We start from the raw sequence: 122,387 nt of genomic DNA, 5'->3' as shown, positions 1-122,387 counted from the left end.
ACTTTATAAGGCGCATGGCTGCCAGAAAGATGAACTGCAGCAGCAGCAGCGGCAGCAGCAGGAATGGCCGACGCTGGCGACTGCGGCCAAAAACCATCGCGCAGCTGGAATATCTCACGCGTGGAGCAGCACGGCCATTCGCCGAGAGCCTGTAATCGTAGCGCGTCGCGTTCTCTTTCGCCAACGCCGGACAATTTGCATGATGGAGCACGCGGTGCCTGACACGCGGGTGTTTATATATAGCAAAAGTACTGCCACCTCGCGCCACGGATGGGGCCAGTTCTTCGGCGCTATCGGCGACCAGACCCTATACGTATACACGCATAAATAAGAGTTCCAGCCGAAGCCGCGCAATGAAGGCGGGAGGGAGGAAAGCCATTTTTCCTCTGGCCCAAAATTCTTGTCGTATACACGTTCGAAATTGATGGCGACCACGTGCGCGTCCCCCTTTATCTTGCCTCATCCTCCTGAAAATGCTCGCAGGAATTAAGCAAACAAAGAAGCCAAAGGATGAGTGGTCGGGATCGGGGAGTGCTGAACTGGCATATATTGCACGGCGCTAACGAAGAGGGATCAGTGACGCGCATAAACCGACAGTCTCAGTCTCGCGGTGCTTCTATCTTCGGCAGTTTCTTTTTTTCCCCCCCGGAAATCATCGCAGAAGGCATCAATTATAAACCTGCTCGAAACACCTGTTTGGTATCGCAAGAAGTCGCTTTTCCCCCAAGCATTCGCAAGCTTTACGGTTTGTTCGCTAACTTCACTTAACTTGATATGCAGGGCCTTCAATGCTAATCTATCAGCATAGGCGTGCGCAGTGTTCCCCATCAAGGGGGGCAAAGGTTCATCGCACCCCCCCCCCCTTACTAAGTCATTGTATGGGGCAGATTTTGCGCCCCCCCCCCCCTCTTAGGTGACTGGAAGGGTCAACGTACGGGGCAGATTTTGCGCCCCCCTCTTAGGTGATTAGGGGGGGGGGCGCCCTCCCTGCCCCCCCCCCCCCCCCCCCCTGTGCGCACGCCTATGTCTACCAGTAATTTAAATAAAAACTCAGTGCTAGCTACTCAGAAGATGCTCGCACAGGTGGTTTATGCGCTTTGGTAGACACCACTTGCAAGACAAATCAGAGTGCCCTGACAAATAATTAACAAAAACTGTACGTCGCTGTCCCCTGCTACAAAGTATCCGCGGTGCGTTCTGAACTAACTTTGCGCTTGGTTGTTTAATGTTGATACTCTAGTGTGCCTGCGTACGGTATTATTGCCGTTTAGCAAGAAACGTTGGAGGAAGGCTCCGCGAGAGGGCTTGTACAATATTTCCCCCCTGTTCACTACAACAATACTTGCAAACCCATCAATATCAGCGTTATTACCAATCATATGGACGACAAATATGTCCGAGGCGGAAAACCCCTTGTCAAGTTTAAAGGCCCAAAGTGCTGCACATTCGAATCGGAACGGGCTCACCTGTTTCTTACTGATCTAGTATTTTCGTTTTCTTTATTATTTTATTGAGCGCTTCCCAAGGCAAACTTGTTTCGCGCATAACGTTATTTACCCCCGTCCGACCTGGCCCACTAGGTTCTATGTTGTTACAGCCGAATTTAGATGCAACCCGCTGGTGCGTTCTGCACAAACTGGCTTCAGAGTAACCGGCACGCACGCATATTGACACACACGTTTTCATTTTTTCAGTACTTGTATCCGCACTAGAAAGGTGCGCGGAACAATCTACAAGACGTCCATATGTGGGCGCTGCCGACAGTAGGAAACAAACTTGACACGTGGTGTCCGTCGACCAGCTTCCAGCAAATCTGGTCGCTCCACAAGTGAGCGAGTGTACGTGTGTGCGTATGCAGCGCGAGCAACGGACGACCCGGGAAAAAGTTTTTTTTCTGCACACAGCTTGACGCTTCAGGAATAGCAGCTTATCCCGCCTGGACCAGGTATACGCACGTCCAGCTCGTGCAGCAGGCGCCGCCGCTCCGAAGAAGCGCCTTGATTTCTCCTTCCTCGAGGGCGCGATGTCGTTTAGCACGGGCAGCGACATGTACCGACTCTTCGGGAGCACATGCGGCTGCTTTCATCGTCGAGAGCAGCGCAAACCTCGTTGGCGCCGTGCACCCCAAGCAGCGCTGCAGGAAGCGCGCTCTCTCCGTCCATGGACAGCGCCCTGCGTCGGTATATATACAACGGGGGGAGGCCGATTCCGGAGAAATTCGCAGGAGGAACTTGGGCAGGAGACGGCGGCTTCCAGCCGCCGCTTTTCAACGCGAGTGCCACTCAATATTCCGCGATGAGGACAGCCCGTCGCGCGTCCTCGACCGCTCGCGAGCGGCGTAGCCGGCCATTTCCGCGTTCGCGTAGCACGCGCGGGAATACGCTGAGAGTGACAACGCTGCTGCCACCGCCGCACCGGCGGCTATAAGGGCACGCTGCCACTGACGAGGGAGCCCGGATTCAGTCCGCGGTCGTCAAGCCATGCAGGCAATAGACGCATGAAGCTGAACGGCGCTTAGACCGGCGCCGTTGCGGGCACCGCTGTCCCAAACGAAGCTAGATCTCTGATCTCTTCTGTGTGCTGCATGGCTCCGGGCTTCCTAACCGTCTATATGTGTATGCTAATGAGTCGTTAAAAAGAACGAAAACTAACTAGGGCACCACTTAATGAGCAATTTCTCGACGAAGCAACGTTTTGCATGGTTGGAGAAGGCGTGTTTCGCGCGCCCTCCGGCTAAACATTTAACTGCAGTAATTGCATGTTCTTCAGCGGCCATTTCATCTGTTTGGTCGGCGATTTCAGCGCTATGTTCTCACGCGCCGTCTCGCTTAGCGGCGCGTGGGAACTGAGCTCTGCTTATACGTATACTCTACAGGATCATGTGTACATCTGGCGTGACGCCCAGGCTGAGTTTTACAACCGAAACATCTCCTGTACGCATCACCGCAGAGTTGCCAAGCATCGATACTCTCTCTGCAGCTTCATGACTCTGAGCAGGTGATAAATACCGACAAGGGCCACCGGCTTCAATCCACAGTTCATGATTTGATGTGCAGAGCTCGATTAGCGATCTTTACGATTTTCTGGTTGCTGGCAAGCGTCCTTAGCGTTGATTGTATTGTTTTCTGTGCCCCTTGTTTAATACATAGGCGTGCACCTTTATGCGGCCCATACAACTAGTGAAGCAAAATGTTTTTACTGTTGCCGCCGGTCGGCCGCCTGCAAAGCTGTCCGCTGAGTGGTCTACGACTATCTTATTCTTTTTGACCCATCTCCCATCGTTTTTGCACTATATAAGCCCCTACACGAGGGCCGAGGATAGCATGACCTGACCAGCGTTATCCTTCACTGGCACAAGTAACGTCGCGATGTAAACTAGTGTACTGACTCGCTAAGCAATTAGTCTAATCTGTAGCCCTGTCCTGTGCTGCTTGCATGCTCAATCGCTGACTCGCAATTGAGTCGAAATGACACCGTTTGCTGACCTGTAAGGATATCCTGTTAGTCAAAGCAAATCGGGTAGTACACTTGCTCTATGTTCAAATATTAAGCGTGTCTACGCAAGAAAAGTAGTGCAGCTTGATGTGACAAATATTCTAAAAATCAATCAATCAATCAATCAATCAATCAATCAATCAATCAATCATCAATCAATCAATCAATCAATCAATCAATCAATCAATCAATCAATACCTCGTGAAATGCTTGTCTCTAGACATTATAGTAATAACCATTGTTTCTTGAAACGATTCCTGGCCTTGGAGGTGGACGCATTAACTGTATGCTGCGGAATAAGGTGGTTTTCTTCTTCATTGTTAGCATACGAAATATGAAAAGTTTGACCACCAAAAAAAAAAAAATACCGGAAATTACAAGACGCAAACAAAAAGACAAAACACTATCAGGGCAACAAAATCACAGACAAAAAAGTTCGGCAGATCCCACGCCTTGTGGGAAACGGTATCATGCGAAGCAGTTTGCGTGTTGTTCACCCGCCACGGTGGTCCAGTGGTAATGGTGCTTGACTGCTGACCCGAAGGTCGCGGGATCGAATCCCGGCCGCGACGGCCCCATTTTCGATGGAGGCTAAAATACTTGAGGGTCGTGTACTTAAGCTTAAGTCACGTTAAAGAACCCCAGGTGGTCGAAATTTCCGGAGCCTTCCACTACGGCGTCCATTATAATGATATCGGGGTTTTGGGACGTTAAACCCGAGAAAATATTATTAGCAAGTAGATGTATGCTGCATTTTTGGCTTTGAGCCAAACGTTACGAGGTGGATCGACGTGTTTTTAAATGCGAAGCATTTCTGAGCGAGCCTATGGCACTTGAGCGTTTCTATCTATCTATCTATCTATCTATCTATCTATCTATCTATCTATCTATCTATCCGCCTACGTCTGAGTGCTCTCGTGATCGCCTCCTTAACTTGGTGTAGACCAAAATTGGCATGGGAGGGTAAGAGGATTTCCCGAATATGGCTGTCGGGTCATGACATGAATAACGTGAAAATCCTGTCGCGTACGTCGTCAAACCCTTTCCTGCAGACACGTGTGGCACATACCCGTTTACCCCGGGCCGCGGTGTACGGGTATGCGCCACAGGTGACTGACAGTTTATATCTATACCCAGGAACGGCCAGAACAGCCATTAGTAATTTAAATGCGAGAGCGTGAAAAGAAAAAAAAACGACATCGGCAGCGTTGACCCGACGAATGCAAAGAACAAAAATTAGGATCCCAGCAGGAATCAAACCCAAGCATTCTGCGTGGCAATCAGGTATTCTACCACAGAGCTACGCCAGGTCTATAAACTGGACTGGAAAAACAGTCTATGCAGGCGTAATGTCGGTGCAACGTCAATTGTGGTTGTGGTGCTGGCTATCTAATTTTACAGTTCTACCACAGAGCCACGCCAGGTCTATAAACTGGTTTGGAAAAACATTCTATGCAGGAATAATGTCGGTGCAACGTCAATTGGGGTTGTGGTGCTGGCTATCTAATTTTACAATAAAGCAATAAACACTACATACATAGTCCTACGATACAGGCGTCATATCAAATTAACATCTGTGGTTCCAGTGTTGGCTCCGCTTTTATAGCAGTCTAATAAACATCACATTTGTATTCCTATGATTCAGCAAGCTATATTGCAGCATTGCTCGACCCCGGAGGAATATATTAGCGAAAGTTACATATGATAGCCACGTGATTGCACCGCACCATGAAGTGCACTTAGTTTCCATAATACTGACGTATGCACTCTAACGTGAGGGCTGACGTTACGTCGCACTATAAGTTACCCTTTAGACGCCAGTGTTGTCGACGTGCCTGGTAAGCCCACCTTGCGCACATAGCTACTACACTTACAAAAACACGTCGATCCACGTCGTAACGCTTGGCTCAAAGTCATAAGATACAGCATATAAGCACGCGCTGACTGCTTCGCATAAAACCGATTCCCACAACGCATGGGATCTGCCGAATGTTTTGTAATTGTTGTAGTTGTATGCCCATCATGGTCTTACCAGGCACGTTGACAACACTGGCGTTTAAAGGGTAACTTATGGTCTGACGAAACGTCAGCACTCACGTTAGAGCACAAACGTCAGTATTACCGAAACGAAGTGCACTTTACGGTGCGATGATATGAATATCATACGTAGCTTTTCTTAGCCTATTCATCCAAGGTCGAGCGACGCTTGAATTTATCTTGCTGAATCATAGGAATACAAATGAAATGTTCGTTAGACTGCTGCAAAAGCGGAGCCAACACTGGAACCACAGACGTTAACCTGACATGACGCCTGTATCATGGGAGTACATATGTAGCGTTTATTGCTTTGTTATAAAATTAGATAGCCAGCACCACAACCACAATTGACGTTGCATCGACATTACGCCGGTATAGGGTGTTTTTCCAATGCAAATTAATGACCTGGCACCGCTCTGTGGTAGAATACCTGACTGCCACGCAGAATGCTTGGGTTCGATTACTACGGATCCTAATTTTTAATCTTTGCATTCGTCGGGGCAGCGCTGCCGATGTCGGTTTGTCTTAACGCTCTCGAATTTGATTAGCAATGGCTGTTCTCGCCGTTATTGGGTAGAAATGTCAATCAAAGCTGGCAACCACCTGTGGCACATACACGTACACCGCGACACGTGGTAAACGGGTATATGCCACAGGTGTCTGAACGAAAGGGTTTGACAAAGTACAGGACCGGATTTTCACGTTATTAATGTCATGACCAGACAGACATATTCGTCAAACCCTCTTACCATACCATGGCAATTTTGGTCTACACCAAGTTAAGGAGGCGATCACGAGAGCACCCAGACGTAGGCGGCTAAATAGATGGCACACTCTAGGTGCGTATATTATTTACGCTACACATCGCTTTCTGCAAAATAGAGAGCGAGAAAGCAGGGGACGAAAACATACACAGAGAGCTGATACTTGAGGCGGCTGCCCGATGTCAAATTGCCATAAGCAGTGATGCGATATCCAAAGTGCCTGGCGAATGGTGATCGACTCTGTTGCGCTAAACAATCTTTGAATTTCCTCTCTGATCCCCTGAACGCCTTCTGCAAATCTTCGAGGCCTCATTAGGAGACCAAGTGATGCGTGCCAACAGCGCTGCCGATGTAATCACGAAATAATTGATGCCAGCTTTAGGCAGCTTTAAGAGTGCTGCGCGACTTCAGTAGCGCCTGAACTTGGTAGGCACTCGGCATGCTGCTGCTGCTGTAGCTTAGGGAGTGGCAAAGCGGAAGAGGTGCGACGAGGAAGAGAAGCCCGGGCAATAGTGGCGGGTCGCGTTAGGCCGCTGGGCGTCGCCGCGGTGACGGCCGATCGGTGTAATCGCCACGCGAGCCTTTCGATGAGCCAGTCTTCTGCGCGCTCGATTAATGGCACCCGCTCGTAATTCCTTCATAGACGCCCTCCGCGTGCCCTCCTGTCAACGCGATTCGTGACACACATACGGCAGGCCGCTATTTCACGACAGGCATGCAGCCGCAGTTCGCACACCCTTTCAGTTGGTCTTATGCAGGCACCAGCAATTACGAGAATGCTGGCGCCTTGAATGACGCCATTCGGCGCAGAAGCAGATAATATGCCGATGACTGCGCTAAAGCATTCTATCTTGTTCTGGCGCGCGTTTGCAGCGACCGTTTTATTGGACAGGCACTTAAATGCAGCAAGCCGCCAGCCAGGCCTGTGTTGTGCCTGCCGTTTCCGCGCCCTTTAGCGATAAGTCTCTTTGTTGGCTCGAAAGGCTCCGTCCCGATGGATTCAATATTATCCCGCTTCAAAATCACCGGCAACACTAAAGCGGATTGCATGCTGCAAGAGGCCATCTCAGTAAGTGACAGCAATTATTCTGAAAGATGTTTGTCTTGGCGAAACCGCTCGTGACGCATAACTTCTCATCTTTTGTGTCATGCCATTTGCCAAGTCATGAAAACATTTGCAAAACCTCAACGGTCTTGTGTGTCATCGTCGTGGTCATTGTCGTCATCCTCAAAGTCATCATCATGGCTATCGACTACGGCGGCAACGACGACAATCTGTACGCTATACTTCATTTTCATTATACAGATATTGCAATTTATAGTGGGAAGATATTAGCGGAACAACTCACTTCGTACTGTTAAAACATGAATGGCAAGGGCCTCCGACATGCGTTGGCATCGTTGACAAAGTTACGGGTATTCTCTGTCCAGGCAAAGGATACGAATGCGGGATGCCTCAGTAATATCTCAAAGAAAACTCATAGGAACATCGCCCTCTTTCCCATTGCGCATAAGCAAGAACCTACCAATACTCAAGATAATAAAGTTTGACAGAATATATTGCCGCTTGTACTCTATGAAGACGACGAAGAGGACGATGGTTTTGATGGGCTCCTTCTGGCGGAAGAGCGGGAATTCGGAGACGAAGTCGTTTCGGTATTCTGGCGGCTAGAAGAGGCTGCTTTTGCTGATCGTATACTGCGCATACTTGTCTCCTGTCTGCGCTGTACCGTGACAACATATGCCATACTGGCACCGAATAAACATGGGAGGAAGTTCTGTAACTTCTCGTACTTCTGACTTCTGGCTAGACGTTCAAAGTCTTACCACCACAATTTGCTCCCACCTACCCAAATAAAATCTGTAACCATTCAAACCACCCCGAAACTATGTATCGTTGTGGAGGTATCGAGTAGGAAAAAAATGTGTGAGTATGAAAAATATATTCAGGCAGTCCCGTTCTACTATTATGGCGGGGCAATAAGAAAAAAACCTTCCCTTGTGACACAAAAACACGAAAGTATCGCAAAGTGCATACGCACATTCTGTTTCCTGTTTGCTCAGGTACGCCACTAAGCCAACGCGCACAAAAAATGTACTAGGTAAGGGTCTTGCGGTAACGCTAAAGACACAAGAGAACAATGATTTCGCATTTTTCTTCTGTACGCTGAAGAAAGAGACACAAGGTAAAGCTGGTAGGTTAACTAAACAGTGTCTGGTTGACTACAGAGCAGAGGGGGATGAGGGATTAAAGAAAAAAGAAAAAGAGAAGGCGAGAAGAGATAGTAAACACAAGGTGATCGAAAGCGTGTTATCAGGTGTGTTGACTTTGGAAAAGTCATTAGAGTCCGGGCAGCTTTCGGACAGGTATCTGTACACGATCAGACAAGTCAAACGCGGGGGCTTCAACTAATTATCTCGAGCAGTTGCCTCTCTGGTTCAGACGGTGAGGTCGTTGAGAACTGAATGAAAGCACGTTGAACAAGAAGCTTATGAATACATTCAGCCAGTAGGCGCTGTGACCTTGAAAAGTTCTTTATTTTCTTTATTTCTTTTATTTCGTGCCGAAATACAGACATTTTAAATAATCGGTCACTCTTATACGTAAATGCAGGCCACAAATGCTTGTACGCGTTGTCTGATTACAACGGCCACGTCGTTCGGCTATCAAACATATGACTTTCGGTAATGGCTGGCGTCCGACATCTTATGAAACAAGTTTTTGTGAGCATGCGCCGTAACGTACACATATATCTCAATTTCGAAACGACTCTGCCTCCCGTGACCAAAGCTGAGAACAGCGGTTTATGCACGCAAGAGTGATTGCCTTACGCATAAAATTCATGCGCTCTACGTTCTCGTGCAGCCTCGGAGCAGGACTTGAATGTCGTTAGGTAGGCTCCCCGCTCTTCTGCCCTTCGGGCTCGGCTTTCGAAAGATACACCTAACGGCTTCGCGGGAATACACGTGGCGAAAGGAAGAAGCAATCGGACCAGGTCGTCGAATCCGCTGACCACACCCGCTAAAACCGTGGCGAAATCCGCAGACGCTGACCCAGAAGAAACGTGTGGCTGGCCCTGTTCAGGCGTATACTTATAATTGGGGTGCACCTTTCAGTGAGCAGACACAAACTCCAGCACCGCCTCACATTGGTGAGCGTGCGAAATAGGCCAGCGCTGCGCAATTGTCCGCGCCTCCCGAGCCTTTCATCATTCGCCTTCGATCAGTCGCCCGCTTTGCAATATTTCTTCTGTTCATCGCGCAGAGCAGATTGGAAATTTTGCTATTTACCAATGACTGCTGTAATTTGGCTGGCGAGACTGCGTGTAACCAGTAATGACATTAGAATGATGTGAGTGGGAAGCGTGGAAAAAGAAAAAAAAATAGGATGGGCGTTTCTCTTACGCTCACGCTTCTTTCTATCTACATAAGGGCCCCTTCAAATGGATGGTACGAAACGCAATGTCGGAAATATAGGTTTTAATGGGCAGCATTACGTTTCGCAACATATTGTCATTCACTGGGCTGCTGAAATTTCAATGTGTCAGCCGTGTCAGATATTCATATTACCCGTGCAATTATACTAGTGCTTTATGTTCCAGAAAGTTTCTCAAAGGCCGAAACATACGTACTTGTTTTTGGTAGTGTGTTTAGGCAAAAACTGTAAGCAGTAACAAAAATTGTGTAATGAATGCTATTTTGAGTATTGGATTCTTGTTAATGCAGAAGCTTATATAGCAGCTATAGGTTCAACATCGTTTTCGCCATAGGATTTATAACTAAACTTACGTCGCCACTCGCACGAGATAGGTGTATTTAAAAAAAACAAAACGGAAAAATTCTGTCAAGGGCTGCTTCACAATCACGTGTCACCTTCTTCGCCATAGCTACATTCGATCGAGAAATAGGAGCTAGCTGCTTTTGGCTTTTTGTATTATTCTGTCCTCTTTTCCATGGATTCATGCCTTGAACACAGGATGAAATGTCGGTGGCTTCTCTTCTTTTATGTAAAAATTCCTGCTGAGTGTTTTCTTTATGATTAACCACACGCCAATTGTTAAGTGTCGCATTCGATATGATTAAATTTGTCATTGTATTTTTGCGGAATATCATTATCAGATGTTGAAGAATTTCTAACGAGGTGAAGTAATTCTGCAACAATAATGAAGAACTCTCTATGCGCCTCATAAAGAAGAATTCAAGTGCTCGATGGCAAAAACAAACCAAAAGTGAAACATCACACGAGACACACTCTAAGAGGAGGAGGAGGAGAGGGGTGTTGTTGAGTGCAGGCAGGGATCTACCCTTGCGAGATATGCCAGCAATCGCTCAGCCCAGGGGCCTCCATTCGTGAAATTTGGAAAGAATTGCATCTTTTACAAGCGCAGTGCAGACGGCGAACAAGACGAAGCGCAGAGCGCGGTGAAACAGCACACAGACTAGCAGCCTGTGAGCCCTCCTGCGCGCGCTGTGACGGTACTGACCCCCTCCGCTTCCTTCGCTTCCCCCTCTTTCCCGTTCGTTCCGACACAGCGCTCTGGAATAGTATGCCAAACATCACCAACCCCACGTTAAGTTCACACGGCTTAGAAACTTCAGGAGCCGCACCTCCCCTCTGAACGTTCAGTGTCCGCGCGGAAACACTATATCATTCACGCTGACGCGTGGAAAGCCTAGACACTGGAGTGCTTTAAACAAACATTTGCGCTTTGTAACAACTCCAACAGAGGGTGTTCAATACCACAATCACTCTTGCAAGTGGAACGCAATCGTGCCGCTGTGAACGGAGGAGGCTCTTAGAGGCCCTCCACGTTTTATCAAGCAAGCTGTGGCCTGCTATTTTAGCTCTTTATGGTCGCCACCTCACCAGCCCTGTTTGGCAGAAGGGTTTGGCAGGCCAGAGGCCGCACTGCTTCATCGCATTCACACAGGATCAGAATGTACACATGCATGGCTATATGCGTGTAAGACGGGACGCATATACTATTGCGCAAGGTTTATAGATTAATATCTGTGTTCACTGGCTGTGCTTTGTCGCGTTTCTCGACCGCTAAATATTGTCTTGCCCCCTGGTCACTCTCAAAACACGCTGTTATTGGTAACATATATTTCTATGCCATATACTTGCAAACGTATTTAGGAATACCTTCACTGTACCTACGGAACTCAGTGGCCGCCGCTTCAGCGGTAACCTAGTTTTATTCCGTAATCAGTAAAGTGTTTGTTTCTTTCGAAAACAATCACCTATCCTATAATCGCGTTTTTTTTTCTTTCATTATCTTCACGTGCACGAGTAATGGACGCACAACAGATCATTAACCACGTTTTATAGCGTCTCTTAATGCCGACACCTAAATATTCTTCCTTTTCGCGGATGGAGCGAACGTGACTGGGGTCGTGTGTCTGTCCTCATTCGAGAGATCACCCCACCCCAGCTAAGATGATTTAAAGAGTGTTTCAGCCCAGCACGCGCCTGGTTCCGGCTTGGTGTAGTTGTTATGCCGGCGCGCCTTTGCTCGGCTTCGAATTGCTCTTATCTCTCATGGTGCCCAAAGGGCCAGCAAATGCCTGCGGGGGACTGCGCACTCCATCAAAGCGAGAGGAAAGGGAAACCCCTATGTACGTACAGCTGGAGGGCTATTCCCACGCCCCATGACGCTTTTTCCACCGCAGAGCTCAGTGCACGACGTAGCGTCCATGCACTGCGTACTCGATGTTCACTGGTTGTAACGACGGCGTACGTGTAACGCAGGCCGCACTGATGCCCACATGAACTTTCAAGGGCATGCGCGTACTCTTGTTTGACCGTACGTCGCCGAATGTAGAGGGCCCATGTCATTGGGCTAGAAATGATCATATACGAAGTTTTTGGCGTACTTTATAGAAGCCCATGTCTTCAAGACTAATCCGGAGTTCTCCATCATACGACGCTTCTCATAGACACATTGTGGCTCTCTGATAATAGACGCCATAAGTTAACTTTAATTTTTCCTCCGGGAGGCTTTGTTGGGGCTGGGAGAGAAATGAAAGAAAGGAGAAAGGAACGAAGGTTACGAGAACAGAAAATAGTTGCTACCCAACACTAGAGACGAAAGCGGGAAGGATAGAAATATGAGAATGAAGAATAGATACAACGCGGACGCATTCACAGCACGTAATCGCAAGGAGCACACCACGTTCTATGCGTGGAACATCCTCAGTTTTCAGTAAAATCATATACGCTACTTTCACGCTTCACTCCGGCTTCACATCCCATCCATGGGGGCTGTGCCTGCGCGAGTCTAGATGGGATTGTCAGTTTCGCTAGGAGCGGCCTTTACGGAGTATACCGCTTGTCGGCAATGAGATGGCCGGATAACATAATGTGTGGCGATCGCGAGGAAACCACTGGACACGCTCTATGTGACTCTTCTCGATGCAGCATGCACCGGGAATCGCTTACGACTGCGCTAGCTCGCGTTGACCGATCATTATCACCTACTGCATTAAACATCAATGCAGAAGGCGACGAAAGCACTGACAGAAATCTTAAAAAGAACAAACCTGCACAAATGAGTTAACCCGCGATTTATAATTCCGGTATGTAGTACAGAATACAGCCTGATTGGTTCATATTGGTCTTTGTTACCTTTATTATGTACTCCCTCCACAGCAATAAGAGACAATAGGTATAAGCAAAAGAAGGACTTAATTTCAGGCATAAATATACTTGAAAGGAAGCACCATTTTCACTTACCTTTTCCATCTCAAGACTATGCTGTAGTGACATTAAACAACCTAGAACACGGTATTCACGAAAGCCTCGTACGCTCAACCTGTTTCGTAAGATCAATTATGTACGATTCTGATGCTGAGCATATTATCAGCGAAAGGTGGGCAGTCCAATAGAATCAGTACTTACGAACGGATTGCTCTGTTAATTGGGTCCCACTTTTACTATTCTCTACTTCGACATTACTCGAAAGGCAGTATACGCATGCTGCACCACCCGATGCTTAGAGCGGGCGAGGACTGCGCAATGTTGCGTTATGGCACTGCTTCATTAGAGGTCATTTTTCATGATGGCAGGGCGGGCACAAACGGAGTTATGCAAATCTTGAGTGTTGCGTGCCGTCCGCTTTGGAAAAAGAAACTGACCTAATTATTCCACTAAATAAATCATCAATGAGAAATGTGCCCGTCGAAGGAGTATTCGTTATTGCGATAAGAGACGTCACGCGCTCACCAAGCGCTCACTGAATGCCGAAAAGGAAGGCGGGACCAGTCCATTTTTTTTTTTGTATCTGTCGGAAATTGGAATGGTCGGTGCACTGAAGGCACGCAGAACCACGCCCTCAAATCGAGAACACAGCAGAGGAGCGCGAGGCCCGCTTCCTTCTGCCGCGCTCATCGAGACGATCCGAAAAAAAAAAAAGCATAAATTACCGCAACTTGGTCAGGTGGCTCATTACGGTGCATGCTGATCAGACAGAGGGAAAAAAATGACAAGAATCGACTCAGGTTGTCTGGGTATATGCGAGAGCATCATTGAATGTAGATTGTATGAGAAAATTGTTCACGTTATAGAAGCTGATGGCGAACACAAGCAGACATCAACATTGATTTCGTCATACTTAGCCAACATTAGTCAGCAGTAGTCAACATTAGCCAGAGCTGCTAGTCTGCGGGTAACTACGGTAGACACGGACACTACGCCTCGCCGTTCGTCGCCGTCGTCCGCCGTTATCACAATGTCACCGCTCCTTCGCAACTCGAAGAGGAGCCTTCAGATATGCCCTGTCATACAAAGCTGGCGGAGGGGTGACGCTAGCTTTGGGGAAACACTTCTCCTGACGGGGGGTTCATCTTCCATATACATATACATATATATATATATATATATATATATATTATATATATATATATATATATATATATATATATATATATATATATATATATATATATATATATATATATATAGGTGAGCGAGGACATTGCGTGCTTACTGTCAACATTTGGATGTTGCGTAGCAATGCCATAACGAAATTGCACTATTGCGTGTGCTCTCAATGCAAATGGAGGTGTTCACCTCAGTAGCAAGTAGCAGCGCAGTCTGCACAGGAGCAAACTTTGCGCACTATAACTGTGACTAACTAAGCGTCATTTCTCACCGTGAGCTGTTAAGCGATCATGTGTGCTACATATGTATAGATATGCGCGTGAGTTTTCTGCCAAAACCTGAACCGCCTCCTGCAATGTGCATGCATGAAACTGTTTCTTCCCTACGTTTCCTCACGACTTTTTTAGAGGATAGAATTGAACTTTCCAATAAGGAAAAGGAAGGTTTATCATATGGAAGGAAAGGAAAGGGGGCTAACTACAGAGAAAAACCTCGCAATCGTTCCATTTAGTACATCAGCAGTCCGGGGGAGATGCGGAGAGCAGCTAATAGTTTGTCGGCGATCTTGTATGCAAATGAGCTGCAGAGTAAGAGGGTTAATGGAACTGGCAAGAAAAAAAAGAACATTTGACCAAATGACTGAGTTGGCTGAATTGACTAAATGGCTGACTAATGAGTGACGAATGGAACCGCCGGAATAACACGTGGGAGCTAACTATAACGTTTTGAACACTTTCTAAGCCACACTGAAACGTCAAATCAACATACAACCGAAGAAGCCGTAATATTTCAGCCCTGTTCTCGGCGACGCTGTACACTGAGAAAATTACTCGGGGTTCGAAATGAGAACACTGGCACGGAGTTTAAAGCCAACGCACGCTACTAGTGGCGTGCGTCAGCCACCCTTTCAAATTATAAAACTTGTGCCAGGTCAGTTACCCCCCCCCCCCTACACACACATTTTGCTTTTTCAGAGTAGCCCCTGGTGGCCCCCTTGCACGAGTGCACGCGTCGCATCATGTAGGCGCAGTGAAAGTAATCCCCCGTTCGAGATGCGATATCGATGTCTGGCGGCTTTCGTTTACTTTGTTTCCTCTCTCCTGGTCATTAATTCTTATAGCGTGAAGAGGCAGCGCTAGTCAGGTCCACACACCATCTTTTCGCGCTCGGCTTTTGTTTCCTCCGCATCTAAATGGAGCACAGCGTCGCGGTGCCACAACCGCTCACGTTCGACTCACCCTTCCGCAGCCTCTCGCCAGAGGCGTGCTCCGGCGACGCGCAAACTGGACCGACCTCCAGAAACTGCGGCTGCGGGCTCTCATCTGCATAAACCCGGCTTGGCCGGTCTGTCCGATAGCGCCCGCGTGCACTCGACTTCAACATATAGAAGACAGAAAACGTGGCAGCACGGAAGCCCGCGTCGTCGTGTAGCGCGCTTGCACGGACCGGCTTTAATTGCCGCTCTGTGATGCCTGTTTTTTTTTTTCTTTTTTTTAATGCCACCGCGGCAGCGAAGGATGCACCGCCGTCGTCTCCTCGTAGACCATAGACGACCGCCTGAGTGCTATGTCTTTGTTATTGGCTTACTGGTGGTCTTTCCGCGCCACCCTGCTCGGGGAATTGGAGCGGCAAAGAGGGAAGGGAGAAAAAAAAAAGCTGAGAAAACTGACTGATATTCCGATACAGCATTTGCTACACCCTCCATCAAGGCCCTTCCCGATAGCCTAAGTAAACCATTAGAAGCGAAATTGCAATATCTTGATCGCCCTCCTTACCTCGAAAGTAGTCGAACTGAATGTAAATTGACAGTATGTAACTGCGCTTCGATTTTATTTTTATTCCAGTTTAGCCGTTTAAAAGCAGCATTAATTTCGGTACTATGCATGTTTGTTCGAGGTGCTGTGCTATCTGAAACTGTTGCGAATAAATCATGAGGGTGATCCTTCTGATTTTCATATTATTTTGTTTTTGATTGTTGACTAAGCGACGGCGCCACGCTCAGGATAAGTGTCAACAGCAACAACAACAGCGATCATTAAGACGATTGAGCAATGCCACATTCACCATACTCCATATTCTCTGAGATTTGTAATCCATCCGTGTGTCTACAGTGACATCAATATATTTCGAAATATGATATGTCATTTAAAATAGAATAGCGCAGTTAGAACCTAAATGGTGACAGCGGCGTGTTGTTTAGGATTTCCTTACACCTGCACGGATGATCTTAGGCCCATTTTAGGAGGAAAATTGCGCACATAAGCGGTAGCGCAATTTTTCAGTGGATTCAAGGCAGTTTTTTTTTAATCACGTTTATAACACTTTCATAAAATACGCTACGACTGTTCTAAACGCTCCTTATCAATGTAGTTCAACGAAACCTTTAATAAAGAGGATGCCGACGTTAATTTGTAGTCGCTCGCATTCAAAATGCAGACGCCGCTATTTAATTTACTCGATTGCACCCATTTAGCAAGTTACACTTTGAAATGTACCATGAAAAACGCGGCATAACGAATGTTTACATTTTATCTCTTTTCACAGTATTGGGGCATTACAGTTTAATTTATACTTGCATATAAACACCTGCTTGCCACTAATTATCAGCAAAAGAAAGTGAAAAGAAAAGCAAGGGATGTTCGGGTACACTGGTACATGTAGTCCTTTTTTTTCTGCTCTGATTCTATATACTAGTCTATACTGAAATATTCCAGTCTATATTCCAGTCTATACTGGAATTATAATGCCGCTTTAGGAAGACTTTTGCAAGAAAAACAAATCAGGCAGTCTCTTTGGTGGATAACGAACACCGGTGATAGCTGGCGTATCCTATGCAATTTGTATTGAAGATGTAAAACGGATTGTTCTGTCGTTGTTTCGTTGATACGCAAGGCAAACGCTGTGGACTTGTTTTCTGCTTACGGCTCTTAACACTGAAACGTGCCAGTAAAGCTGACGCAGTATTTTGCAAGCCCTAGACAGGAGGGCGGGTCTTTCAATAACTGGCGACGAGGGCACCTCTCTTACCGTCCAGCTGTTGGAGGCCTTGACATGCTAATATAAAGTATGCTTGCCTGACGCCGCTATGCAGTCTGAAAACTGTTTTGTATCCTAAAGTATTGCATGAAACCACCGTTGACTATATAGCAACGATGGAGAATCGGCAGTCGTTTTGAGATCGCAGCTGCCAGACAGAAAAGGCGCCTCCATGCATCAAGTTGTAAGTCTCACGAGCAAAATAACGAGAAAGAATCGTAGGCCGTAATGTTTTCACGCTTCCACGCTCAGCCCGCATGCGCGCGTGACCAGAAAATCCGAGCCGCCACGACGACGACATACGTGTACTGCAGTGGGAGGGACAGTACACGTTATAGCCGGGCGTTGGATGGCTCATTTGTTCTTGCGGTCAGACAGCCTTCTTCACTCCTGCCCGGCGAAGACGTTAAGCCGTGGTGATCTCTCCACGCCGTCTAGACGCCAGCTCACCGTCCGTGCGTCTCTCGTCCTGTCCCTCCTGTACGCTATGCAGCTTTCTCCGTACAGAGAGGCGCGGCGGGCTTCATCCACGAAAAACAGCAGCCGGCTGCATGCGTGTAGCCCCGCATAATCTGCGATGCTCCAGCGACGTCTCGCGCGCCCGCACAGACATAGTTTGCTTCTTACTGCTACTTTGCAGACTTCGCGTCGTTGCCTGGCCGCTTAATTTTTCGCCCGCAAAACGCGCGCGACCCGCGGCAAGCAGGAAGCCTCGCCACGCGCGCTGGACCGGCGAGAGAAACCGGGCGCAGACGGCCGTCCGCCCAGGTGAAGCCCCGTGCACGCTCACGTCGCCGGAGGAGTTTTATGGCGCACTCAGACACGTGGGTTTCTCAACCGGCTCCTTCTTCCGAAGGCGCCTCACGCAGACTCCGCGGCGGCGTGTGCGCACGCACGCGCCGTGGGGGGATCCGCTATTCGGGCGGCGCGGAAGCGCGCATGTAAATCGGAGACCCATAGCGATGGTGGCAAATAAAACGCGCCGACACATGTACCGCCGAGCTCTGGAATCAGATGCAAAGCGAAAGAAAGTATTTCAGTGGCCAATAAACAAGCGAGCCTCGTCTCTCCTTCCTCGACACCCACGATACCTCTTCCTCCTTCCACTGCCGTCCATTGCTCTCGTTACAAATAGTTTAGGCAGTTTCCTCAGCCCTCGCATGCAGAGCATGTGGAAAACGCTGGCGCGTGGAAGCCGGGTCAATGCTTCGATCATGTCGTGAGCTCGGCGTGCGGTCGTGATGCACGGACGGAGCGTTGCGCTAGCTCACCGCTCGAGGGGTCGACCAGGTACGTCGCGCAGTGCAGGGACGCGAAGGCAGAACTTCAAGCCTCTTACTCGCACTGCAGGTGCAGTTTGCGAGATCCCGAACGTCCCTCGACTTCCAAAACGGCTTGACTAAGCGGTTCGTCGTGAGTTATTAGTGACGCTCGAGGTGTTTCCATGGGATGTCTACGGGAGCGAGAACGACCGCCGCCGCAGTAATTTGTACCGTTAGGATGCTATGGCGCCTATACTGCGCGTGACGCCGGTTAAGTGCGTGCCTCAAGTATGAGTTCTACTCGTGAGTCGTTGCAAAATAACGTCATTATCCATGTAATTTAAAGCTTCATCACACTCACGCTTGCAAATAGGACCTATATAAATGCGGAGTTCGATTATCAATCAATGTCTGCTATGTTGAAAAAGAAAACAAGAGCATCAGGTATACATGAGGTACATGGGTGGTCAAAAGTTCCCAGGCCGCGCTGCCATAGTGCTATAAGGAATAGCGGCCTGGGCACTTTTGAACACCCCTGTACATGAGGACTCTTCTATCATTAAGGTAGCGCTAACAGGGCCAGCTCCACTGATTAAACGTGAATGAGCGGGTAAAGGATAACATGTAACAAGTAAGGGTAAGTTTTGTACGGTGATCGAAACAAGCTCGGGGGCATGACATTAAATTTAGACAAGGTGCTTCCTCCTGCCGACTTTCCTGCTTTCCTCAAATTAAAATATTCTCTCTCTCTCGACACACTCGACGTTTCATTTAATACAAAACTGCAGACACGTCTGCTCTCTAGAAGATCAGAAATCCCTGCTGCACGAGTATTTTTTACCACCAGAAAGAAAAAAAATACCAGTCACAGTGCGTGAAAGAGGCTTTTACATTTATTTTTCAGAAGGATGTGCTGCGATTTGTTCGAACATCTTGGCTTATTTTCCTCTTGTCATTAGTGCTAAATACCAATAAGAAGTTTTTTTCTTGCTTTAAGATGTATAAAATTTGAATGAGGAGCATGGACCACGAACATACGATCTCCTGTACAACAACCGTTAACCACACTGTTCATTGGCTCGCGAGTGAACGCGACCAGCGCGCATGTGTATGATGATATTATGAGGCCTTAACTACGATAGATACAGCATTTTATGAGTAGCAGCCGCTCGAAGTCTCATACTTATTTGATGAACGTTACACACCCGTAGTCCAGCGACACATCCCGTCTGTGTACGTTGGCGTCCTGATCTCATTTGACATAGAGTGAACTTGGGCGTGTTGGTTGAGCATGATGAACCACACAGCGCGAGTAAACAACGGGGACACAGGAAGGGAACACACACAGCGCTGACTTACAGGTTGTAAGTCAGCGCTGTGTGTGTTCCGTTCCTGTGTCCCCGTTGTTTACTCGCACTGTGTGGTTCATCCCTCATTTGACAGTTTGTGAACGAGGCCAATGTGGGCGTGATTGAGTAGTAAAAGGTTTAGTACTTCCCGTTGTGGAATGCCCCAGCTGGTGCTGTGTAGTGCGGTCGAGCTGTCTTAAGTACAGAAAAAGAATGACCTTATGACTGAAAACCACTGAAAGGTTTGACCGGCAAGTTCAAGCACCTTAAGAGCGTCTAAAATGGATTAAGATAAACGTTATCGTATGCACACTTCATATCTAGGAACGAAGCAACATGCCTACGAAATTTTTGATGCCGGGCATATACCGCGATCAACTACTTTATCTAATAATGAATGCTTTAGCCGGAAACCAGCCATGGGGCTTGATTAAATGTTGCGGCGTTCTGTAATACCACTTCAAGAGGTAGAAGATTCCCCTTTCTTTTGTCTTTTCCACACAGCTGCTCTGTTGTGGGGGAAAGACACTGCCATTGAAAGGAAAGATAATTTACTACGCTAGAATGCACACATTCCTTGGTATAATTATTGATAGAGGCCTTTCAAAAAGCCTTCACGTGACCTACTTAGAACAGAGAGTAGTACAATTTCCTAGCTGTATCATTTTCTTGGGCAGAAAACCGTAAAACGTCTGCACATATAATGCTGGCATTGGAGAGGGCAGTTACAGCTAGCCCTTGCTGATCAACACTCGTCGGGCAATTATTATTGTTATTTGTATTAAATGCTATTCAAGCTTATTGAAGTTTGTAGTACTCCGAAATCCGCATCAACAACAACAACCACTGGAACAGCTGCAACCATCCGGAACTATTCGATATAAACATGCATTGCTGTGGAAAAGACGTTTCACATACTTTAGTTTGTAATATGCTTGATAGCGGTAATATCGCTGCGTGCAAGTTACTAGTCACGTGACACATATTCAGATCTCGCGCACTTTCTAAGAAATATGCAAAAGAAAACCGCAGCACCCATTATCTCATAAAAAATTAATTTGGACGCTAATTAATACGCTCTAGAACTTTTCTATTGAAGACAGTGCATTTAAAGCAATTATTCAAATGTTGGCTAATTAAGTATCGTTGATGATTACATGACTTTATTAAAGGTACTCTGAGTTGCTTGCATATTAAGTTGATTGCATTCTCGTAACTCGCACGTGAATTACAGCTTGGCCTGATTTAACTAAAAGACCCTGTACATGGACAGCAGCATACCCTGTACAGGCCGACAACAGCATATAAATGGTGTTTCCAGTTAAATATTCGCTTGCTTATTGGTCTTCGCTGCAGGGCCAACAAGTATACACTGTATCACCCCTTCTTTTCCGGAAAACACTCTACGATCGATATATGGTACGGTGGTATATTATTCACCACCTTCTTCGCCTTCGCAGAACGTTCGCGAGAAAGCGGCGTGGGGAATTCGTCGAGCCTTTCAGCGTTTATGTTTTGCAACCTGGCACGCCTTCTAATGTCACGTCACAAACCTCAAGTACAGAGAGCGAGCGTGTGGAGCAAACGCCGGCGAAGCCGCGTGCACGCATCGAAAGGCGAGGGAATGGCGGTCGTGAAGTAACTATAATACATCCCAGCGAAAGCGGGCCCTGAAACCTGTGGGCTCAGTGTGCGTCGATACCTATGTTGGCGCATGCCACCACGACTTCGGCGTTCGCCAAACTCATCGACATCGGCACTCCTCCTCCACGATGCTACAGGTTGTACCAGCAGTAAACCTCCTACCGGGCAGCCTTTGACATAAAAGAAGGCCGCCAAAGCCGGCCGGCACGAAGGGCTTGGCCGTTTCGTGCAGTCGCGCCGCACGCACAAATAAAGCTTCGCTCCCATTGCGCCTCGGCGCTCCGCTATAAATCCTCCGAATTGTTTGCTCCCACGCGCCGCGTGTACTCGCCCGGGCCACCACGCTTGCCTCGGCAACGCTGAGCTGGCCGCGCAGTGAGAGTATAGGGAACGTCCTGCAGTGATACGAAGCCGTACGTGGTTCGCGCAAAACGCTGTCCCGGATACACGACACGCAACAACGCGAGACGCTCTCGTTAACACCTACCGCGCATGCAACGGGGCGCCGACCGTCGAACTGGCGTTTCGCAACGCATGCTAATCGCGCCCGGCTCGGCGCTCCTAATCCGACGCCTCGCGGGGAAGACGACGACCAGGGAAGCGGAACGCATCGCCGATAATGACGTGACAGGAAGCATGCGATGTGTTGCAGCGTGTAAATGCTGATGCGCGTGTTCTCAGCTTTTCCGGGAGTTAAAAAAACAAAAGCAAAAAAAACAAAACCCTCGGTAATTCGAATCTGGTAGGACGAGGTTTAGTGCCTCTGGTGAAAAGCTCTGGGGCCAAATTCCCAAAGGCTTTCTTTCGAAAGTGATCTTTCCTATTGGCCAACCGGCTTCGCTGATGATATGTCTACAGTATCAGAATTGATTGAAGTATTCTCTTACGCACAACTTTAGCATAACACATTTTTTAGAATACAGGCCGTGGTTCGTAGGTGCTCTTCGCCACAGGTCGGCCGCCTTCGCTAACAGTATGTCGAGCATAAGGATTGGTTGGAACGTTTTCATACGAAATGTTCTACATTCGTGGGATCAATTTCATATTTTTCTTACAAAGTGTACACGATAAGTGAGTCATAACTGATCTTATTATGTGTTGCTCACGTGTTTTGCTGTGTTTTGTTACGCAGTTATGTGCAGTGCTTATACGCTGGCTTACAGACTCTCTTGGGCTGTTTATCTTGTTGACGGAACAGTATCAGTACCTTCAGTGTTTGTATTTACAGGCGTGCGAAACAGCAAATGTTCTGGACTAGCCCCTGTGCTATTCAAAATTTTCAATTTTTGTTTGCTTTTAGTTGTGTATATCATGGGAAGAGGAGTAGTCGGAGCCAGTGAAGGTGGCTTCAGAGGAGTCTATAAACCATAACAATATCAAAGAACACGCTGTGAAAAACCAAGTTCATTTTCTCTTGACTAATTGGTTTTCTTAATAGCGATTATTCTGCGATTCCAGAAATTGTGCACTTGAGTGTATAGCATCGGAGGTCTAATCAGATAGCATAATATACTAAATAAATATTTCAGCCTATATAGTTCGAAAGCTGCTGTGAGAGGATGCTTTTCGCGCAGTTTACCTGCTTGACTGCCAGGATTAAGGCGTACACATCATACATACACATCAGCAGCTACGTCCCGGTCGACATGCGCATTGTAATTAGAGTAACCAACACATGTTACCACTGCCGCCTTGCACGTGCAATGTGTTCAGCTGGGCAGTGGCACTCCATGCCTTTATTTCATTCGAGCTCATTTAAAACTTGCTGGGAAACTTGCTGGGTGAAACTTGCTGGGCAGGCAAAAGCGTGTTCGCCTGCAGCAACGATAACTCGCTTCAATCTTCATTGAAGGCAAGAATATCACTGCGCGCAAGTGATTTAGTCAGGTTGTCCTATTTTATATGGGGCGCACGAAATCTTTTGAGCTAGAAAAAATTTAACAATAAATGGACAGTTTCCCTGAAACATTTTTTAAAAGTGTTTATCAACAGACTGGTAAACGTTTGCATTGCACGTTTCTTTATGTCTTTATATGTATGATTTCTCGCTTAGTACAAATTAGGCTGGACAAAAAAAGAAAAAAAAAAGCTAGCGAGTTGCTCAGTAGAATTGTCTGAGCTGCCCAATGAAAGAGTGAACACATAATGGTTGGTATGCGTGTTACGCCCATGGTCTCTTAATGGAGTCTCGGCACAAGACAGATGAAACATATTGCACGGATCGATTTTAGTATCCTTAATTCCACTTTTTAAAACACCTGAGTGCATGACTCTGTGATGTTGCCCGCGATAGGCCCTGCACGTGCCATCACTCGATATGGAGGACTATGAACGAGAAGGCTCTTCTGTTCGCAGGTGGCCGTGCTGCTGTGTGCGGCCGTCGTGCTGGTGTCGTGCCGGCGGCGCTACCGCATCCGCTACCTGGACGCCGACGACGTGGACGATGCACCGGTGGTGTTTCGGCGGGGCCGGAGTCGGGACCTGCTGCGGGACCTGGAGGCCGTGGCGAGCGGTTCGGACCGCCCCGTGTACGTGATACGCAGGCGCAAGCCCAAGGACCGCCGCTTGCTCGGACACAGCAGCCGCGAGAGGGTGCGCTTCGAGGAGCCACCGGAGGATTTCGACGCCGAAGTGAGGGCACGCTGCGGCTTTCCTTAGGAGTCTTGATCTGCACATAACAATATGTCTACCTTCATGTCTAACACGATGAAGACAACAGCATGAAACATTATTTCAAAAAGCTTGTACACACTGTGAGGCTCACAGAAACAGAATCGTTGATAAAGCCTAGTTAATATCGAGCACTACATGAAATCTACCTCAGTCCTTCTCCTCAAAGCAATGTCCGCTACGCTTACGACAGATCAGTGCGTAGTGGCCGACACTGCAATATCTTTAAGGGCCGTCCTAAACTATACTTTAAGGTGCACCCTAAACAGGTTCAATGCTGCATTGAATGTAGTCATAGACTCACAGCTCAGTAAGGTTACATGACTTTTTAGGCGAAAGCCTTAGATGCCTCATCAAACTTGAAAATTGACCGTCGGTGGCGTTGGCGTCCCGCGTCGGCGGCGTCAACACGAGTGGTGCAAAAAATCATCATCACTTGATGACATCGCCGTATGACGTCATCTCGACGTCACATAACAGGACGTCACATGACGACATCATCGCATAATATAGTCGCTTCGTCAAAGGTGGGCCGATCACGGACGCAGTGCGAAACCACGCTAGGTGCAGAAAGCTTTCAGAGGAGTGGGAGGATTACTACATCGCCACACAAGAAGATGGCTTTCGCCTTCGAGTAGTCTTAGGCGAATGCATAAGGGACCCTGTGAGTTCTTTTTCTTTTTCCTGTCGAGATCAGGAAGACGATGAGAAGTATGATTCGCGTCTTTCATCCTCGCACCCTTTTAACGCGGTTGTGGACCTTAGCGCGTGCGTCGTGCACTTCATCAGACCATGTTTTATTAGCGCTGTTTTCTTGTAGCATGTTTTACTAACACTATTGAATTCAACCCGCTGTCATCTTTAAGGCGTAAATTCCGCCATGAAAAAGTTTCTTCGTATTTTTATATGCTATCGCTAATAAACCTCTTAATTACACCGTCTTGTTTACTCAAAGAGTAAGCCTGTAGTCAAGAGCGCAACAGTTTTGTATAAAACTAACAGTGATGAGGAACGTGGGAAGAAGCGATGTCGCAGTAAATGAGTCCACAGGGGAAGAACCGCTGAAGTATCCCAATTTCTTTGTATAGGTGAAAAAGCGGATTATTTGGTTTCTGCGGCTCGCACACATATATGGCAGCGCTAATTCCGTATAGAGCGAGGACAAGGAAAGGAACGAAACCAACAAGAATGTAAAGTTCCGCTCACCTGTGGTCCATTTTGGATGCGCTTCATTTGTCAAATTAATGATTACGGCGTTTATATTGACATCACACTCGGTGGATGGGCTAACAAAATGGTGACTTAAAGAATGTTAGGCCCAGAAATCCCTGTTTTAATTGGAAACGTCGTCTGGGCGATGTGGTCGTACCAGAGAGCATTGCAGAGGCGCTCCTTTCAAACAACGCCTGTTCTTTTTTTCCGAAAAAGTGCGTAACACCCGTACACCAGTCGGGTGCCTTCGAGCTCACCGCTTCGCGCCGCTTAAACTGCGACCCTTCGTTCGCGCCAAGAAGAGAGTGGTGCTGGCGTGATTAATGGGGCGGCGCGCTCTGATCGCGCAGCCGCAGGCTCATCGCCGGAAGTGGAAGGAAAACGTCCCGTGGTTGTCTCACACCTTCCGTGCGCGCCCGCAGCGTGTAAAGAAACAAAAGAAAAGAACGCTATCGGGAAACGAGCTCGCTCGCCCGTGGCGCGGAAACGTGATTTGACAGAGCACCTAGCGATGCGATCTCCGTCGTTGGTGCCTCTAGCGTGCTAGCGCTTGATACAGCGCCGGTATAAGTGCCATGGGAATGGCGGCGACTCCGGGTCGACTACGGTACAGCGCGCCCGGCGAACGCGCGGTGAAATGAAGAGATCGGCGGCTCGTTGAGAACGTCGCGGGAGCCGCGGCTACACGCGTGGTTGCCCACGGAAGGCTTGCGCGATACGCGCCGCTGTACAGCCATCGAACCACCAGCCACACACGCAGCTCCTCTCGGGGGGCTCAACGAGCGACGCTTGGACGGACAGACGTCATGAATCCGACACGCTTAACTTTTCAAACCGGAAAAGAAATCTCCGTGTGGAAGCGTAGGGAGATCTGGACTCCCACGTTTTTTGTATCCTATAGTTTTTTTGTTTTTCCTTTCCTCTTGTTTGCTCATTTCCACCCACATAACTCGAGAGTTCTCAATCCCCCATTTCCGCAGAGCACGCAGCAGGTGCGAATGAAGTAAGGCGTTTATTGCCATAACGTGTGGGCAACTGTGTGTGGCTCGTCAAGGGCGGTTGCCTTGCACTAGATTTAAGGAGCGACGTTATCACGAAACGCGCGAGGGTTTCGAAGGAATGCCGAACAGGAGGAGCAGGAGGATAAAAGAAAGGCAGGCAGGTTAACCAGGGCTGAGCCTGTTTGGCTACCTTGCACTGGGTATATATATATATATATATATATATATATATATATATATGAAGGAAAGAAGTGTCAATTTCAAGGGCTCGTTTTCTTTGTTATACACAATATTAATGAGAACTAACAGACAATAATGCCAAGGAAAGTATAGGGGATGTTTTTAGTAATAAATAAGGTAATTGTGAAGAAAGAGAAGTGGACGAAAACTGGTCATACATACATACATATGGTCATATATATATATATATATATATATATATATATATATATATATATATATATAATATATATATATATTATCAGCACTAACAATGGGCCAGCTAACGGTTGTTCCCATGGCCTTTTATTTCGGTCTTTTATTCGAGGTTGACACATACGGTAGATTTCATTCATATTCCTTGGTATTACGTGCCAAAACCACGATATGATTACGAGGCAAGCCGTAGTAGCACCGGATCAATTTCGACCACGTCGAGTTCTCTAACGTGCACCTAAAGATAAGTATATACACGGGTGTTCTTGCATTTCGCCCCCATCAAACTGCAGCCGCCGTGGCCGCGGGAATCGCACCCGCGTCCTAGGACTTAACAGCTAAACAGCTTAACCGCTGAGCTACCACCTCGGGCAAAGCAACATTTCGATGCATGTACACACCGGATTTTTCGTCCGATCGCACGCTACAAAGCGCACGGCATCATTAATAATAATCATCAACAGCTAATATCCTCTAGCGGGCTGGGTCGGGCCTGGTAATGAACAAGCGCGCTCTGGATTAGTTTAGTAATGAACGCCCGGGCCCGGGCTTGGAACGACGGGCACGGGCCGGGCTCGGGCTGGGTTCGGTCATGTACGCCCGGGCCCGGGCCGGGCCCGCGCTTGGAACCACGGGCCCGGGCTGGGCTCGGGCTTCATAAAGCGGGCCCGGGCCGGGCCCGGGCCGTAAAATCCGGCCCGTGCAGTGCTCCAATGTCGAATATATTCAGCATTAACAGGAATGTTGCCATTTGTATCACAACGATGCAAGAAAATCCATGCCAATTTCTCATAGACTGAGCCGCTCCGATGACAATCGAACCTCGAAGGAAAACATCCTGACTGTTATGCGTGCAGAAAAAAAAAAGTCTGCTCTGAGAGACATATTTGACAACTTGAAGACGACAAGATTATGCGAAGGTTAAATATTCTTTATGAACATTGCTATGCGTCTGCATTCGCAATTAATGCATTTTTGCTAATTTTCTCATGTTTCCTTCATTTTACTATTCCTCCACTTCAACGCAAGAAGATACTTATTTTATAAAGTTGGACGCATTTGCCGAACTGACACTCTGGTGTCATAGGTCGGCAAAAAAAGCGGAGCTCACTCAGACTCACTCAAGAAATATAACTTGCGCTTAGGCTCACTCGGACTCAGAATCAACAAAATTTTCCTCAGCCGGACTTCAATGGATGCGAAATGCTGGAGGTCCGTGTACCTAGATTAAGTGTCCGTTAAAGAGCACCTGATGGTCATCATTTTCTGGAGCCCTCTACCACGGCGTCCTTCATAGTCATATCGTGGTTTTGGGACGTAAAACCACAACAATGATATTACTATAATTATATATTTTTCTTTTTCTTCTCAGTCGATGTGTTGATCCTCCCCACCCCCCTCCGAAAGCTTTCTGTACATAACGTCGTTTTCCACTGCTTCCAGGATCGGAGGCATTGTAAGCTTTCACAAAGTTATTTTCGCTTCGTATAGGGATGGCCAACAACGCTATTTGCGACGTCTCTGGCATCGACGAGACATCACAGCATCTCTTCTACGACTGTCCTCGCTACGCTGTGCAGAGACGATCACTCACAATTGCTCTCGCTCGCCTTGACCCCAGACCGATGTCACTAGCAACCGCTAGCAACTATCCTGGAATATCATCCCGAAAAGTCATCGAGAATTAAGCAACGAAGGCATTGTTAAAATTTCTAAGGACAACAGACTTGTACGAGCGGCTGTAGGCTGATACTGATGCCACATACCGTACGAGACTGCCGGCCTGTGACGTTGTGTGTGTGCTACCCCTCTCTTTCTGTCTTCTCTTTACTCTCCTTTCAGTCTCCTCCCATCTCTTTCCCCTGTGCAGGGTAGCATGCCGGTTATGCTAAACTGGTTAGCATCCCTGCCTTGCCTCTCTCTCCTGATTTCCTTCCTTCCTGCACCTCACCTGGTTTTGTACCGCCTCTAGGATCGGCCCACCTTTGAACAAGCGACGACGCCATGTGATGATGTCATCATGTGACGTCACATTATTTGACGTCACAGTGACGTCGCAACGATGTCACAAATTTATGGCGATATGTGAGGTCACGATGACGTCATCACGTGATGATTTTCTGCCTCACTCATGTTGACACCGCCGACGCCGACGGTCAATTTTCGCGTTTGATGAGGCACCTAAGGCTTTCGCCTTAATAAATATTGAGTTGGCATATGAACGCTAGTGCGTTGAAATGTGTGTGAGTTGACGTGAGTAAAAAAAGTAGGGCAGCTCCGTACTAGTGGCGCGAAGACTGCGGTAGCAGTGAAGCTGGTGACCCCCAACTCCCTATTTCTGTCTCTATCTCTCTCTTTCTTTCTCTTTCTTTCTCTTGGTCTTTCCATCTTTCTTTCTCCGTCTTCCATTTCTTTCTCTCTATCTCTGTATTTCTCGCTTCCTCTTTCTATCTCTTTCTCTCACTCTCTATATCTTCTCTCTTCGATTCTCTCTCTTTCTCCCCATCTTTTTCTTTCTGCCTTTTGTTCCCTCTGTTTCTCTTTTTATCTTTCTTTCTAGGGCATCTTTTACCCTCTCCTCCCTCCTCACCTTCACATCTGCCCTCCTCTCCCTCGCTTCCCTTTCCCACTCACTTGCTATACTGTACTATACAAGGCTATGCTGTGCTCTGCTAGCCTATCGCCTGCGGATGGTGTGTACGCGGATTCGAATCTCGCCTCGCGAAGAAAATTTTTTTCCCTTAGAATTTCTCTCTTTCTCTCTCTCTGTACTCGTCGTCTCGCCCATCAACGATATCGCATCCCGCGGCGGAGAAATCGGGACTTGTGTTTTGGGAGCGAGGCAGAAGGTGAAGACGACGACGATGAAGAAGAGGACGAAGTGAGCGCGTGTCGGTTCATGATGATATTTTTCTGGTGACACCGCACAAACTACGGTGAGCTACAACAGCCTCGCTGTAAAAACTTGATTGGTTGCGTACGTGAGCAGGCATAGGCTAATAGTAGCGCTGAAGATGATTAGACAGGACGATAGGTCGGCAAAGAAAACGGAGCTGCAGTCGAACTCACTCAAGAAATATAGTTGTCGCTTAGGACTTCACTCGGACTCAGAATCACCAAAATTTTCTCAACCAGACTCACTCGGACCCAAACTCACCGAAATGTTACTCAGCCGGACTCACTTAGACTCAGACTCACGGCTTGATCTGAGTAAGTCCGAGTGAGTGGACTCATGAGTGAGATTGCCGACCTATATCTGCTGTATCAGTGCAAAGTTATCTCTGACCGCTTCGCTCACAAAACTGGTGACACGCTACTAACACTGTGACAGAGCTCATGTCATAAAGAAAAAGTTTGCGCATGTTTCTCTCCCGTGCGTAGAACCCCAAAAGGATAGGCGCCATTTCGCACGTGCAGATTTTTGTTCGCCCATTGCAAATACTTTTGTTGTTGCTTCTTAGCTATCCACTCAATATACAAAAAAATTGGTACTAAATGTAAACTAAAGCTGAAAATCTGAATGCGGGAAGGGGGAATAAATTATCAGGTACCTTGAAAAGTTTCTCGCGGGCATATACGGGCCAAAGCTGGCGTTTCAACAATGACAATTTTTTTTTTTTTGCCGCTTTTGCTCACTTCTCGTCACATGGTACCCACTCCCAAAGACTCTTCGTTATTTAAATGTTGAAACCTCAGGTTTGAAGACAACACTTATTTAATTGCGTCCCGATGCTGCCGAGAAGCCTTTTCGCGCACATGCCAAGGTTGGCCGCATATCTCCGACTGTGCTAACGTTTCTATCGCGTGGCGCATTCTCCTCTCTGCAGGAAAGCAGGCGGCCGATGATGCCCCCGCTGCCTGGCCAAGATCCATTCCGGCCGACTTTTGTTGTCCAAGGCACGTACGCCCTGCACCCGAGGTCTCAGAAGTTGATGCCCTACGATGGCGAACACCCGATACCCATTCCTCGAGAAGTGTTCTCCCAGATATCGTAGTGCGCCGCCAGGCAGGCCTGGATGGCACCGTCTCCCTACTGAGGGCAACTGAGACGCCTCGCCATTGCATATACAACCAGCGATAAGACCTGCGGCGCAGAAGTGTAAATGAGCGACACGTGTTGGCATCTTCAGGACTGCATACCCGCGGGAACGGACAGGGGGCATTACAATCGCTCACCTGACACGCCAATGGTATTCGCTTTAGAAAACATCACGCGTAGCCTTTAGCGTGAGCGTCAAATAATACACATCACGTTTATCGCTGTTTTTCATGTTTTATTGTTTTGATTTTTCATCCACAGCAAATACGCGATAGTATCATCTCAGTAGTTTGTTTTCTTATTTTCCTTGAAACCAAATTATGCCATTAATCTATACATTAATTTGAAACGACCTTCTCGCTTCTAGTTTGTGCTTGACTAATTCATGTTCGGTAGAGCATTACCATTCGGTAAATAAATAAACAAACAAACAAACAAACACACACACAAACAAATAAATAAATAAATAAATAAATAAATAAATAAATAAATAAATAAATACCCGAAAGTGTTTTTGTCCTTGTTGCGCATTATTTCGCGCCTAGAAGGCACCATCTCGGGCTTTCTTTTATATATTTATGGCACGTACTTCGCTGGCTGCGGTTTGCCTTCGTCTATGTGTCGCATTTCGTGCGGACCTTTCAATAAACATTGATTTGTGTGCGAGTTGAATTTCTGACTGTTTTATCCAGCATGAACAACTTCAGTTTCTGCATGAGCAACGCTGTCATGGCAGTAAATACTTCTTAGGTTCTTTGGAATGCCACAGGGACATAACCTGGTTCGCCTCCTTTCTTTCTTATTTTTATACCTTAAAATATATTTTAAAGCAATAGCTTGTGGCAGCTGGGTTGCAGTGCTCTATCTCTTCATGGGGATGGCTGTAAATGACGACCAAATCATGCCGGAGCTCAGCTAGGTAGCATTTCAAGATCGGTTACGTATTTGTGGACCGCGGGATCTCCAGGATTTATGTTTCAGGGCATACTACCCGATTAAAACTCCATATAACTATCTCAATTTCAAGGTGCGCCCTAAAACAGGCACATTAATAGTTAATTACGAAAACATTTTAATTAATCGTTTCATCACCGCTATTTGTCGTGTAAGTGAAGTGCATCTTTCATTTTACATCCAGCTTAACAGACTAATTTTAGGTATATCTACAAACTTTATGCGGTGGCAAATTTGAATTCTGAATATCCATATATAGAGGAATCTGCAAAATTTTGCGGCAACATTTAACAGACATCAGGTACAGCTTATTTAGTAAAAGCTTTCAGCCTCTAGACGTTCTTGAATTATTGAAACTAAAGGAAGCTGTTGTGGCTGTGCATCAGGTGATGCTTTGCACTTTTTAACCAAGATAATGACGCTTGTGGGACACAAGGTCACCGTAGCGCCTGAATGATCTTTCTGCGTCATAAGAGTGCATCGGTATTGAGAGGTAATTAAGGACAATTAAAGAAAGCATTGGAGTTAAGTGTTGAATCAATGTCCAGAAAGTCACAACAACAAAATCTACACCTAGCTCTTCTTGTTTGGAAAGAAACGGTGCTAAGTCCGTGTCACTATTAACCCCTGTCAATAAGTCCCTGTCACTAGCAGCATTCAAAAGGGATGTTATCCTTCATGCCGAAAAAAACTAACTGGCTTGGCAATGCCCCGCGTTACCTAACGGCCCTCTATCCAGCGAAGCCGACTGGGAAGAGGCACTCCGGAGCCCATCGCTCCAGGCACAAATCCAGGCAATCCAGAGGGCCCAAGAAAGGGCGGAACATCACGGTGTCCCAGCCCCGACTTGGACGCGGCCAGCGGCTGCCGCGGGTCCCCGATAGGGGTTCCCGCGAAAGCTCCTCAGGACCAAATAAAGTTCATTGTCTGTCTGTCTGTCTGCGTGGCGGGACGCACGTTCGGGGTTTCATAACGGGTAGTTGGCCAGTGGCGGCTATAGTGTTACCAAATGTTCCCATGTGACGCCAAGCGCCGAAGTTTCCGAGGGACGAAAAAGCGGAAATATTGGGAGCGCACTTCAAAGCCAGCAGGGCCTGGTCATCGTAGTTCGCGAAGAAGGCTGGCTTGACGATGACTATAGGCTCTAGCTTACTGCGATTCCACGATCACGTGTTATTCCATTCGAATTTGAACTCGAATGTTCGCACACTCCTAGTTATTGCGCATTTCTGCGAAAAATGCTGCAATATTTCGCAGAATCGCCGAAAACTAGAGCCTCTAGGTACATCTCGCATGCGATTTTTTTTCCGTTTCACTTTACATCAGCACCACAAGAGAAGACAATTTAGAGCGTCGATCCTGGAAGTATGCAAGCAAAAATGCATGTTAAAGACTGACCGAGGATTGCAACCAGTTTACAGTGCAATAGCAGAACAAAAAGAAGGATGTCCCTCAAAGCAGATACATAATAACATAATGCAAGAAACAAAAAAAGAAAAGCATTTATGAAATGAAATATTGGTGCCACGCAATTTAAGCATGCTACGGAGTTTAGGGATTGTGGGGGCAAGTATTGCACCAAATCACAACCATAATTAGTACAGATAGAACATATCTTCCATATCTGTTTACTAAGTGTGTTATTTACGAAGCAGAAGTAGTTAATGTCCCTAGTTTCGCTAAGAAGGAATCATAATTATTTGAACAAGCGCAACAACGTTTCAATAAGAGGAACTTATTGAGATGTTCTAATATGAATCAGGGTCCTAAAAGATGTGTTCAGTATGTAAGCCACCTGGTACATTTGCTGTTATCCGGACAACACTCATAGGCAGCAGATGGAATTTATATATGCTGGAAACTGTACGTGTACCCCCACAATACGGCACCACAAGAAAGGTGAAATGTACAACGTAAGTGTTACATGTAGCGGCAAGATAAACTTCAAGCACAATAAATCGTCCAACGATGCGAGAGAGCTTAAAGTGATAATGTTCTGTCCGAGAAATCCAAGCCATGCTTTCTTGAAAAAAGAACACCCCAGATTTTTACTACAGGTATATCAATTGCATATAAACCAAAATTGAGGAGCATGATTGATGTGACAATCCTACTTTTTGGACGACAAATTTCGGAATTAATTTTTGAGAGGAGTACTCTTAAAGAATTATTTGCGGTTCATATACCGAAAAACTCCATTATGCTATTTGATTTGCATATAAGTTTAGGTAGAATGCGGCCCGTAAGCTAAGGAGATAGATAGATAGATAGATAGATAGATAGATAGATAGATAGATAGATAGATAGATAGATAGATAGATAGATAGATAGATAGATAGATAGATAGATAGATAGATAGATAGATAGATAGATAGATAGATAGATAGATAGATAGATAGATAGATAGATAGATAGATAGATAGATAGATAGATAGATAGATAGATAGATAGATAGATAGATAGATAGATAGAAACGGTCAAAGTGCCTTTGGTTCGCAAAGAACTCCTTCGCATTCAATAACATGAAATGTCTGCCAAGCACGTCAAGACACCCTTTGTCCCCATCCCGTGTGGCGCCCGGGGAATGCGGTTACGTGCCACACTTTGGGTGGATTAAACAATGTAAGGAAATACCGTTTGTTACAGTTGTCGATCTTAATGTAGGCATCATACAAGCAGACAAACGATGAGAAATGTGCTGCCACGACAGTTAGCCAACACCCACGCGGAACAGATCGTAAATAAATGTAGCAAATCAACGGTTCATATCAACATCAAATAACACTGCGGTCAGTCTGAGTAAATCGCTATTCTTCGCTCTCGATAAGGACAGAAGCTAGCACAAGCTGGATGGTGAAGGTGTTGCAAAGGCTCGATTAGCCTATCCTACTATTACGACAGTATTGCCGCCTGAGCCTCTCTTATACGCTAACACAGCGCATGCTTCTCCATACGCTCACAAACTCGGTGCCTCGGAGTAAGGCAATCAGCCACAACTCTTACGCATAAAGTTATAAAAAAAATTGCTGTTCGAACGGTATTTGAAAATAAATGAGAACAGCCAATGCAAAGGTATCGTTCACGATCGTATCATTTAATAACTGTCAAATACGGCTCTACATGCGATACATAGTAGCAGTCTTCTTGACGTATTCAGATGGGAAAGAAACAGGCTTGTCCCGCGGCACGCGCGTAGGTCACGACGCAGGCGTTGCCCTCCTTTGGCGGTCAGTGCTCTGCCAGTTCGCTTCGCAGGTGGGTCTCTTGCAAGGTGTAACAAGAAAAAAAAAAGATTGCCTCTGCACATAGATGAAATATGTAAACAGGTGTCTGTCACAGCGGCCACAAAGCTTCCTCCTCGATACCATCATGCATTTCATGCTAGTCGGAGGCCCTGCTTTCAGCCAAAGACGTATGACAAGCAGTTGAGGCAACGATAGAAATTTATGAGCTACAACCTGCTTCTTTTAATTCTCGATGCGTTGATTCGCATCAAGGCCAATAAAACACAAATATGTACTGCTTTTGTGTCTCTTTGTTCTATATGAGCGAAGAAAAAACGACTGCAATCGAAAGTTGTGCAGACACTTAACGTTGCACCAGCGTTTGTCAAGCGTAGCAATTTGAAAGGGCTCCACACATTAGTGCATTTTCGTGTCATGAATTTTTCTTTGTATTTTTTCTGACGTTTCTATATTCAAAGTGTATAAAAATGACCTAACGGTGGCCTGACGATGGTGCAACGAACTTGAAAGAACCAGCCTCAGCAGCTATCGGCAATGAGCACGAGGCCAGATACACAGACGCCGCAAATGGCCAGCAGTAAGTCGCACGTATAAACAAACTACCATCTATGAAACAAACAGGCATCATTAATGTTTACGTCATTCTCTGCGGTAGCCCGGAGTTACACCATCAATAAGACAAGATCTCTAGCGCTATATGAAGCGTTTCCAGAAGGTAAGTGTAAGCACCTCAGTGCCAACCGATTCGTGACACAACACCTAGTGCTACCGTATCACGTTGGCCAGCACAGTATGCGGTATTAAATAATAACTTCTGTTCATCGACAAAGGCCAGTTGCTACGCCCTACTTCTGTTGTGCCGATACCGTTACAGCAAACACGTGCTATTACCTTTGGTCTTTCATAGCGCGAGTATAACTAATCCCATAGGTATAAGCTTCCGAACACAGCCTTATTTCCGCGGAATGTAGCGGACCAGTAATACGCATGCAAATATTGACCCTGCGGAACGATTGCTTCACACCCGTCCAGCTGGCCTTTCAAGCAATCTACCCGTAGAGGCATACCATCACGTCTTATTGGGCACCCGAAGAATTGCTTCAGAGCTTGCTCTCGTGTAGGAATCGCGTGAGTCAATCGAAGAATGAGACACGGTACGTATAGTATCCTCGAAAATGAAAGAAAGCCGGTCTCAGCCTTTGACACCACGTTTCTTTGAAGGCCCTTGTGCGCGTAGGTCAATATGAGCACCGACTCAACTACACTGGTCAGCGTGCGTTGTCGTCGGTATACGACTCGCAAACTACGCCGTCATGGAGAACCGGAAAGGGGTCGTGCGAACGTGCAACCCAACTGGCCTTTCAGCTGAACTGTCTTCTCGCGTGTGCATGCGCAATCGCGTTGCCACACGAGTCCCTTCGCTCCCTCGCTTGATTTCTTTCTTTTTTTTCTTGTAGACTGAGGAATATACTTAAGCGAGGAGGGGCTAGGGAGCATGGGGTATGTGATCTCAGAACATTCGTCACGTTTCGTAACGTGTTGGTTCATCTTCCAGTTTGACTGCGTTCTTCGCCCACGTTCGCTCTCACGCCTTGTTGAAAGCCAGAGGTCGAATAAAGAACGCCTGACCCTATAATATATATAAGAAGTATCAACTATTTGCCCGACTCAAAAGTGGCGAAAGCTCTGCGAGATCAACATTTTTCACAGTTCCCTTCAACCAACAATCGTATCGCGCCGTTTCTCTTAACTATTGATTAGGGAAGAACACTGCAAGATTCAGAAAGCTTAATGGAAACACCTAAGGAGTGCTGCGGAATGAACGGCAAGAAACCTTAAAGTGTTAAGAAATTATACAAGAATGTGCACGAAAAGTACACTTTTGACCTATCGTTTCAAATAAAAGGGCAGACTGCTGTTGTTGTTGTTATGGTTTAATGGCGCAAAGGCTACAATGGCCATAGAGCGCCAAGGCAATGTAACATGTAAATGCATCGGTGTGATCAATGACTGTGGGAAAGTGTAACATGGCTGTAAAGGGCCTAAAATGCAGTGCACTAAATATGCGTAAATATATATATACGTAATAAAATTATGACAATGACATGGAAAATGTGCAATGAATGTCAGATAATGGTATGTTGGTATCGCGGGCAGTGATGATACTGTGCATAATAGATAAAATGTTGCATATAGCACAGATAGCACAACAGTAGCTGAAGGACTGCAAACATATCTGGCGGCTTATACCAAGTGGCCCTACCGTGGTAGGGTCTGACAAGCCACCGATATCACCAAGAATAAGGCTAGCCTTGCCCTCAGAGTTGAGGGCTGGGCTGCTACCTGGGTCGCCAGAATATACGCTGCAGAAAATGGACGTCGCTTAAAAAGTGTAAAAGTTTGTTAAAGGGAACCATGGGGCTGTCTGATAAAAACAGTGATGGATGAAGCGGGATATGTCTTTTAAAGATCTCCGGAAAGTGGCGTTTCCGCTCCATCTCCATTTGAGTACATTCGATAAGGACGTGTAAAACGGACAGGTTCTTCCCACATCTTTCGCATTTTGGTGCGTTTGAGCCGTTTAAGAGATGGGAATGTGTGCTATAGGTGTGTCCTATACGGAGTCGGCATAGTACAACTTCTTTGTATCTATCACGACCGGGGAAAACTATGTTTTTAATACGAGGTTGCACTGTATGGAGCTTGTTGTTTATTTCGAGGTCCCATTGTTTTCTGCCACCTCTCACGTAGATTGCGGTGGACAAGCGCTTTGAGATCTTTGTATGGCACAGTGTCCACGTCAACATGGCTTTTTTGCGCGGCTACTGCTGCGCAGGCATCCGCTCTCTCGTTCCCATCTATACCGACATGGCTAGGTACCCAACATACTGTAATCTCTGGGGTGTTCGGATATGCCGTAATTAATTGCCTTTCTAAATCACTGAGGACTGGATTTTTGTTTGGTTTGCCAGTGTCTAATGCACGAACAACGCTCAATGAATCAGTAAATACGACTGACTCCTTAATGTTATTATTAGTGATGTATTTTATGGCGGTTAATATGGCATATGCTTCTGCGGTAAAAATACTAGTGTGCGTGTTCAGTCTTTGTGAAGAGGCGAATTCAGGCCTGATGGCAGCGGCAGATACAGATTGTCTAGTCTTTGACGCTTCTGTGTAAAATTGCTGACAGCCACGATATTTGTACTGGAGTGATAGGAAATGCTGTTGTATAGCTGCACGAGGATGGCGCTGTTTATCTATGTGGCAAAAAGACATGTCACATTTTATGTGGGTTTTTTGCCACGGTGGGAGCCACTCTATGGAAGGTGCTTGAGCGACTTGTTGTAGCGGTATTTCGGCTTGAGCAGCTGTCGCGGTACAGGTAAGACTGAATGGCTTTGAAAGAGACGGTCGCTTTTCAAAAAACCTTAGAGCAGAAGTGTCCGCCACGAGTTTTGCACAGGGGTGTGTCGGAATGGAAGATAGCTTAAGGGTGTACATGAGGCTGCAGTATTCACGCTCGAGTTGCATGGGCCACTCGTTTGCCTCAACGTACAGACTACTTACGGACTTGTGCGGAACGCACCGGTAGCAAGACGAATGCCTAAGTGGTACACCGGATCCAGCATCTTAAGTGCCGTTTTTGAGGCTGATTGGTACACTACGCAGCCATAGTTTAGTCGGCTTTTAACAAGACTGTTAAAAGCGATAACAGACATTTAGTGTCAGTTCCCCATGATGGGTGCGACAGCATTTTGAGCAAGTTCACCGTTTTCAGGCATTTTAACTTCAGTGCCTTGATGTGAGGAATGAAAGACATACGAACATCAAAAATTAGCCCAAGAAACTTATGTTCATTCTTAACACATATGGGTGAGCCATTGATTTTGATACAAGGGGCCGGCTGAACAGATCTGGATTTATTAAACAAGACACAAACAGTTTGTCAACATTAACTGCGAAACCATTCTCATTTGCCCATTTCGAGACATGGTTCACGCCCAGCTGAATTTGCCGTTCGCAAATGGACAAGTTACACGACCGAAAGCTTACTTGGATATCATCTACGTAAACAGAGTAGGATATCGTCGGTGGGAGAGCAGTGCGTAGAGAGTTCATCTTTACTATAAAAGGGTGCAGCTGAGAACTCCCCCCTGCGGGACTCCGTTTTCTTGTATGTATGTTTGGAGAGTGCTGTACCGACCCGTACTCGAAATTTCCTGTCAGTCAGGTAGCTGTGTATGACGTTGTATAGGTTGCCACATATGCCGTAGCTATCCAAGTCCCTTAGTATTCCATAGCGCCAGGCTGTATCGTATGCCTTTTCAAGGTCAAAGAAAACAGAGAGGCAATACTGCTTGTGCACAAATGCTTCCCTAATATACGATTCTAGCAGTACTAAGTTATCTGTCGTACACCTGCTTGCGCGAAAGCCGGCTTGGTGCGGATCTAGGATTCCATTAAATTCCAGAAAATACATTAGACGGCGGTTTATGATTTTTTCGAACAACTTGCATAAACAGCTAGTTAGGGCAATAGGCCTGTAATTTCTTACATCCGATGCATCCTTGCCTTGCTTCAGGATGGGGATTATTATGGCCTCCTTCCACGAATAAGGCATGTGCCCTGTGGACAAGATTTTGTTATATAGGCCAAGTAAGCATTCCAGTGTTTCTCTGGGTAATCGCCTGATCATCTCGTATGTGATTTGATCTGCCCCCGGTGCTGAGTTTCCAGAGCTCTTAAGTGCAACATTAAGCTCGTGCATAGTAATGGGGCTGTTGTACCCTCCCTCAGTGGGTTTCTGTGGGCGGAAATGGCAAGACTCCACCGTTGTCTTATGGCTCAGAAATGCCCTTGAGTAGTGCTCCGAGCTCGATATGTGCTGGAAGTGCTCTCCTAGCCGGTCAGCCTGACTTTCAAGTGTGGTTCCAAGACTGCTTACTAATGGAAGAGGGCTAGCGGGTTGCGCCTTGAGTATCCTAGCCCTTTGATAGACTTTTCTCGAGTCTGCGTAGGAATTAATTGAGGAGAGGTATTTCATCCAACTCTCCCTCTTTGCTATACGTCGGATGCGCCTTCCATTTGCTTTACAATGCTTGAATTCTATTAAGTTTTCAGCTGTAGGATAGCGAGACAGCATGCCCCATGCTTTGTTCTGATCCTTTTTTGCCTTTTCGCATTCCTCATTCCACCATGGCTTAGCATTGGCCCTTCTGCCCAGTCCTTTGGGAATCGATTCATTTGCGGCAGATATGATGTATTTTGTTATGAACGCTGCCATACCCTCAACATCAAGGTGTTCTATAGTGCTATATAGCAGCGATGATAGCGCATAGAATAGTTCCCAGTTCGCTTTAGACAGCTTCCATCGTTTAGGAAATGTAGGGCCCTCCTGCTTACCAGTAGCTAGCAAGGCCACCGGGAAGTGATCACTATTATAGGGATTGTTGATCACCTTCCACTCTAGATACGACATGAGCGAAGGAGAGGAGATCGAGAGGTCGATTGATGAGTATGTCTTATGTGCCGCGCTATAAAATGTAGGTTGTCCCTTGTTAAGCAAACATGCACCCGACGATAGCAAGTACTGTTCTATTATGCGCCCCCTCGCATCACAGCGCGGATCGCCCCAAAGCTGATTATGAGCATTTAGATCTCCAACTAATATAAAAGGTTCTGGCAGTTGGTCTAGCAGGTCTTCGATCTCTGTTTTTGAGAGTCTATAGTCAGGTGAGATGTATATAGAACATATAGTTATAAGGAGTTAAGCAGTATGGCTCGAATAGCGACCGCCTCAAGAGGAGTATTGAGCGCCAAATGTTGGCTGGCTATCGAGCTTTCTGCTAATATAGCAACTCCACCGGCGGCGGAAAGACCGCTATCGCGATCCTTTCGGTATATAACGTATTGTTTTAAAAAGTTATTGTTTGTCGATTTTAAATGGGTTTCCTGGACGCAAAAGACCTTGGGTTTATATTCGGACAGCAATTCCTTAATGTCGTCAAGGTTGCGTAAGAGTCCGCGAGCATTCCAATGGAGTACCTGAACTGCCATTATGCTATCAGAGAGTAATGCTTCTGCATCGCAGAAGACCCGACCCAAGGTCAAGTAATCGTTTCCGTGTTCTGCTCACCTCTTGAGCTTGCCTCTCGGCAAGCGCTCAAGAGAGTTCTGGCGGCCTTTCGGCGGTAGTGCCGAAGGGCCTTGTGTTGTATCCATTGTCTCGTCAGAGACGCTGGATGAACGCGCGCTGCGCGTCTGGGCATTAGGTTTAGGCCTCTCCTCGGAAGGGGAGGTCTTTTGGACCGTTGAGCCACTGGCCTGCTGGTCCTTCTTAGGTGGCGGGGTGGAACTAGCCACACCCGCCGTGGGGGCAGGTGGCCTCATCGTCGCCCCAATGTCTGGGGTCCGGACGGCCACCGGAAGCTGCTGCCGCACTGCCCCCTTGAGTGCAGCATCAGCGTAAGTCCTGTGACTTACTATTGAAAAACGTCTCCGTGCTTCTTTGAAAGAAATGTTTTCCCTGACTTTGAGTGATATGATGTCTTTCTCGCGTTTCCATGCAGGGCAGGCCCGGGAGTAGGAAGGGTGCCCTCCATCACAGTTGATACAGTGGGGTGTGTTGCTGCATTCATCTGCAGGGTGATCATGAGAGCTGCATTTAGCACACGTGAGCCGCCCACGGCAGCTTTGAGATCCGTGGCCATACCTCTGGCACTTAAAGCAGCGCCGGGGATTGGGTATGTAAGGTCTGACATGCATTCGGATGTAGCCTGTTTCTATGTGCTCTGGTAATGTACTGCTGCCAAATGTCAGGATCAAGTGCTTGGTGGGTATTTCTTTATCGTCACGTCGGATTTTGATTCTTTGGACATTGATTACATTGTGGTCACTCCAGCCCTCGAGCAGTTCAGTTTCACTGAGTTCAATCAGGTCATCGTCGGACACTACGCCGCGGACAGTGTTCATGGATTTGTGCTTTGTGATTGTGACAGGGACGTCGCCGAATGTCTGAATGGTATTCAGTTTGTCATGCTGGGTTTTACTACACACTTCAAGAAGCAGGTCTCCGCTTGCCATTTTTGTTACCTTGAAACCAGGTCCAAGCTTATCTGTGAGGGATCTTGACACAAGAAAGGGTGAGAGATTTCTGGCTGTTCTTTCTGGCTGCTGACAATGCACGACATGAAATCGGGGAAAGGCATCATTTATTTGAGGTGGGAGCTTCAAGGTTACTTCGGTGCGCACTCTTTTGTGAGCGCGATCATGTAAAGAGGGAAAGAGTTTTGCCATCAAATAGTCTTCCTATTCGGCAGCGGTGCTAGCCGCCCACCAGCGAGCCCAACAAGGGGACGTTGCAGGTTTCAAAGACCTGCAGACGTCAGCTATACACTGCAGCTATAACCCAATATATATGCCCAAGACTGGACATAGTACACAAGGTTAACCCTTGCCGCCTAGAAAAACGGAAGTGAATTGAAAAGAGGAGAAGACAGGAAAGATTTAAAGTGAGAGAGAAAGACGAAGCTGAGAGGAGAGAGAGACAGGAAAAGGCGACTGCCGATTTCCCCTGGGTGGGTCAGCCCAGGGGTGCCGTCTGCGTGAAGCCGGGGCCAAAGGGGTGTGTTGCCTCTGCCGGGGGGCCTTAAAGGTCCAATCACCCGGCGTCGGCTCAACCCCCAGGATCCCCTTTTCCCCGGACACGGCAACGCCACGCACGGCTAGGCGTGGGAGAGGGTCGAAACCCCCCCGTTAGCTCGGGTCCGTGGTGTCGCTACACACCAAACGCCTGCTTCCACAGACGCCCCTGCGGGGAAAAGGGCAGACTGCAAACAGGCATCACTTATTGAATATACAAACTGGGTGTAAGACACCTACAGCAAAGAATATTTTTTTAAAGCCAAAAGTCTGAAAGTGAGAGAAATTGGTGGTAATTACACATAAAATTTGCAAGTACATAGCCCGTAAAAACGACTTTTCCACGTCTACTTTTGTTCGATGTGATTTCGGTTCCAAACCCTGTTCTGTTAACCAAGATTTCCTTCTTCGATACGTGAAAAGCTAACATTTCCTTATTGTTAAGGGATTGTCAGACAAGCATTTTCTTCCTCACTAAAGCACCGATGTTTCTGCAATACTATGATTTTGTCACAATCTATATAGGCTATAATGAGTACAATAATCCTTTTATTTTTGCGCGCGTGTTACTTGAATGATGTAGGCTCCGCGATGGATGACTGAGCATCCATCGAGGAAGTCAGCTGAGAGAGCTCTTTCCGCAAAGAAATTCCCTGTGTTTCTCAGTCCGCAGCTTCTCTAAGAACCCCAAAACGCAGGGCCCCCGGCGTCTACAATGCTGCAGCCAGAAAAGCGCCCACATAAGACAGATCTGTTTACACGAACGCTGCGCACCCTCATAAATGACATACGAGCTATCCTTTCAAACCTGAAAAACGTAACTGATCTAACTGCACTAAAAGCACTGAATTAAAGCCAGTATTAGTATCCCTCGAGTAGAGACACGAGCGAGCACCAATCTTTCAGAAACAAGACAAGGCAGCCTCAGTCATACAGTGGAACGCAATTAAGAGGTCTAACGTCGTACCTATCAGACATCCGTACGAACCTGCACTGAATGCACCACTGACGACTTGCAAGTGTCATCAAGTGCTGTGAACAGCAGTGACTGTGTGCGTATGCTATATTCCTGTCTTTGTTTCTTTTGGTCTTACATTTCTATTCCCCGCCCAAGTGGAGGGTCGCAAACAGGATATTTGTTCTGATTAACCTCCCTACTTTTCTTTCAACTCTCTCTCTCCTCTCCCAATAATCGTTGCATCAAGTTGTGTGTGGTGCTTACAGCGCCGCTGTATCCGCATGCACGCGGGAGTGTACCGACTTAACAAAAGAAGAGTAGAATACGCAGGACATGGGAATAACAGAGTATTCTGCTTCCCTCGCACTTTGTACGAGCAACGATAGCGTCCTCATTTGCATGTGCTTTGAATTCTCGGTGAGTGTATAGCAGCTAATCGAAGGTGAAAAATCGCATCGAAAGCCCGACGTGCACTCTGTGGGAAAGAAACAGCTACTTGTTCACACAAACGAGGAACAGACCGACACAGCTTCCACCGCCAGCAACTAAAGCGAGGCTGCAAGAGGCGTCGGCTGTATAGTTTCCTTCTTCCTGCAGCAAGTCGTATTCAATTTACATAGAGCCGAACTATTCGCGTCTATACTAAGAGTCGTGAGCCGCGACATGAGACGAAGCCTTCGCGCGTCCGCTGTTAGAAAGTGCCGTGCTGCATGCACTACCTATAGGCTCGGCGAAAATTGGGTCGTAAGCGTGATAAGCATGACAAAGGAACTGGCCTCTTCGGATCTCTCTCTTGCTCTGCGACGGGTCAGCAGCTGCGCGCGTTGTGACGAGTGTATTTATCGCTTAAACAAATGTTTCATTGGGCAGTGACTCGAGGAAATGAATCTCCGCCGCCTACACTGGTTCGCTGGATGGGAGCACTGACACTTCCCGCATAGTTTTATCTCTTTTCTCTTTTCCAGCGTGGCGGAGTACGCACGCTTGCTACTATAGCTACTGCCGCCACCATTGTGCGGCCGTAATTGGGCTCCTCTGATGCGAGCGGCAGTGTTCGGAGAAAACAATGCGCTCGAGCGCAGTAAAACTAATGGCCGCCCGGCGGTTCCTCCTGGGAAGTGTAAGAAAGAGAAAACGAGGCGTGCTAGCGCACTCGTGTATATCTGCGTTCTATGGCTGAAAGACGGCACCAGGGTGCCTGTCATAACGCCGACTATATAGAGAATGAAAGTGCGTGGTCTGTATCGCGGAGAAGCGTTTTAGAAACAGGTGCGAAGCGCACCACGCATGCTTCACGAGAGAACAATGGAAGTAAGCCGCCAGTTCTGCGTAAGTGCACATTACACTTCGTCGGCGCGTTTCATTGGGTTTGGTGTGCCGGCGGTCTCTGGCTGTCTGCAGGTTGTAAGGAAAATGCCTCCACTGACATCCTCATGCCTCGTTCCCACGTATTTAAGCAACTAACGTTCGTTAGTAGCGCGGGCAAAGTTACACAGCAGTGTATTTGCAGAAAGTCGTTTACGGCTTGCCTAAACGCGTGGTTCGGTACAGAGCATAACTCCTCGTTTATGAAGAAGAGATTAAAACAAACAGACACGGCGCTGCTGGTAATGACATCAGCTCCAGGTGTATGTACGCCTTCGAGCACAGAGACCGACGGCTCGATGACTGGCCGAGATGGTATCTTAGACGCATGTATGCGTGCAGCCTCGATACGTGCTTGTTTCATGTGTGCCGGCCTGCGCAGTCCGTGTGCAAGACGAAAACGCACGGTTTCCGCTGGAAGTCGAACTGCGTTATTTGTTGCGGAACCCGTTCATTGTAGAAAGTACGGTCATGTGCGATTAAACTATTGTTTATTCCAGCGCCTTTTGTCCATGTGTGCCTCGCATACTGGAAACGAGGGCAAATGAAACGTTTGTGAAGAGCAGCGTTGATACCCGACTCGGCAGGAAAATGCAGCACGGAACGAAAGTGCTTGAAGAAGAGAGATCCTTTATATAGCTCGGTCCTTATACAATAAAGGCAACACACGGCGGTCGATCGACATGGGGCCGAAGAAGAAAGAAATAACAGAACAAGAAACGATAAAAGAAATGCTCAGCAAGTGGCGTTGCAGGAAGGCAAAAAAGCAACAGTTGACCGACGACGAGAAGAGAGACACGCCGTTCGTGCCGACAGCGATCGCAGGCTCCGGCAACGGTCAGCTTCGAGATCAAGTGACGCCATCCTTCCTGCTCCCCGCTCGAAAGACGCGCTGTCGCAGCACCCTATAGAGAATTTCCTCTTGAAGCCTTCGCCAGCCCCCTGGACCTGTAGGCAAGGGTTAGTGCCGACACTAACGGACAGCCCATAAAATGAATAAAAAAAAAGAAACTGCGAACAGTACTCGATAACGACCCGGGATAGGTTGGGCTGTGCCACTTTACAACATGTGCGACGGCAGAGCCATACGCTATACTTAAAGCACGACGCCTCATATTGACACTAACCCTCTACTGGCACTAACACAACCGGGATCCCTTAGGCGGGTAATTCTGAGCAATTCGTAAGCTTCATTTGACGCATAAAGGGGAAAAAATTGTGTAGTTTTCGATATTATTACAAAGCACGCCGCAGTGGGAGACATCGCATGGATTTTGACCCCCTCGGATTGCTTAATGTGCGTCTACATTTAAACACACGGGCGTCTTTGCATTTCACGTCCCCTGAAATGCGGCCGCCGTGGCCGGGAATCGAACCCACGCCCTCGAGCTTAGCAGCGCGACACCTTTGCCGCTAAGCTAATATGGTGAGTGGATCAAAGAAAACATCTTAAATAAAGCAAACAGTGCCTAAGTACATGAACTACAAGAGGCGTGCGCTACAGGAAACTGTCTTCATCATGACACCATATTCCAGTGGACTCCCAATGCTTGCGACATGATAGGAAGCGTCACGGGTGATGCCACTCATGGCACGCGCCTTTATTACCCCCAGCCACGAGTGTCTTCTTAGAAAGCACTGTCGCTAAATGTGTAGGGAATGAAGGGTTGCAATAGTGCGGAAAGTTGCAGAACGTGCGATGGATCCCGAAATGCAATTCGTCATAGGTATCAAAACGCACCACTTAATTGAAACACTTCGTAGAGTTAAGATTGGCACTGTATATTCTAAATGCGCCCTGTAATTTATACGTTATAGAAAAAACATAATAAAAAAATAACTGAGAGCCCTGTATGGCGGTTCTAAAAAGACTTAAGAAGATTAAAGAACACCTTCAATCGCGCTGAAAAGTCTGACTGAGATACTTACCATAAGGAGCCTTTTGCGAAGATTATTGCTCTGGATAGAATACCAGAGCGATAAATGATCGTTATTTATTTATTAAAACGTAAACCTTATGCACACTTTTATTTTTATAGAGAAAGGAAACTTTCACCTCCTCAAGTAAGAGCATGGTTTTACGGCTACTAAGATGAGCCACATCACCAACACAGGACGCCAGAAGGACGCTACCCAGTGAAGTAGGTCGTGGCGATTATTATCAAGAGTAATTTAGTGCAATACTCCTCTATTATTCTTCGTATATAAACTTCCGTCTTCCAACAGTAAAAAGGAAGCTACATAAATGAAATGCGGATTCATGTGAATGTGAATGAAATGTAATTTATGAGTGAATTCAGGGGCAGCGAGAAATACTTACCGGATGACGCTTCTCAGTGAATTGAAGGTGACGAATTATCTGCCAGGGAATAAATTAAATTAAATCCAAAGCCATTCAATAAGCAATTTCTACGTGCAAAACTACCGTCGTTAAAATAGCCTGTCCCTGGATGTCGGGTTCGCGATGTGTTATTTCATCAATTTTATTAGAAAATTTTAAGGGACTAATTGCTACATTTCCGACAAATTTATTCTTCACATAGCATCTTTCTTCGTAGCCCCTTAATTTCCCTTTTACTCACCACTCAGAGTTTCCCGGCACTAATTTTATTTATTGCCTCAAAAAGGAGATTTTGCTCAGTGAAGCTGCGTGCTAGGGGGACTACTGGCACAGTACGAAAAGCAACAGATCTCATAAAACAACAATGACTTGATCAAAATAGAGAGCTAAATAAACCGAAGAAAAACAAGGAACCGATGACCTCGCCAATAAATATGGATGGATGGCGATGTAACGATATGCGTAAAAAAGAAATGACCGTGTCTTGCATCAAGGCCGACGGCGCAGAACAGAAACGCAAATCTAGGCGCAGCAAAACAGAACAATGACGGCATAGCAGAGGCACAGACGGTGCCATAAGCCCACAAGCGTGACATCAGCACCCATCAGTGCGAGAGCGACAGAAAGAAAAAAACAAAAGAATAAAATCATTCACGAGCACAGCACGAAGTTCGCGTTCGCCCTAGAAAACCGACGTGGAGTTAAAATGTAGCTCAAGTGGTCGCAGAACCTGCACGCAAAATTTCCAGGCCACACACGCTTGCTGTACGGAGCCCTCGCCGCGCGGAGGAAACGGTGGACGGAGTTTTCCTTTCGCATCACAATAAGGTCAAGTAAACAAATCACGGTAAATGAAGCCCCGTGGCAGCCCACGCGGATTGGGAGAGAGAGAGAGATAGAGGCATGTTCACGCTTCCGATGTTCTGCGTGCAGTCTTTCATCAGACTCTCAAAGTCATAATGTATACGCGAGGATATACTACAGCGTGAAAGAAAAAAACTGAGCTTGCGTATTATGCTCGAATCTCGGCATGTCCTTGAACGTCCAACAGTACCGATGGGAGAAATTGACAAATTATGGCTCGTGTTACTTTCTATTGCTCTGCGTGGCGTCGAACTGCCTGCATACGAAGGAGAAGTTACTTGTCTGCTTCTTTCACTGAGTGATTACTATTTGCAATAGTACAAAAAACGCTGAGTGAGTCAATGTGCTGGAGTTCGTATCTGCAGCGCAAAAAGACACGGCACGACGATTTACTATATGGAGCTCTCCTGTTCTGTAATGTTATATCTTCATTGCTACAGAGAGATTGAGGTATATAGCACCTCGGCTACTCCATATATGTTCTGCAAGAAAAAAGGACGAATGGTTAGCCATACATCTAGCTCTTGTCCCATGGCTTTTTCCGTCGTCGCGTCGTGTCCTTTCACGCTGTTATTGTAACAAGAGATAAAGATAAAGATGACTATCATAGCTTATCCGTCTGCCACGACTTCAGTGCTATCAGTGTCATGATCATTTATACAACACACACACACACACACACACACACACACACACACACACACACACACACACACACACACACACACACACACACACACACTCATGGCGTGTGGAGTGTGTGTGTGTGTGTGTGTGTGTGTGTGTGTGTGTGTGTGTGTGTGTGTGTGTGTGTGTGTGTGTGTGTGTGTGTGTGCGTGTGTTTGGATGGCGTGTACAATGTAACCACCATTTTACGTCGTCTGCAATTATTTTGTGATATTATGAAGCGCGAATGGGCGAATCAGACTGAATGCTACATTCATAAAGCAAATGGAGCACACAAGTGCGCAGTCGTGCTGCCGCGACGAACTAACACTTCTCTGTTTGCGCATTCAGTGAAACAAAACCGCCGCTACTGCTTGTGAATGGCCCACTCAGACGGTTTTAGCTGCTGCCCTAGTTCTCATATGTAGACTCGACTGAGGCATTAGGAAGTATACATTGCCGCTCGTGAGAACACAGCTCCGAGAGTGTGGCCGCCTCTGTGGAACACTGGAAACAAAGGGCGGCAAATACTTCAAATGACAATCGACTTCCAGATTAAACAAGAGGAAACGGGCTGATAGCGGGCGAGCGCACCTTGTGCTCTCTATAGGCGCCCTCCTATTGGCGAGAGCCTTGACAATGAACGGGCCCAGCTACTTCCAGGGTCGCACGAGCGCGCGCCGCCTCCAAGATAGAAACCGGTACGACAATCCACGCCCGTCGAGTGCATGGCGGCGGAGCCGATCTGACAAAAGGAGTGTCGGATCGAGCTTCCTTTCTGCGGCCGCGTTCACTTTTCAAGGTGAACAACCTGAGCGCGCGAGGAGCTTCCTCGCGAGGCAAACGGTCCCTCCCGGACTGTCCCCAGCACGATCGAGGGTCAAAGCATTTGCTGTTTGCAGATCCCCTCGACGACGCAACAACATGTGTCCCTCCTATCGGCGGCCGTGGGAGAAAGCGAGCTGGCCGCGCGCGAGTCGCCATTACGCCGAGCCCACTTTCCCCGGGCGGTCGCTTCATCTGCCTTGCAATTCTGCTCTATTTATGTTTCGCTTTTTGTTTTCTTCGCTAAATATAGAATGTGATGTGCGCCGGCAGCGGCGCCGCATTATTCAGCTCTTCTCCCAGCGCCGTGGCGAAGGAGGAGATCCTGGTACGAAACAAAGAACGCTCTAGCGGTGCATCTTTTTCGCCCGTGTCGTATGCGCCATTCCCAAATCTAGGCCATGATTCGCGTTGGACGCCGGTCCGAGGGGGTGCTGTTTCTGGCCGCACGCTTTTCCATTTATTTAGTCCCTGGGGAAGGGCAGCTTATGGGCCGCGTACTCTTGCAGCCGACTGCGGTGTCTGCTGACCGGTTCACGGTCCCCGGTGCGAGAAGGCGCCATGTGTGGCGATGCTGCTCGCTCATAGTTTCTTGTTTCGGCTGCAATAAGCGCATCCTCACAGTCCCTTGCAGCAGTAGCCCATTGTTGCTTTTGCTGCCGAGGAGGATGGGGGAAATGCCTGACGATGAGAGAAAGGGCCAGCCACTGGCACCATGCTTATAAAAAGCAGCTGCCCCAAGGTTGGCTGCGAACAGTGCCTCTTGTGGAGTGAACCTGACCAGAGTGGAACCACGCCGCATAGCCATGACCCTCGTTCTGGTGAGTGAAGGACGCGGTGCTGGATGCGACCCGTTACAATCCGTTGAATGATACGCTTGGCGCCGCACCTCCGTTGAGCGTGCCATTCACGATGTTTCGATGGTTTCCATAGTGCAATATGTATTGTAAACTTTGTTACAATAGCTTGGCGAATAGAATTCTGTGAATTCAATGTAAAGCATATCGATAACAGCAAACACGTTAGAGGTTATTATTTCATTGTGCCGGTGGCGCGTTGCTGATATCTCAGAGGACGATACGAATGCATTGACCATTGAATGAGTGCATTGACGGGAAGAGGGCAAGTTGAAAAGTTGCCCACTCCAGCTGCACAAGTGCTTTCCAATGGTGAGCCCAGTGTGCGCTCAACAGCACCAGTGGTTGCCAAACAGCAAAGCAGCAAACTATTTTTCATTTCGGACATCTTTTTGTCAAATCAGTGAAGCGGACAGTGCTTGGTAGTGCGCAAAACCGAAAGCAGGCTACCCGCTATCTAGCTTGGATTCTTCGTCATCGTTGTGGAAAGTTGCTAACAGACTCAGTAAGACTAGGGCTCCTCGTGCATTTCAGTTAACCGTAGATTACCCGACATCCACGTCAGTTTCATTTCACTGCCTTGTTTACATACATTGTCTGTGCGTAGCCGTGGCAAGATAGTTGCAGAAACGAGTATAGACAGTAGAAGAAAACTTCTTTAGTTTGATTTTCAGGATACTTGTATAATAGCCGCAACCAGGCTAGTTGACAAGTTACTTTTTCGTTTGTTTGGTATTTGTTTGCTTGAAACAAAGGCTGAAACGAAGCACTTGAATTCTTTGTGCAGATCAAAACGAAAAGAGCACAAAAGTTCAAACTTTGCTGCACGGCAGTTATATAGGGGTAGCCAAGATTGAGACTGATGTCGTGAAACGGACATACAAGGAATAATGTCAAGATCCGCAAACTATATTTGTAGTTTAGTTTAGAAGAACAGATACTTGGGCGAGTTTGTATGGTCCCATGATGGTACTTAGAAGCGCGAAAAGCCAACCAAGTGAGCGAGATATTTCTGTCGTGTTCATTTTTCGCGTGGATGGGCAAATTCCAATAATGTTTATAAGTTTCATTCTGCAGTTTTGCAAGAAAGTACTTATGCATGTTTTAAAGCACGATGATACGGTGCGATACGAGTTTCACGACTTGTTGAAGTAGGCACAGTAGAAAAGAAACAGCCGAAGCAGGTAGAAAAATTTCGCGCGCCATCAGTGATAACTCAGTCGGCCTTCTCTTCTTGCTCCTTGAAAAATAGTGCCCCGCCACGGTGGTCTAGTGGTTATGGCGCTCGACTGCTGACCCGAAGGTCGCGGGATCGAATCCCGGCCGCGGCGGCTGCATTTTCGATGGAGGCGAAAATGTTTGAGGCCCGTGTACTTAGATTTAGGTGCACGTTAAAGAACCCCAGGTGGTCGAAATTTCCGGAGCCCTCCACTACGGCGTCTCTCATAATCATATCATGGTTTTGGGACGTTAAACCCCAGATATTATTATTATTATTGAAAAATAGTGTGGACCACAAGGATTTAGTTAGAATAAAGTATCCTTTTTTGCTATACATAACATGCCGCACAAACAGTCAAGTCGAAATGTGTATGTATCCAGAATAAAAGTCAAGGCGATGTTTTCCCTCTCTCTTTTTTTTTATTTGCAGCTGCTAGCCGCAGTATGCTGCGCAATTCCAGGAGCATTTAGCGGTGGATTCGGGGGACTTGGAGGCGGCGGATTTGGCGGCGGCGGCTACGGTGGAGGATTAGGATCAAGCTTCGGACCTGGCTTCGGCGCTGGCTTAGGGACGAGCTACATATCAGGAGGAACCTATGGTGGCGGCGGCGGCGGAGGTGGCCAAGCTTATGCACTCGGACCGGCGTACATGGTCAAGCCAGGGCACGGCGGTGGTGGATTCGGCGGCGGTGGCTTCGGAGGTGGCATCTCATCTGGCTACGGCGGAGGAGGCTACAGTCCCGGATTCGTATCCGGACTCGGTGTTGGCGGTGGTTACGGTGGAGGCCTCGGAGGTGGCGGTTTTGGAAGTCATGCTGCTAGTTCTAAAATTGTGGTCCTCAAAGGCAGCGGAGGGGGAGGGTACGGCGGTGGTCTTGGTGTTGGTGGGGGATTGGGGGGTTTAGGAGGAGGACACGGCTTCGGCGGCGGAATGACAGGCGGATGGTGGTAACCACAATCAGAAAAGGGGATTGCATAGACGATAGAATGCATGGAGGTGTCCAATGTTACCAAACTCAGGCTGAAAGATCAGGTTCGATAGGCAACCAATCGACACCATGGTTGTTTTCGGGCCGTACGAAAAATGAGCAAATCCGATGTGCGGTCTGATGCCATGAAATGATTATTAGAAAAACACGCAACATGCGTGCATCGTCGAATCACTTGGTTCGATGAAAAGTGCTAAATGCATTTCACTGTGTATATTTGTACATATATCTTCTTTATTCACTATGCTACCCACTCTAAGCTCGTGCATATAAGCATAATACAATACAATTCTGAGCGCTCTACATGCGTATATTGTGGCTATTCTCCCGTGTTAGTTATAATGCCAAAAAGTGTACGGTGTAGTGTAATCAAAAACATTGACGTCATCTTTTTCTCTCTCTAGAACTATTTCCTTGATGATGTAATCTGCGAAAGTGCTAATAGGGTCGCAAGCTGCACGCTATTGATACAGTTACCCTCGATATCCGATCTTGAAGGTCCTTCAGCAGTGCCTTAAGCCTTAAGCCTTAAGCAGTGTGTGCAGCGAACGATGCGCAGCTCGAAAACTACACGTCCCGACAGTTTGGCTTTGGCTTGCATCACAGTGCTTACCCTACCGCTGTGTCTACATAAATTTTGTTGTTGCAGTAGTTAATGCACGAACGTACAGCTTGCGTTTCAGTACTGGAAAAATTTAGAGCACGAAGCTATACAGCAATTACCCGGCGAAAGAAAGGTGCCTGTAATTTTGTTGTCGCCTCGCTGAGCCGTATGACCGAGAAACAATGACGGCATGTTTGGTCTGCATTCTGAAAAGCTATCCGATTGTATCCCAGCGAAGGTTAAGCAACAGCGATGGGGGGTGCATGTTGCTGCCGGGGCAGACTGTCAGATAGATCAGGAAGACAGCTCACAAGAGATATCGCGATTGCGCCAATAGCCGAAGGGGGTCACGTGTTCTGCCTGACGTTGCTGTCCACCCTTTCAGCGCGTCAGCCAGCCTGAAACCGCGAGTCGTCTTGCGAAGAAACTAGGCTAGTGGTCGAACAGCAACCGCTACAAGAATGTTCGCGGCTCACTCGAGCATCAAGACATGTAGTGCCGTGCGTCTCAATGATCGTCTTCGCGCAGGTACGGAACGTATAGTTTGCGTCGGTTTTCATGAGTAAGAACTGGGATAAGAGGTCTGCTTTGCAATTTCCCGCACTTTTTGTGATAATAATGCCCAGAAAACGTGTAAAAAAGAAATATCTTCTTTTTTTCATACGGGCTAGCGTACTCTTTCCACTTGATAAGATATCGCTTCATCTCTTTCTCTCTCTGTCTCTCTTCAGTGCGCCTCAGTACTTGGACAATATTGGGGCTTGTATACTGAATACTACAACTTTCGTTATAGAAAGAACTAATGACATTTTTTCATAGTGTTTTCATAGGTAATGTTTGCTCAGTTGTGTACACAGTACCGACCGACCTACATAGCAGGTAGGCTGTACAAGGCACAACTCATCTCGAAAGACAAACAACAACCATGCAAAAATGGTACATCAGGACTCCTGCTCCATCCATGTAGCAATCAATGCCCGTATTATAACAGACTTCTTTTCTCTCGGATGCCAAGCATGTCGCAGGTGTTACTCGTTATTCTGCGACGCCTGCTTAGTGTGAATTTCTGCGAACACTGGTATGGCTTTTATGGCTTTTGATTTTTCCATATTGTCTTCAAATTTGCATCAAAAATAAGCTTCCTATAAAAAGGCGGCTCAGGCGACGAGAGAGGTAGATGACAAATAAGCAATAGTCGATACTCATTTTGCTGGCATTGTGTGCACACAGGAGTATTGATACTTTGAACATACCTTCTCATATCTGTCGTTTACGCAGGAAGAAGAGAAAAAATATTAGAGAAGGAAAGGCAGGGAGGTTAACCAGTTTAGCAAAACCAGTTTGCTACCCACTAATAAACGTGATAAATTTCTTATGCTGATTAGGATTAATATTGACTACTGCCATTGACAACTACCCACAGATGCTGAGCAGTATAGACACCTCATTTGTTTAACTAGGATGACTTTATTAAACACGGTTTATCATAGTGACAAATACCTAATATCAAGACAATTGAAAATATACCTACTGTGCAACAATTAACAAGGAAGGATGTATTTACAAGCCCATTTTTAATGCAAAAAGAAGTTATATTTGACACCGTCAAATTCACAAGTGCACCAATGGCCACTAGCTGCATGGAGCTTCATTCGACAGAAACTTTATCCCGGCAAGCTCAGAACATCTGCTCTGCACTACCGTATTCCTGCTCCCCCATTCCTCGCACACGTGACCACTCTGTTGCGATGATCGTGAGGACCACTCCACTGTAGTTCATTATATCGATGGGCTATAGCACTCTAATAGTTTGATTTCCTTAGTTGCATCTCGGTTGTAGTTAGCGTTATGTCAGGGATCCGGCAATTCTGAAGTCTGCAGTTAGCGAACTAAGATTGGTGACAAGAAATCGAACACGCGCCCAATTGTGGCGTGCTGCCACACTCCGAAGTTATGACAGAGTTCAGGCTTTGATGCTCTTCGGTGGGCACGGCACTGTTGAGGTCTTATATATTCAGTGCTCGGCTATGTCGCAAGAAAACATCCACATACGGGTTGAAAATACCTGTTGAAGAAACGCGTGCTTCTAGTTGCTATAGTAACGCTAGGAAGATTCAGAATACTATCGAGGCTGGAATAAAGTGCGTCGAAAGCTGTGGGCACTCAAAAGAGAAAAAACAAAGAAAACGAAACGAAAAGAGAGTACGTTTGCACCTGGCGACATGCAATTTAAGTTCATTGTTTATTTAGGAAGCGATGTGCTCTTGCTCGCGCAGTGTCTACATCTTTACAAATTGATGACACTCACATCAGCGCACGCTAGCGAAGCAAAATCTACGCCCCTTCATTTTCTACGGAGTCTGCGATATTTGAGTACAGAAACAAATGCCCCAATGTACATACTCAAGTGAGTCGTATGCAATTCTCAAAGCAGAACTATCATTTTCAACGGCATGCGAGGTTGTTGCCAGTCTGTAAAAAAAAGAATGCAAAGATTAGGTGCACTCAGCATTTGCTGAATGAATGTATCTTACTGTGTGCTTCGCGTGGAGCCTTTGGCGCCGGAATAGTCATTATCAAGCGTTGGCGATCATAAGTTTGTGCGTGTGGTTGGGTGTGATGTTTTGTCATAGAAGTATAGGGACGCACGTGCGCAAAAGTAAGAGACTCCTGCCCGCAATCTTTCAAGCTCAAATGGCGCGCCAACTTAAAGAGCGCCTGCTGTTTTATGTGTTGCTATTTAGGAACAAGGGTACATTATAATCTATAATAATAGGAACGGCACGGTTCCCGTGCTATGATACACAGTGCAGTTTGAGATATCGAAAAGGGGGAAGGGCGTGCCGAGGAAGTCTTTGAACTTTTGTCCACTGGTGCAGCCCACTACTTTTCTTTTTCTTTTTTTGGCTAGAGTGCATGTATGCCAATGTACTAGAAGTGGACCCACATTCTTCTCATAATTATTAACCTTGCACGAACATAAAATGTGTTTGCAACGTTTACGGTTATGAAAATGTCAAACTGTGGCGTCTTCTTTCCTGTACGCTGCGCAAGCGAACGTTTCTCCCTGTAAATAAAAGCATGACATTTACATTGCTATAGGCACAGCATGCATAGTGTCCCTTTGACGAAACGTTGTTTCGTTTTCCAAACCAGTGTATAAGTTGTGTGTCTGAATAAACAAGTCCATTCAGTAACAGTCTTGCCACTGGATTTCTTCGAGCCTTTGTGGAACTGTGCGTCACGCCGCTTAAATTCGTGTAGAGCGGTTGTGGACCGCATCAACAGAGTGGGATTTGTTTCTTTTTCTTAACTGATAACATAAACGGCAAAAATAGGGCACAGCCCCGGTGCGAAGAAACATAAAGAGGATAAACCACAAGCAAACTTGGAAGTCGTCGAGAGGCAGAAGGACAGAGAATGAAAGAAAACGCAAGGAGGTTAACCAGATGCACATCCAGCTAGGAAACTTGCATTGACGTAGGGGTGTAGGGAATAAATAGGGAGGGTAAAGCAGAGGAGTGGAAGAACACTAGTAGCCGAAATAAAGTAAAATGTAAGGTCTATCAAGTACCAGAGCTTTAAAAGCACAAAAGTTCTCAGAACATTCCACGATCAATATTAAAAGCGATGGCAGCCTTCACAATAATGTATATAAGAGCGTTCTGTACGTACTGTCGACACGCTTGGCGTAAGCGCGCATTCAAGCATCATTTTCGTTTCATCAGAAGCATACGTGTGGCTTTTCAATTGAAAGTTTTATGCACATGTTGACAATGAAGTCGGGCCTGAATTTAAAAAGCATCGTTGTGTACTTTTAATGCGATTGCTACTCTTAAGATGCTTTGCGCAATTTCCGGGATGTTTCTCTGCTACCGCTCACCGTGTTCCAGCCAACTTGAATCACTGGGTAGTCCGCGGTCGAATGGTACAGACCACGGACTGATGCGGTGAGGAAACAGTGTTCGAAAGCAACCGCTGGACCAACATAGGTCGTTGCGTTGTTTCGTCAAAAACTGGCTCATACCAACGAGGAGAACTGCCCACTGTGTAGCTGATAAATATTGCCCGTTAACGTAGGAGTAAGCAGAATAAAAGTAACCTCTAAGCAAAGCAACTTGATCCAAGTGTATCATAACGAATTCTCGCAGGACTTATTCAGAAAAAAAGCGGATAAAATTTTATTGTATAAAATTCGGCAGATCCCACGCATTGTGGGAATCGATTTCATGCGAAGCAGTCGGCGAGTAGCAGCCTATACCAGATTTTTTGCTTTGAGTCAAGCGTTACGAGGTAGACCGACGTCTTTGGGTAAATTTAGTAGTTGTGCGCAAGTCGTTGGCTTGGCAGGCAGGTCGACGACATTGGCGTATAAATGGTAGCTCATGCTCCGATGCAAGCTTGGAACTCCGGTTGAAGGGATGTCTCTTTTATCGCGACGAACTACACGCTATGGTTTGATGATGTGCATATCATAGGTATTGGTCGTCGACGAATTCGAGCAACGCTTCACTATAGCTTGCCGAGTCAGTGTTTGTAACAGTGTTATAAATGAAGATAACCAACACTGCAACCACGATTGGCGCTGCCCTGACGTGACGCTTGCGTAGGTTCTTCTTCCTACTGGCGTGGCACTGTGGTAGAATACCTGACTGCCATGCCGAATGCCTGGGTTCGATTCCTGCTCGAGCTACGATTTTTAGTATTTGTTTCGATCGCGATTTTTGTCTCATCGACAATGCCGTCGCTGCCAGCACCATATTTTCTGCAACACGGGCTCTTTAACGCTATCGCGTAAAGATTTCCAAAGCCTATTCTCACTGTCTCTAGGTTGATATAGACTGTGAATCATCTGTGGCGCATACCCGTATATTACGGGCCGCGTTAGGCAGGTATGTGCAATATGTGCCTGGTGGAAAAAGTTTCATGAACTACGCTGTAGGTCCGGATCCTATGAGTTACCCCCTAGTAATGTTCAGTTGTCAGTAAATGAACTACGCGACAGGCAAGTCACGTTATTCATGTCGTGGTCTGCGCATCGCGTTGGTAATACACTCACGTCCTCATATGCCATGTTTGGTATACATATATATATATATATATATATATATATATATATATATATATATATATATATATATATATATATATATATATATATATATATATATATATATATATATATATATATAAGGGGAGACAGAAAGGTAAGAAAGAAAAGAATGAGAGAAAGGTAGGCAAAGCACACCCACACGCACGTCGTTCAACGAGACCGGTTTATCGTAGAAGTTCAGCAGCGTCTTTGTTGCTTTGGGATGTCAACATCTAACGCTCCCGCATTCCAAGATTCAGTGCTTGGGGAGCGGCTGGTCATCGAGGCGTGCTAACATTGCTGAAAGGCGCTGTGTGTGGGAGCTTCAGCGAGGACAATGATGGAGGATGTGTGCAATGGTTTCCTCGCTGCCGCAATGATAACAGGCAGCGCTGTCTGCTATTGCGATGCGGTAAACAAAAGCATTTGTAAATGAAACTCCAAGCCACAGGTGGCAGTGAACGGCTGTCTCCGCATCTATTATATGATAGCTGTCATCGTAATGTTTTCAACAATGCCAAAACTACACACATATCAGCTATCATTCACGTACTCTGTCTATTTACTGCAATGTACGTAAATGTTCACGCAACATAAATGTTCATACAGCATAAATGTTCAGACAACCGAAATAACCACACAACTAAAAGAGTTGCCAAGATATTCACACAGCACATAATAGGCTCTTGCAAGTTTCCTCTTAATTGCCGCAGTGCAATTGAAACCGTCATGTTCGGAGAAATGAATGCTGTACAAACACGAATATAGCAGAAAAATGCATATTAATAACAATGCGAGGAATACCTCTTCAAGGAACAATCAGAAAACGGTAAAAAAGCTCTTCTGCGCGGCCTCCGTGAACAAGTATCGAACTCGCGATATCGCGCTGAGCTGCACGACGCCATTACTATTGATTCACCGCGGCCAATGCGAGGTGTAATAAAATAATAATAATGTAAGCGGGAAAGCCTGAACGAATAGAAACACACATTCGTATCTGCGCGAGCCCAAAGAGCTTTTTAGGCACCGCAAAGTGAGAAATATAGCACAATTGATATGCCATTAATACTAGAATAAGTGGCATGTGTCTTTGCGTGTGTGGTTTCTTCATTTATCCACGGCTATATAAACACAGGCTGTAATTGATAACAAAATAATAAAGTCATACTTAAACATTATTATTAATCACAATAACATTTCAATTCAACCCGATCAATAACCTCGTAGAGCACGCATGTCAACATGTCGACGCATGCTGGGAATACGGGCACCATGCGTGAAAACAACGAGACATCTTTGAAAAGGATGAAAGCAAACCGTGTGCAAAGTGAAATGCTTACCCATAGCCATAGCATGTCATACTACCGGTCGCTAAACCTGTGCATGACAGAATTTACAAAAATTGTATGGTGTGACTTAAACCAGTATAACATTTTTAAGGCAACACGAACGAAATGGTGGGCAGCAACAAGATGCGCTATAAGTCAACTGAATAATATTGTTCGAACGTAGAACGACGTCCAAACATGCGCAGTTTCAGCGAAGTGTGGGTGCGCGCACAGGCCACCGTAGTGTCAAGTCTGCAAAAGCTCATCGAGTGCTGTGTGCCTTCGAGAGAAAGCACGGCGGTCGCACGGCGGTCGCACGGCGTGGGAAGTGCGGTATTGAATGCGACACAGTGCAATGAAGTTTCACCGCCCCCCTGGCTTGCGAGTTGCGCGCAACGCCACTTAGAATGCATTGCGCAGTGTGCCGTCGGCATGGAGCCTGTGGCTCGCTGTTTTACTGTGTTGCTCGCTGAATACACGAAGCCGCAAACGTGCATATGGCTACGTGCCTTTCGGCGCGTAGCACGTGTAGCATATGCGGAACTATCGTTATCTGTCGTTTTTTAATGCGCGCTGAGATACCGCTGCACCAAATGCATCCGAGTCAAAACGCTCCGGTCATTGTTCGCGGCGGAAACAAAGGCGAGTCCTCCGGGTTTCCGTTGCTCGAGTTCCATATCGCGCCTGAGCTCGACTCTTGGTTCACATTACTTAATGACCCCGATTGCTGCATCGCTTGCAATTACATGACGCGGGGAATGCTTCCCCACGGCTTCTGGCTCACGAAGCGACACACTTACTTGGCCGATTACGAGAGAGGCCAGATAAGCTGATAAATTAATTTGACATTTCATTGGAGACAGCAAAAAATGATTAAAGCAAGGAAGACTGCCAAAGCTCTCCAGCACCTTCTGTTTAAGTAAAAACAGGTGTTTGCTGTCCCATTAGTTCACCTTTATTCTGTGTGCATCGCTACTGGTGACAGAGAAGCTTCTGGAGAAACATTACTGTCACTTCTTAATGTTATGGCGCCAGTCTGCGTGCGGTTTTTTTTCTTAACATTGACAACATCTTCGAAAGCGACGATGCTTTTACGCCAGTAAGGCAGTATTCAGCTATTCTTGTGGCGGTGGCTGTTGGACTTGCCGATGAGGTTTTGTGCCCGGAAGTTCGGCGGGTGCTCACTCTGGAGGAACATGCATCTAGCGCCTAAAGTCAGGGCTATCATTTGCACTTAACTGATACACCTTTTTAGAAAAGAAATACGTCTATCCCTGAACGTGACAACAGGCGAGCGTCTGTCATTGCGAATCATTGCTGTTACCATCAATAAAACAGTACATCTCGCAGAAGTAACAAGCCAGCCGAAATACCTGAGTTCGATGTCTTCCGGTGTTTCTTGAAGGGCCAGTTGGTACATTCCAAGCCTTCCTTTCAGCGCTGTTCTCTGCGCTGTTTCCGCCGATCTCGTGGTGTAGTCTCCAAAGACGCGGCTACACCGATTTACTGAGAGCGAGTCGTGTTCGCGTGAGACAGATACTCCCCGTCATCGAAGCACCTCGCAGGCTCTTTACGAGGGTCTGTATTGCGCTACAGGCCATTCACGTTGCGACCATCAGCTGTCGACCCCTTTGACCATGCTTCGAGTGAAACAACCGAATGCGCAGACCGTCAACCTAGCACTTATCAGGGACGACGGTGCTTTCTTGCTGTGTGCCGCCGTCAAAACAGCTGACACACTGTGAAGCCGAAGCTGCGGCCGCTTATTTCGCCATGGCCCCGCGCGCGGCTCTTTCGCTCGAAGAACTGTTGAGAGCGCTGCGATACGGTGGCACATGAGCGCAGTCATGTGGTTTTACTTATATTTCGCGGGCTCTCCATAAACACCGGAAAAAATCACCACGCAGCATGTATACGTTGCCACGAAAAATTATATTGGTCGTTTTGGAATAGCCTCTGCAACTTAACGAAACGCACTCGGCACTAAAGTGAATAAAGAAATTTTGCATAATTGACCTTGGTTTATTAACTAATTAAACGCAATATCAAAAATACCCTAACGAGCGTCACCTGACTGATCTATCTATCTATCTATCTATCTATCTATCTATCTATCTATCTATCTATCTATCTATCTATCTATCTATCTATCTATCTATCTATCTATCTATCTATCTATCTATCTATCTATCTAATCTTGACCCAGGTGATGCACGTTTGCGGAAACAAACACGTGTAATAACTTAGCGCTTTATCGGCGTCTTTTTGATATCCCTGTGCATATTGTATGCTAAAAAGTTTAACAGGACATCAATATGTCCAAATATACGTTATTTGAAATTGTCGACAGCCTCACGGCAAAATGCTCGGACTCAGGAACTAAATGCACATTCCTAATTAGCCATCGCTCACAGAAGCGTTCATTCCTGTATTCCGCCAAGTATGCAATGGAAACATTAGGAAAGAACAGATCTAGATTAGTGTGGTAATAAGTTGCTGATGACCTAACATGCGTGCTGATATTTATCGCGGTGTCACATTTACATGCCATTTCAGCAAAGGGCGTCACCGCACTTCCCAGCGTTTGCGTGAGAGAGTCCCTTAAATGTAAGAAACAAACTCGCGCTTTCATTGGGGTAGTAGCGAAACGATGCGTTTCATTTGACGTTAGCAGGTCACTGACCAAGTCAGACACGAGGCGAGGGACCACTTAAGCAGTCCAGTAGCAGCGAGAGACATTATTGATGATTGAGATGGCGAGGTTGCTTTTATTTCTTATTTTCTTTTAGGTACGACCACCCAGCTCCCGACCGTTTACGCAATGAGCGCCAGCTACCCGTGTTCCGGCACGCACCACCCTCATGACAGCGCTTCCATACGCCGGTGACAGATCTTGACGCAAGATGACGGATGTCATTCCTGCTTGGACAATCTGGGCGCGGGCGCTGGGCACCGCCGCAGGGTCTAGTCTCAAAGCGCTGCCAGGCACCACCGCCCGCCCAACCCCGCGAGAACTATCGTCAGCACCGTCGTTCCGAACCAGGAGTGACTAGCGTGTTGGCTACCCACACGTGTCAATGCGCTCGCGTTGATTGATCTAAGCTGCGATGTCAAACTGTAGAGAGCGGCCGGACACTCCGGGAGGCCAAACGCGACAAACGACAGTGTCTCGGTTGTGTGACAGGCTGTGCCGGCTATCGTGCGATCAGTGCATGATCATCTCGAATACTCGCACTGCTGCAGCAGCCATTACAACGCTGTCCGAAGCACTGCGGCAACCCGGAAGTATGCAGCATTGCGTGACCCTTCTTGTTCTTGCTCGATGCTTTGTCGCTTCGAATTTTGTTTGTTTGTTGCAATGGGCGCCTCTGCAGCGGGCTACGTCGCGTGTAATAACAGCGTCCAAGTTCACGAAAGCTCTTGCCACTCCGGCTCGACGCGCGGCAAGGGAAGTCGCGCCCGAGGCAGGCGAGGCGGTTCTCGCTCCACGGCGCGCTCTTCTTGCTTTTGCTTTGAAGCGTGCAAGAGCGATTGCTTGAAGAATCTCTTTCCTGGACTGCGCCAAGTAGAACACACACGTGCCTTTTTGCATTTCTCCCCTCCCGGCTGCAGTATAGCTTGCATTTCAGTTCTGCTCTTGTTTTTTGATCGTTGTGGCCGGCGGCTACTGGTGCATTTGCCATGCATCCTCCACTCACTTTCTTTAATGGCTGGGGCGTAAATTGGCAATCTCATTGTGTAGTCGCGTCCTTCTCCCTTCGGTCCGCATCTGTGCAAGAGTAGCCGTTTTGCAATCCAGCTGGCACGATGACCTCCTCTTCCGGCGCCGTGTCTCCCTATATAAGAGAAGAGCGTGGAGCGGAGAAGTCAGAGCTCGCAGTCCCTGCAGAGGAAAGATCTCCAGGATGAGGCTTATGGTAAGCTTACCTAGGATGATCTGCAGCGTGCGCTTAGCGCAGGCAGCGCGAAGGTTGCCTGGCGTTCCTCGGCGCGAAAAATACGGGCTGCCCGTACCAACGAATATCGCTATACGGTCGCGCAGTAAGATTGGTTGCCAGTTATTCTTGCTGAAAACCCTGGCTCTTCTGCGTGCACTGCTCCTTCAGAGCGGATTGTTAAAGATTGTCATATGGAGCGTTGTCATTCTTAATCTATAAAAGAGCTTTTACATGAGTAATATTACAATAATCTACATCTAATAATTTCAGTGGTGACATATGAGAGAATGAAATACAGAGGCGAATTGCGAGCAAGAGGGTGGTTCACTCTGGACCTCAGTGAACCTTCTTCGAGCTCTCGTCTATGCTTTCCAGATATGAATGCTTTATGCAGAAGTATATTTGCGATTGGAAACTTTTTAGCACACGCATAGTGTAATAATGTAAATGTGGTAAAGAAAGACCTATTAGGATCAGAGGCCGTATTCACAAAAACATTCCGGAGCCAGAATTATTCAGAAAAACGAACTTCAGCCAGTCATGATTCTAGCAATAAAATTAGCGAAGGCGGCCAGCCGACGGCAAAGAGCACTTGCGAACGAGTCAATTCGGCCCCAGAATACCGATACCACGTGAAGTAAAAAAAGACGTGAATAGCTAACACATCGCACCATCGCGATATCAAACTGCATATTCTGTTGCAGTAAAGTATAGGCTTGTCACAAAACTACATGCGAGCCTTCGATTTTGTGATAGCATACAGTCGAGTAACCGAAATGAGAAAGTCAGCTAAAATTTCTCTGTGTTATACATTGATATGCAGAAAAAGAAATATTAAGGTAGCATAACAAAGTAAGGAAATAAAAAGGCGCAACTTACTGGTAAACAGGTTCACCGTCCTTTTCGAGGTCGAAAAATAATGCGCTCCTTTGTCCATCGGTGCAGCTAAGTGCCGTGTTCTGTGGCTGCCTCGTGGCAACCGCGACCGCCGGTTCCCTCGGCGGATATGGCGGGGGTGGATTTGGCGGTGGTGGCTTCGGCGGTGGCGGCTACGGTGGTGGTGGCTACGGTGGCGGCGGCTACGGCGGTGGCGGCTACGGCGGCGGAGGCTTCGGAGGCGGTGGCTTCGGAGGCGGCGGAGGCATCGGCAAGATCATCATCATCAAGACTTCTGGAGGCGGCGGAGGCTACGGCGGCGGTGGATTCGGAGGTGGAGGATTTGGCGGCGGTGGCTACGGCGGCGGAGGCTTCGGCGGAGGCGGAAAGTATGGTGGTGGTGGATTCGGAGGTGGAGGATTTGGTGGCGGCGGTTACGGCGGAGGCGGCTATGGTGGTGGAGGATGGTGGTGATCCTCTTACCTACGCATCAGTTTGGTACGTATGTCTACAATGGAATTAGCAGACGTTTTACATTGCGATGCCAGATAGGATCTCTTAGTTATAACGTCGCTGTTTGATATGCGAGCGGCACTCAGCAGAAGTATTCACAGCAGTTCATGGATTACTTATGGTCTGCTCATCTTTGAAGAGGTGCGCTATAACTTTAGTCGCAGTGCCCAAGCAATTGTCTCTGAAATTTACCACTTCTGGAATGATACTACCAGCACCTTCACGAATGATCGTTTCGCTGAAATACCATGGTAATGAATAAATGAACTAGAAGAAGCGTTATTGCGACGTCGATCTGGAGAGTGCGAGGTTATCCTAGAATATTTGGGCTCTGACTATATAGTTAATCCATAAGTTATCTATAAAATTTGGATTCGGGGTACTCCTTCCCGCTGCATTGTCATCTGTTCTAGAGGCAAGCGATACCGCAGAAAACAGGGAGTGTTTAGAGCGCTGGACATAACGCCTTACATGCAATGATGTCCCTGACGATCACGTGCAGTCTTCATCTCTTGCCCGATCTACTGCAGAAGCCGCCCTGAAGAGGCCCGCGCTGGTCCCAAGGAAGTTTGTATTGTGCCTCGCGTACTCGTGCCAGCCATCTGCAGGAACTTTTCGCGAATTGTCACCGATTGCACCGGAGTGCACCCACGAAACACCACTCGGGTCGAACCAGGAGAACAGCTCGCTTGCATGTGCCACCGCTGCGAGCTTCTTCCTTTGTGAATAAAAAGTCGTTTCATCCCACTGAAATCTGGTCTTTTAAGTCGCCCAATAAGTAGCGCTGTAAACGACAATTCTCTAAAGGAAACGACTACCTACGCACTTCGTGCGCGCTGAATGCTCCGTACGAGGAAAAAAAAACAGATGCCGCAGTTCGGTCAGTCATACTTACAAGGGTGGCTGCGTAGTATCTTAACTTAAGTATTTTACAGTCACAAGGCCTCGGTGATGCTTTAAGTTGGTTAAGTTCCAGTGGGTTCAGTAGCAGTGGAAAGCAAAACAGCCGAAACGTCTGCCTCCCGAAAAATGTCTCGTAATGTGGGGACGGCACTCCCAAAGCAACGAAGGCAATTTTCACATGCAACTTTACTTGCTTGTGCTGGTCTTTCTGTCTTGTACGAAAATTACAAACAAAGCATCCCAAATAGACGAGAATTTAACGAACAAAGCTATATGAACGTGTCTGAAGGAATGTTTTCAGAACATTTTTTACATACATCTGCATTCACACGCACGTTTACATTTGGTGGTCATTCGTATCATGAAAGTTGCTGCCTAAAGAAAGAATCAATAGGTTGCATCATCCCGAGAGTAGCAGCAAGCATGTGTCTATTTCACAACAGAAGCTAAGAGATGCTGCTGGTAAATGTACTTATATTTTTGCCGGGGCTCGAAAGACACCCACTCTTTCCGCTCCCCAAACCCTCCTTGCATACTCACGAGAGCTCTTTACGCTAGAATGGTTCGAAGAAACACACACCGACATGACGGCCGCCAGGATGACGCCCATCATGTCGATATATATATGTCTGTTTCTTCGTCTCAGTTTCTTTTGCGCCTTTATAATTATACCTTATGTGTGACCAACTAGCTGAAATGTAAGTGTTTGGCAAATGCATATCCGCCTAACTGAATGGTTAGCACTGAAGTACGAGTACGCACCCATAACAACAACTAAGTTGAGTTGATGAAGAAATTATCGCTGCGATAGGATATGTCGGGCGCAAACAGCTGCTGCAACGGACAGTTCGCTCGCAGGAGTTCATTTTGCAATAAAACGTTCACACGCACACATTTATGTCCAACTTCTACCCACATCACTTCATATATAGATGCCCATAGCTGCTCATCCGAAGCGCTTATCTAGTCCAGTGTCTACTAAGAAGTCTTTTTAGGAAAACGTTCACCTTTCGCTGAAGATGCTTTGAGTCATCGAAGTGATATAAACCTCTCCACAGAGAGCAAGTTAGAACAGAACAGAGCAGCTACTGCAACAGCTGACACTAGCAGTTTCCACATAATTTCACGCGACATAGGTAGTGGTACGAGGACTGAAGAAGCTATGAACAGGACATGCGCTGAAGAGTATAGATTTGGCCTCCATATATCAAACGCGCACGATCTCGTCCAGTTTGCTGTCTTGGTACAATTTTATGGTCCCTGATTATTTATAGAACAAGACAGGGCAGAACTATAGAGTGGGACGGAAATGCGACGACGAGCATACAAGGATCTAAGAACATCTGCTGCCTCATGCTGCACTGCCGCAGGAACAAAACATACTCGACCTCTATGCGCACGTGCATCACGAAACGAGATCCGTTATCATACCGGCAGACAGGCATACATTATCGACGGAGCCACTCGTTTGATTTTCATTTTTTAAGAGGGCGGAATCAGGGCACAGATACTGGCTCAGCAGGGCTGGTTGCTTGTAACGATGAAGGAGTAAAAAAAAACGAACATTAAGGTTCAAAGCCCTACTTTTCCATGCACCCGTGTACGGAAACGAACTTAAATAATTTGCCGTCTAGTCCAGGCCTATTGCTACATAGGAACCGACAAATGCAGGACCTTGTCCGTGTCACTGGCAGCGCATCTATAGGGTGCCTTGCATACGTGGCGGCAAGCCCCATATACAGCGGATACAGCGGTAGCGCGAACATACTATGGGGGCCAACAGCAGCAGCCGCAGCAGCGTCCTTGTATGGAGTCTGGACGCGCTCTTCGGTTTGCTTTGCTGCGAGTAATCTTCATTTTGACAAAGAACCTAGGTTCTCAGCGTCAACTGCAATAAGCCTGTGTCGAAAGTGCATTAGCCTGCTATGCTGTCAAATGCGGCAGTGGTTGCATCTATGTTCCAGGCACGAAGCTTTCTGTCGGCGTAAGAGAAACACTGGCGCGAACACTGGACCCATCTGCTGCGTCGAAGAAAGTCAGCTCGGTGTTTTCATTCAAATGGTTTTAATTACAAGCTGGGCGTACTCGTGTGCGCATGTTATGCTGCGTAGACAATGCGAGTTTAAGCAATATGCGCGACATTCATGCAAGTAAATTCTAATAGTGGCATTACGTCGCTTAAACCACATTTTAGGACAGCATGTGTACTCCCCGATACACTTCCATTCCAAAATTTGGTGAGAGCATTCAGAGTATCCCGCTTATGACAAGGATACGGCCAAAGTCCTACTCGAACCTTCTCCAGTAATGGTTCATGGATAATTTTCTATAAATGTTCCCTAAATTACTGTCTCTGAACAACATACCGTGGAGCGTACGCACAAGACACTGTTCGATGGTCTCAGGAATGTTGCATTCCTCGCAATCCGAACGCCACGCACTGCCGACGAGGTGTTCGAAGCTCTGAATTAACGCTAAACCAAGTCGTAACTTGTGTAGCAAGCTTGTATTACACTTTTTTACAGGGAGCGATATTTTCATTCCTTTATGCGGGTCGAGTTTGGGAAAGCAGGGTTAACGATGACTCTGTAGCGGCCAATATGCGGCCGTAATTTTCTTTACGCGTTCTGTATACAGGTGTCACAGTACAAGATGTAATATCGCAGTAATATTGCGTGTTACAAGGGTACATTATCATCGGGCGTCACACCCTGTGAATATCCTAACGACTTGGTGGTTTAAAGACAGCCACCCATTACAAAAGGCACACACATTACTGCGCGTATTCCCTTAAGGCCACGTAGTGGGTGCATCGCAACTTCGAAAAAGTTTCTGGTTCAAAGCATGCTACCCATTACATAAGGCACACACCTTAGTGCGCGCATTCTGTTAAACACTCGTCGTGTTCGAAGTGCGCACTAGGGGCAGGATATCGCTATCGCGTTCAAATCTTAAAGGCGAAGCTTAAGCGGCCCCCAATTTTTTCTTGCATAATTGCATACACAAGAATATTTGTGTCTGATCGAGAAAAGGGGTTCAGGGATACCGTTGGTGGCTACTTTTCGCCCATTTGGCCACATCACGAGCCTGTCCGGCGACAAAAATTTCAGATTGGCTCCATGGCTACTTTCTGGCTACCTTGGGCTTCTATTATGGCGCACTTACGAGCCATTCTTCTTATTATTTACAGATAAAATGGCAAGCAAACCGAAATAATAACCTCCGTTTGCAAGCTGTTTTTTTTTTTTTTTGTCGTGCTGGCCTACGCGCGCACATATATTCCCCGCGCCAGCGGGATAGAGCGCTTCGAGACACCCAACGCGCGGCGCGACTGCAAAGGAGGAGTGACGCGCATGTAAGGAAGCGCGTAGCTATGGACACTGCTGGCACCAGATTCTAATCCTGAAGCACAGTGCGTGAAGTAGATATCCGCAATAAAATGAAACTGGACTGTCCATCTCCATTCAGATGTCACTACTTGAAGCTGGACTGATATTGCGGTAACTCTATACCAATTTCGGTCTACGGCTTCAAGGATAAACAGCGTCAACGTTTATTGTTCCTACTGAGTATTTAGCCAAAATTACTTTGGCAAGAACCGTATCTGTTGTAGACAAACTGCAAGCAGGCGCACTGAAATTTTAATAATTTATTTATTTATCTGCAACTTACCTGCGGTTCGGATACCAAGCAAGAAGGAAACATATTGTGCTCGTTATTCTCCGCTTTCGCTTATCCAAAATCACATTGTTTACTGTTGCATAATAATAACTCTATTCCTAATATCGCTTTTTTTTTTGGGGGGGGGGGGGGGGGGGGGCTGATAACTTGGCGCTAAAATTGAATGACATGGCTACTTTCGCTACTTTGGCTACTTTGGCTACTTTTAGCTTGAGTTTTGGCTCCTTCTCTAATCTACCTAAGGGCAACCCTGAATGGGTCGAACAGTTGCGCGGTACAGTTCTCACAAGGTAAATGCATACGTTGCAGATAAGCTTCCATAGAAGCCCATGCGTTCGGAAAAAAAGGTGGTTCATGAGCAGTATATGGAGCTTAGCGCCATCAATGGGAAGAGAACATTTCCGGCGGAACCAAAAATAAAGCGGATCTGATAGCATATCCGTTAAAAAAATATGACGTTATGCTTTTCATTAGTGGCAAGAAATTTGCCTTTTGTTTCGTAATCTTGCAATCAGGACGGTGTTCTTAAACATCTCGCACTTCTGCACGAGCCTGCAATGAGCCACGCAAAGAAAATTTCGAACTCCACAGGATAGGTTCTGAATGTTGCGCCGGCTCTCTGGATTTAAGGTCTTATCAAACGCGGATGCGTGCCTTGTGGCAACTTAATTACATTTAGTTGTACGTTCTACTTTGTTTTTGTTGTGAAAATTACTAGTACTCTAAATTCGTGAGTGTATCATTAACATGGTCCCTCATTACTTCTACATTTGCAATCGGCTACTGCATCAAGCGAAAGAAATGGACCTGGGCTGTCCACGTAATGCGTAGGACCGACAACCGGTGGACAGTAAGAGCAAAAGAGTGGTTACCAAGGGATGAGAAACGCTGAGAAAGGCAGAGAGTTAGATGGAGTGACGAAATTAAGAACTTCGCAGGGATACAATGGAATCAGCTCGCGCAGGATAGGGAGGTCATTGAGAGAGGCCGTCGTCCTGCAGTGGACTAAGACAGGCTGAGAATGATGATGTTGACCACATACTGGTCACTATAATGCCTGTTTTACATTCTTTCAGTTGTCCGTCGGGGTCGTAGTAGAACACCAAGTGCAGCGTGGTGGTCTACGTTGCTATGGGGCTTGCATAAAAACGGAAGTAATGAGTATTCGTGCGAAAATGTCTGAAAGCAGTTAAACGTTATTGGCCGTAAGCGATAAAACAAGAATTATACAAATACTACAGTCGTCACCAATTGTGGCACTGATAAAACACAGGCATCACAAGCACTACGCGCACCCAACCACCTTACGCATAACATAATCACCGTGCAGGCTCAACATATTAATCCACTTTGACACAATATTAGAGCAACAAGAGAACATACCGCAACTCACTGTAACAACCAATATATGGATACAGCTTCCGCACAAACTTCATAGGCCGATGTGCGCCTACGCATATCTGATTCCCCTATTTTAAATATTTTATTGACGTCCAGGTGGGAACAATCTAGACTATAGATTGTTCCCATAGACGTTAAACTTAAATTGGATTTGTCTTTAACGTCAACGTATATTCAGGTTGATACCATAAAATGTACAGTTTTTCAGAAAAAAAATCTGTATTTCGAACAGCTTAAACCGCTTTACATTCAACCCCTTTTCCGCATCGCCATAAATATGGATGCGCGAACGCTGGTGTAAGCATAACTCATCTGACGTCGTGCAGGTTTAGTTAATTACCATGCCAGGGGCTGTGCGTTCTAAAACTTTGAAGCGAAAAATCACAATCAATCAATCAATCAATCAATCAATCAATCAATCAATCAATACAGAAATTCTTGCCTCCTTGCACAGAACATTGTTTGGAGGGTGTTCGCTGTTGAGCGTGGGGCGCAGCCTCACTTCGGTCACCACAGTCGCACGGACACCTCTGAAGCCGCCACCATTGGGTGCTTTAACTCACTTCGTTTTACAGCGAAAGCTACTATCAGATCACAACGGCAGTGGGGTAGTTGTCCGCAGCCGCCGCCGCCGCCGCCGCCGGTGTCCGTAACCACTATCGCACGAAATAAGGAAAAACTAAATAAATAACAAATATTCAGGACCAGATGTGATTTGAACCCGGGCCTTCTGCGCGGCAGCTGAGTATCCTACCACAGAGCCACGCTTGTTGAAATACCCTATACAGGCATCATGTCGGGCAAGGAATCGCGTTAACGTGTGTAATATAGAGTGGCAGACCAGGCGTCACACAATGATAATTGCGCAACGAATGTGTTGTTTAAAGCTTCCCACCCACTACAAAGGGTTCAACCATAATTCACCATCGTCATCAGCCGCTTGCAGCACCAACAAAGGCGCATATAATGCCTCACAGATGTGTAGCGGGTACCTCGCTTATCCGCAGAAAGACGAATAACGGCATAGTGGGTGCTTCCCTACTTCACAAAAAATTGGGGGACCCTTAAGCTTCGCCTTTAAGAGTTGAACGCAATAGCGAAATCCGGCCCCTGGTGCGCACTTCAACCACTAAGTGCATACTTATAATGTGTATTGTTACACACACACGCATACAGACACACACGCGCGCGCGCGCGAGAATGGTACCGGCTGTTTCATACTTAGGGGAAATCTCGGAGCGCCTGGCATCGCGATGCGACTAGCGCTGCAATCGCGCGTCGGCAGCAGCTCGCGCGTGCGCAGACGCTTCAAGGTTGTGGAGTTGTACATCTGCGCACGCGCGAGCTGCTGACGGCGCGTGGTTGCAGCGCTGGCCGCATCACGATGCCACGCGCTCCGTGATTTCCCCTAAGTGTGAAACAGCCTGTACATACAGGTTTTTGATCTAAACCAAGAGTCGCATGGCCTCCAAGATGCACGCCGTGCGCTTGCCATCTCGGAGGCCATAAAGAGTCTCACAATGCCTCACAGATGGCAGCACATTATCTAGCGTTTGCTGTTTGCTTGATCAACGCCTCCTCTGGAAAGGCGGCATTGGCTTGATATGTTTTCCGCTAGATGGACATAGTTGTCCATTTCCTTTCTCGATTTTTCGCTCACGGATGATTTTTCGCTCACAACCAACGCGACCAACGGTCCCGACACCGACAACGGAATTTCTGCGACACGAGCTCTCTAACGCTATCGCGTTAAAATTATCATTTGTGGCGTAGTGGACAGGTGGCATGTGTACTTGTATTAAAGGCCAACTCCGGCGATTTTTCGAGGTCGATGGATCTCAGTGAAATTCGCTGGGTACGTTCTTTTGCACGTTTCCGTCATTCATGCCAAATTACAGGCTTGAGACATGCGCAGATTGTTTGCAAATGAACTTTAAAGATTGTCTGCAAACGCCCTCCTGGCTTCCCACAATTATTGGCAACATTGCGTCTGTGACGTCAGTATTGGCAAGGCGGCGGAAGTGACGCAGTCGAGGGCACCGCTAACTTCGGCGCTTATGCCGCTACAGCGAGCGTTTGCTGAGCACAAGGCGACAGACAGCGTTGGTTTGGCCGGCGCTTCGCTGGTCGTCCCGGCTGTCACAGTTTTCATACTCCGCGCCGGCGTGACCGGCATGCCTTGCACGACTTCCGGTTCGTTCGTAACAACGTCTACGTCATACGTAGACAGTACACTCGGTTGGGTTTCGGTTTCGGTGTTGCGCTTTTTTACTTTTTTAAAGTTATTCTCCAATTTGCCGAGTATTTCTGCTATCGGGCCCGTAACAGGAGCGTCTCAGGAACATAAAATCACCATTAGCTTTGACATGGACAAAAATTCGCCGAAGTTGGCCTTTAACTTTCCCCAAGAGAGTTTACAACGTGCTCTAGAAAGGCCACTCTTCCAGCTTTCGCTGTGACTGTGCTGCGCGCACCGCGCAGGCCTGGTGTTTTTTCACTGAGCACGTTCACTTGTGATGTAACACCTTGCTGAAACGGGACTATCAGCATGCGTGAAATTCGGACCACAGTGGCTCCGATAACGCATAGAGGAGTAAAGTATAAAAGCTCACAGGGTCCCTTATGCATTCGCCTAAGGCGACTCGAAGGCGGAAGTAATCATCTTATTTTTCCTCTCAGCGATGTGTTAATCCCCCCCCCCCCCCCCCCGCCACACAGACATTTTCTCCGAAAGGTTTCTGCACTTAACATGGTTTTGCACTGTCTCAGAGGCATTGCAAGCCTTATGTTCCTCACCTGGTTTTTTCGTGCCTCCGCGATCGGCCCACCTTTGACCAAGTGATGATGTCATGTGATAAAGTCATGCTGTGACATCAGCACGCGATGATGATTTTTTGCATCACTCGCGTTGACGCCGACGCCGGCGGCGGTAAATTTTCGCGTTTGATTAGGCATCTAAGGTTTGCGGCCTTCATAACGTTTCAGGAGTCGTATCGCAGCAGACTAACTTCTCAAACGCGCTTTTTTGCAGCAGCGTAAAGAACCCTCCCTCCCACGCTTTCCCCCTCCCTCTCTTTCCTTATCTGTTTCAACAGCATCGGACACGTTATTCGAAGGTCGCAGGTTCGGTCCCTGCCGGCGGCAAGTCATCTTTTCGTCCACTTTACTTTCTTCACGCTTATATTCCAGTTATTACAAATAACATCCCCCTATACTTTCCTTGGCGTTATTGTCTCTTAGTTCTCATTAATATTAGGGCCGCTAATAAAAATACATGCTTTAATAGTACTAAAGGAAGAGGCAATCGTCTTTTCTTCGCTCATCACATCTACTATTTAAAACTACCTAGGAGCAAAGGTTGGCAAAAAATGCGGAGCTCACACAGTCTCACTCAAGACATATATTTTGCGCTTAAGCTCACTCGGACTCAAACTCGCCAGAATTTTCCTCAAGCGGACTCACTCAGACTCACGGCTCGATGTGAGCGAGTGAGTCTGAGTGCGTCGACTCATGAGCCGACTCATGACTAAGATCTCGCATAATCGGCGCTCTACGTGCCTTCTCATCTCGTATCTTAAAATACGAGTTATCAGGGGTTGCGATCCAGTAAGGACATTTTTATTGAAACACACTACTCACACGAGATATTTTTATCAATAACTTCCCGTATATTGCGGGGAGGGGGTCAAGGCAACCTTCCTTTCGTAACTCACGCCTCTGATTAATAAATATTGAGCTGGCCTATGACTGCTAGTGTGCTGAAGTATGTATGAGTAGACGTGTGTATAAAGGTGAGCCGCCATAAGGATGATAGTAATGCTGAAGTTGAGTAGATAGGACCAGTAGGTCGGCAAAAAATGTGGAGCTCACGTAAACTCACTCAAGTAATATAATTTCGCGCTAAGGGCTCACTCGGGCTCAGCCTCACCAAAATTTACCTCAAACGGACTCACTCGGACTCAGACTCACTAAAATTTTTCCCAGGTGGACTCAGTCGGACCCAAACTCACCAAAGTATTACTCAACCGGACTCACTCAGACTCAGACCCACGGCTCGAACTGAGTCTGAGTGAGTCGACTCATGAGTGAATTTGCCGACCTGTTCCTAGGAATAATACTTCTGCTTCAGTAAAGTAAAGCTTATCATTTTCTTTATTTCAAAAATGATATTTTATTGATAGAGTGTGTCACCTCCTCACATAGTTGCGCTTCAATCGGAACTCCTATAGCACCGCTCGTTGATGTTGCTCACAATCTATTGTGGACCGCTTTTTGTCCAAAGCTTCGCGGATGTGGGAATCAATCTTGGTTCCCATATTAGATATGCGCCCTTGGTCCCTCTGCGTGGCAGTTACTTGAACATATGACGGACAACTGCGTTTTGCAAAACAACATTCGATGTTTTAGAATGGTTAAGACGGTGCTCTCCGATATAATGAATATGCTCTAGTATGCTTCACCTCTGTACAGAAGTGTAACAAGGTGAAGTATACTATGCGAACATGGCACGTTGAGGTGTCAGTCAACGACGGTTATTACAATGTCATTACTAGACGGACCTAACTATAGAAACTGCCTGGTTACGCATTAGAACTTCTGTACTGCTGTTGTTGCTCCTTCTTGAACAATAAAATTGTTGAACTGCTACCTTGTGGAACAACCAGTCCCTCGCATGTGCTATTACCTGGGAACGACAACGATAATATGGTTTGTGTCTCAGAGTAGCCTGCGTACCACTGATTTTCAGGTCGCCGCCATCGACAACAGCGCCTCTTATCACTAGTCATGAATCTCTGCATTCAAGAATGCTGTCACGTTACCAAAGCATGTGCCACCATTCTACGACACATACACTTCCATACTGATAGTATCAAGCAAGGCTTCGGTGCTGATGGAAGTTTACAGGAGAGTCTACTCTCGTCCTGCGTCTCGCTGACCTGTTTAGACGTATTTTTTATTGCTGGTGTCAGGTACCTCTCAGTTATCGTGTTCATCATGCACCAAGTTAAAAGGACACTAAAGAGAAAAACGATGTTCTCTCATATTAGTAAATTACTCTTTCACAATTCCAAGATCACCACGCTTGCCGCGAGAAGACGCTTGATAAGCGAGAAAACGCGCAAAGAGAAAGTGCGGATGGCGACACCACCTTGAAAATCCCGCACCGAACGTCGTGACGCCATAAATTTTGACGGCACCGACTAGGTTGCACGTAGCTCCTAATGAGTAAAAATGAAGTACATTGTCTTCTGAAGGGGCCATAGAATTAAAGGGACCGACAACCGATTTTTCACAACCATGCTTTTTTACAGCGCAATAGAAAGCGCCCACTTCGTAGTGTTTGTAGCTGCGCGGTTAATCCCCAAAAGCGCGTGGTTATTTTATTAGCAGTATTTTTCGATCTGAAAAGCCCCTAATTGTACGTACACTTCCTCCAGCAACACTGTGACGCTATAGCGGTGCCAATAGCCCTCCTCGCATTATGATCAAGGTTTTGCTTTCACAGGAGTGGGTGCAACTGTGGTTTGCAACCTTCAGATTGACATCTTCGACCGTTTTGGAATAAAAAAAGCAGGTAGAAAATAAGTTTTCCGAACTCTCGTCGTCACGTGAGATCTCTTTACCGCGTCGCGAGATAGGCGCTCGTGGCCCCAGCGATTAGTTCCGGCAACACGTCGCCAGAGGTAATCTCAGAGGCCTCGAGGCGCTTTTTTGTACTTCTCCAACCCGTCGGCAGGTGCCGCCAGGCCCTCAGCTAGGAAGCTAGAAGCAGGTAGGAAGTCTGTCACAATGCAACAACATATGGTAGATGAAGGAGGAAATCAATTGGAAGGGTATGAAGCACTAGGTTACATCCGAAAGATAACAGCTGATTCGTTTAAAAAGGTCGCCCCGGGGATTCCCCCAGTGAGTAAAAGTACGCAAAGGAGTGCAACCGACGCAGATGTAGTACTAGAGAATTTCAATTGGAAGAAGGCCGAAGGAAAAATTCCTAAGCGCACTACTCCGGGCCTAGATGGGGTTCCCGTCAGCCTCATTAACGAACTCGGACATAAAACTGAAGAGGCACTGCTGAAAGCCGTAGAAAACTGCTTACAGGAGAGGGAAATACCAGACAGTTGGCGAAAAAGTAGAATGAACTTAATCTATAAAGGCAAGGGAGAAAAGGATAACATTCGCTCGTATAGACCGCTAACCATTACATCGGTGCTATACAGGTTGGCGATGCAGGCAGTAAAATTAAAAATAGAAGCGAGGGTAGAACAAAATGATATTTTGGAAGAACTTCAGAATGGATTTCGAATTGACAGGCGGTTAGACGATAATCTGTTTGTTCTTACCCAGTGTATAGAAATATCGAAAATAGAAAACAGGCCCTTATACGTAGCTTACCTAGATATTACCGGGGCGTATGACAACGTTAATCAGGAAATTTTGTGGGATATACTGAAAGAAGTGGGCATAGGTGACGACTGTATACAGCTTTTGAGGGAAATATACCGAGGAAATACAGTTTGTATAGAATGGGAAGGAATAAGTAGCAAGGACAGCGTTGAAATTAGCAAGGGGCTGAGACAGGGATGTCCTTTGTCCCCGCTGTTATTCATGCTGTACATGGTGAGGATGGAAAAAGCGCTAGAAGGTAGCAACATTGGATTTGATTTGTCACACAAGCAGGTCGGCACGATGGTTGAGCAGAAGCTTCCAGGTCTATTTTATGCTGATGATATTGTCTTATTTGCGGACAGTCAAGATGATATACAGCGACTGGCAGATATATGCGGAAGGGAATGTGAAGCTCTAGGACTAGGATTTAGTGCAACAAAATGTGGATTGATGGTATTCAATGATCACGAAGACCATGTGGTCTTTATACAGGGCCAAAAAATACCGAGGGTAAGCGAGTACAAGTACCTCGGAGTATGGGTAAATGAGGGGGATAGATATATGGAGGTACAAGAGAAAGCATCGGTAGCAAAGGGAAAGAGGAATGCTGCAATTATGAAGCACAGAGCTTTATGGGGATACAATAGGTACGAGGTGCTTCGAGGGCTGTGGAAGGGTGTGATGGTCCCGGGGCTTACATTTGGGAACTCAGTAGTGTGCATGAAGTCAGAAGTACAATCAGGAATGGATGTAAATCAAAGGACGGTGGGCCGCCTCGCGTTGGGCGCTCACGGGGAAGACGACAAATGAGGCTGTAAAGGGTGATATGGATGGACAGGCTTTGAAGTGAGGGAAGCTCAGAGCAAAATGAGATTCGAAGAGAGGCTGAGGAAAATGAAGAACAGTAGATGGGCAGAGAAGGTTTTCAGGTATTTGTATAGAAAAAGCGTTGACACGCAGTGGAGAAAAAGAACTAGGAGGCTCATCAGTAAATATACGGCTAGCAGTGCGGGCGATATGGCAACAAGGAGCATTAAGCGGAAGGTCAGAGAGGCGGAGAGGACTTATTGGATGGCAGCGATGGAAAAGAAGCCGGCTTTGAGTAACTACCGAAAGGGAAAAAACAAAATAAGGAGGGAAAGGTTTTATGATAATTCAAGGGGAAGCGCTTTACTGTTTGAAGCAAGGTCGGGCTGCCTTAGAACGCGTAGTTATAAAGCGAGATTCAGTAACGAAGAAGAACAATGTACACAGGCGTCCACTGTTAAAGGGAACATCGGAGCGTGTGGCGGCAGCTCGGCGCCACCGCCGGCCAGCGGCTGCAACGAGTTTCGCGCAGGCGCAGTGCGCGCAGTGAGTCGTGCTCTTTCGTCGTCTGCTTCCGCGCTGCGAATCGTCGCGAAGCGAACCGCTGACGCGAAGAAAGAGCACCGGGCACGGTGCTCACTGCGTCTGCGCGAACCTCGTTGCAGCCGACGGCCGGCGGTGGCGCCGAGCTGCCGCCACACGCTCCGATGATCCCTTTAACAGTGGACGCCTGTGTACATGCTGCGGGGGAACTAAGGAAACGATGGAACATGTACTGATTGAATGTGGCGATATTCACCCAGGTATACGTGTGGGCACGAGTCTACATGAAGCCTTGGGTTTTCGAGACAACAATGGAAAGCTGCACACGTCCGCGATAGAAATAAGTAAGAGACGGTTAGAGTATTGGTGGCAGAAAAGTAGAGATAAAGAACAAAAATAAATAATGGGGGGAAAATAAGGTCATTCTGCCTTAAGAGGCAGAGAGATGGACCGTGAATTTATATTTTTTTGGTATGATAACATAGATTTAATCAATATAGATAAGGTCTTAGGCCAACATAAAACAAGGAAGCTTTTTTTTTTTTCTTCGAGCCTGGTGGCAGACATGTCACCGCCCCGTTTTAAAGGGGACGCTCATAGCATCCATCCATCCTACAACGTTCATGCTGCTGCTCATGAGCATCGGGTCATACGTCAAGCGAAGGCGGCGCCACTGTTCTGCACAGTGCAAACGAATGCATATCTGCACGTTTTACGTTAGAAAAGATTAGAATAAAAAGTGTGCTGTGTTTCAACGCTAATATAGAGACAATAATTAGCGTACACCAGTAAAAGGTCACATTATAGGTACATGTGCACGTTTACTTTATTGCCGCCAGAAGCGCTAAACGCTATTTTGAGTGAAGAAATAAAAATATAAATCCGCGTTTAACGAGAAAAACAGGGTTCGTTTTAGACAATACAATAGACAATCCTTCTATTAGTGGGGTTATCTCAATTCGTGTTCTGAGTGGTTGGCGGTCCCTTTAACACACGAAGTTTCAGAAAATTTATTTCAGCCAATGTCGCCAAAATGCGAAAAATACACTTCGAAATCCGTGACGTGACGCACGGAGATTTCAACGCGAAATTTAAACATGATAGTTTGACCTTGATTTTAACAGCGGAACTGTTTAAGCCGACCGTTAGTCCGTGCAGAGTGAACAGAAAACTATCATCATCATCATCATCAACCGGCACGCTCTCTTCGTCCTCTTCGTCATCTTCTGCTTCGCTCCAAGAACACGTTGCGCCTATTTATCCTGCGTAGAATGCAATAACTCTGGTGGGCGAGAGAACGAGTACACAGAGAGTGGAAGAAAGAGATAGAAATAAAGACATAAAAAGAAAGAGAAGGAGAGAAATTCCTGGTGAAAGAAAAGCTTTTGGCAAGGCGGGATTCGAACCCGCGTACCCATGATCCGAAGGCGAGCGTCGTAATCACTCGGCTATCCAGGCACGCTAGCGGAGCATAGCATAGTCTTGTGTAGTATAGTATAGCAAGGGGGTGAGAAAGGGAAATGAGGGTGAGGTGAAGGGAAAGCAGGAGGAGAGAGAGTAAAGCATAGCATAGAAAGAAAGAGAAAGAGAGAAATAGAGGGAAAGAAAGCGCAGAAAGGCAGAAAGAGAAAGAATCAAAGAAAGAAGCAGAGCATAAAAGAAAGACAGAAAGACAGAGTATCAAAGAAAGAGAGAGAAAGAAAGTGGAAGCGATGGAGAGAGAGAGAGAGCCAAAGAAAGCGAGGAAAGAGAAAGAAAGAGGAAGCGAGAAATAAAGAGAGAGAGAGAAAGGAATAGAAATGAACACAGACAAAAAAATGCGTAGAAAAACAGACAGATGCGAGAAAAAGAAAGAAAGGGAGAAAGAAATAAAAATAAAGAGAAGCAAAGAAGGCTGCCCAGCTCCGCACTTCCTTCTAGGCTTGGCACCACTAGTGCGAAGATGCCTTAATCTCTCCTGTATATGCCCCTATGCTGGTGAAGTTAACGACATTAGAGTTCTCAGAGTACAATTTGTCAATCTAAACTGATTCATTGTTTCACTTTAGAGACTCCTTAATAGCTTCTTTTTGTATAACCATTCGTCATTGACCGACCACCTTCGCTAATAACATGTCAAGCATCACGTATTGCTGACACTTGCTCTATCGTAACCAATTATTTGCGAATACAAGCAGAGTTTACCTAACATTCTTCGTCCATTTTCCGTTTGCAGATGGGCCTACTAAAGCAGCTATGTGAAGTCCCCTGCTTTATAAATTCGGGATTACTACTGCCATATAGTGAATCACTGTTTCACACTGGTTTGCTTTCCCGGTTTCCTCTCAAAAAACAATTATTAAAACGTCGCAGTAGGTAATTGAACGCCGGATGCCTGGACGCGAAGGGCAGGCAGGCTTTACCTTCTGCGCTTTGTTCATAAGGAGAAGAGCACGGCAGTTGGCCTGCGCGCCTTTTCGGTTCAGGCTGTTCTCGTGTCGACGTCGTAAATAAGAAGTGAAACCGCGGCGCGAATGTGCGCGCTCTTATACGCGCCAAGTGTGCGCTGGCCACCCTCACCGACTCCTCCCTCTTCGTGCTGAGCAAGCGTGTACCGGTATATAAGCACGCGGCTCCCTGCTGTAACGAAACATTTAAAATAGAAAGGTCAGCAACCCACACACGGCCGTTTCAGGTCGTTCCCACCACGCCCGCGAGAAGAACGGCCCGAAAACAGAGGATGGCTGAAGCACACGCAAACCGAAGCCTCGCACGCCTTTGCAAGTGCCTCACGTCGAGACACTCGGTGCGGTGCACACCAACTTGGAAGGCTTTCGAGTGGTTCGCCGAGGAGCGGGCTCTTCGCTCCGCGCGTATCTCATCTCTCCTGGAGCTGTGGCGAGTTGATTGCATACTTTTACCGCAGGTGACAAAGACGGGGACTGAACGCTACAAATAGACGCTGATAGCGAGCTCCGAGACAGGATGAACGGCAAGTGTGTTTGTCACCTAAACTAGAACGCACGCAAAAATGACCGCGCAGCTATGACCAACGGTTTGACGACAAAAGGAGGCACTTCCCCTTCCTTACTACAATGGTGACAGATCGAAAGCAAAGCTTAGAAGTGAGTGTTCCTACACTTCCTACACTATTACCTTTACTGCTTTTCTTTCTAATTTTTTTTTTAACACAGCAAGACTCCCGGCTCTCAAGTCTCGCTGGAGAAAAAAAAGTTTCGCGAGCTGCGCGTGCAGCCAGACAAAAAAAGAGCCTCTATATATACCTACTTGTGCGACATGGGCCTTGATAATTAATGTGAGTTCGTTTAGACGATAAATCACATATAAATCCGTTGACGAATGAATGCAAGTCAGCTCGAAAAAGAAAATTCAAGTTTGACGGAGTCTGCAAAGCCTCATGTCATACCGAGTTTTTTTCAATCCACAGGGATGAGTAAGAGTAAACTGCATTTTATATTTCACGTAATTCTGTCGTGTTAGTACGATAAGATAGGCCTAAGTGCTTGTGAATAAACATTCTCAATGATACGGGGTTTATTGGCGCAAGTAGCACTTGGGCAGGATGCCTACGGACGGTGAAAGCGGGCGGCGACAACCGACGCAAGAATCGCAGCGCTGGCACCAACAGCTCGCGCTTGGCTCCCCCAGCTGAGGTGGTGTCCCACTGCGGCATGTTGTTCTTCTTCCTCCTTACAACACCCCGGCGACAAAGGAGAGCCATCCTGGCGAATCAAGGTGACGACAGAACGAAGGGGTCGTGGTATGGTTTGAGGCGACTGACGTGGACTGTCTCCCGACCAAGGCGGCGCCTGTCTGTAGATGGCGTGACTGGCTCAATCACGTATGTTATATGTGATCGACGTTCCACGACGCGATAAGGACCGTGATACTTGGGGGCAAACTTGGACGACAGGCCAGGGGAATGGAAGGGCAGTCGGAGCCAAACGAGCGAACCTACGGCGAAAGTCTCGACTTGCTGGTCGCGGTCATGGCGTTCTTTTTCGAGGGCCTGTTTGTCCGAGGTGAATGAGCGGGCCAACTGACGACACTCTTCAGCGTGCTGCACAATTTCAGAAACAGGGCTGAATTCGCAGGCGTCCGGACGATACGGCAAAATAGTGTCAAGGGTGGCGCACGGTTCGCGGCCATATAGAAGAAAGAAAGGCGAGAAGCCCGTCGTTGACTGCGTTGCCGTATTATATGCATAAGTTACAAAGGGGAGGACCACATCCCAGTTTGACTGGTCAGAATCGACATACATCGCGAGCATGTCTCCCAGCGTTCTGTTGAAGCGCTCAGTGAGACCGTTGGTCTGCGGGTGGTAGGCTGTAGAGGTGCGGTGAACCGTGCGACATGCGCGAAGGAGTTCTTGAAGAACCTCGGATAAAAACACGCGCCCTCTGTCGCTGAGTAGTTCGCGTGGTGCACCATGACGCAGGACGAAGCGGCGTAAGACGAAGTTGGCTACGTCACGAGCACCGGCTGAAGGTAGCGGAGCTGTTTCAGCGTATCTCGTTAGATGGTCGACGGCGACAATTATCCATCGATTGCCAGCTGCGGTGTAAGGAAGCGGTCCATATAGATCAATGCCAACACGGTCGAAAGGGCGTGCCGGACACGGTAGAGGTTGCAGTAATCCGGGTGAATGGGCAAATGACTTTCGTTGTTGGCACAATGGACATGATCGAATATATTTTTGGACGAAGGTGTACATGCCACGCCAGTAGTAACGCTGGCGGAGCCGTTGGTATGTTTTCAACATGCCAGCGTGAGCATGTTGCGGGTCAGCGTGAAAATATGCACATACGTCAGATCGCATGTGGCTTGGTATAACCAAGAGCCATTTGCGACCATCTGCTTGGTGATTTCTTCGGTATAATAACGCGTCTCGTATCTCAAAATGTGTGGCTTGGCGACGAAGAGCACGTGGGTATGCAGACGTTGAAGAGTCGGAAAGGACGTTGAGGAGAGAGGCAATCCATGGGTCTTTTCGCTGCTCAGATGACATGTTCGTGACGGAAACGGCAGTGATGGGAAAGGCAGCTTCTGAATGCGGGTCTTCACTAGATTGCACTGGCGATCGAGAGAGCGCGTCCGCGTCAGAATGTTTTCGCCCAGATCGGTAGACGACGCGGATGTCAAATTCTTGTAGGCGAAGAGCCCAGCGTCCAAGGCGACCGGAAGGATCCTTCAAAGAAGCTAACCAACAGAGTGCATGATGGTCGGTTACGACGTCGAAAGTCTGTCCGTACAAGTAAGGACGAAACTTGCTTAATGCCCACACAATTGCGAGGCACTCTTTCTCGGTGACGGAGTAGTTGGTTTCTGCTTTTGTGAGGGCGCGGCTAGCATATGCGACGACGTACTCTGGAATGCCGGGCTTACGTTGCGCGAGCACTGCGCCAAGACCGACGCCGCTAGCGTCTGTGTGCACTTCGGTCGGAGCAGTGGGGTCGTAATGGCGCAGAATGGGTGGTGACGTAAGCAGGCGGCGCAATGTGTCGAAGGCTTCGTCGCATGCTTGGGTCCAACTGGAAAGATTAGCAGGGCCAGCAAGTAGTTTCGTAAGTGGTGCTATAATCGACGCAAAGTTACGGACGAAACGACGAAAATAAGAGCACAAGCCGACGAAGCTCCGCAGTTCTTTGAGTGTAGTCGGCTTAGGAAACTCGGCGACCGCACGAAGTTTGTCCGGGTCTGGAAGAATTCCATCCTTTGAGACAACATGGCCAAGTATTGTGAGTTGGCGAGCCCCGAAGCGGCACTTCTTCAGATTAAGCTGAAGGTTTGCCTTGGTAAGGCACTGAAGAATCGTGCGCAAACGGTCGACGTGCGTAGGAAAATCTGGTGAGAACACGACAACATCATCGAGGTAACATAAACATATCTGCCACTTTAGGCCGCGTAGAATGCTGTCCATCATGCGCTCAAACGTTGCAGGCGCATTACACAGACCGAATGGCATTACTGTGAATTCGTACAGGCCGTCTGGAGTAACGAACGCTGTTTTAGGACGGTCACATTCTGCCATCGGGACCTGCCAGTAACCTGAACGTAAGTCCAATGACGAAAGTATTCGGCACCTTGTAGGCAATCGATGGCGTCATCGATGCGGGGAAGAGGGTAGACATCTTTCCGCGTAATTTTGTTGAGACGTCGGTAATCCACACAAAATCGAATCGAACCATCTTTTTCCGCACGAGCACTACAGGTGAAGACCAGGGACTAGAAGAAGGCTCGATCACACCGTGCTGAAGCATGTCATTCACTTGCTCCGCGATGATATTCCGTTCCGTTGGTGATACACGGTAGGGCCGTTGCCGCAACGGAGTGTGACTGCCCGTGTCGATATGGTGAGCAACTGTGTTGGTTTTACTCAGTGCCTTCTGCGGGAAGTCGAACGAATGTCTAAACTCATGAAGAAGCGCAATAAGCTGTGCCCGTTTATCCTGAGGGAGCTCGCTTGCGATGGAGCGGTTGAATACATCCGAGGAGACGTCATCCGATGTAACACGCGGGGTCACAGCGTTCAAATGAAGTTTTGGTTCAGTTTCGCAGGATTCAATGGGCACGATAGTATTTTCGTCTACAGGCTGGACGTGGCCAAGCGTCTCGTTAATGTGCAAAGTGATAGGGCATACGGTGGGGTTGCAAACCAATATTCCCGTCGCATGCTGATGAGGTGGCAGAACCGCAAATGGCAGCGATGTACTGTGGCGGCGACTGAAAGCGTCAGATGGCGTGAACACAACGGTAGTGCCAGAAAATTCAGCGCAGTGGACAGGAACTATGACGGCACTCAGAGGAGGAACGTCAGTGTCAGTGGCAACAACAAGCTTGCCGACATGGAGTGGTCGTTCTCTGTCGGTAGATGGGGCCTCAGAAAACACAGAAAGTTCCACCTGCGCGCGCGCGCAGTCAATAACGGCGTGGTGGCGTGACAAAAAATCCCATCCGAGTATTATATCATGCGAACACGTGGCCAACACGAGAAACTCTATGTGGTACAAAACGTCCTGAATGACGATTCTGGCCGTACATGCTCCAACCGGCTGAATTTGTTGCGCACTCGCTGTACTGAGCGAAAACCCGGAAGGCGGCGTCGTTACCTTTCTTATAGAGCGACAAAGTTTCCGGCTCATCACAGATATGGCAGCACCAGTATCGACAAGCGCGAGAGTTCGGAAACCTTCAACGAACACTTCCATAACATTGGCGGGGGACAGGCGAGGACTTACACAGTGTGACGACGACGCAGCTCGTGCCTCCGGAGCTGCGGCAGTCAGTTTTCCGTCTCCAGCTGGTTCGGTCGGCGACGCAGGGGTGACAGAGAACGGCGCCGTGGTGAGGGTGAGCGACGGGAAGCGAACGGTCGGTACTCGGAAGCACGTTGGCGGTCTCGTTCGGCTGGCAGCGGGTCATGTTCAGCTGGTAGTCGATCACGTTGAGGTGGCGGTTCGCGTTGCGCGTCGTACGGGGCCCGGAAAGAGTAGTCGGGGTACCTCGGTGCAGCAGAGGTCGCTGCGAAGCGCCGACGACAGAAGCGCGCGACATGGCCTGGATACCCGCAAGCGTAGCAAATGGGACGGTTGTCAGCTGTGCGCCAGGGGTTTCCGTAGCACTGCTGTGTACTAGGCGTCGTTGGTACTCGCACAGGTTGAGGAGTCGACGAAGGTAGAGGTCGCGGTGGATTAGCAGTAACAGCGGCATAAGTCAGTGGCGCGGCGACAGGTGTTGGCTGGGAGGCGGACGGCAGTGCCTCGGAGACCTGCTCCTGTATCACCTGTCGGATGGCTGGCGCGAGACGCTCAGTAGTGTGTTCTGTTGTCGGTAAATACGACAGGCACGACAGTTGTCGAGCCACTTCCTCGCGCACATACCGTTTGATTTCTGACAGCAGCGGGTTGTGCTCACCACCGAGGGTCAACGCCGCGAGAGTGTCGTCTGTAGCCGCTGGCCGCCGTGTCAAGAGCCGTTGCTTCCGCAGTTCCTCGAAGCTCTGGCACAGAGTGGCGAGTTCAGACACAGTCCGCGGGTCCTTGGCCAGCAGCATCTGAAAGGCGTCGTCGTCTATCCCCTTCAAGATGTGTCTGATCTTGTCTCCTTCACTCATCGAAGGGTTAAGGCGCTTGCACAAGTCGAGTACGTCTTCGATGTAACTTGTGAAGCCTTCTCCTTGCAACTGTGCACGCCCCCGTAGGCGCTGTTCAGCACGGAGCTTCCGTACCTCTGGGCGACCGAACACATCGGCAATGCGTTGCTTGAAATCACTCCAGGTGGTGAATTCTGTCTGGTGGTTGTTAAACCAGAGGCTTGCGACCTCTTTCAGGTAGAAAGAAACATATTGCAGCTTGGAAGGGTCGTCCCACTTGTTGCTTGCGCCCACCTTTTCAAATGTCGACAGCCAGTCTTCGACGTCTTGCTCATCGGTGCCGTTGAAGAAAGGTGGATCGCGCAGGCGCAGCGCCGTGGGCACGATGACCATCGGAGGTTGGGTCGTGCCTTGCTGGGCGGTTTCGTTGGCCATTTCAGGGGAAGCGGGTAGTCTCCTGTTTCGGAGTTCCAGGTTGAGTACCCCGCACCTCCACCACTCTGATACGGGGTTTATTGGCGCAAGTAGCACTTGGGCAGGATGCCTACGGACGGTGAAAGCGGGCGGCGACAACCGACGCAAGAATCGCAGCGCTGGCACCAACAGCTCGCGCTTGGCTCCCCCAGCTGAGGTGGTGTCCCACTGCGGCATGTTGTTCTTCTTCCTCCTTACATCAAGCACAAGTGGGTCATAGATGGGACAGTGGGAAGAAAAGTTAAACTGTGATGCCAAAACCTGCTTCACAAGGACCGCAAATTACGCTTATCAAAATTATAGGCGCAGGAATTTATAGAGATACTAGTTCGCGCCATTTTTTAAAATATGCAAATGGGGTCCTTTCAGTCGTGATCATACAGTGCACATTTTCTGTGATGAATAGTTAAGGTAACCTACTATAAGTCATCACTGGGTTAACATCCTCGATTCTATTTAATTAGCAATCCATGTCCAATGCACTGCGCCAATTACACGGTTGCCCATTGTCTGTAAGATGCTTCTGGCATACTGTTTCCACTCATCGTCGGCCCGAAAAAACAGTGAAATCCCTTTTAAGGCGAAAGCCTTAAATGCCTCATCAAACGCTAAATTTGACAATTGGCGTCGGCGTCGGTGTCCCGCGGCGCCGGGCGCGAGTGATGCAAAAAAATTAATCATCTGATGACTTCACCATATAACGTCATCGTGACGTCACAGATCACCAAAATTTGCGACGGCATCATGACGTCACGAATTTTGGAGTAAGAAGTCATTTCGCATGACGTGATGTCACATGATGCCGTCATCACATGACATCTTAGCTTGGTCAAACATGGGCAGATCACTGAGGCAGTGCAAAACCAGGTAAGGTGCCTCCGATCATGGACGCGATGCAAAACCACGCTAGGTGCGCAAAGCTTTCGGGGGTTGGCGGGGCAGGATCAATGCATCGGTTGAGAAGGAGAAGATGGCTTTCGCCTTCGAGCCGTCTTAGGTGAATTCATAAGGGACCCTGTGAGTTTTGCTTTCTGTGCGAGCTGCCTTCTCTCCCTGTTTATTTTTTTTTCTATTTCTCCTATGCAGTCTTCCGTACGTCGTACGAAATTGTGCGGATTATAATTGCGAATAAATTTCTAACAAACCTGTCCTTATTTCTTCAAACGAGGTATTCAGTCTATTTATCGAGAGCGTTGAATTGCTGAAATTTTTCACTCGAGCGCTGTGGGCGGGGATGTGAAAGCCGAAGGCAGGAGGCAGAACCGAGGCGGTCTTGATATTCGCTTCAAGGCAGATGCAGCAGTGCTGTGTGAAAGTGCACGTGTATACCAGTCATCAGTTTTGTTCCTACAAGAAAAAAAAAATAAAACTCCCCCGGATAGCGGGCGCGTAATGCTGGCCTTTGCTCCGTTAGCTGTCAGAGGAGACGGGCCTGGCAGCGGTTCTTCGGCGTAGCCTTCTGACTATCCGTCATCGGGGCGTGAAGCGTCAGCGGGCGTCAGCGAAAGGCGAGCATCGATAAGGAAGCCCCGAGGAGACGACCGACGCTCAGAGGTCTGCCCAAGGCAGGTGATTGACACGACCGCCGACGTCGTGGTCGGCTCGTTGAGAGCGTGAATATCTCACACAAAAGGGATCAGAGTTACCCGAGTCATGTCCACGAGTAGCCATGGATTCTTGTATGTTAAGAGTAACGATACAGATGTCTCCCGCTGCTTAAATGGGCTTCCTGCCTGACACTTCATGACGTCCCTCGGAACGCGCCGATCGCTAGGCGCCGCAAATGTGCGACGCAAAGGTACGAAAACGACATTCACGGACAGCCGACACGGCCGCGGGTTTTCAGAAAGCCGTGGTCACCACCAACAATTGCGTTGTTGGTACGTAATAAGGTATTGGTTCATAGCGCGTTTCGGATTAAGACACGGGGGTCTTGAGCTGCGTTCACACTGGGAACTAAGTCGCAAATGACGAAAATTGCGGCTTTTGCCCTGCTCTTGTGCAAGATAACTGAATTGACATATTCCTCAAAAAAAAAAGAAGAAAAAGATGGAAGTGTATTAATGTAGTATGCATTTATTTATTGTTTTCGACAATTCGGCATTCGTTAATTCGGGCAGTTTTTCCGGTCCCCCACCCCTTTTTTTTCTGCACGTTCAAATAATTATCCTCAGCTTTTTCTATGCTTGTCAATTTCATATTCTCACCTCACCGCTTAATCTCCTGCCGTCTTCGACTTTGTCTGCCCCCCCCCCCCTTTTTTTTACACATATTCTGTTATTCTAATGAAGCACCAGTTACCAGCTCTACGCGTTATATGACCCGCATAGCTCCTCATTTACCTCTCTATCAAAGTCGGAATATTGGTTACCCACTGTCTAATCAACATCACTGCCTTCACATCACCTAATGTTATCCATATCATTTTCACTTTCATTTCTTGTAGCACTGTTCACGAGCTGTAGAGTTTCTTTCTGTCTTATATGCTTGTGCCCTATGCATGACTACATTTAGATACGCGATGTCCAGCGTCATCTATAGAGCATTATAAGTCATTGAATAACTGACATCAGTGTACTTGCTACAGCAGCTTCGTTTTTTTTTCTTTTTTTTAACACGAAAGTGTTTTATGCCGGGGTCCACCAAGACTTCAGTGACGTATTTCCGTCACGGAAATGACGTCGAAAAAATTTACTCGTTCAGATTGCAAAGATAAAAAGTTCCGTCAACGGGCATCGAACCCACGACCGCTCTGTCCGCAACAACAGATGTCGGGCACGCTATCCACTGCGCCACGGTCACAGACGATAGAGGCTTTATAAACGCGCCTTTTATATCTACCACTCTCCCGGTCGGCGGGGTGGTGTTGCCCTCTGGGGGCGGTAAAATAAAGTAATTCTTCATTACTGTGGCCTCCGCGATTAGCACCTGCGACGCGTTACACGTCCGTCCCCTTCGGCGCGTTTTAAATAGAAGTTCAATTTTGTCAATGCCTTGACACACCGCGAGATGGCGATCTTAGACCAAGCATCGTAAAAGCGTCGGCCTCGGTCGCTCATAGCGTCCCGCTAATACAAACCAAAAATAGCTCTGCGACGCGCGCCTGCCTCACCTGGCTGTAACACCGCGTTCCCGCTGACGCGCTCGCCCCGAGAAAAATCGCGGCCGGGCTACCGGGGCGGCACGACGCGCTTTGCGTTTCCCTTTAGTCCGGCCGTGGTCTTCAATCACATTTTAACATGCCGCAGGATGGCGACCAAGTTCTGCGTCGAATATGCGACGTTCTTCTGGCTATCACACCTCGTTCTCTCATTACGCTTTCACCGTTAACTACTACAGCTACCACAAGGGTTTGTTTAATCATTTAACATGGACGTTAGTCGTCGGGATGGAGATGTACCACCCGTCATCAAAGTGCGTGCATCCACATTAAACGGTGCTTATAATAATAATAATATCTGGTGTTTAACGTCCCAAAACCACGATGTGATTATGATGGACGCCGTAGTGGAGGGCTCCGGAAATTTCGACCACCTGGGGTTCATTAACGTGCACCTAACAAAGTACACGGTAAACGGTGCTATAGCTGCCAGACATCAATATACATTGTGCAAACTCTCTTATATCAATTCAGCTACTTCTGTAAGGGCAGGCTTTACTTTCGTGTTATTCCGATTCCTATGACGGAGGGATCAACCATCTTTTTTGTTATACTCACGCATTGCTTAATGTAGTCTGCGGAAGACTAGCTGGCCATTGAAGTAAGTATATTTATGTATAGTGTATGTTTGTATTTGTTACTGCACTGGTTGTTAATTCACATATGGATGCGTAAATCGTCGTTCCACTTGTTCATGCAAATGTTTGTATATTTACTATGGTCTATTCTTTTTTCGAATAAATTATAGTCCACAAGTATGGCTTGGTGGGCTAGTTTGGTATTGCATATTAAAGGCTACAGCGCACAAAGACGGGGACAACAGAAGAAAAACACAGGACGAAGCGCCGATAGGACGATCGGCGCTTCGTCCTGTGTTTTTCTTCTGTTGTCCCCGTCTTTGTGCGCTGTAGCCTTTAATAAAATTATAGTCTCGTTTGATTATGTAAATGTGTGTATGCCCTTCCTGTATGGGCCGCCACCACGGCCTGCAGTATTTTCAAATAAGTAAATAAATAAATAAATAAATAAATAAATAAATAAATAAATAAATAAATAAATAAATAAATAAATGTTTTTATTGTACCACATACAATTGAAATGATTGTTAGCCGCACACTTGCAGGCTCTTCGTATCGAAAAGGAAAGGGGGAGAGACAACGCGGATTCCAACATTGACAGTTTTTTTATCCATATTTTCGCTTGACAGTCTAAGCAAACTCTCCTGGGCTATCTCATCTGTTTGCCAGCATGAACATTTGACAGGTATTTCAGATTCCACTTCGTTAGCGCACTACATGAACACAGAGACAAACACTAGGCTATCCGCGCAGTCTGCCTGCCTAAGTTGCTCCGATTACATACTATTACAATTACATGCCATAGAAATTCATTTACATTCTCCGTCTACCTAGTTGTATAGCGCGGCAAAGAGAAGGGCGCACAGGAGAAGGAATATTTGACGAGATTTGGTGCCCTTGTCTTTGCCCCGCTGCAACAACAGAGTGTAACGTATCATAACGACAAGCCCATTTAGCCACCCTTATCTGCATTCTCCGGTTACATACAACAACAATTACAAGGCACAGAACGTGGAGATGATGAAAGGTAGGTCCGAGGCGTGAAATTCGAGTAAGTTCGTTAAGCACCGAATAATAATAAAAATATAATGAAGTCCCAAGCAAAGCACAACGCCTGAAACGGCGATATCAGACAAATATAACATTTGAGACGTTGTGTAAAACATGACGCATGCTTTCTGAAGATTTAATCAAAGGGCTTCACGTAGAACACCTGTGAGAAGTGCGCTGCACCCTCAACGGAACTGTGAAGATGATATTACAGAATAACACTTTGGACAGTCCACAGCGGCTATTGTTTAATTGTTATATATTCCGTTCCTGGTATGAATAGCGATGCAGGCTTTGGCCAGCAGTATGGCTACAGAAGGCCTCGTCACTGCGTTCTTATTATAAGCAAACCCGGCGCCGGGGATGCTGAACCATGAGTCGAGAAGCCAAGCCGTCATCCTAAATGCGTTATTAAGTGGAATATATGCCTGAAGTTTTTATCCAGGTCAGATAATGGGCCAATAAAAGAAAAGTTAAACCTTTTGAAATCATAGGTTAGTAGAGGAACAGCCGCGTTCAACGAACGTGTGAGCATAGATTGGAAAAATGTCTGCTAACGAAGAATACGTCAGCTATACAAACCGCCTTCGCTGACCAGGCGCAGCCAATAGTTTGGTTCTTGTTGCGACGTTCAGTCACTAACAAGAAATTCCAGTACTGTTGAATGACGTGTTAGAGCTTTCACTGTTAAGCTATGTTAAAAAATAAAGATTGAAATAGACAAATATGCAGTGGGCGTAAGCTAACAATGCAGAGAGTGCAGCATGCTCTAGTCCATTTGAATTAAAAAAAAATACAGCTCCAAGTAACGAACGCAGTAAATAACGTATATTTCTTGATTTTTTTTTTTTCAGATGGCTGTCACAGACTTGGGTGTTCTGAACTGCGAATTTAGATTGTGCATTCTTCCATATGTCGCGACCCATGAACCACTGGAAAGAGCACCTCAGCGCTTTGCCGCTTTCTTCTTCCCAGATCGTTCCTTTTTATATTACACCTATGAGCAAAGGAGTAGCCAGCGCACTTACGAGGCGCCACCTCCTTACACACTTTCAGTAAAGAAAATGTACCGCAAGTGCAGCATCAATTTCTCACCGTTGGAATACCTCAAGTACATTAAATACATTTATCGCGGGGAACTTCCGTCGCGAGAATCGGAAATAAACGCTACAAGAGTAGGCTAATGAAACGCTGATTCAAGCACCCGTAAGGATACTGACACTTCCAGCACAGTATGATAAATAGTACAGCATGTAGTCATGCAGCGTAGGCGTACAGAGTAGAAAACGGGTATGAAGCAGGAAGTACCACCCCGTAGCACAAACCAGGCTACGTAGGAGAAATAAATCAAAATCGAGAATAGCTTCGCCAAAGTTTCAACGGAATTGCGCGTCTGCACAAATAAATACAATGGGAAGATTGGGGTAAATTAGGTTCATACCCCGCGCGATTTAGGTGCGCGGTTTAGGTGATATGAATAGCGCATACAAAAGAAAAACTAACGAGCGATACCATAGCAGAGGGCAAACAGTGCAGTGCTCGAAAAATAAACTAGCTCCGTGTCATCTGCTTCTTGTGTCGACGCTGCACCGTAGAATTTCCAATATCGAAACAGCGTGGATCCCCGAAATAAACGCGCAAAACCAACATCGATGAAGTCGTAAACGCTGCCAAGCCTTTGCCCGACGGTCATTTTGTTCTGTTTTATTCAAGCGCCAGGAAGAACTCCGCATCGCTAGGCTAGCCTCCGGGGAGATGCGAGGTGTGCGGTCAACGAATAATGGACGTGTTCCGGCAGCTTTTGCACTGGTGGGCGGAACCTCCCGAGCTAACCGCGGAAATCGGAAGGGCGGACGCGCAGTCCTGAGGAGTCCACGGTGAATCCGGCACTGCCTGAAGGAAACAGTGCGCGGCCCCATTCAGCATGCACGGTGCGGCGCACTATGAAGCGGCATGGACACAGGGCGTCCACTGGATTCTCATCGCATCGCGCGAACTAGTATTTAACGCCAGTTAGTTGCCACTTCTGCGATCATATAGAAGCAACTTTGCACACTTAGCTTAGAACTGACATATGTCTCAGTTTTCAGATGATCGTCTAAACTCGTTTTGCGCAAAGCCTTCACATTGTGATAATAATGGCGACACGCACACGTTGTCATGTTGCATTAATGAAATAAATAGTGATGCGCAACAGGTCTTCAACTATTTCAGTAAGTGCAGGATAATCTAATGGGCGATATAATGAGATCTACATAAGTCCCACGGCATCTGCTACTGCTACTGCGTCATTTGCCTCGGATATCTTGACTCTTAGCTCTCCAAGGCAAGTTACTCGCATTACAATCACCAACTATTACAAGTTTTCTACGATGCCGAATCACATAACTCACAACTACCAGCATCCCGACCATGCAACCAAAAATTGAAACATACCCTCACGTTTTTCAGTTCTAAAGCTATTATTTACGCAGGCAAATATGTTTTGCAAAAGATCACAAAATGGAGGGAGGTTCATGATAAGGAAGATTTTATAGCTTCGTAATTCATGCTTTTGTAGCATCGCGCAATAGTCAGGTGGGTGACAATTTCCAGCTTCATATTGGTCATCGAGCATGAAACAGTTTATAGTCGGCGTCAAATTTCTGCCAAGTTCACTGACCTCACTGACCTCAAGGCTCACTGACCTTGCCAGTGATGCACAGTCTTACCTTTCTCAATCTCGTGTGAAATAAAGCTAATGCACTAGGAGTGTGGGAATAGTGAAATTTAGAACCAAATCGAATACGAACACGTATCGAATACTAGTTGAATAGTTTTCGAATAATATGGTAACCATTTTCAAGACAGGCCTATAATTCTAAAACTTTTCATTTGAAAGAAATGTTCAAAAACTTTAACAAAGTAACATTACCTCTACATTTAGCCAACAAAAGATACACTTATGAATACTAAGGTAAACTCGGATAGAGTAGCAACTAGAGGCTGCGAGGTATTTTTTAACTGTTGGATGAATACAGTAGCTACATCAGTATTCAAGGTGGTACTTTGTCACCAGCTTTAAGTAATACTAAGACCTAAAGGTAAATAATACTCCATTAATGAACGTCATGAATCTTATGATAATGATAGTGAATTGAGGACACATTCACTTCGGCGACACTGTAGTTTAACTCGAAAATTCCTTCATCCGGTGATGAGTAAAGCTTCGATAGTCCCATAAAAGCTTGGACTGCATGCATCTCGGTAATTCACCAATCAGAACAACAAAATGACCCTTCGCTCTTTCAACGTATTGTTCCTTTGAGGTTTCTCCGTCGGTGCTGATTATACGGAAATTATTCGAAAAATATTCGATACTGCGAATATGCGCTATCCTATTCGAGTGCCGAATAGGACAGAACGCTATTCGATTCTTTATTCAAAATTTTCGAGTATTCGCACACCCCTATAATGCACTCGTTGTGTCCGAAATACAGCCGCTTACACGTCCTGCTTGGAGTGTGACCTTACGAGAGAAGTTATGAGCGCGCTAGCACCGGCAGAAATGGCTGCGGTGATTTTAATCTATACATCTAGTGCTTTAAGGACAACCTTAAAATGGTAATGATGATGATGACGAAAGGAAGAGGAAGAATGTCTTGTACGTCAGCGTACTGGTGAGGGGGATCAGCAGGAAGAAAATCAGTTACTGTATAAGCTGGCGCCCCTTTCGAGCGGAGACAGACAGTTTTCTTTTTTTGAAGGCGCGATGCTGCGACGACGACCTTCTCTTTTTTATTTCCTGCTAATTTCGAGAGTGGGCTCATGGGCATAAGCAATTATATATGCCCGACGAATGCAAAGAATAAAAATTGGGATCCCAGCAAGAATCTGACCCAAGCATTCTGCGTGGCAGTCAGGTATTCTACCACAGAGCCACGCCAGGTCTAGAAACTGCTTTGGAAAACACCCTATGCAGTCGTAATGTCGGTGCAACGTCAGCTGTGGTTGTAGGGCTAGCTATCCAATGTTATAACAAAGCAATAAACACGACATATGTACTACTACGATACAGGCGCCCTGTCAGGATAACGTCTATTGTGGTTCAAGTGTTGGCTCCGCTTTTTATTTATTTATTTATTTACGCTATACTCACAGCGCCATCAGAGGCATTACAGTGAGGGGGTGAAAACATTATAAGCGGTTTTATACAACATCACATATAAACACTAGAAAGCAAAAAATAGGCACCATAATAAATAAATTACATACACAGCTAGTATGTAGAGAAAGGCAAAACGGGAACTAATAAAAACACTAAGTCAACAATAAGTGTCAAACAAACATTACATTTGCATTCCTACGATTCAGCAAGCTATATTCAAGCGATGCTCGACCCCGGAGCAATACGTTAACGAGAGTTAAGTATGATATTCACATAATCACACCGTAAAGTGCACTTCATTTCGATAATACTGACGTATGTGCTCTAACGTGAGTGCTGACGTTACTTCCGACCATAAGTTAGTTTCTTAAACGCCAGTGTTGTCGACGTGCCTGGTAAGTTCACGATGTGCACACTACACTTACGAAAACATGTCTATCCACCTGGCAACGCTTGGCGCAAAGCTATAAAATGCAGCACTATAAAGTACTAGCTCACAGATTCGCATTAAACCAATTCCCACAAGGCGTGGGATATGCCGATATTTTTTTTTCAATTTCGCATTTTTTGCTGTTGACAGTCAGACAGGAAAACAGTGGTAGCAGTGTGCTTATATGAGTTAATAGAATCTCTTATTTGGCGGTAAAAAACAGGCAGCAGTGTCGTATACTCGACACTGGTTTCGTATTTTCTTACACCTTTTGGTGCCTCTAAAGGAGATTAAGCAAAGCGAACTCATGGATGCGATGGCATGGTCACTATTGTGAATACAGATCTCACTGAAATGACGTTATTCCTAGCTTACTCATCGTTCAGTGTACAGAAACATAAGGTTCATAATATTCTACTAGCCGACAACATCATAAAAAGTACCATAGGTTCCACATTTTCACACAAATGAGGACCTGCAAACGTTCCAAAATTATTTTCTGACCCCTAAACGAATACATGAAATTCGAAATTGTTATTACAAAAACTTCTCTTCGTGTATTATTCTCATACTAAAGGAAGCAAATGACATGTATTTCATATCTATTTTTTTCAAGAGATACTGCTTACATTAATCAAATACACTAATGCAAATTAAAATAAATCGCAGAGTTAAAGTGTCATAATTGTAGAGCGGGTCATGATGGACTATAGTGCAGGGATCGGCAACCTTGTGAGAATGAGGGCCAAGTTGCATGAATGCGACACGTTGGGGGCCGCACGGGCAAAAAGAAAGCGGGGGGGGGGGGGGCAGGGCAAAGAGAAAAATTCGGAAAATTGACAATAACGTACAACACTGAAATAGAAATCATGTTTGTTTTGAGCACGCATGCCACAAGGTTGCTATTTACAAACGAAGGTTACAAGCAAAAGCATACTCTTTCAATGCGACTTTTGGTGCTGAACATTCTTAGCTAACTCGCAAATATCTACATCAAGGTTGCTCACCGACAGACGCAGAAAGTCGCCGAGGTGTCTATCGGTTAGTCGGGAACGCAAGTTTGATTTGCTGTTAAGCTGTTAAGGGCTAGTTGCCCAACAGTCGTGTCCGCGAAGAAGCGGCGTGTCGAAACGAAGCTCGAGCCAATTCACCGTCGCTCTCACTCGCGTACGACGAGGAGTAACCCTTGACATAAACCTTGACAGTTTGGGACGAAGGTTCTTCCCTGGCCTAGTATTTCCACAAAGAGTCTTTCTTCCCCCTTAGACCTCTGCAACGAAAGAAAGTGAAGACATTATCGGGCTAAGTGTGAAGATGGGAGACGATGCCAACTGGAAGCGATCTTTCTTTGTTCCTGTCTAACCCCATTTGAGGTTAAAACTGCCACGTCGGCCTTCAGGTGGGAAGCGACAAGGGGAAGGGGGAGGGTTCTGATGTCGTGCCGGGGGCCGCATATTACTGCCGCGCGGGCCGCAGGTTGCCCACCCCTCCTATAGTGGAACGCTCCTGGTTCATAGTGATCGTCTAGGCTTACATATACGTGCTCGCAAATCTAAGTACGAGAGTGTTTTTGCATTCTGCCCCTCTCGAAATACACCCAACATTCCCCCAGCAGGGCAGGACTTCTTGCCTATATGTGTGATATTACGTTCTTAGTAAGCTTGCACCGTATGTTTACAGATAACGTTTTGTATTGTCGCGGTGCGTAATTAATGTATCCCGGAAGTGTGTGTACCTCTTTTGTTCCGTGCATTTGTAGACTACATCGTTGCGTTGTGTCTGCGACTGCGAAAAACGGGACCAATGATTTACTCAAGCCGCCAAGTTATAGCTGCACTCTTTGGTCAGTTTATCAGAACGCAACTGTTATCAAAAGCAAGTATAACGAATAAACTTTTCAATTAATCTTACTGCTTATGTGACTCAGATATTACAGTCAGTGCAAAAATGAGAATCATCGCCTGTATTGGTACAATTCTAACTTAATTTTTTTCTGAAGGACCCAGCAACAATGCTAACATTACGTTAAAGACACAACACCACCTACGTGCAGTCCCTCCTGCCACGGTGGTCTAGTGGTTATGGTGCTCGACTGCTGACCCAAAGGCCACGGGATCGGATCCCGGCCGTGGTGGCCGCATTACGATGGAGGCGAAATGGTCGAGGCCCGTGTACTTAGATTTAAGTGCGCGCTAAATAATACCAGGTGGTCCAAATTTCCGCAGCTTCCACAACGGCGTCCCTCATAATAATGTCGTGGTTTTGTGACGTCAGTCCAGTCTACTGATGAAAAAAGTAGCAAACCTGACAACAGCCAGATAACTGGAAGGCAAAGCCAAAACAGTTACAATCGAGTCTTATGTGTATTGATGAACTAGTGTAACGTATTTAAATCCCTTATTATTTCATGCAGTGCATCGCGCAGCGTGTGCAGATAAGTATTTTAATGCTCGATGATGCAGTATATAGGCAACATAAGAAGTTAACGAGACATGACACCATGGTATTGGTCAACGCCCTGTCATCGCGACTGCGTAGCTGCTCGGCGTCGCGTAGTCTTCCCGCTTGTTATCATGTCCCGCAGGAACAACAGCAAAAGAAAAAAAACAATACGAGAAAATGCGCAGCCTCACGTCTGGTATTGTGCCACATGTGACGCGTCGAACGCATCGTCGGCACGGCGACAAAAAATACGAAAAGCATGATTACAAAGAGATCCCGTAGGGAGACACGAAGAGGAAGAAGCCTCACGCTGAGAAACCACGCGCGTATTGTTTCATCGCATCTGTCAGGGTGGCCCCGTGTAGGTCGACAGAACAAGGCTGCCTTTATCATTTCGTTGTCGACAGAAACCAATTGAAGCCTACGCCACTGGGCCATGTCGAAATGAAGAAGAAATCCTGACGGCACAGACAGCCGAGAGCGTGCTCTGGCCAGACGGGGTCGTCGACAACGTCAAAAGATCAAAGTAGAACGGCGCAAGAAGGAAAACGCGATGTAAAAAAAAAAAGCAAGAAGGGCATACAGAACGCTCTCGCAATCGAATCGTCGCCTGCGATCGTCGCTTGGTCAGGGCAGAGTGCGTCGACTACGCTGCCATCTCAAAGAAGAGGATGCGTTAGTGACAGCTCGCCAGCCTCCGGGTACGAAAAATGATAGAAAAGAAGCTAAAGTCGATGCCTTTTTCCGTCTTTCCTGTGTGCTTTCATTTCTGTTTTCTGGCATTTGAGATTTGTTCGAACTTCGCAGCAGGCAACGCTACCCCTGCCCTTGTGGTTTTTCTTCTTTCTTTTTTTAAAGAGTTCGACCGTGCTTTCTGGGAGACTACAGACGGAAGGTACTGCCAGATCTCTATTTTTGGTGCTCTGGTGATCTTTTGGGTGTTCTGTACGATGACACCTCAGGCAAGAAAAAACATACTCGCACGCTTTCTTTCTGGTTATGCACGCACAACTGCCCTAATTCGATTTCCGGCAATTTCAAGACGAACGCTGTTCTCGGCCATAGCTCTGGTAATTTAGATTGCTCCACTAGCCACCACCTGACCTCAACATCATCTTTTATTTCACTATCCGAAACAGTGGTGGACATGACTACGACTATAGATTGATTAAGATCGCAAGCAGCATGGCGCTTAACGGCACTCGTAGGTCGCTTCAATGGAAATCGGTCTTTTAGAAACAAGACATTCGATATCATCATGTAAGCACAGGGAAATTTAATGAAACCCTAACCAGACTGATATCTGAACAGATAGAAATTGGAGGTAACGCACAAGGGCAACAAGTAGGCAAGCTCTCCTACATCACAAGATACCTAATAGAAAAAACACGAAAAAGTAACTCAAGAGATCAAATACAGGGTGTTTCAGCTAACTAGCACCAAGTATTAGAAAAGCAAACATAGGTGCTAGGCGTCTCGAAATGGCGCAGCATTGTTCTGAGCCATATACAGCACGTCAGTGTATTTTTTCCAATCCGCCAAGCTTCTTAATTAACAAAGATTGGTTAATGAACATTTTGAATAGTACCTCAAGCGAAAAATCTTTAATGCAAAAGTTGTAGCGCTCGTTCAGAAACATTGCATATTGTAACCTATGCTAAGATAACTTCCCTGATTAACTTTTTTTTTCAGCCTTTCTTTAAAGCGCTCGAATTAAAAAAAAATACTACGTGACTGCCGCCTAACCCGTGGCGCTTTTAGTACCGTCAAATATAAGTTGACAGAATTATCAAAAAGGCTGCTCCACGCACAGAGGTCGATTGAACAGGCTATCGGTGACTGTGGCATGGGCGTTAAGCGACAAAAGAGGCGTACTGTTTTAAGAAAAACAAGCATTCTTCAACAAAAAAGCAGTAGCCACGGGCAAATGCCATACGAGACCGTAGGAAGCATTTGATGCAGCGTAGAGAATTATTTTTCTTTTCGCACCAATGAAGGAACACGATGCAGGGGGCGAGGGTGACAGGGTGATGAAGGACGGAGATGAAATGGTTCACTCGCACGTGGTGGCCGCTTTTTGTCGAAGATACTTTTTTAGACGGTACGTCCCTACCATATCTTAACGTACAGTCGAGCGCAATATGAAGGTTATCGCGCGACCGTCGACCGGCCTAGCGTCCCAGGGGCCCAGCGGCACGTTTCGGAACAGTGAAAATCAAGATTGCGCATTCTTCGCGCCCTCGTTGGCTGTTCCATGCTACAACAGTCACCCCTACGACGAACTTTACTCCCTTTCTCTCTGTTTTAAGCTTTCCATTCGTTGTGATCAAGTGTATTCTTTTGGGCTCTTATCTTCTCGGACGATAACAAAATTGCTGGGAAAGATCTGGTAAAGCTGGTGCTTGGCATCGCTTCGTTTAAACAGCTTGGTAAGTTGAACAAAATATATCACGTTGTCATGAAAATAAAATAAGAAATGAAAATGCGCCTTCCTCGTACGGGAGCGATCACAGCTAAAGTAACAGCAAAAAAGTTGAGTGAAGCTTGCCTGATACTTCCCTCTCCTCGAAAGATGATTCTGGGCCGTGGCGCTGATGTAGTTCTCGGTCGGCGCTCGCGCGATAACCTTCAAATTGCGCTTGACTGTACATCACAGTCACCGATAGCCTGTTCTATCGACCTCTGTGCGCGAAACAGCCTTTGATTCTTCATTGAACTTAAATTTGAGGGCACTAAAAGCGCCGCAGGTTAGGCGGCAGTCACGTGGTATTTCTTTTTTTTTTAATTCGCGCGCTTTAAATAAAGGCTGGAAAATTTTAATCAGGGGAGTTATAATAGATAAAAAAAATTGACGTTTCTGAGCAAACGCTACAATTTTTGCATTGAAGATTTCTCGCTACAGTTACTATTTAAAAAGTTCATTAACCAATCTTTGTTCATAGTGAGAAACAGCGCGATACAACGAAGACAAGAAAGACCAAACAGGACTAGCGCTGCTCCGGTTTGGTCTTTCTTGTCTTCGTTGTATCACGTTGTTGTCCACTATGAATATGCACCATCAAGCTCAAGTTCGCACTCTTTTAAAGTTCAATCTTTGTTAATTACCGAGCTTGGCGGGTTGGAAAAAATATCCAGACGTGCTCTATATGGCTCAGAACAATACTACGCCAATTCAAAACACGTAGCGCTTTCTTTTTAATGCTCGGTGAGAGTTATCTGAAACGCCCTGTGTGATTTGCTGAACTGTTAAAAATGATAAACATGAAGCAGGTAAGTAATAAGTAAAAATGCAAGGCCAGTTAAGCTGGGAATGTTAAATTGAAACGAGAAGAAGTATTAGATTAAAGCGCACCTGTGAGAAAATAAAAGAAGGGAATGGGATAGAATTAAGCTCGGGAGAAATTGCTGGGGAGCCGAAAAAAAAAAAAAACACACACATCGTACGTCGCAATAACATGGGAGATTATCCGGCAAGAGGAGGAGGAGAAGGAGAGAAAGGAAAGGCAGGGATGTTAACCAGTCTAGAAGGACCGGTATGCTACCCTACACTGGGGGAAGGGATGGGGGAGATATAAAGATACAGAGAGAGAGAGAGAAGGAGAACACGCACGCACAAAACGTCGCACACATCTCACAGTCATGCTAACGTCCTTAGTCTATAACCGCCTGTGCAAGTCTGATGCCTTCAAGAAGTTGAGCACTGCCTTCGTCGCCTTCACCCGCGATGACCTATCAGGACGACATTCCAGAATGGTTCCTGCCGTCATCGGTCTGGGATCTATGCGAGCAAGAGCGACGGCGAGGGATTTCCTCTGCGCATTGTAGCGAGGACAGTCGCAGAAGATGTGCTGTAGTGTCTCCTCGCTACCACAGTTGTCACAAAACGGGTTGTCAGCCATTTGGATTCGAAAGGAGAATGACTTTGTGAAAGCCACTCTTAGCCATAAACGGCAAAGCAGAGTGGCATCATTTCGGCGTAGTCCCGTAGGTGTCTGAAGACGCAGATTGGTCGGGCAGTGGCGGTGGTGGTTGTGCAGTCTGCTTACTGTGTTATAAGTGGAGGAAGTCATTTCTTGTGCAGGCACTCGAAGTTGGCTAGCAGCATCGGTCCTTGATAGGGGTATCGTCTCGATCCTGTCACCTTGAAGAGCTGATCGAGCAGCATTGTCGGCGTGTTCATTGCCTATCAGGCCGCAGTGACTTGGCAGCCACTGAAATGTCACGTGGTGTCCTTTCTCTAACGAAGTATGGAGGAGATATCTAACCTCGAAGACCAACTGCTCGTATGGTCCGTGTCGCAGGGCTGATAGCAAAGATTGTAGGGCTGCCTTCGAATCGCAGAAGACTGACCATCGTTGGGGCTGTTCACGGTTGACTACACAAAGTGCAGCGCGAAGAGCGGCAAGTTCTGCTGCTGTTGATGTCGTTGGGTGGTCTGTCTTGAAAGTGACGCTGATAGCTTTCGCTGGGACGACCACTGCTCCGGACGAACACTGGGGGGTAGTTGACCCATCAGTATAAACATGCACATGATCTGCGTACTTCTCGTGTAAAAGAATCAGAGACAGCTGTTTCAGCACTGGAGATGAGAGCTCAGATTTTTTTCTGATTCCCGGGACGTTGAGGTGCACTTCAGGTTTAATGAAGCACCAAGGAGGTATCGCTGGCTTAGATGCGGGGCTGAAGCCTGACGGAAGGTGGGCAGAATGGTTCGCAATCGTTGCACAATACGATGCCCGTGGTCTTTCTGAAGGCAATGTTGCAAGCTGGTGGAAATCGGCCCGGGAAAAATGCCTAATATGAGCTCTCAAGGCTTCAACCGCAATGTGCGTTTGCATAGGGTGGTCCCGTGCGATGGAAATAGTCGCTTCAGTCGACGCGCATTTTGGCAAGCCAAGGCAAACTCTGAGAGCCTGAGCTTGTACAGCCTGCAGAGTGCGAATATTTGTCTTGCATGTATTAGTCAATACAGGCAGACTATATCTCAAAAAACCGAGAAATAGTGATCTGTACAGTTCCAGCATTGCGTCGACCGACATCCCCCAGGTTTTTCCACTCAGGAACTTGAACAGCTGGGAGATTGCTGTCAGGCGCTGTTTCATGTAAGACACATGCGGGCTCCAACGAAGGTCTCTATCTATGATTATACCCAGAAATTTGTGGTTTCGGGCATAAGCAATGGTCCGTCCTTCGATAGAAATGGCATAGTGCGTCATTGGTTTACGTGTGAAGGCCACTAATGCACATTTTTCCGGGGATATTTGAAGGCCTTGCTTCCCGAGATAGCTCGCTGTCACACTTGCAGCTTTTTGAAGCCTCGCTCGTATCTGGAGGCGTGTGACGGCTGATGTCCAGACACATATGTCGTCTGCGTATATAGATGTCTCGATCGTGCATGGTAGGGATTCGGCAAGATCAATGAGAGCGAGATTGAACAGAGTCGGACTTAGTACTCCGCCCTGAGGAACGCCCCTGCAGGTATAGTGTCGTGTGGTTGGGCCGTCGTCGGTTGACACAAAGAAAGATCTAGCTGTCAGGTAGCTAGCAATCCATCGAAAAACTCGACCACCCAGGCCAACCATCTCAAGGGCGTCGAGAATGGCCTCGTGTAGCACGTTATCGTATGCGCCTTTTACATCTAGGAACAAGGCTGCAGACAAACGCTTGCGTGATTTCTGCTGTTGGACATACGTTACGAGATCAATGACATTATCAATAGATGAGCGATCACGTCGAAAGCCAGCCATGGAGTTTGGATAAACCTTGTAATGTTCGAGATACCACTCGAGGCGGCTGAGGATCATCCGTTCCATTATCTTTCCCACGCAGCTGGCCAGTGCGATAGGGCGGTATGAGGCAAGTTCAAGTGGGGACTTGCCTTGCTTCAGAAGTGGTACCAAACGACTTGTCTTCCATTCGTCAGGAACACTGCCCTCTTGCCAGGATGCGTTGTACAGACGTAGCAGCTCTCCCCGCGCAGTCTCACACAGATTGCACAGGGCTCGATATGATATACCATCTGGCCCGGTGATGAAGAACGCCTGCATAGGGCTAGTGCCGCCTCAAGCTCCTCCATTGTAAATGGAAGGTCCATGCGGCCGTCACGGGAATGAGGAGCGTCACTTTCGGCCAGAGCACCTGGACGAACTACTTGGTCTGCTATCCTCGCGCAAAAGTCTTCTGCGACATCAATGTCTCGCCGCTTTTGGAAGAGAGCAAGCGCCTTGAACGGAAAACGCTGTTCAGGAATGCAGCGCAGGCCACGCACCGTTCTCCAGATGTGAGATAGGGGCTCGCGGGGGTCTAGTGTCTGACAAACGTTCTCCAACGTTCGGAGGCTAACTTGTCCATACGACGCTGAATCTTCTTTTGCATTCTTCTGGCTGTTCTAAGGTCGTTGACGGATTTTGTGCGCCGATATCTGCGTTCCGCACGGCGGCGAAGCGCTCGTAGTCTTTCCAATTCGGCATCAAAATCGTTCCGCCTGGATGTAATCGATATCATGCGCGTGGCATCTTGCATTGTGCACTTGATGACTTGCTCTAGCCCAGTGCTTAGACCCGCTTGGCAAGCATCCTCCATGTCAGACTTATAAGTGGTCCAGTCAATTCTTCGAACGGCCTTCCCTGGACCAGATCTGGACATCCCTTTGATGTGAAGATAAGTGGGAATATGGTCACTCCCGTGTGTCTCAATATCCGAAAACCAGTTAGCACACCTGGCGAAGGAGTTGGAAACGAAAGCAAGGTCAAGGCAGCTGCCATATGTCACACCTCGAAGAAAAGTGGGGCTGCCGTCGTTCATGAGGGTGAGGTCATGATTGTGAGCGAAACTTGCTAATCGGCGCCCTCTTGCATTTGTCCTCGTACTTCCCCATGCCAGATGATGTGCATTAAAGTCTCCTATGATGACCCATGGAGCTGGACACACGGCCAAGATACTATCTAACCTTTTTGAGTCAAAATTACTTGAAGGCGATATATAAACGCCTATCAGAGTGAACATGAGTTTGTTCTTCTTAATTGTCAGGCATACATATTGATTGCCATCATGAGGCGCAATTGGATGCAACAAATAAGTGAGTTCCCGACGAACATAAACGAGGACTTTGCTGCATGCTCCATTTGTTGGGGACATGACAGCTTCATACCCCGATAGTCTTGCTGGCTTCGATAAGTTGGGCTCACAAATTATGATGACCGGGAACATGTTAGTGTGCACAAACTGACGAAAGTCTGAAAGGCGCGATGCTAGTCCTCTGGCGTTCCACTGGATGATAGACTTATCCGGCAAACAACACAACACTTGCATAGAGAACAAAATAATAAAAAAGTAAAAATAAAACGGGCGCATCACGAACGATAGACAGAGCGTACATTACAGGCCGATTTCAAAAAGAAAGTTTCTCAATACGACAACGTGACACAGAGTATTATGACCCATAATTGAACTGCGGAATGCCACAGCAAGGTGATTCCCATCCTCACGAAGTATACCGTGCCCCGCCAAGTGTAGAACAACGCTAAACTACATGCACAGAGGCTCGCTTCACCGCATTTCGCCACGCTATACGCAACGCCTCGTAGTGTGAAACGACACCGGTCAGTCGTGCGTAAAAGCGCACCGGACTATAAAGCAGCGAGAATTTGCGCGAGGAAGGCGGAAGTATACGATTGCGCGCGAGCACGCACACATCGCGCAGTTTTTCGTTTTCACATCGTTTATTGCCGGGCAGAGGCGTTAAGTATCAAGAAGCCTAACCAAAGGCATTTCAGCGGTTAGAGTTTCAGGAAAAGAAGGTAGTCTCGAGTAAACACTTCGCGGTATAATTAGAGCGCCGCGTTCCCTTAATTGTTAGATGACTGAACTAGTTTTGCGCTTTTTAATAACGATCGGGAAAGAGGCAAGAAAAAAATGGATAGTTTTTCACGTCGCCTTAATGGATCACTTCAGGAAGCCACTTCGGAAAGGCTATCAGAATATTGGCCGGTGTCTCTGGGTGAGGTCGGAAACGGGAGAGCAAGCCGAACCGCGTGGGTAACTTTATAGATGTAACTGTAACAGCTGGGCTACGCATACAGAAAAAAGATAAACATATAAAAAGAAAGAATGATGAAGAAGGGGATACGTATGGGTGGCAGAATTAACGAGGCAAGTTTGTTGCGAGACGCAACCCGGATACACGGGACAGAAAATAGGAACAGGAAGACGTCCAGTGCTCCGGTAATAGCGCAACGCCAACACACTGAACGGGCATGTGTGACACGCGGTGGGAAAATTTGGACGGCAAATAAAAAAGCGACCCGCCGTAGTGGCTGCACACTGGGACTCGTGGAGAGGAAAAAGAATAAAAGGAAACGGAACAACGAGGGCCTTCCCACTGTGCTTCTTTAATAGAAGCCGCTGCCCGGCAGTCTAATTATTCGGCCAATCTGCATGACACGACATAATGCGAGCAAGCGCTGCTGACGGCTCCCTGCTTTGAAAGCGAACGACGATTCAGAGTGCGACCCTTGAACCTCGAGCAACGAGGCGCTGTTTCTGCGCGCCAGCCGTTGTGATGTGCACACGCTTTCATGGAGGAAGCGGAGCGCGTTCTTCGGCTATGTAAATGGAGCCGACGCGTGGCACACGACACGTGGCCGCTGAATTGAAGCGAGAATGCGTCGAGAGATGCCCGCGAGATGTGTCGCGTCAACAAGGAGCGGTGTTAAAAGCTGCTACTTCTAAATTTAGTCATTCATCGCCCCTCCCTATAGAATAATAATAAAGGACGCAGATAGTCGCGCTCCGCAAAAGGAAGCGTATGGAAATATAAAGAAGTGATGAGAGATCGAACACTGAGAGTAAGGGGGCGCGCGATTGTCGCGTTGCTGTGGCACGGTCCACGAAACAGTGAAAGTCGATGAGAAGATGGTGTTTTGATGCTGTGGTTGACCTGATGCCCAGCAGGTAAATAAAACGTGCTCACTTTTAAGCAGCACGGGGAGATGCAAATTATGTTTACACCGTGTAATTCAAGTATATATCGCTTGAGTTCCATTTTCCTCTGTAATAGCACGTAGCTTACAGATAATTAGTAACAGAGAATCCAACACAGCGAAGCACCTCTTTAAAGGTAATGCAAGGTAATGGAAAAGATGATTGGCGCGAGACTTGAGTGGTGGTGCAACGAAACGGATGTGTTGTCCAACTACTTAACAGGTTTTAGAAAGCAGAGATGCACAATGGATGCTATAATAGACGTAGTAACGTACGTGGAACACGAACGCGCCTGCGGTAACGTGACGGTCGCAGTATTCTTGGACATAAAGAGGGCATTCGACACCGTCAGTCACGTGCATGTTCTACTGAGTATGTTGGAACTCGGAATGTCCGGAAAGTCCTTGCGATGGATTTCTGAATTTTTATCAGATCGCAAGATATTTGTCCAGACGGGTGAAGGAAAGAGTGCAGAACACGATGTCAAGCAAGGAGTGCCACAGGGAAGTGTGCTTAGCCCTTTTCTATTCAACTGTGTCATGGCTGATTTAGCAAGACGACTGCCATCTCAGTTACGATTCTCGCTGTATGCAGATGATGTGTGCATTTGGACATCTGGAACTAATGTTCAGTTAATTCAGACGGCACTACAAGAGGGCATTAATACCATCAACAACTTTTTAATAGAGAGAGGGATGGCTCTGTCGCATGCGAAGACAGCTGTGTTGCCCTTCACCCGTAAGAAGTTAAAGAATTTTAATCTTAGCCTGGAAGGACGACCTTTATTGATTGTGACACAGCATCGATTCCTTGGAATAGTACTTGATCGGCAGCTATCCTGGACACCACACAAAAAAAAACTCGAAAACGATGTTAATGCAACAGTAAATATACTTCGCAGAATTGCTGGTACGTCGTGGGGTGGATCAGTGTCGTCCCTACTCAATGTTCACAATGCTTTAATAAGACAAAGAATTGCGTACTCTGCGGCAATCTTACACGGCCTTTCACCCACGTCGGAACAGAGGCTTCAAAGGCTTTTAGCTAGGGGATTACGCATATGTCTAGGAGTTCCACGAGCGACTTCCAGTTCCCTTGTAATAGCAGAGACTCGCCAATCTCCCTTCACAGTCATGAGAAGTATAGAAACATGTCGGCATTTTTTTCGTCTTCAGACGCAACATAAAAACCACCCATTGGCTCTGGAGATATTACAAAGGAATAGAAGCCATGTTCATAAAGAAATTAAGGAAAGAGCCAGTATATTGCCAAGAAATGCATTTTTAACTCTGACGTTGATTATCCTCCATGGCTACTTACGCTACCAAAGGTCGAAGTGTCAGTGGACGGCATAATCAGAAAAAATGACATGTTCATTCTAGCCGCCAAACAACTAGCGCTCTACCAGATATATATGCGATATCCGGACTACATACATGTCTATACAGATGGCTCCAGTGTACCAAAATCTTCAACTTCAGCATTTATTATACCGCACCTCAAGGTACAAGATTCATTTAAATTATCTCGCGTTACATCGTCTACAACAGCTGAACTATTCGCTATTCTAAGTGCTATAAAATTTATCAATTCTGTAAGAGATGCTCAGAAATGGGTAATTTTCAGTGATTCGCAGGCGGCACTAACATCACTCTGTAGCACAAAAGCAGAAACAATTAATAATAGTCTGATCTACGAGACACTTAAAGAGCTCACCAAGGCCGATCAAAAGCATCATGAAATAATGTTCCAGTGGATACCGGGACATTGCAACATTCCTGGCAATACAGCAGCTGATGAAGCAGCACGACAAGCACACCGCAAAAAAGATATCGTTTCTATCCCAATATCGAAAAATGAATTGCGAAGCATTTTAAAGACACAATCTTTCAATATGTGTAGAAATGCGTGGTTCGACGAAAATTCTAAAAGCTCCGATTTATATCATGTAGATCCACTTATCGAATTTGAAATTCCGTTGTCTTTAGACAGAAGTGTGGAAACTCTTATTCGCCGATTAAGGCTAGGAACTGCCTACACCAAGCATTTTTTACACAAAATTGGCCGCGCTGAAACTCCTGAATGTGATTGTGGATTCGTAGATGAGGACATATATCACCTCCTTCTAGAATGCCCACAGCACGACGTACCAAGACGCCGACTTCAATCATCGTTAAAACATTAGACCGCAGACCACTAAGTTTAAGGAAACTTCTAGGCCCGTGGCCAACAAGAGGCTTACAGAAGTGTGCTTTAAAAGCATTGAAAATTTTTCTTGAAGAGAGTGGCATCCTTGGCCATTACTAGCGCATTTAAGCTTTGTTTTGTATTAACGACAGAGTGTATATTTATGTGTGTTGGCCATTACTAGCAGATTTAAGCTTTGTTTTGTATTAACGGCAGAGTGTATACTTATGTGTGTTGACTATTTTTGTCTTGGATATGTTATGCAACAGTTGCTGTTTCTTTTTTTTAACATCACCGTGTGTACACATGTATGTGATTGTTGAATATGTTGTTTTGACTGTTATGTCTTGACTGTTACGCTAAGTTGTATATTGTATGTACTACGGGTTAATTGTGATTAGAAATGTGGACAATATGTACTTTATCTTTATGGACCCTATGTACTCCAAGAGCTAAGGAGTAGCCGGCGCCTTATTTGTGCGCCAACATCTCCTTACATCATGTCAATAAAAAAAAAAAAAAAAAAGAGAAAAAGAAAATGGCCTAAAACAAAAAGTAACGAGTTATTTTTTTTTTTTTTTGTGCCGCACATACGCGCATTGCGGCACATCATACTTCACACCTTATACCACGTGATCTGAGCTACAGCCCACATATTCCCCTCCGTGTAACGATAAAACTTGATCTTTGAGGCAGTAATGCTTCGTACATCTAATTTTCTAATGCACCACGAAGGAGCGTGGGCGTTCAAACACGGACACGAGAGAAGAAAACAAGACAACAAACACCGACTATCAACTGAATGGGCGCCCACTGGCGCAAATCAGATAGACATAAAACTTATATGAGCCTGCTCAGCTATGAAGCGCCACCTGTCAATCGGGCGCACATGCGCAATTACACTCGAGGGATCACTGCTTGGACATTTTATTTCTTCTCTAGGCAAGTTAATGGATGACTGGCTAACGCACGCGATTCTATATACTGAAATACCACGCCTCGACCACTATATGCGTTTTTTCGTTCCTGTGTTTGTAAAAATGGCGCATTCATCGAATTTCGGCATGCATTTACAATCTTGACGGTGCAAAGAAAGATTAGATGGCGATCCTCTGGTTAACGACCTTTCATGCTCCATTAATCTCTGATTAACACAACGGCCTGTCTGCCCTACGTAGAAACGGCCGCATCTGAAAGGGACCTTGTAAACGATATAGCAGTCTGTAAATTTATTAATGCGTTTTACAACACAAAACCCTGTCGTCTTTTTATCCTTGACCCGCTCATTCCTTCCCTGCGCGACGGCGCATACCTTACCTAGCTTATTGGAAGTCGTAAAAACAACGTTAACGCCGTATATACTTGCTACCTTCTTTTCTTGTTTTGTGTATACCTTCATTGCCGCTTCTGGGCACCCTTTCAGTTGATAGCCGTCGTTTGTGTTGCCTCGTTCTCTTCTCCCGTGTCCTTAATTGCACGCCCACACTTGTCGTCTCATAGGACTTTATTTAAGCTGTCCTATTCCATAACTAAAAACCATCAACCCCACCTCCTCCCATTGACGTTTTATGTCAGTTGGCTTTTATCCTCTAGAATTTTAGCAGCGGAGCTCTTTAAGCTCCGAGAAGCCCCGTTAGTCGCTAACAGAAATTATCATCATCATGAACCGCCACGCGCTATCTTTGTCCTCTTCTTCCTCTTCTTCATCTCCTGCTTCGCTCCCAGAACATGTGCGCCGATTTGTCCGGCGTGGGATGGAATAACTCTGATGGGTGAAAGAACGAGCACAGAGAGAGATGAAAAGAAAAAGAAAGAGAAATGTTTGGCGAACGAAATTTCTTGACGACGTGAGGTTCGAACCCAACACCCACGATCCGAAGGTGAGCATCGTAACCACTCGGCTATCCAGTTACGCTATCATAGCATAGCATAGCCTTGTATAGTATAGTATAGCAAGAGAGTTGGAAAGGTAAGTGATGGGAGGGGGGGAGGAGAGATGTGAGGGTATGGAGGAGGGACTGGAGGAGGGCAGAGAGTAACGCATAGCATGGATAGAAAGAGAAAGAAAGAGATAAAGAGAGAGAATCAAAGAAAGACAGAGACAGAAACAGAGAGACAGGGAAAAAGATAGAAAGAAATAGGAATACACAGAGACAACAAAGACATAGAAAAAAACTGACAGAACAGAGAAAAAGAATGAAAGAGACGAAGAAAGAAAGAGAAAAATAAAAGCGAAACGAAGAAGGCCGCCCATCTCCGCACTTCCTTCAGGCTTGGCTCCACTAGTGAGAAGCTGCCTTAAGCTTTTTTTGTCGCACTCACGTTGTCCTCGCGTTGTGCAGCAAACTTCTTCAAGAAAAGAGACAAAAAGATACTTCACGATTAACTTCTCGTTCCTAGTGGGCATTTCCAGTGCCCTATGGGCTAAATAATGAGATTATATGACTTCTTCGACGCGTGACGTATGAGAAACAGGAAGTCAGCCATCCATACAAACAGTGCGACAGTGTGATTACCTAGGTTGTCTAGAAAGTGACCTTAAACAGAGGCTTTGACTATGAACACTATTACCAAAAATCACCGCCCAAGCCCTCCGCACACAGGGTTAAACAGCAACCAAGGTGCTTATAACCGAGTTAATACGAAACAGCTAATTAAAATCTTCGTCAATTATTGGTTACGTCTGTACATAAATCTTAGTTTGTGTTTGCAGCCCATGTGTCCCCTTCATTTTCAGTAGACCAGTGGTGAGCACTGGGGCTTGCCCAATTTCGGTGGCACATACGCGCTAGGTTATTTTGCGTACATAGGACGGACGAATTTTGCTTTCGCCTAGGCATATACCGCTTTACTGTAAAAACTCTGGTCCCAGTCCGCCGCGGTGGATAAGTACTTGCGGTGCTCGGCTGTTGACTCGAAGGTCACGGGTTCAATCCCTGCCGCGGTGGTCGCATTTCGGTGGAGGCGAAATGGTAGAGGTCCGTGTAATGTGTGATGTCAGTGCACGTTAAAGAACACCAGATGGTCGAAATTTCCGGAGCCCTCCACTACGGCGTACCTCATAATCATATTGTGGTTTCGGCACGTAAAACTCCAGATGCTGTTATCACTCTGGTCACAGAAAGTGGTGCTGAAGGCAAATACGAATATGCGCTCTATTTGTACTGAACGACAACGGATATGTTACGACATACGAAGAGTCCGGTTTTGTCCAATTGGCCTGCCACAAGAAGCAGTACTTGTAACTTTGCCTACTGGCGATAAACTGATAACAACAAAACAGCAACTGCGTCGGTCTTCTACATGGTGTCCTGCCTTATCGGCACCGCCTGCACCCTTAGCGAGCCTAGCCTGAGACGATGCAGACACAGTGAGCACCCACTGCTTCATTGGCGCTGAATGCCGCGTGTTCTTGTCAGGCGAGTAGACACTCGGGAGACCCCACAATACGCTTGTATTTCTTTCCTCACGCGCTGTTGCAGCTACCACGAGTGCGCGCAAGTGCACAACGGAAATCGAAAGTACCCGCGCGCTCCAAGCGATTCTTCGATAAACAGAGGGCGTGGCGAGGGTGTAATACGGCCGTATATACCATAGGTGTGTCAGGGGTTTCTTCGAAAGGCAAACATCCGACTGAGAGGCAGTGCTCGCCGAGGAGAAAAGAAGTCCGACTCCTCCTTGGCAGCTTTCTGCGGAAGCGAAGCACGCGAGCGACTGGCCGAAGCTGTCCCTCCGAAAGACGGATGGGGTCGCGCGAGCAGCGGATTGCAAGCCGTTTATATACGGGCTCCGAAATATCGCAGTCGTCATCTCGGAACTGGCGTAACGGCGTCTCGTGGTCGTTAAGCCTACACTTCTCGCCAGAAGAGATAGGTTCGAGCGCGACGCCCGCGCAAATGTGCACCCCTCAAATCCGTTACGCGCGTTGGATCGCGTGATTTCTCCTTCGCTCCTCTAAGCCGGGCCACACGCTTCTCGCGTTCCTTGGGCGCTCGCCAATGGCGTGCTTTGAGACTCGAAGGCAAGTCGCCGAGGCTCGGTGATTCCCCTCCCCCTCCATTCAAGAGAAAAAAAGGAGACGAAAAGAAATGTCGATCTATGTTTCAGCACACCTCCGGCTTTTCGGCAGACACTTTTATGCGCATTGCGTTCAGCTGCCAATGCACGCCGGTCTCTTCCTTCTTTTCTTTTCGGGCATACAATTGGTCTATGTATAGATGCGCGTGTACGCGCATACTGAATATGAAAACGAGAACAGTGAGCTTAAAGTTGAGCTAACAAAGTGAAGCCTCCGTTCATTTTTTGTTGTTTCTAAGTCAGTCCCACGAGAATTGCAGACTGGAACTGTGGGCAGCAAAACCGGCGCGAGGAAAGCAATTCGTTGGCGACGTAAGGAAGTGTACCGTGCGCGCCCTGACAATGCATTTGCTGTTTAGCTGCTAAATTGGTAGTGCGGCGCAGCATACGTCGTGTGCTGGATGCGCACTACGAAGCTGCGCTCGAGAAACTACTTTGCAAGGGAGCAAACCAGTGTCGGCCGAGCTTATTTGATATTTTTCTTTCAATTCAGTACCGGCCGCAGAAGGAAACATTATTATTGGCCATCAGGGCACACTTAAGCAGGATCCTCTCCTCTCTTTAGCATCCACTTTAGAAGTGTGTCCATAAATAATAATAATAATAATAATAATAATAATAATAATAATAATAATAATAATAATAATAATAATAATAATAATAATAATAATAATAATAATAATAAAATCTGAGCTTTTACGCGCCAGACACACGATATGATTATGAGGCATGCCATAGTATAGGGCTCCGGAAATTTCTACAATCTGTTGTTCTTTAACGTGCACTGACGTCGCACAGTACACGGGGGCCTCTAGCATTTCGCCTCCATCGAAATGCGAGCGCCGCGGCCGGGATCCAACCTGCGACCTTTGGGTCAGCAGCCGAGCACCGTAACCACTGTACCACCACGACAGACGAAGTGTGCCCCTTAAGATGATCATTATATGAAGTTGACTTCTTTCAGAATTTCCTCTACCCAAGACTAATATAATAAGGAAACCGGCACCTCCAATCAGCCAAAGCACTCTAAACGCAAAACAGCTGAGCAGTTGCCAGAGTAATATCGCACGCATACCACGTTTGTGTTATCTAGGCCATTCTAGGATAAAGAAGAACGCGCACGATAAGGCGCTTCTCTATTTCCTGTGCGTGCCTCTCTCTTTTTCTTTCCCTCTCTCTATCCGTTAATCTCCTTTGTAATTCCTCAAGCTGGAAAAAAGGTTCACATACGAAAAAGATCTCAGCCAGCTGACTGTTTTCTTCGGGGCCTCTAGCTACATTCCAGTGATGACAGTTTTCCTTCAGATATTTAGGTCTCACTGAATAACCAATTCAGTTACTGAATAAGCTATTAAAGCGCTCATGCTTTTTTTTCTTGCAAAAACGGTGTCGGCCTAATTGTAGCATAGCAAACCTAGCAAGGTAATATTGCAAGGGGTGCAATCTTTAGTGAAAATGTTCCATTGTAAAGAGCGCCACAGCATAGATCACGACATGTCTGGTTATACAAAGACCTGAGAGTAACGTACCAATAAAATCGCCATTAAACGCGTGTTATTCATTTCCAACAGTGTCACTTTCACTTGAGAGCATTGCAAGTACGTGCGCAATACAACGTGTCACAAATTGTTACAAAGTAATTATTGAACTTTTAAACACTACTTTTGAAGCAAAGATAATTGATTCTATTCGCGTATCGCATGCGGACAAAAACGACTTCGCAAAAGCATCGCTGTTAAGGCGGTACACTTTTACGGTGTGCTTACGCTTATGACCAGCAGGGCGCCACTGTGATAATCGGACATACTTAAACGCATACTTTGCGGAAGTCATGCAGCAATCGGTACAAGCAATTGATACGCGCCCGTTTTGCCCTAACAGATAGCGTATCAATGCCAGAAGGCTTCCTCTTCTTGCATTTGATAGATTATAGGTTTATGGCATTGCATAGCGAAATTTTGCTCTATTTTTCTTCTTTCCACTCTTTCATGCCTCTCCCTTACCTAAATACAGGGTAGCCAACTGCATATCTAAAGCTAACCTCCCTGTCACTCATTTACCTTTCTCTCTCACACACATTCTCTCGTATTTTTTCACAAACTCTCAATCTGCTTCATCTCATCCCCACCATCATCAATCACGAGTATTCAGTAATGTTTCGGCGCTTCATCTTTAACTCTTGCGCAATAATACTGACGGAACGTTCGCCTACATCGTCCAAGATTCGTGCCCCAAGGTGTCTTCCGAGCTCCGCATGACATGCTTCTTGCGTCATTACTGTTGCTGAAAGAAAGAAATAGCCGCAAGAAATTAAAAAGCAGAGTGATAAACAAACAAGTACAATGAGTTATCCCGTGATTTCTACACGTTATTCCTACGTCATCATTAAAATCAAATCCTTGCGAAACCATCCATCTCAGTTTATATTTTCGAAATACAAGCGTCTCGGAATTAAAAAAAAAACGCCATACCGAACTGGAAGACCTATCGTACCACCATAAACTTGCTCGTTTAACACCTTTTTATCAGCCCTCCATCTCTTTACAACGATTTCTTTCAGTCACCCCACGCCATCTTTCTGCGACGCGATAATTCTATCATAAGTTAAACGCGTCTTATGCCAACTCATTCATTCCTCGCACGATGATTCGGTGGGACAATTTGCCATGAGACATTGCTATAGAAACTGAGGTAAAAGGATTATAAGATTTACTTTGCTGCATTGGAAATGTGCAGTAATAATTTGTATACTGCTCTTTGTTCATCTTTTCGTGTTATGCGTCATGTTTAAGTTGCTGTGTTTTTTTAAACGTTGTATGCACTGTGCATTCGTGGTGTACCTCTCTTACTATGTGTCGCGTTTATTAATATAGTTGTATCCCCTCCCCCCTCCACCTATTTAATACCGTCGCCGTGAGGGTCTTTAGGGGTAAAATAAATAAATAAATAAAACTATAATGTAGCACAAAGCGCCTCCTGATTGTTGTTGCAATATTGGCTGACTTATGAAGGCAGAAATATTGCTATACAAAGACATTTCGAGGAAAGCGGTTCTGTATCTGGAAAAATAAGGGGATGAATTACTTAAAGAAAGACCCCATAAGACAGGAATCTATTCTCTTGTACGGTGACTGCGACAGTACAATCAGACCTTCGTGAACTGTTGTAAGATGAAAAAAAAAAAAAGAACTTTGAGAGTCGGCAAAATTCTTCGCGAACACGAAAAAAAGTGTTAGCGCAGATTATGCCTTGGACTAGTGTTCACACCAAACGAACACTACGCTGCAACAAAGACGTCAAGAATCTACCTCGGTCAGCTTGAGCAAATATGATTGAATGTTTTCAGTACAATACATAATCCCGCGCATTAATGCTCAAATAAAACAATCCCGATACGTATCCCTGTAGCTGATGGCCGATGACGCCTGTCGCTGCCATGCCACGAACGCCCGTCGGCTAATAACAATCCTAATAAAAGAAAACGACCACACATAGCAAACAGATTTAACTTGTCGCCATTCTCCCAGAAGGAACAATAGCTCGAACAGAGCACACGGAGTTCAAAGAAAGCGCATTGCGCCGCACGGAGCTATTCTCTCGAATGCATTGACCGACGCGGAATGGAGCTTAATGTCTTTTCTGCATTGCCTTCGCGCCCAACTCCCTTTTGTCTACAGTATAAAGCGCGTCGATAAAACGAAAACAGAAAGTTGAGAGGGAGAGAGAAGGAGAATGACATGATCGACGACACGAATAGTTTCCAAGCTAGTAACGTCTATACAGCGTTAGCCTATATAGTGATGGCGAAAAAAAACAACCTCGCTTTTCTCCAATACAAAAAGCTACCGGCCCAACAATGCCAGGGTGCACATCTGGGAATGTCTGTTACAAGCAGTAGACAATTATCAAAAACTTTTCCCCGACTGTCGCGCAATCGGTTTCCAAGCGGCATTCGAGGTCTTTGAAGGCTGGTGCAGGGAGCAAGCGCGCTTTGCGTGCCGCGGTCCTTAAACGTTCACCGGCGCAAACTCCTGCGGACCTCAGAAGCATCGTGAGTGGATTGCACAGTTGCCCGTTTGCCGAAGGTCTTCTCCCCGAGTGCCAGGCCCGCTGATCGAGCGGGGCCTCGACCGCCATTGCCTGTGTTGCCGGGAAAGAGCGCACGGCGTGAGTCATCCGTGCAGCGCCACGACTAACGGCCGCCTCTTTGCGAGGATGGCGGCTCGTTAAGCGGTGGTGCAAATGAGGGCGGCACAAACTGGTGCATGTCCGAAAGCTTACGAGCGAACATGATTAAGCGCGCTCTGAATATAACGGGTGCCCCGCGCCGCTATTTTTGCATATGCAGGCGTCGAAGCCTCACTGTAGATGCTGCAGTATATATACAGGGTGTTTCAAAAATGTGTCCAACCTTCTAAAAAAATCTAGAAAATGCGATATTTTGATTGCTGCCTTCAGAATTGGTTTTTCTGTAGTGGCAGGGATTTTAAGATGGTTAAAGAAATTATTTGGGACTGTAATTAAAAAAGTTAAATTAATTAACCTTTTTAATTAGTGGAGTTAGGTGGTTGTGTCAAACGGGAGAATTGAAGTTCTTCATGCCAGGAAACCAACCCAACTTTGAGATTTCGAAAAAAGTCGCACCTAGTAATAATTACGAAGTAATGAAATTCAACCAAATTCAATGGCGAAACCTAAACAGAAACATGGAAGAACGCAACTGCCATATTCTTCTGAGATGTCCAAAATGAGTAAATGACTTTTTCTGCAGCGCTAGGCATCTTTAAGATGGTTAGAGACATGACTTGAGACAGTAATTAAGAAAGTTACAATAATTAACTTTTTAATTAGTGGAGTTAGGTGATTGTGTCAAATGGGAGAATTGAAGCTCTTCGTGCCAGAAACCCATCCCAACACTGAGATTTCGAAAAAGCGGCCTCTCGTAATAATTACGAAGTAATGAAATTCAACCGAATTCGATGGCTTTCGCTGTTGAAAGCCGTTGCATTTGGTTGAATTTCATTACGCCACAGCAATTAATAGAGGACGCTTTTTCGAAATCTCAAAGCGCGGATGGGTTCCTCGCATGAAGAACTTCAATTCTCCCATTTGACATAATCACCGAACTCCACTAATTAAAAAGTTAATTAATGTAACTTTCTTAATTACTGTCCTAAATGATGTCCTTAACCACCTTAAGATTCCTGCCGCTACAGAAAAAGCAATTCTGAAAGCCCCGAGCAAATATCGCATTTTCCTGATTTTTTGAGAATGTTGGACACATTTCTTGAAACACCCTGTATGTGTATATATATATATATATATATATATATATATATATATATATATATATATATATATATATATATATATATATTGAGAAGAGGTTTATTGGCGGTGCGTTCCTGTGGTGACGCTCTGAACAAACACAGCGAGTCGGGGCAGAGCACCGTCCAGAAAGATGCCAGCGACAAGCAGCGCGAGGCGAGCGTTGGCGATACTGCTGACCGGCGACGCGTCTTCTTCACAATATATATATATATATATATATATATATATATATATATGCGTACGTATATTACTCGCTGCTAAAGCAACAACAACAACAAAACGAAACATTTCAAAACATTGATCGGAAGATCAAGAGAGGAAAAAAAAAGCCTGTAGAAGCACGATGCAGCAAGTGTGACACACAGCAACCGCCACTGAGTGCCACTTAATCACGCCTTAAAAGTATGTGGCAGAAAACAGTGTGCAGTTTTCGCAGCCATGAACAGGAGCTAAATATGGACGTCTGTTCAGCAGCGCTGATGGAACTTTTATAATCCTGTATATACTTGTCCTGATGATGAGTATTATTATTATTATTATTATTATTATTATTATTATTATTATTATTATTGAAAAGACAAACAACGTCAAGAACAGGTATGGAACGCACGTGCCATTAGCCATACTCTCACAGGGCCATGTCACATCAGAAAACCACGAGGGAACCCTTGAAATGGGATGCTCAAGCTCCGCCCGAGAGAACTTACGAAAAGTGACCTAAACAATGTTTTGATGAGTAAACTTGTGGCACACGAAGCTTGTGAACTTGAACTTGATGCGCTGATTGTTTGCAATTTGTTTTAGGGTCCGTGCCGTATTCATTACCCTTTTTTAAAAAATAAATGTACTTAAGGAGCGGTTCGTGCTGGTTCATTCGCTTCTTCGGCCCGGGATGCTATTGCTAAAGGTTGAGCTACAAGAGAACTTTTCTCTGGCCCCTGCATTCTGTTGCATACCGAAAATCTGATCAAATGGGGACCAAGTGCCGATAAGTCTCAGAAGGCTGTGCCCAACAGGGGAACTGAAATCTCAGCTAGTCGGTGCAATTGTTCGCCATCATGTGGCCCTGAATTGATCAGGGCGGAGGCTGGTTAATTTAACAGACAAGGAGCTCGAGTGTGCCACTCTTAATAACCACAAGTCAGACATAGTATCGTCATAAAAGAAAAGAAAAATAAGCTGCATCTGCTAACTCATGTTCCACTAACGCCACATTGTAGACATCCATAGATGACGCGAAGTGACCCCCAGTTAGCACATAAGATAATACGAAAGAAATGATATGAGTTGTGTCACGATCAAGAAATTGTTTTCGTTTTTCTTGGGGATAACTTCACTGCATTTTATTCGAAGAAATACGGCTGTACTATCCTCGTCAAATGAAACCCGAACACCGGCAAGCCTTCGCAAGGCATAGTGCGCGCCGTCCTGTCATCACCATTGGCAGGCGCGCGCATCCGGTTTGACCGCACTGCGCATATGCGCACCTGTCCATGGTGATAACTGGACGGCGCGCACTATATCCCTGCGAAGGCTTGCCGGTGTTCGGGTTTCATTTGACGCGGATAGTACGTTCTCTCATGTTGGGATTACTGTTCGAGTTGGGTATCGGTCCGATTGCCTTCTTCGTGTCTTCTCCGTTTTTTCTTAGTTTTTTTTTTTATTTTGGAGCCATCTTGTAAGAAATAACGCTACAGTCATCCACTGTCAAAAACAACAGCAAAACGCCTCAGTTCCTGAGCGGTGAGTGTCTAAATCAGTAGTGTGATTTCAAGGAGTGAGTTGGATGTGAGTTGTGTCATGTTATGGAGGAAGATTTTTCATGACTGCATACCAACAGGCTCATTCTCAGACCCTTTTAAAGCTAAAGCGTTACAGCGTTAAGATCCCGTGTCGCAGAAATTCCGGTTTCGACATCGGTGTCGACATTGGTATATTGACAGCGGTGCCGGCGGCTTTGGCTGTGAGCGAAAAATTACGATGGACGCAAATAATACAAACCATAGATCCAAGCAGTAATCAAACCCAGGCCTTCTGCGCGGTAGGTAGGCGTTCGACCACAGAGCCACGCCAGTGCTTGAAACTATGTCGGAAAAAAAAAAAACAACCTATACAGGCGTCGTATAGTGCGAGGAGTAGCGTTAACACAAGTAATATTGCGTCGCACCATGTGAATCTGGCAACGAATGGGTGGTTTGAAAGCGCAACCATTACAATGCGCTCAGGCATAATTAATAATAATTTTAATCACCAACAGAATCGACAAAGTGTGCAGCTGCATCAGTGCGCGTATTGCCTTACGGTCGCGTAGTGGGCGCTTCGCTAATTCGCAGAATGATGAATTACGACGTAGTGGGCCCTTCGAAACTGTACTTGCAGTAAGGACGCATTCTAGGAGAGTTTAAAAAGGCCAGTGTTGCATGCACATACTTTCCGTTCCTCGCGGCACGGTTGACGTGTACACCGACAAGCGAAGCCTGGCTATAGCGAATGAGAAGGCGATGCGAACGGGGCAAGATTGCGCTATCGCGTTCTGCTACTGAAGACGAACCTCAGCAGTCCTTCATGTTTTTATTTTTCATGGCACGTGCGACTTTCGGTATTTTCAG

General features: G+C 46.6%; 3 protein-coding genes across 6 annotated transcripts; all 3 read left to right on the top strand.

The window, feature by feature from the left end:
* Positions 1 to 23,772: 23,772 nt before the first annotated feature.
* On the top strand, positions 23,773 to 30,883 carry LOC119373578 (uncharacterized). The gene is made up of 2 exons (XM_037643642.2): positions 23,773 to 24,100; positions 30,615 to 30,883. The coding sequence occupies exons 1-2, from the start codon at positions 23,797 to 23,799 to the stop codon at positions 30,866 to 30,868; spliced, it is 558 nt and encodes a 185-aa protein (XP_037499570.2). The 5' UTR covers positions 23,773 to 23,796; the 3' UTR covers positions 30,869 to 30,883.
* A 19,537-nt stretch (positions 30,884 to 50,420) lies between these two features.
* On the top strand, positions 50,421 to 52,933 carry LOC119381712 (uncharacterized). Its single transcript, XM_037649482.2, has 2 exons — positions 50,421 to 50,509; positions 52,197 to 52,933. Exons 1-2 carry the CDS (start codon positions 50,495 to 50,497, stop codon positions 52,716 to 52,718), a joined length of 537 nt encoding a protein of 178 aa, XP_037505410.1. The 5' UTR covers positions 50,421 to 50,494; the 3' UTR covers positions 52,719 to 52,933.
* A 10,522-nt stretch (positions 52,934 to 63,455) lies between these two features.
* On the top strand, positions 63,456 to 65,093 carry LOC125760179 (acanthoscurrin-1-like). 4 transcript variants are annotated; one of them, XM_049419946.1, is made up of 3 exons: positions 63,456 to 63,696; positions 64,663 to 64,774; positions 64,835 to 65,093. In XM_049419946.1, exons 1-3 carry the CDS (start codon positions 63,685 to 63,687, stop codon positions 65,065 to 65,067), a joined length of 357 nt encoding a protein of 118 aa, XP_049275903.1. In that variant the 5' UTR covers positions 63,456 to 63,684; the 3' UTR covers positions 65,068 to 65,093. The 4 variants fall into 4 exon arrangements, with proteins under 4 accessions (XP_049275903.1, XP_049275897.1, XP_049275901.1 ...); XM_049419940.1 differs by having other exon boundaries at positions 63,461 to 63,696; positions 64,663 to 64,804; XM_049419944.1 differs by having other exon boundaries at positions 63,467 to 63,696; positions 64,663 to 64,804; positions 64,850 to 65,093.
* Positions 65,094 to 122,387: the final 57,294 nt, after the last annotated feature.

Source organism: Rhipicephalus sanguineus, chromosome 1, assembly GCF_013339695.2.
Source record: "Rhipicephalus sanguineus isolate Rsan-2018 chromosome 1, BIME_Rsan_1.4, whole genome shotgun sequence".
In the NCBI taxonomy this organism is placed as follows: Eukaryota; Metazoa; Arthropoda; class Arachnida; order Ixodida; family Ixodidae; genus Rhipicephalus; species Rhipicephalus sanguineus.
Note: the sequence above shows the minus strand (reverse complement) of the source record. Positions and strands in the feature narration are given on the sequence as shown.

Excerpts from the sequence above, each read along its gene's own strand:
- LOC119373578 (XM_037643642.2), top strand. The coding sequence starts at position 23,797 with ATGAACGAGAAGGCTCTTCTGTTCGCAGGTGGCCGTGCTGCTGTGTGC. Across the intron at positions 24,101-30,614 it reads CGGAGGATTTCGACGCCGAA|GAAAGCAGGCGGCCGATGAT; the intron begins GTGAGGGCACGC and ends TCCTCTCTGCAG.